General features: G+C 37.5%; 9 protein-coding genes, 1 long non-coding RNA gene and 1 pseudogene across 19 annotated transcripts in view; 5 read left to right on the plus strand and 6 right to left on the minus strand.

Annotated features, from left to right (window-relative positions):
* LOC114467864 (uncharacterized) overlaps window positions 1-1,518 on the minus strand; it is a 2,194-nt gene extending 676 nt beyond the window's left edge. Inside the window, exons 1-3 of the mRNA XM_028454349.1 lie at window positions 782-1,518; window positions 340-622; window positions 1-202 (exon numbers count right to left, since the gene is read on the minus strand). The exon at window positions 1-202 is cut by the window's left edge and continues 676 nt beyond it. Coding sequence (XP_028310150.1) covers window positions 1-202; window positions 340-622; window positions 782-1,068 — 772 coding nt within the window. The 5' untranslated portion in view covers window positions 1,069-1,518. The remainder of the gene's footprint in view (window positions 203-339; window positions 623-781) is intronic.
* The window catches only part of gas7a (growth arrest-specific 7a), a 43,065-nt gene extending 27,685 nt beyond the window's left edge, over window positions 1-15,380 (plus strand). For all 4 annotated transcript variants that reach the window (XM_028454350.1, XM_028454354.1, XM_028454352.1 and 1 more), the window contains 7 exons: window positions 3,387-3,461; window positions 3,905-3,983; window positions 7,559-7,690; window positions 9,334-9,457; window positions 11,903-11,982; window positions 12,061-12,159; window positions 13,856-15,380. In XM_028454350.1, coding sequence (XP_028310151.1) covers window positions 3,387-3,461; window positions 3,905-3,983; window positions 7,559-7,690; window positions 9,334-9,457; window positions 11,903-11,982; window positions 12,061-12,159; window positions 13,856-13,969 — 703 coding nt within the window. In that variant the 3' untranslated portion in view covers window positions 13,970-15,380. The remainder of the gene's footprint in view (window positions 1-3,386; window positions 3,462-3,904; window positions 3,984-7,558; window positions 7,691-9,333; window positions 9,458-11,902; window positions 11,983-12,060; window positions 12,160-13,855) is intronic.
* A 2,520-nt stretch (window positions 15,381-17,900) lies between these two features.
* Window positions 17,901-19,677, minus strand: rcvrna (recoverin a). Its single transcript, XM_028454355.1, has 3 exons — window positions 19,294-19,677; window positions 18,103-18,214; window positions 17,901-18,029 (listed from the first exon to the last, which is right to left on the minus strand). Exons 1-3 carry the CDS (start codon window positions 19,672-19,674, stop codon window positions 17,911-17,913), a joined length of 612 nt encoding a protein of 203 aa, XP_028310156.1. The 5' UTR covers window positions 19,675-19,677; the 3' UTR covers window positions 17,901-17,910.
* A 5,465-nt stretch (window positions 19,678-25,142) lies between these two features.
* Window positions 25,143-26,238, minus strand: LOC114467867 (uncharacterized). The gene is made up of 2 exons (XR_003674584.1): window positions 26,173-26,238; window positions 25,143-25,703 (listed from the first exon to the last, which is right to left on the minus strand). It is a non-coding gene; the product is annotated as an uncharacterized LOC114467867 (long non-coding RNA).
* A 7,852-nt stretch (window positions 26,239-34,090) lies between these two features.
* LOC114468692 (germ cell-specific gene 1-like protein) lies at window positions 34,091-41,849 on the plus strand. The gene is made up of 5 exons (XM_028455722.1): window positions 34,091-34,394; window positions 36,126-36,173; window positions 37,309-37,461; window positions 40,378-40,489; window positions 41,552-41,849. Exons 1-5 carry the CDS (start codon window positions 34,091-34,093, stop codon window positions 41,847-41,849), a joined length of 915 nt encoding a protein of 304 aa, XP_028311523.1.
* A 3,205-nt stretch (window positions 41,850-45,054) lies between these two features.
* LOC114467826 (protein NATD1-like) lies at window positions 45,055-46,444 on the minus strand. 2 transcript variants are annotated; one of them, XM_028454285.1, is made up of 3 exons: window positions 46,161-46,444; window positions 45,411-45,529; window positions 45,055-45,331 (listed from the first exon to the last, which is right to left on the minus strand). In XM_028454285.1, exons 1-3 carry the CDS (start codon window positions 46,303-46,305, stop codon window positions 45,215-45,217), a joined length of 381 nt encoding a protein of 126 aa, XP_028310086.1. In that variant the 5' UTR covers window positions 46,306-46,444; the 3' UTR covers window positions 45,055-45,214. The 2 variants fall into 2 exon arrangements, with proteins under 2 accessions (XP_028310086.1, XP_028310085.1); XM_028454284.1 differs by having other exon boundaries at window positions 45,411-45,532.
* An 810-nt stretch (window positions 46,445-47,254) lies between these two features.
* LOC114467817 (dehydrogenase/reductase SDR family member 7C-B-like) lies at window positions 47,255-57,651 on the minus strand. Of its 2 annotated transcripts, XM_028454271.1 has the most exons (8): window positions 57,519-57,651; window positions 56,665-56,749; window positions 52,669-52,846; window positions 50,984-51,096; window positions 49,559-49,769; window positions 49,389-49,481; window positions 48,336-48,488; window positions 47,255-48,255 (listed from the first exon to the last, which is right to left on the minus strand). In XM_028454271.1, the coding sequence occupies exons 2-8, from the start codon at window positions 56,716-56,718 to the stop codon at window positions 48,044-48,046; spliced, it is 1,014 nt and encodes a 337-aa protein (XP_028310072.1). In that variant the 5' UTR covers window positions 56,719-56,749; window positions 57,519-57,651; the 3' UTR covers window positions 47,255-48,043. The 2 variants fall into 2 exon arrangements, with proteins under 2 accessions (XP_028310072.1, XP_028310073.1); XM_028454272.1 differs by lacking the exon at window positions 56,665-56,749.
* A 1,061-nt stretch (window positions 57,652-58,712) lies between these two features.
* Window positions 58,713-72,809, plus strand: LOC114467809 (splicing factor U2AF 65 kDa subunit-like). 4 transcript variants are annotated; one of them, XM_028454257.1, is made up of 11 exons: window positions 58,713-58,889; window positions 60,017-60,191; window positions 61,868-61,971; window positions 62,389-62,543; window positions 62,645-62,761; window positions 63,950-64,088; window positions 64,176-64,255; window positions 67,692-67,814; window positions 68,746-68,832; window positions 70,893-71,135; window positions 72,180-72,809. In XM_028454257.1, the coding sequence occupies exons 1-11, from the start codon at window positions 58,841-58,843 to the stop codon at window positions 72,327-72,329; spliced, it is 1,422 nt and encodes a 473-aa protein (XP_028310058.1). In that variant the 5' UTR covers window positions 58,713-58,840; the 3' UTR covers window positions 72,330-72,809. The 4 variants fall into 4 exon arrangements, with proteins under 4 accessions (XP_028310058.1, XP_028310059.1, XP_028310060.1 ...); XM_028454258.1 differs by having other exon boundaries at window positions 72,198-72,809; XM_028454259.1 differs by having other exon boundaries at window positions 67,692-67,782.
* A 4,364-nt stretch (window positions 72,810-77,173) lies between these two features.
* On the plus strand, window positions 77,174-107,449 carry LOC114467800 (myosin phosphatase Rho-interacting protein-like). Its single transcript, XM_028454244.1, has 22 exons — window positions 77,174-77,463; window positions 80,292-80,369; window positions 80,452-80,517; window positions 83,000-83,151; window positions 84,219-84,303; window positions 85,957-86,071; window positions 88,188-88,266; window positions 90,342-90,456; window positions 96,926-97,027; window positions 97,615-97,671; window positions 97,762-97,830; window positions 97,914-98,003; window positions 98,091-98,200; window positions 99,648-100,155; window positions 101,010-101,545; window positions 102,809-103,913; window positions 103,980-104,127; window positions 104,947-105,064; window positions 105,132-105,291; window positions 105,994-106,095; window positions 106,917-107,003; window positions 107,081-107,449. The coding sequence occupies exons 1-22, from the start codon at window positions 77,338-77,340 to the stop codon at window positions 107,219-107,221; spliced, it is 4,149 nt and encodes a 1,382-aa protein (XP_028310045.1). The 5' UTR covers window positions 77,174-77,337; the 3' UTR covers window positions 107,222-107,449.
* Window positions 107,450-108,584: 1,135 nt separating this feature from the next.
* Window positions 108,585-116,580, plus strand: LOC114467802 (uncharacterized). 2 transcript variants are annotated; one of them, XR_003674574.1, is made up of 7 exons: window positions 108,585-108,894; window positions 109,638-110,053; window positions 111,389-112,705; window positions 113,496-113,588; window positions 114,934-114,983; window positions 116,013-116,120; window positions 116,233-116,580. XR_003674574.1 is itself a non-coding variant. In XM_028454248.1 (6 exons), the coding sequence occupies exons 1-5, from the start codon at window positions 108,783-108,785 to the stop codon at window positions 114,946-114,948; spliced, it is 1,953 nt and encodes a 650-aa protein (XP_028310049.1). In that variant the 5' UTR covers window positions 108,585-108,782; the 3' UTR covers window positions 114,949-114,983; window positions 116,013-116,580. The 2 variants fall into 2 exon arrangements, 1 of the variants encoding a protein (XP_028310049.1); XM_028454248.1 differs by having other exon boundaries at window positions 116,013-116,580.
* A 5,354-nt stretch (window positions 116,581-121,934) lies between these two features.
* On the minus strand, window positions 121,935-128,117 carry LOC114467814 (serine/threonine-protein kinase SBK1-like; annotated as a pseudogene).
* Between the last annotated feature and the right edge of the window lie 1,085 nt (window positions 128,118-129,202).

The following is a 129,202-nucleotide window of genomic DNA, read 5'->3' on the forward strand; positions in this document are numbered from 1 at the left end:
GAGCCTGCCTGTGGAGAAGCCCTTCTGAGGTCATGGCTGCACATAGGGTGATATTCCCCCCACGTTGGCCAGGAACGTCCACAATTGCTCTTTGGCCAATTATGTTACGGCCTCTCCTCCGTCTCTTGGTGAGGTTGAAGCCAGCCTCATCCAGGAAGATGTATTCATGTTGTCTCATCATGGCGTCCAACCCCAAGATTCTCTGTGGAAATGAATAGAGTATGGGTAGTGTCACAGAAGGAGTACTACAGTACACTGTGGGCTACTGTGCAGTACAGTGAGCTTGTACACCCACTGTACTGTGAACAATCAACATTGTATACCCGTATGTATACTTACTTGCACATACTGGAAACGTAGCTCTTTGATTCTGTCCGAGTTACGCTCAAAGGGAACTCTATAAGCTTGCTTCATGCGTAGCTTCTGGCGACGGAGGACTCTGTCTATGGTGGCCAAACTGACTCTGTCAATACCTCCAAAATTTATGTTGTCAGCTATGACTCTCTCCTTTATTTCCCTGAGTCTGATGATGTTGTTTTCCCGGACCATGTCCACAATGAGGATCTCTTGCTGTGCTGTAAATAGGGGAGCCCTTCCACCATGATGTGGCAATCTTTCAACCCTATAGAAACAAATATGCTTTCACTCTTCAAAAAAAGACTTACAATCTACAATACAAACATCAATGGAAATGTCCAGTCTCCCAAAGCAAACGTAATGTGGTGAAACCAATTTAGATTGTGGGCTACAAACATTTAGACAAAGTAACTACAGTACATACCTGTTGTGTTGTCTGAATGCCCGAATTATGGTGGACACTGAGAACCTGCTGAGGTTGGGTTGGACTCTTAGTCCAGCTTCTCTCAGTGACATTCCATGGACAATGACATGGTCAATGACAGTAGCTCGCATTTCATCTGTGATGATTGTACGTGGTTGTCTTGCTCTTCCTCCTTGCACTCCTCCTCTCCCTCCTCGCCCTCCTTGGCCTGCTCCTCGCCCTCCTCTGACACGAACTCCGCCTCTGTACATTCTGTTGCCGTTTGGCACCTTCAGCAAACTGTGCATTCTAAACTGGCCTATATAGGTGTTGTCACATCATTGGCAGGTGTCTTCAATTTTGAGTCGTTGTGCATTCTCAAGCGGCCAATATGGATGGTGTCACATGTGTCTTCAATTTTGAGTCACAGTGTTTAAGCAATGACACCCGTGCTTTCATTGTGTTCAACTTTTGATGTCTGAGTCTACCATTTTGCATTGTGTGAGCAAAAGTGTGTTTTAGCAAGTGTGAAAGTGTTTAGCATAAGTGTGAATGTGTTTAGAGCAGTGCAAATGTGTTTAGAGTTCTGCAACATGTGTTTTGGCAAATGCAAATGTGTTCAGAGTTTTGTGAAATTGGAGATTGAGGTGAAATGTGTTTATAGTTAAGCCAACTAGAGGCCAGATTTATTAAAGTGTTTAGGCAACTGGTCATTGTGCTCAGAGATCTAGAAATTGTGCTTTAGCAATCGAGAAAAACTGTAAGCAACACTTTATCATGATTTTATTACAATTTATTAATAACTATGATGTTATTTATCTCTAAAACTTCATTTCCTCACTTTTTTGTCTTTTCTTTTGTCATTTTAACCATTTTTTCTGCCTAATTTTAGTCATTTTATTCCTTTTTTTCCCCTTTGTACTTTTTCTGTGTTCATTTTCATTTGTGGCCTTTATTAAATTAGGTTTTGCTTATTTTTAATCACTTTTCATTATTTGTTTGTTATCTTAATCATTGTGATTTATTTTTTCACTTTTCTGTATCTCATTTGTGGTCATTTTACTTCATTTTTCACACTTTTTTTTGTCTAATTTTGGTCTTTTTACCCAAGGTTTTCAGTTTTGTTTGAGAACAAAAGTCAAATCAATACAGTTTAATCTTCATACTGTTTGTTCCAGAAAACTCATGCAATGTTTTAGAATATTATTTTATAGATTTGGTACCGGAATCTTTATCTGTGTCTTGTTTTGATCATTTTAACACTTTTTTTTATTTATTTCTATTTTACTTTTTTGTGTCTCATTTTGTTCCTTAAAGGTTTTCCCATTTGTTTCAGAGTAAAAGCCAAACTATTCCAGTTTTGATCCTCCTCCCGTATATCCCACTGAACCTTTTTAGAAATTATTTCCCCTTCAGATTCAAGACCTTTTTCTTATTTTGGTTATTTCATCAATTTGTGCACTTTTCAGTTTGTTATTGTCACATTTTGGACATTTTACTATAAATTAGCATATTTTTGTCACTTTTCTGTTCATTCTTACATGCTTTTAATGCAAAATTTCTTCCAAATTTGTGAATTTTGATGATCCTTTGTGTCAGCTGTTTATCTAGAGTAATATATTTATTGAAAGTTTGTCATTTCTGCAGCTTGTTGCCAACAGTTGATAGATTTTAATTTCTAAGGCCTAATCTTTGTCTCTTCACATTCATTTGAACTCATTTCCTACCTTTTCAGAGTTGTTTTACGTCTTTATTCTAGCTCAGTGTTGTGTTTACACACTGATGAAGGCACAAATACATCCCAACCCACACAGCAGAGCATGAGAATAAGAGCTTCCACAAAGACTCCCTTAATGAGAACTTTTCCCGGACTTACGCAGACGAGAATCCTGCTGAATGAACAAATCCCACATCCGATCACACGCCCCTCTTTACAATCAGCTCCCAACAAAAGCCCAGTTTCCACTGGCGCTCATGGGACTTTAATGAACATCCTGTTTGAAGGTCTAATTTTGTGCATCCTCCAAAGTAAATGTACGGTACAAAATGAGTCAAAAACACACAAAATGAGAGAAAAATACACGAGGAAAAGCAAAATATGCAAAAATGTATGTAGAAAAATGCACAAAAAAACAAGAATCAACAAATTTACCAAATTGCACAAATATTACAACAAAAATTCCACAAAATGACTCCAAAAACATGCAAAATGACTGAAAAAAATATGCAAAAACATCAGAAACATATAAAAACTGCAAAAAAAAGAAACAAAAAAACCACACAAAAAAAAATGAATTTTGTGCATTTTTGCATATTTCCCTTGCAAAAATAAAAAATACCACAAAAATAGTGTATTTTTGTTGTATTTTGCATATTTTTACAGTACATTTTAAAGTACATAAGAGGACAACAAAAATACACAAGATGACTACAAATAAATGAGTGAAAAATTATTTAAAAATGAATACACAAAAACACAAAACAACAATTACACACAGAGTGAAAGGATAATTATCTGTGGCCCCACTATGATGGAAAGCTTCCCATCACTGGTGACGATGAATGATGGAGTGGAAAACATGAATATGGAAGTGTTGATGCGTTTTCTGTCACGTCACTGTTTCAGGATAAAGATTGAGGAGGAGTACGCGAAGAATCTGTCCAAACTGTCTCTGAGTCCGCTGGCAGCTCAGGAGGAAGGGTGAGCGTCTGCTAGCACCATCACACCATCACAGCACTGACGAACGTTGTGTTGTGTTGTGGTGTTGTGTTGTGTTGTGTTGTGTTGTGGTGTTGTGTTGTGTTGTGTTGTGTTGTGGTGTGGTGTGGTGTGGTGTGTTGTGGTGTTGTGTTGTGTTGTGTTGTGTTGTGTTGTGTTGTGTTGTGTTGTGTTGTGTTGTGTTGTGGTGTTGTGTTGTGTTGTGTTGTGTTGTGTTGTGTTGTGTTGTGTTGTGTTGTGTTGTGTTGTGTTGTGGTGTGGTGTGGTGTGGTGTGGTGTGGTGTGGTGTGGTGTGGTGTGGTGTGGTGTGGTGTGGTTGTGGTGTGGTGTGGTGTGGTGTTGTGTTGTGTTGTGTTGTGTTGTGTTGTGTTGTGGTGTGGTGTGGTGTGGTGTGGTGTGGTGTGGTGTGGTGTTGTGTTGCTCAGGACTCTTGGAGAAGCCTGGACTCAGATGAAGAAGAGTCTTCACGATGAAGCTGAAGTTCACCTCAAATTCTCCAATAAGGTAGGAATGGCTGAGGCTTTTATTTTGAAAATTATGGAACAAACTGACATATTTACATATTTCACATATTCAACAATATGTACCAGGGTTGGGGTCATTTATAATTGTAATCATGTAATTGATAATTAAATACAATTATGGCATGATTATAATCGTAATTGTAATTTGAAAAATCTGTTGCCTTCGTATTCGTAATTGAATTGTAATTGAGTTCAGATAATTGACTTTGTAATTGTAATTGCCATGAAAATTCTATAAAAATTGTCAATTATAATTTAATACACAACTGGGGAACCGTGTTACAGTTCTATATGTACAGTTCTACACATATATAGTTTACATTTATTAAAATATGTTTCATATCAATTCATCATATTCCCACATTTTACCATTTAAAAAACACACACAAAAAAAAATCTCAGACGCCATCACCAAAAATATTAATACCAATATTTTCATTGATTAGGAAGCATAACAAGGTAACCAATAGATAGGAAATAAATTAGATGATAGATATTAGTTTTTAGTGTATTTTACAGCTGATTTAGGACCTGTTATCATTAGAGATGCTAACAGGATGCTAACACAAGAGGAATGTTAACTTTTATTAGGTTATTTATTGTAATTTAACTCTAGTAATTGAGAATGTAATTTACTTTCTGAGGATAAAATGCTGGTCGCTGTAATCATAATTTAATTGTATTTGAAAACGTAAGCGTAACTGAAAAATGTAATTGACTCCAGCCCTGATACTGTATCTATTGTACCTTTTTTAAATAAATAAAACATGAATTGTGCCCCTTCCCCATAACTCGCTCCTACTAGGGCTGGGTAATATGAACCAAAATTTTTTCTCAAAACGGCGATATACGATATTAATCTTAATATTTTTAACTCAATAATGTCTGACTAGAAAGACAATTCTGGGGTAAATTTGCTGATAAAAAGGCCACACGAGCACATTTATTATGAAACGACTTTAGTCTGTTTCTCCTCTAAGGGACAGCACGTGTGAGTGAGTTCTGTAGTGTGGTTTGTTCAGGTGATGGTCTGTGTTAGGACGCACTCAGTGATCATCTAACTGAGCTTTTCATTCTGTTCTGAGAAGTTACGAAAGCAGCGACTCCTAAAACAAGTGTTTTATTACAAAATAACCTGTATATATATTTATATATACAGTATATATCTCAAAATAAGAAAAAAAATACATTTCACTTCCTGTGTTTTTGTCCAATATTGTCATTTTCTATATCGCCAAAATAGAAAACTCGATATATCTTGAAATAACGATATATTGCCCAGCCCTAACTCCTACTCTAAACTTAGTATCTGATTGGATAAAAGTGTTTTCATCACAATTTTCTCCAACAAAAATGTTATTTAAGTCCCTCTACTCTTGCTTTCATTTAGTTTTAGTCATTAAAAAGTTTATGAAATATGTTTTTTTTCCAACCAATCTAAAAACAGATCATTTTATTTATTGCTTTTGTCATTTTTTTAATACAAAGACAAACGCAAACGCTCTCATTCTTTAGCATGTGGACGAATATGGGGTGAAACAGACTCCACTAGCTGCTAGCTTTAGCATTAGCACACGATTAGCATTGTCTTTAAAAAGGCTCTCATCGTTGATTGATGTGTGTTTAGTGAGGATAAAGATGTCATCCGTTCCTTTTATGGTCATTGATCAGAGTTTGCACGGCGGGGGAAAGGTTTTTATTAGCGTTGAAAGCCTTTTAGCAGCACTTCTCCATGATAGCGACGTAACACATTGATCTGAGAGCAAAGTGCAGCCAAAGGACCAATAAACAGGTCGTAAAAGGACAGCAATGAATTTATCAAAACTAAACACAACGTTTCTGTCTCCATGGACCAGTTTAGACTGTGGATGCTATACATAAGAATGCTAATCGTGTGCTAATGCTAACGCTAGCAGCTAGTGGAGTCCGTTTCACCCCATATTTGTCCACATGCTAAAGAATGAGAGCGTTTGCGTTTGTCCTTGTGTTAAAAAATGACAAAAGCAATAAATAAAATGATCTGTTTTTAGATTGATTGGGAAAAAAAACATATTTCATAAACGTTTTAATGACTAAAACTAAAAGAAAGCAAGAGTAGACTGACTTAAATAACATTTTTGTTGGAAAAAATCGTGATAAAAACACTTTTATCCAATCAGACACTAAGTTTAGAGGAGGAGTTAGGGCTGGGCAATATATCGTGATTCAAGATTCATTGAGTTTTCTATTTGGGTGATATAGAAAATGACAATATCGTCTATATTGAGATATATCTTTTTTTTTAACTTGTTTTTATTTATACAATCACACTACAAATCACATCATAAAAAGTATTTAATGTTATTAATAGAGTCCAGTCAAATATTGTCCTTCTTTATAATGTTTCCACATTCCTGAGATAAATATTTTATCCCTTATTTTGTATTAAAATACTTGTTTTAGGAGTCGTTGCTTTCGTTATTTCTCTTATTAAAAGCACAGTCAGATGGATTATTGAGTGTGTTTTAATCCAGGGGCTAAACAGTGGTTTTTAAAGTGAGGGTGTCCTCAGGGTGGGGTAACCATCAACTCCTTTATTAATTAATTTACTAAAACCATGATAAAGCTGTTATTAAGTCAGTGATACTCAACATGTGGCTCTTTATGTCTTAATTTTAATTATTATTCTCCCAGAAAACCTTAAAAGAGAAAACTTTTTAATCCCTTTTACCTTTTTTTGGAACTTCCTTTGTCCCATTTTAGCCCCTTTTCCCAACAAATGGACACTTTTTCAGATTTCAGCTTCCTTTTGCCAATAAATATATTTTTTTCCCCTCATTTTTGTCTTCTTTTTGACACTTTTATCAATTTTTTTTGCCACTTTTCAAGACTTGTTTCCTTTTTCCCCTGCATTTTGCCTCCTTTTGAATCACATTTTTGCCCTTTTTCCCTATTGTTTGCCACATTTTGCTCATTTAATCTACCTTTTGCCATTACATGCCACCTGTTTCCTCTTTTTTGTCAATTTTTGTTGCCACTAATGACTGATTTTGGCCCATTTTAGTCACTTTTCCACTCTTTTCTTGTCACGTTTTTGCCACTTTTGGACCATCTTTTGTCACCTGTTACTCATTTTCTGTCACTTTACTCATCACTGTTAAACTCTTTGATTACCTTCTCTGAACGGCGGCCTCATTAAATGGCTGGCTGTGATTGGCTGATCACCATTCAATCAATCTAACTGGACCAATACATGTAAAAAGCAAGGGGGATGAATTTTCCCCACCATGGGTGAGACGTGCCTGTTCTAACCCAGACCTTCCCCTAAACAAGCCACACTACAGACGTCACTCACACGTGCTGTCCCTTACCTTATAGGAGAAAAAGCCAAAAGTGACAAATATTGTGCAGTTATTTGTTAATAAATATGTGGCATTTTTCATCAGCAAATTTAACCCAGAATTGTTTTTCTGGTTAGACTTAAAAGATATATATATATATATGTATATATATATATATATATATATATATATATATCGTATATTGCCATTCTCTACTGTCTTTATGTTTCCACAGCTCCACTCAGAGGTGGAGAAACCTTTGCTGACGTTCAGGGGAGACAACTTCAAGAAAGACCTGAAGAAGTACGACCATCACATCGCAGACCTCAGGAAGCAGCTGGCTAGCCGTTACGGAGGAGTGGAGAAGGTATACGAGAATATAATCCATCATTAATAGACCATTTATATCAGACATGGGTGGCCCGCTACCCACATGTTTAATTATAATAAATAAAAAACACACACAACATCAGCAAAATACAGAAAATGACAACGCTGAGTAAAAATAACAACAGCAAAAAATACAAAATAATGACTCGGAAGTAGAAAAATGTATCCAAAAGCCGCCCCATACAGACTCACATCACTGTTGTCATTTTAAGAAATAATAGTTTTAGAATTTAAATATCTGATGAACAATGAAGTTTTAACCAATTAGGAACCGTATCCACCGGGCACAAACCAAGTCATCCCACGTCCTTGTTTTCGGTGTCACGAACTGAGTTTACCTCCGTACTGAGTTTATAACCCTAACCCTAATCCTAACCTAATCCAATAAACAAATAAAACACATTTCCGTTCACTTTGAAAACAAAATAAACAAAAATGTATTATTGTTTTTTTTTTAGTGTGCATGTATGCGCATATACAATCTCAGTACGATGTGAACTCAGTACATGACACCGGGCCACTAAGAAAGTACTTTATTTTGAAAATTATTTTGAAAATTCCCACTTCCACTTTAATGCACATCATCATCATCATCATCATCATCATCATCATCATCATCATCATCATCATCGTCTTGATTCGTGTGAGCATGAAAGAAGCGAAGGGTCGCAGGCAGGGTTGGGGTCGATTATAATTTTAATTGCGTATTTGATAAATAATTACAATTATGACTTAGTTAGAATTGTGAAAAAATCTGTTGTTAATGTAATTGAATTGTAATTGAGTTCCGATAATTGACATAATCATTGTAATTATCATAGAAATTATATGAAAACTGTAATTCACAATTTAATTAAACGCAAACCGAGGGAACCATGTTACAGTTCTATGTTCTTCACATATTTAGTTAACAATTATTAAAATATGTTTCATATTAACTTTTCCCACTACCTGTCAGTTTCTGGATACCATACCATTAAAAAAATATATATCTAGGGTTATATTGACAGAAAAAAGGCTCAGACGGCCTCACCAAAAATATAAATACCAATATTTTCATTGATTAGGGAACAAATTAGATGATAGATTATATGTTTTAGTGTATTTTACAGCAGCGGATTTAAGACATGGGACAAAACTGACCAGTTCTCATAAGAGATGCTAACAGAAAGCTAGCACAAGAGGAAGGTTACGTTTTATGGGCTTATTTATTAAAGGTTTAGTAATTGTAATTAATTGTAATTGGACTTTAGTAATTGAAAATGTAATTGCAATTTAGGGGAAAAATTATAGTTGTAATTTTAGTTGTAATCGGATAAAATGCAGGTCACCGTAATCACTGTAATTGAACATGGATAGCTGTAATTGAAAAATGTAATTGACCCCAACTCTGGTCACAGGTTCGAATACCACTTAGACGCGATCAAAAGCAGGAGGATTTTCCAAAATAAAATACCCTGAAAACTCATGAAGATGCGTTTATTTTAATGGTTCAGAAGATGCAAGAGAAGGACGAGGGGACACATGTAAAGTGTTTCTGGAGGTCGTTCATGGAGACACAACAGAAGGTGGAGATGATGAGGATGATGAAGATGTCTCCTCACTGTCTCTGTGCCACAGGCCCGTAAAGCCCTGGCCGACCGACAGAAGGACCTGGAGGTGAAAACGCAGCAGCTGGAGATCAAACTGAGCAACAAAACTGAGGAGGACATCAAGAAGGCACGCAGGAAATCCACACAAGCAGGTCAGAGGTCACACAGGGAAGGGTTATGATAAAAATCTGATGGTTTTTAATGAAAATCAATATGTCAGGGTCTCATGCTAAATAACAGGCATCAGGTAAACCACAGGAATGTGGAAAATACATACATTTAACCTTGAAATGTTATTACAAAATACTTGTATGAAAGAAACCGAGCCAGTCCGAGCTGTGCAGAAATAACGTCATATCTCCTGTGCCAAACAGTGTCAAAACAAACATAGCAGAAGATGTTCAGAGCTGCTGGTGCTCTGCTCTGTTTTATAAGACCTGAATATATCGTTGAAACCACGACAAGAAGAGGCTTTAAAATTATAAATCTGTACCGTACTACACGACATTTTCCACTGACAGCTCCGTTTAGGAAAAAAGATCTATACTTGTTGTGCTATTGTCATCACAACCGCTATTTTGTTTGATTGGTTCCTCTGCGATTGTTTGAGGGGAAAGTAACGGTAAGTAAGTACTCATGTTACTGTAATTGAGTTGCTTTTTATGGGTAATTTCTAAATCAGTAATTTTAGGCGAGGCAAGTTTATTTGTAAATGTACAAGACAACTCAATGTGCCTCATAGCAACACCAAACACAACAGAAATACCATAAAATTAATTAAAATGAGTTGCCATAGGCAACAGTAAATAAGCATGGACTTAAACATAGTCAGAGTTGAGGCCTGTCTCACGTCCTCACGGAGGTTGTTCCACACCTTTGCTACATGAAACTGAAACGCAGCCTCACCGTGTTTAGTCGTGGCTCTAGGAACCACCAGAAGACCCCCTCCCTGAGGTTCGCAAGGTCCGAGGTGTATATATATATATACTTTGGTGCCCGACCATGAAGAGATGTGTACAGAAACAGAGCTATTTCAAAGTCTATTCTCTGACCGACAGGAAGCCAGTGCAGAGACTGGAGCACAGGGCTAATGTAATCGTACTTCCTGGTTCTATTCAGGACTCGAGCCGCAGCATTTTGGATGTACTGCAGCTGTCAAACAGCTCCTTTGGAATGGCCAGTGAGAAGGTGTTACAATAGTCTAGCCGGCTAGAGACAAATGCATGAATTAGTCTCTCCAAGTTTGGTTTAGACACTGTATTTTTTTATTTGGGCAACGTTTTATAACTGTTGTTTCTAACTTGATTTTTGGTTCAAGTGAAAGAGCCTCAAGATGACCAATGGTGATCTCTCTTTGTCTTTGTGGGCCAAAGACAACAATCTCTGTTTTGCATCCACACACTAATCTGTTTGATACAATGACACAGTATCTACAGGCACATGTTCACCCGCCATCAGTGACTCGTAGATCTGAGGATCGTCTGTGTAATTGTGAGAGGACACATTGTCGCTGCATATAAATTTACCTAATGGAAGCATGTATTATTTGAACAAGAGGGGCCCCAGAATCGACCCCTGCGGAACCCCACAGGTCAATGCTATTTGGTCTGAGACAGTTTCCCATCGTGACATAGTAAGTTTGGTCCTCAAGGTAGGATCTGAACCACTCGAGAGCCTTTCCAGAGATTCCCACCCAGGTTTCTAACCTCCCGAGTAAGATCCCATGGTCCACTGTGTCAAATGCAGCGCTAAGGTCCAGTAGAACTAAAACTGTGACATTGCCTACATCTGTATTTAACCTGATGTCATAATTTGACTTGTACTTAAGTGTGTTTTATGAGTCATTTGTTACATTTCTACACCCAAACATTGCTGTGTAAATTATTAGTTTTTGTTTTAAAATGATCAACAGACATTGTGAAGCTACAAAAAATGAAATGACCAGACAACAATCAAATACATCACATCATAGCCGATTAAATGTAATGCACGGCGCCAAAACAGCATTTTCTCAGTTTTAGAGTTCATAAATGTAGCTTTAATTTTTTTAAAATTATTTTTATAGATTCATTGGTGTTATTTTACTAAAAAAAACAACTGTATGTTTTGACAAATCTTTTATACAGATGCCTTTGTGAAAATAAATGAAGTTACAATTGTGCAAGATTTGATTTCTTCATTTTTAAGTTTATACATGAGATATTTACTGTATGCAAGGGAACCGTGACAATATTTATTACCAAAAATAAACGTCCGAGGTGAGTACTATTTAATTGAGTTAATTTTTACTAGTACTTGAATATTTTATGTATGACTTACTTGTACTTCAGTACAATTCCAATCATGTAACAGTACTTCTACTTGAGTAGAATATATCAGAACTATTTACACATCTGGCGCTTCCAGACTAATCGTCTGTATTAAACTTTGAGTAACACGAGGAGATTAGGATGGATTCCAGGCTATCATTTCTAAACCATTCTAACTCTCTTCTGTGTGATGTAAAACTGCTCCATTACTGCCCCCTGCTGGCCACAGTTGATTCTGCAGCACTGCTTTCTCACCTGCCTGTAACGATCTATCGTTTGACTCTGCAGGAGATGACCTGATGCGCTGTGTTGATCTCTACAACCAAACCCAGTGCAAGTGGTTTGAGGAGATGGTGACCACCAGCATGGTGAGGCAGTCTGCTCATTCCTCACCTGGGTCACCTCACAGTCTGTGACTCAGCAGGTCTTCTTTCTTTCTACTGTAGGAGCTGGAGAAGCTGGAGGTGGAGCGGATTGAGTGGATTCAGCAGCATCTCCGTCAGTACACCACCCTGAGGCACGAAACCGACATGTTCAATCAGAGTGTGAGTGTTTCTCATCAACTTCCATCGTGGATGGGTTTAGGAGGAGAAGAGGCAGGAAATTCTCCCGTATGTCCCGTATCATCACTTTGTGGTCTTCAGTCTTCGTGATTTGTCAGCCAATAATGGCATTTTTCTTGCACACTTTATTGCAATAATATAGCCCTGTTTCTTTACCCATCGACCCTGCTTAGCCAGCACCGCTACATGCTAAGCTAACCAAGGCATGTGGCAGTCTTGCCAACTTGGCCATTTCAATGCTATAGACTACAGCTTTTAGCAACTTGTCAGACCGAACCAGGAACTCCTTCTCAAAAAGATTTTTGAATATAAATCAAAGAAGTTCAAAATATTCAGTTATAGGCAGTGTTTGAAATTGTATACTCACCTACTACTCATACTAAGTCAATATGAGTATGTAGTGCATTCACATTAGATAGTATGAAAAGATTGAGTACTCGAGAAATACCCGGATGTATTCTATATGGGGACATTTTTGCAGTACGCACGGTGGGCACTACTCAATCGTCCCATGATGCATTGCGAATAGAACGTAAAATGGTCCTGGGACTGACTTCAAGCTAAAAGTCAAACATCCTCTTTTCAAAACAAGAGCAACTCTTCTTGTCTTCCATGACTTTTTTAAGGCTTTTGTAAATAAGGCTCTTGTTTTGATGTTAACCGGAAGTTTTGTCAGTAGCACAATGGAGGGTCTCTGAAACCTCTGAGATGTTGGCATGAAATGTGTTTATGCAAGTTTTATGGATCAAATGAGCACATGTTGATAATCAACTTGGTCACTTTCTCGCTTGAAATATTTTCAGAATTTTTAAAGGAAGAGAATCAACAGAGATATTTATCCTCAGTGCGATTCAGGTTTTTGTTTGGTTCCAAAGGCATCTTGGGAAACTTGGAAGTGGTAGGGTAAAATTGGTTAGTTATATTTACTCATATATTTACTCAGATCTTATTCTCTTAAGGCCTTAAGTTGTAACTTCACTTCTGCTGTCTCATCCTCTTTTTGTCTTTTCAGTCAGTTACCCGTCTTCTCATAAAACAGTTTATCTGATGACCAAACGCACACACACAAACACACACCCCATATACATTCATTCACACACACAAACACACACACACACACACACACATTCCTACACAAATCTGGCTATCATACCAGACACTGGCAGACGCCAACTCAGGGCAAACTGACCTTTCTTCCACCTTTCCTTCTCCTCTCTTATCTGGATGGGGGGAGGAGGTACAGGGGGTAGAAATGTGTGAAGATGTTACTCACTCTGGGTTTTTCACCTCTGGCAGCGGGTGCTTTTTTTGACCATCCACTTTGTACCTTTTTTATTTAGTTTACAATGAAATCATTTTTTATTAATTCATCAACTATTCTGTCTGATCTTCATCATTTGCCAACGCAGAGGGTGTTTACAAACCAAAGACGAGGTAACCACAAATTTCACCGTAACAGAAGTATACTTCAGTGAGGATGGTCCTCATCCTAATTTCCTAACCATTATAGTATATAGTAGACAGTATATACTAATTGAGTTTGTAGTGCATATTACGGGGTGTGACATTTTGAACACAGCCGTAGTTTCTGTTGAATCAAAAACTATACAAATGTTTTGATAAATAACTAGTCAGATAATGAGTAGACGTGCTTGGATCTGCTCTGGTGTATTTGCAGACGGTGGAGCCGGTCGACCAGCTGCTGCAGAACGTGGATCCAGCCAAAGACCGTGAGCTGTGGGTGAAGGAGAACAAAACGGGCGAGGTGCGGCCTGTGGATATGGATATTTAGAGCTGAGGACCGACCCGTCCTGTCTTCACGACTTCAGCACGCCATCCGGGTCCCAGAACGCAGATCAGTGCATGTTCAGACTCCACAGGTCTGGTCACGGGGAGGTGGAATTATCCAAAACTCAACAGGAAGCAGAGATGAGAAGCAGCATGTTCCTTCTAGATTTTTAACCCTGTTCCAAACAACATCCGCCTCCTGAATGCCATCCGACATATTCCGCTGTTGTCGAGTTGTTTTGAATTGTTGCTTTTCCAGTTGGACCAAACCAAACCAGAAAGGAACGTCTGACAATTAATGACCTTTATTTTAGATACTGAAGCTTATGGAGATCTTAGAACCACAATGATATATTTTCATATTTTGCCGGTTCATTTTAGTGGAAATGCATGTTTTCAATATGTCGCTTCTACTGTGTAAAACCATGATGGTTGTTTTGGTATTTAAACAAGGTATTATGTATCTTGTATTCAGTTGAAATGCTTTATATTGAGAAAAAAAAAGCCTGTGTACAGCGTAATAATACAGTAACCTCACACGCATTCAGAAGCTCTCGTTAAATGTACTCGATTAGATTGAAGCCAGGGTGGATGTTTGGATCAGTCCGGAGGAAAAAGGTGGTCCAAGTTACACTGAAACACCTTTTAGTGCCTAACGGTGAAATACCTGGAATGTCCTTGATATCTTCTTCTCTGCAGCTGTGTACATTTGTATAGACAGGCTTGGTGTATTTAGCTGTTGATACGTTTTAATGAGTATTCAGGAAGTGTTTTGCACTGTTTGTTTGGTTCTTTGGTAAATGTTTTTAAGGTGATGGGTCGGCATGCAGCAGAAAGCAAAGAAGCGACTGACAGACGAGTCGGAAAGAAGATGATTTTTGTCTTTTACTTTAGGTTTGATCGATCTAACGGAGCTAAAGCCAGATGATCGCACGCATTCTACCAGTGACTGCATGTACAGTTCGTGTCTGTGTTTACGTGTGTGTGTCCGTCTGTCCTTACGTTTCCTCGTGGTCTGTCTGTTCTGGGTTGACAGAAGAGATTCGTTTTTGACCTAAAGCACATCAGAATGTCAGTGGCACAAAAAAGCACGAAGAGCAGGTCTGAGACTCTTTAGAGAAGCTGCAGCACATTCAGACCACTTCATGCAAAGCCTTTGTGTTGTAAAGGTTTTACCTGTGTGTGTGTGTGTGTGTGTGTGTCGATGTTGTGCACTTTGTGTATTTCGTTCCCACTAAATGTTCTCGATGAGATTTGGCGATGACGTAACGGTTGAGTTGACTTTGTTTCATTAACGTGCATTGATTGAATCCCATGTTCCAGATGTTTTGAGGGCGTTCGATGGTTGGTGACTTCTGTCCAGATGGTGTACTGAGGAATGCAGTGTCCAAAATAAATCTCCTCTGAAAATTAAATGTCTTGTTATGCAACTACACCTCTTTTTAAAACACGTTCAAAGGGATGAGAAAACATCTTGAGATGGGAGATGGTAAGTTTCCCGTAACTCTGGAAGACACAAAAACACCAAACTTCTTGGTATCTGCTTATTCTGTTTCCTGACCACATTTGGCCTTATTTTAAGAGGAAAGGAATCTCGCTCGTTCATAAAGACCTGTTCATATCGTCCAAATTCTTTAGATAAAAAGGTGGCCTTTAAACCAAAGCAGACACGAGATTAAAATGTATGGCATTGAATGTTGTTCCAGTCTCTTGTTCTAAAAAAATACAAATATTCATTTAAACACAATTCACATAAAACAACAGGCAGACTGTGGTGGTTCCAGAGGAGAAGTGGACCGCTGGCAAGGATGAGGAGGAGAGACTACCTCTGACGAAGACGAGACGACCTTTTGGAGAAGGTGAGGAAAATGTGACGACCTCATAACAAAATGTATTAATATACTTACATCAAACACACCAACCATCAAAGATCTTACAAAACTTAAGGAAATTACAACTAAGATCATAAAATAAAACAAAGGTAAACAAAAATACACATCAGCATTTATAACAGAACCAAGAACTTTACTTGTCTGTTGATTGTCTTCAGATTCGAGTCATCTGTGGAAAATTACATTTATTCTTATTTTAGTCCTTAGAATTAAATGTTTATTCTTTTTCTATTAGAGGAAATTCATATATTTTTACTTAATGTTTAACCGTTAGTACAACATCTTAACATACCATACATACAATTTGTTTTTGAATGATTTTAGTTTTCCAGGAATTCAGTTTCAGAAATATTAATGTTAAATGATCTCGCAACGGACAAAATCTGTGCATAGATCAAAAGATTTTCCCGTAATAAAATGCTCCCTTTTGTTGTTATTCATTCGAGACAAATGTGAATGTGATTGACTTTAAGTTGAACTGTTCTGGAGCCAAAGCCTGTTGTGATTATCCTGGTTTGTTTAATGAACCGTTGTGTATCTCATCTGACCTTCAGCCTGTATTAGGATTGGATGTAGGCCTACTGCTGTTACCTTGAGCCTAATCCTCTTCATAAGAAGCTCTTGTCTTCACTTTCTCTGCTATCAATCTAATGAATGAGCCTTAAACATGAAGGAATGCTCTGGAGTGCTATCAGCTAGCGTCACCACACAGCAAAACTTCCAGATAAACGAGCTAAAATGATGCAATGACATTTCAAAACTTTTTTACATTTAATTAACTTTAAATGTAAACTACCTGTGTCATGTTTCACTCAAGCTGGGTTGCAAAATTAATTTTTTGTATGTTTTCTTCCACAGTTAGCTTTGAACGTTTCTTATTACTTATTAGTTCATTAACTGAAAATAAGCTTCAGGTGGATTTTTATGAATTCTCAGCTAATTTAAAGCTACATCATGCTACGGCTAGCAATCCCTTTGGAAAACTACTGGCAATATAAATTATAATATTATTCTCTATTATTGAGTTAAAGAAGCTAAAGTGGAACCTATTAGCTGAACTTAGCTAAAGCTAATAGCTCAACTAAAAGTGTCCAGAACTGCAATGACTGTAACCAGCAAGTAGCAGCTAGTGCTATGTCATCGTCGGAGACCCAGTGAGGTTAGCATATTAGCACCATTACGCCTTTTTCTCGGCAGAAAATATATTGTATATTAGTACAAAGGGAATGTTGGATGACTCTTTTAAACATATTTTGTCCTCTTTTCACTCCATTATATATGTTTGTATGTAAGCGGGAGATCTACAGCTTTGCTAGTAGCACCTATTAGCTTATCTACAACAAACACACTCCTTAAATATGAGGGTCCTCCTGTTTTAAAGCTGCTCTTATACAGTGTACATCAATGCTTTTTTTACTAGCATGTTACTTGCCAGCTATTTTATATCTTGAAAAAAAAAGAAGTCTCAACAATATGTTAATGTTAGCATGTTTCTGAAACCATGCTAAATCAAACTCCTTTCCATCAGAATGGATGCTTTCATACAGCGTTAATTAGATTTTTTTGTTTTTTTAATAAAAGAAAGTAATTGAAAACTATGTTAAGTTAAATTGTTGTATAAAAGGTGAAAATAAAGGATTTGACTTAATGTACCCTTTTAGCTAATAGCTAGCCTAGCTAACATTTAGCTTTTTAGCTGTGTTGTGTTTTTTATGTTTGAGTATACTATAGTACAAAGTTTGTTTGAGACAATTAACAATTGAAGCTCTCTTACAGTGCAGGATTGTAATATCAGAAGTAGGTTCTATTTAATGCAAAGATACAAACCAGTTTAAATTAAAAAAAAAGTTTAACAAAATAGCTAAGTTATCTATCTTTAATCTGCAGCACTCTTAAAACTTTTTAGTTTTTTATTTGTTGATGTGAAGGTATTTGTTCAAGGACAAAAATACAAGTTTAGAAATGTGGTCATATGTTTTATAAAGACAATAACACCAAGATAATAGTTACATTTATCAACCATTGTAGGAAACATGTTCCAGTCCTGTTTCTTCTACTGTTTCTTCTCTTTCAGCTTGTCTTTAATCTTCTGAGGTTCATCGTATTGTATCAAACGGAGGATGTCCTTGTTGTCCATTACGCCTTGAATAAATTCCCCCTCTAAGATTTTGTCTGGTAAAGAAAAACAAGGATAACGTTAACATCAACGCGTGCCTGCGTTAACCAAGATGTGTTGATATGTCACCATTTTCCTTCTTTCCAAAAAACTCCCAGATTTTCTCCGCCCTTTTCTCTGGAGTGTTTTCATCTTCTTGAAGATTCTTCTGGTCGTCAACAGGAATCATGTTGAATATGGCCTGCAGGGAAGTAAGTGAAAATATTTACTGTGATTTAGTCAGATTTGTTTTATACATTAAAGGCACGTTACGTTATTAGTTCATGTAAACATATTACCAAAGGTTTTAAATGCAGAAACCTTAATTATAGAAAGGGAAAATCCAGATTAAATCATTTGAAAAGAAGACATTTCATCCTTTAAAATGCAATAATCGAATCATAACATTCACAGACTAAGATAATAATCAGTGTTTTTGAGGTTTTTTTTCATTTCATGTTTGTAAGAAAAAGAAGAAAAAAAAAGAAATTGGTAACAAGAGTTGCCTGGATATAAAGATGACTTTTTTTCTCCATTATTGCTAATGTTTTATTTGTTTTTGCTTTTGTGTGTGTACGTATAGAAAAAGATAAGTTAATGCCACAATGGAAATGAAAAAAAAATGTCTGGAAACATATTCAGTTACATCTCACCTAGAGCGAGAGTTAATCTGTGTATTAACTCTCTGTGTATGTTATTGCTTGCGCTACATGTCTGCCTTTATTCAAAAACAAATAGAAGAAGAATTATTATTTACACCATAGATGTAAAACCTTGTTTTAATCATAATTAAAATGGGTTAAAAGTGACCAAAAATGGTGGAAAAGGTGGTTAAATGGGATTTTTAAAATCATAGAAATTAGTTAAAAGTTGCAAATTTGAGTGGCCAAAAACGGAGAGTAAAGAGTAGTAAAGGGTTCAAAGTGTCAATATTGGCTTAAAAGTGACAGAAATTGGGGGAGGTGGGGTTGGGCTAATGTAATTGATTAAGTAGGAACAATTAGTTTAAACTGGCAAATGTCGGGCATGACAAATTGTGAATGTTGTTAAAATAGCAAAAATAATCGAGAAATATGGCGCAAAAAGGTTAAAAGTGACAATATCAGGTTAAAATATGCGACATTAGGTGGGAAAAGTGATGGAAAGGGTTTATAAGTACTAAAAACATTTGTAGGAATTGCGTTGAAATTTGATGGAGAAGTGGCAGAAATGGGAGGTAAGTACACATTATGTCGAGTCATTGCTGACTATGCCCACATGATGTAAGGAAGGTTAAATTACCCGAACGATCTCTAGGACTTCGTTTTTGCTGATGGTTCCATTTCCATCCACGTCGTACAGACCAAAGGCCCATTCTAGCTTCTGCAGCGTTTTCCCTCCCGACGTCAGATGCAGTGCTACGATGTACTCCTTAAAGTCCAAAGTACCGTCTGCGTTGGAGTCGAAGCTCCGAAAAACGTGGCGTGCGTACGCCGTGGGGTTGGCGTCGGGGAAGAAGCTTGCGTAGATGTTTTCAAACTGCTCCTTGCTTATCTTCCCTCCGGGGCATTCTTTGAGGAAGGACTGGTACCAAGTGCACAGCTCGACTTCGCTGTACTTGGTGTTGGACTTCAGGTCCTCCAGGAGTTCCTTGGACAGCGCACTGCTCTTGGTGTTTCCCATCCCACTCGTGGTTGGAAGTTCAACTTCTGTGAAGCTCTGGATGTCTAACCAAACTGCAGAGCGGCTCCAAGAGGGGATTACAGTCGTCACAGCGTAAATCCAGACAGCTGCCTTCAAGATAATGCGGATAAAATGTGTCACACCATCACACCTTGTTGAAGACATGGGCAAACAGTGGGAGGATAAGCAGAGGATTAATCCTAAGTGTAGTTGTGTTAGATGGGTTTTTTTAAGGGATTTAATAACGTGAAAATACACTGACAGACTTAAGAACAGAGAAGAGCAACTTCTATCTGATCTGAGGTCCACATTATCCAGATTCAAAGTCACCATTGAGATTAATGACTAATCTGAGCATTAATACAGGAAACACAATGGAAATGAGTAAACTGAACCTGAATTGGAGAATTTTGAAAGGGAAAATTGCACGCTCTACTCTTGTATATGGAATGTCTTTGGTTTTTATTTTGAGTCAGCCAGTCTGGTTTTGCTTAAGTTGCAATTATTTTCTTGGCTTGTAGTTATTGTTTTTTGTCAGTTCTTGTATTGTTTGCCCTTTCAGCTCAAGCAGTCAGTCGTTTCTTCAGTTTGCTCTCCAGGTTTCGGTTGGTCCCTTTATTTTCAATGTTTTTGGCTTTTGGGATTTTGGAGCCTGACACAAGTTATTGCATTATTTCCTGTGTCATATAAGATTAGATAAGATATGCCTTTAATTATCCACAATAGGGAGCTTTGGTTTGTTTCAGGTGTCAAGTCCTCCTAGAAAATGAAATCAGCATCTCAATAAAGCTTGTCAGCAGGAGGAAACATGAAGTGCTCTGAAGGTCCTGGTAGATGCTGCGTTGACTGTGGACTTCAGAAAACACCGTGGACCGACACCAGCAGATGACATGGCAGCTCAAATCATCACAGACTGCGGAAACTTCACATTGGACTTCAAGCATCGTGGATTCTGAGCCTCTCCACTCTTCCTCCAGACTCTTGAGGAATCTGGAGGGACCTTGATTTCCAAATGATATGCAAAGAACTTTGGACCACTGAGCAACAGTCCAGTTCTTTTTCTCCACAGCCCAGATAAGACGCTTCTGACGTTGTCTCTCGTTCAAATCAGGAGTGGCTTGACACAAGGAATGCAACATTTGTATCCCATGTCTAGGATTCGTCTGTACGTAGTGGCTCTTGATGTGCTGACTCCAGCCTCAGTCCACTCCTTGTGAAGCTCCCCCAAATCCTTGAATGCATTTTGCTTGACAATCCTCTCAAGGCTGTGGTCATTCCTTTTCCTACCACACTTTTTCCTTCCACTCAACTTTCTATGAATATGCTTGGACACAGCACTCTGTGAACAAACAGATTCTTTAGCAATGATCTTTTGTGGCTTACCCTCCTTGTGGAGTGTGTCAGTGACTGTTGTCTGGACATCTGTCAAGTCAGCAGTCTTCCCCATGATTGTGGAGCCTACTGACCCAGACTGAGACCATTTGAAGGCTCAGGAAACCTTGAGTTTTGAGTTAATTTGCTGATTAGGGTGTGACACCATGACTCTCCAAAACTGAACTTTTTCAAATCATTCACAACACAATCTCAGTCCAGCAGCTAAAAGTTACTCAGTGAGTCCCATTTACCACGAAACATAAATCTGATAAACAAAGAAGTCAGATTTTTTACAAAGGTGAACACTGAAAGCTTTTTATGTACTTAATACAAAAGTCTCCTCCCTTTAGTACCATTAGCGACCACCAGGGGGCCTCAGACTACACTTTGAAATGACTTTAAGAAGTTTTATTGATTTATTCTGTTTGGCTTTAGCTTTAGCTTCATTCATTGGTTGGATTTACTTTTAAATACACGTTCTCCTCAGTTCTCCCAGTACCAGACCTCAGATTGCCCTGAAACCTTTACATAATTGTTTTGGTCACCAAAAATTGAGCATCCTAGATCTCCTCTCTGGATGAAAGGCACATCTGTCACACACTGCAGCAGGTGTAGTAGCGTTAGCAATGACTGTCCACCCGGATTAATGCTCCCATTGAGTGCAGCTAGCCTAGCGCTTTGTATTTCCTCTACATGGAAGCTAATGTTGGCAGTAATCTCTTTATTACTCTGATGCTCACGTTGTTCAAATCCAATCCAGGAGGAATTAAAGGACAAAGGTGGACGATGTATGGAAGAGGATACACAGATCAGCCGTTTAACATAGTGATTATTTTTTTATTGTGATGTTCAGGGTTGGGGTCAATTATTTGTAGTCGCGTAATATTTATCGCATGATTTTTTCAAAATCTGTTTCTGTTGTAATCATAATTGTAATTTAGTTCAGAAAATTAATTTTGTAATTGTAATTGCCATGAAATCATAATTTAAGGCAAAACTCGAGTACCATGTTACAGTTCTATGTACAGTACTACACATAAGTAGTTAACAATAATTTTTAAAAGTTTCATATCAAGCATTCCCACATTGTATCATTAAAATATATATAAATCTAGGGCTATACTGACACAAAAAAGGCTTAGATACCCACACCAAAAATACTAAAACCTATATTTTTATTGATTAGGAAGCCAGACAAGGTAACCAAGAGATGAGAAACAAATTAGATGGTGGATATTTGTTTTTTTGTGTATTTTAGATCTGATTTAGGACCCGTTATCATAAGAGATGCTAACAGAAAGCTAACACAAGAGTAAGGTTAACTTTTATTAAGTTATTTATTTCAGGCTCAGAAATTTTCCAATTTCAATTTCCAATCTCGTCAACTCGTCAGGTTCTTTGTCCGTTGTAAGTAAAGCCATTACTTACCATTCAAAGCCCATTTAAACCTATAACAGACCTTGTTGGTGCCTTAATGTTCATTATAGTGATATTTGCACTAGTTTAAGGAAAGAATATTAATGCATGTTATGTATTTATTTAATTGTATGCATTAGTTACCTTTTAAAACTTACTGATATAATATGGCTTCATAGTGCTGACTGAATGTGTTGATCCCAGTGTCCCTTTGCGTCTTTATTCCTGACTTCAGATTTTTAATGGAAAGTCACACGATTGAGGTCAACGTTTAAGATGCTATCATTTACTAATATTCATATTAATGTCTTTTAGCAGAACATTTTTGTGTGTGTGTCACTGGAAACCAACTCTTTATTGGTTTTCCATGAAAGCGACTCAGAGTCATAGTAAGGAAACCTTTATTTGCATGTTACAAACACAGCTTTTGTTTCAAGTGCTAAAGACTTCATTTCAGAGCATCAAACAGGTCACTGTGGCTGAATGATCTTGAGGACTTGGATCCGTTTAGGATCATAGACACATGTCTCCTCCAGGCCACTTTTTACCATCCCACATTTGGCCGGCACCCAGGCGCTGTTGTAACCGTTGTAATGCCAGACCTTCTGAAGTGGGTGACCCTGATAATAGATTTCCGCCACCTTTCCAACACTGACGAGGGCCCTAATTACCCTTCTATCTTCCTCAGGGTGATGGATGGGGTAGCGGCTTGCTTTCTCTAGATCCCTGCTGAGGTAAACACCACGTCCCAACATCCCGTCTTCTGATTGTTTGAAACCAGAACGTTGGATGCTCTGAGCGGCCATGCTCGTGGTGCCGTGATACATGATGTAGGTTTTCCCACTTTCAATTGGTGAATCTGCCTGTAGTCGAAAAGACCCAGCTGGTGGTGCAAAGTCATCCTCAGCCCACACTGGTGTCCTCCTACTACACATGTTGGTATTACTGCAGGGAAAACAACCAAAGATATAATGAACACATGAAGTTTAAATGTTTCATTTGAAAAAGTCACTTCAGAGTCTAAAAAGTCCCAGAATTTGTTCACAAAGTAACACTCTACATGATATGCATGATACTTTATCAGTCAAGTCGCTAAAGGAGAAAATAAAAAACTTTCAGTACAGTCTGTAATTAACATGTAAAAGTCCATATATGTGCCAAAATTCTTTTTAGGTAATTATGGAACAAAAATGTCAAACTTTTCTTTCTAAAAACACAAACTTTGATGAGTTTTATGGTGTGAGGAACAAAGCAGTTGATTTACAGTAAATAGGCACAACCTCCCCTCATTTTAACAGAACTACTGATTTCCTGCTAAGAAGTTATTTCTCTGCTATGAAACTTTACACAGTTTTCTCTCTAAAGCGCTGACGTGTCAGTCGCTGTTAGAATCTTTAGTGTGATGTGAGACGTACCTTAGTTGAAGTCCAAACAGCAGTGAAGGTTAGCTCTGCTTCAGCCTCAGATAAAGGAGTTCAGATAAAGTAGGAAACGCCATATATGGATTTCCACTGCACACTTTCACTTTCATTTTTTGTCTCACCGTGTGGAATATTTTTTTTTAAAACATATTGTAGAAACACATTTAAGTAAGGCAAGGCAAGGCAAATTTATTTGTATAGCGCATTTCATACACAAGGCAACTCAATGTGCTTTACATGATAAAACAGTGCAACAGAAAACATTCAACAGCTTAAAATCAATAAGAACATTAAAGTCGGCAACAAACAAAAACAAAACAAAAAAGGGATTTAAAATCATCAACAAACACATGACATCATCAACATGACCAAAAATCTCCCTCTCAATCATACGCAGTAGAGAAAAAAAGTGCCTTTAAGTTTGATTTAAAAATGTTCACTGCTGCAGTTTGTTCCACTTCTTTGCAGCATAACAACTAAACACAGCATCACCATGTTTACTGAGAACTCTGGGCTCCACTATCTGACCTGTGTCCATAGATCTGAGAGACCTGCTGGGTTCATACCTGACTAACATCTCACTGATGTATTCTGGACCAAACCCATTCACAGATTTATACACCAGCAGCAGAACTTTAAAGTCTATTCTGAGGCTGACTGGGAGCCAGTGTAAAGACTTTAAAACTGGAGTAATGTGTTCTGACCTCTTTGTTCTGGTTCCCACAGTCCAATAGCATCATAGTATGTGAAGTTTAATCCCTGGCCGTGCTAAAAAATAAAGTTTCTTTTGCACATTAAGAGGCTATTTTTGGGTTTTTCCAATTTCAACTGCTTCTCGTCAACTCGTCAGGTTCTTTGTCCTTTGTAAGTAAAGCCATTACTTACCATTCAAAGCCCATTTAAACCTATAACAGACCTTGTTGGTGCCTTAATGTTCATTATAGTGATATTTGCACTAGTTTAAGGAAAGAATATTAATGCATGTTATGTATTTATTTAATTGTGTGCATTAGTTACCTTTTAAAACTTACTGATATAATATGGCTTCATAGTGCTGACTGAATGTGTTGATCCCAGTGTCCCTTTGCGTCTTTATTCCTGACTTCAGATTTTTAATGGAAAGTCACACGATTGAGGTCAACGTTTAAGATGCTATCATTTACTAATATTCATATTAATGTCTTTTAGCAGAACATTTTTGTGTGTGTGTCACTGGAAACCAACTCTTTATTGGTTTTCCATGAAAGCGACTCAGAGTCATAGTAAGGAAACCTTTATTTGCATGTTACAAACACAGCTTTTGTTTCAAGTGCTAAAGACTTCATTTCAGAGCATCAAACAGGTCACTGTGGCTGAATGATCTTGAGGACTTGGATCCGTTTAGGATCATAGACACATGTCTCCTCCAGGCCACTTTTTACCATCCCACATTTGGCCGGCACCCAGGCGCTGTTGTAACCGTTGTAATGCCAGACCTTCTGAAGTGGGTGACCCTGATAATAGATTTCCGCCACCTTTCCAACACTGACGAGGGCCCTAATTACCCTTCTATCTTCCTCAGGGTGATGGATGGGGTAGCGGCTTGCTTTCTCTAGATCCCTGCTGAGGTAAACACCACGTCCCAACATCCCGTCTTCTGATTGTTTGAAACCAGAACGTTGGATGCTCTGAGCGGCCATGCTCGTGGTGCCGTGATACATGATGTAGGTTTTCCCACTTTCAATTGGTGAATCTGCCTGTAGTCGAAAAGACCCAGCTGGTGGTGCAAAGTCATCCTCAGCCCACACTGGTGTCCTCCTACTACACATGTTGGTATTACTGCAGGGAAAACAACCAAAGATATAATGAACACATGAAGTTTAAATGTTTCATTTGAAAAAGTCACTTCAGAGTCTAAAAAGTCCCAGAATTTGTTCACAAAGTAACACTCTACATGATATGCATGATACTTTATCAGTCAAGTCGCTAAAGGAGAAAATAAAAAACTTTCAGTACAGTCTGTAATTAACATGTAAAAGTCCATATATGTGCCAAAATTCTTTTAGGTAATTATGGAACAAAAATGTCAAACTTTTCTTTCTAAAAACACAAACTTTGATGAGTTTTATGGTGTGAGGAACAAAGCAGTTGATTTACAGTAAATAGGCACAACCTCCCCTCATTTTAACAGAACTACTGATTTCCTGCTAAGAAGTTATTTCTCTGCTATGAAACTTTACACAGTTTTCTCTCTAAAGCGCTGACGTGTCAGTCGCTGTTAGAATCTTTAGTGTGATGTGAGACGTACCTTAGTTGAAGTCCAAACAGCAGTGAAGGTTAGCTCTGCTTCAGCCTCAGATAAAGGAGTTCAGATAAAGTAGGAAACGCCATATATGGATTTCCACTGCACACTTTCACTTTCATTTTTTGTCTCACCGTGTGGAATATTTTTTTTTTAAAACATATTGTAGAAACACATTTAAGTAAGGCAAGGCAAGGCAAATTTATTTGTATAGCGCATTTCATACACAAGGCAACTCAATGTGCTTTACATGATAAAACAGTGCAACAGAAAACATTCAACAGCTTAAAATCAATAAGAACATTAAAGTCGGCAACAAACAAAAACAAAACAAAAAAGGGATTTAAAATCATCAACAAACACATGACATCATCAACATGACCAAAAATCTCCCTCTCAATCATACGCAGTAGAGAAAAAAAGTGCCTTTAAGTTTGATTTAAAAATGTTCACTGCTGCAGTTTGTTCCACTTCTTTGCAGCATAACAACTAAACACAGCATCACCATGTTTACTGAGAACTCTGGGCTCCACTATCTGACCTGTGTCCATAGATCTGAGAGACCTGCTGGGTTCATACCTGACTAACATCTCACTGATGTATTCTGGACCAAACCCATTCACAGATTTATACACCAGCAGCAGAACTTTAAAGTCTATTCTGAGGCTGACTGGGAGCCAGTGTAAAGACTTTAAAACTGGAGTAATGTGTTCTGACCTCTTTGTTCTGGTTCCCACAGTCCAATAGCATCATAGTATGTGAAGTTTAATCCCTGGCCGTGCTAAAAAATAAAGTTTCTTTTGCACATTAAGAGGCTATTTTTGGGTTTTTCCAATTTCAACTGCTTCTCGTCAACTCGTCAGGTTCTTTGTCCTTTGTAAGTAAAGCCATTACTTACCATTCAAAGCCCATTTAAACCTATAACAGACCTTGTTGGTGCCTTAATGTTCATTATAGTGATATTTGCACTAGTTTAAGGAAAGAATATTAATGCATGTTATGTATTTATTTAATTGTGTGCATTAGTTACCTTTTAAAACTTACTGATATAATATGGCTTCATAGTGCTGGCTGAATGTGTTGATCCCAGTGTCCCTTTGCGTCTTTATTCCTGACTTCAGATTTTTAATGGAAAGTCACACGATTGAGGTCAACGTTTATGATACTATCGTTTACTAATATTCATATTAATGTCTTTTAGCAGAACATTTTTGTGTGTGTGTCACTGGAAACCAACTCTTTATTGGTTTTCCATGAAAGCGATTCAGAGTCATAGTAAGGAAACCTTTATTTGCATGTTACAAACACAGCTTTTGTTTCAAGTGCTAAAGACTTCATTTCAGAGCATCAAACAGGTCACTGTGGCTGAATGATCTTGAGGACTTGGATCCGTTTAGGATCATAGACACATGTCTCCTCCAGGCCGCTTTTTACCATCCCACAGTCGGCCGGCACCCAGGCGCTGTCGTAACCTTTGTCATGCCAGACCTTCTGAAGTGGGTGACCCTGACGATCGATTTTCGCCACCTCTCCAACACTGACGAGAGCCCTAATAACCCTTCTATCTTCCTCAGGGTGCTTGATGGGGTAGCGGCTTGCTTTCTCTAGATCCCTGCTGAGGTAAACACCACGTCCCAACATCCCGTCTTCTGATTGTTTGAAACCAGAACGTTGGATGCTCTGAGCGGCCATGCTCGTGGTGCCGTGATACATGATGTAGGTTTTCCCACTTTCAATTGGTGAATCTGCCTGTAGTCGAAAAGACCCAGCTGGTGGTGCAAAGTCATCCTCAGCCCACACTGGTGTCCTCCTACTATACATGTTGGTATTACTGCAGGGAAAACAACCAAAGATATAATGAACACATGAAGTTTAAATGTTTCATTTGAAAAAGTCACTTCAGAGTCTAAAAAGTCCCAGAATTTGTTCACAAAGTAACACTCTACATGATATGCATGATACTTTATCAGTCAAGTCGCTAAAGGAGAAAATAAAAAACTTTCAGTACAGTCTGTAATTAACATGTAAAAGTCCATATATGTGCCAAAATTCTTTTTAGGTAATTATGGAACAAAAATGTCAAACTTTTCTTTCTAAAAACACAAACTTTGATGAGTTTTATGGTGTGAGGAACAAAGCAGTTGATTTACAGTAAATAGGCACAACCTCCCCTCATTTTAACAGAACTACTGATTTCCTGCTAAGAAGTTATTTCTCTGCTATGAAACTTTACACAGTTTTCTCTCTAAAGCGCTGACGTGTCAGTCGCTGTTAGAATCTTTAGTGTGATGTGAGACGTACCTTAGTTGAAGTCCAAACAGCAGTGAAGGTTAGCTCTGCTTCAGCCTCAGGTAAAGGAGTTCAGATAAAGCAGGAAACGCCATATATGGATTTCCACTGCACACTTTCACTTTCATTTTTTGTCTCACCGTGTGGAATATTTTTTTTTAAAACATATTGTAGAAACACATTTAAGTAAGGTGAATCTATTCTCAGCTATAAACAGTTAATACTTATTTTCTTGTTTTCATTTAGTTTTTTCTCTTCCATTTCTAATACTTTTGCAAAAAATAACTTTTTACAAGTTTCCCAAACATGTTTTGGCTAAATCTCACATACTGTATTTACATGTAATTTGTCTTTGTAAATGGGTGATCAGAGAGACAGAAATGCCAATTCCCACACAAAATCGAACGTCAAATGTCACGATATGACGGGTGGTCTAAGGTTAGCTTTAGCAAGTGTGATGCGTGCAGATTTTGTGCTGTGAATTATTGTGAAAGATAATAGTTAACTCCATTAATCATATGCTCATATAACATGTTTGTTATGATTTTAGGGAGTTTAATATAGGCCAAGTGCCATCACCACCAACTTTACCAGTTCTGAATATAAGGGAATGGAAAAACATGGGTGTGTATTTACCAGAGAGTTAACTGGAAACAATAGACCAGGGATCTGCAACCTCTACTCTCAAAGGAGCCATTTAACCTCATCTCACCCCGAATGAAGTCCTCCTGGAGCCGGAAAAATACTGCCTCAATGTATACAATACAGTGTATTAAAATCTATACAGTTAAAATTATTTAGAATAATGTTTGATTTAATTTGATTTGATCAAGTAAATGGCAACTTAAAAACAGTTTAAAATAAAATAAAATGAATTGACAAAAAAATAACAACGAAACCGTGTCTTGCATCTTCAAATTCTTACGCATTTCAGTTTACATGAACACAATTTATATCGATAATATTTTTTATGTTAATGTATTTAATGTATTAATGCATGATCATGTGGTCAACACTTGCTAATTGCTAATTTCTTGCCGCACATAAAGTATGCATATTTAACCGGCACATTGGTAGTTAAAAGAATCTGTTCCCACACAATTAAAATCTCTGTTTTCTTCCAGAATAGTGTTTTTGTTGGTTTAGTTTCTTACCAGGGATTTAAAACTTAAGGTTTACCACAGGTGCAGGAAAGTTGATGGTCTGTAGATGTTGCAGGAGATGAAGTAGGAAGGTGCATAACGTGATTTATTTTTAAGTTAACAAATTGTTATATCATGATTTTATTTGTCATTATTCATTAATAGCCTCTGTAAGAAAATAACTCTTTATTTCAGTATTTTTTTTAAAGCTATATGGAGCCATGGCAAAGGACTCAAAGAGCCACATGAGGCTCCAGAGCCACAGGTTGCAGACCCCTGCAATAGACTAAACAATCAAGGCCTGTGTGTGTGTGTGTGTGTGTGTGTGTGTGTGTGTGTGTGTGTGTGTGTGTGTGTGTGTGTGTGTGTGTGTGTGTGTGTGTGTGTGTGTGTGTGTGTGTGTGTGTGTGTGTGTGTGTTTCAAGGTTATTTGACATTGTGTGTCATCTCTTGGGTTTGGCAAACCTGTTTTTTTTTTTTTTGGTTTTATGGTTTTTTATTGGGTTCTTTTACACATTTTCTTTTTTAAATTAGTTTTTGTTTTTCTGTTCTCCTTGTGACATTGCTTCCATTATGTTCTTTTACTTATGTTTGCTCTTGTAGTTCGTTCCTTTGTGTTTTCTCATGTTGTTTGTCCTTCTAGTGTTGTTTCATTTTGTTGTTTCTTTGTTGTTTTACCAGTGGTTGTTTCAGAGATTTGGTGTGTGTGAGTTTTGTTTCTGAAAAAGCGAAACATACACTCCGGTGAAAATTAATTTTGTGTGTGTGTGTGTGTGTGTGTGTGTGCGTGTGCGTGTGTGTGAGAGAGAGACTTTTGTTTCTGAAAAAGTGAAACCTAGACACAGGCGTGTCCTGTGTTCCTCTTTTGTTCTTGTTTTCTCAACCCAACAACTCTGGTATTTATCATGTTTGTGTTTTTTATATATGAAAATGGACTTTCAGTGTGTTAAACTAAATTTTATTTAATTTAAAGTACATTTTGAACAAATGTATACCTTAAAATACAACCATTTGTCTGGATGTGACGCCAAGTCGTTGATTTCGGTGCAGTGTTAAAATTAGGTCTCACCTGATTTCTCTGCTTTTCCTCTTTATTTAGGTTCTTATATTTTCCTCATCTTCTCCTAAATTTGCTTTCATTTATTACCACAGACAACACAACACAAGGCGCCTTGTAATGCGTTTAAAGCTGTTATTGTTAAGGAAGAGTTTGACTTGTTCAGAAAGAAAGAGCACTGAGTAGCAACGTCTTTGATGCACCTGGGTTGCTTGGAGACAAAGTTTGCTCCTTTGCTCTGCTGAGGGTGTTATCTTCAGGTAATGTACTGTAGCTTGCTAATGCTAAGTTGCTTACAGGTCACCTCGACATCAGTGCCAGGAACTTTAGTCAGCATTAATGCAAGATGGTTTATATTGTAAAGTTGAATAAGTGCAAGTATTATTACTAGTGGTGGGACTCAATTAAAAAAAGAAATCTAATTAATTAGAGACTGTAATAACTAATCTTGATTAATCTAAATGAAACGCCTAACAATATTTGACACGAGAAGCAAGGTTTTTTTGATTGAAAGGGATTTGACGACTGAATCAATGAAAACAATAAATGAGCTTAAACAACAATCCGTTACGTCTCTGCATGATTGAGAATGTGTGTAATACATGTTTCCACCTGCAGGTGGTGGTATATCTTTGCGTAAGCAGCAGTTATTAGAAATCAGACTGATTTAGTAAACAAAGGGAGTAGCGATAATGAATGAATGAATGAAGCTGATAGGAGATTTCCTGGTTTAGAGCGCGCTCTGTTGGGATAGTGATGGATTACTTCCTGCTGGTGGTCGACTGTCTGTTTACTCTCAGATGGGATTATGGGACCTCACTATGATAGTCTGAGGCCAGATTACGACACCATCTGCTGTTGTGGTGCCAAACCCACAGAAAATGAAGGCAATTAAAGAAAGGAGTGGCATGATGGCGTCACTGCTGACACTCGTTGCTCAGATTACCCTGAAATCTTTACATAATTGTTTTACTCATCAAAAATTGAGCATCCTGATCTCCTCTCGGGAGGAAAGGCACATCTGTCACACACTCAGCGTGTACTGCAGCAGGTGTAGTAACGTTAGCAAAGACTCATTGTCCACCCGGATTCATGCTCCCACTGAGTGCTGCTAGCCTAGCGCTTTGTAATTCCTCTACATGGAAGCTAATGTTGTCAGTAATCTCTTTATTACTCTGATGCTCATGTAGTTCAAATCCAATCCAGGAGGAATTAGAGGACGATGGTGGATGATGTATGGAAGAAGATACACAGATCAGCCATTACATTATGAACACAGACAGGTAGAACACACTCATTTCTATCCTGTGGGTTTGTGTTGTGAATACGGACAGGATTTAAGGCTGGGCTTCACTGCTGGAAAGGTATAGCCCCAGTAGCTCCTCCCTCAATGACTTTTGTTTTATTGACCATGTAAGTCACAAAATAAACATGCCATTGATTTGCCAAACCTTTAAGTTCGTGAAAAAGCCAGAAATGTGTTGGGAAGTCACTTTGGCAGAGTTTTTGGAGGCTTACGCAATAAATGGCGGTAAGAATGAAGTTCCTTTAGGTATAGTAGCCTACATGAGGCTGATACCATGTGACACATGTCTGGGTATTCCGTACCTGCTCCTTGCTGTTCTGTCCAGGGCCAAGCTGAAACCTAGAAAGCTGTTTGGTCTTTAAATGACGTCAAGTGACCTCCCTTCAAGTAACTCAGATTGTCTAATTCCAGCAACTCAATCGTGCGATCTGAGTCGCTAAAAGTAGGTCAAAGTGGAAAATTTTGAACTTTTTAAGCATCTTTGAGTGACGTTGTGACGCGACATCCAATCGGCAATAAGTTTCTCCACATGTCACTCCCTCGGTTGTCACGTCACTGGGGTAGATGAAGCGATGAAGCAAGAAAAAGTGCAACTATGTTAACTCAATGACTGCCAATGACGTCTGAAGATTTCAATTATGTTTTTCAGTGGGAACGGGTGCAGTAAAGCCTTATGCAACTTCCATTTAAAGATCTTACTTGTAGACAATATTTTATTGAGCCAGCAGGTGGCAACAGTACTCTTTGGATGAGATATTAGCGCTGATAGCAGAGGTAGAGGAAGAAGAAAAGGCGTTTGCGTGTCTGAAAATGGTGCTACAGTTCCCAGCAGCTCATAGCAGCGCACACTTGACCAGACTATGTCTGGACCTAACTGGACTTTTGTGGACTATTTAGAGTGTCATGATCATGAGGAAAAAGGATTTGAAAAAATGAGTCAAATTGTCAGCGTGTCTGGGTCAAGGAGGAAGTTGCGTGTGTACAGTCTGACGGAGGGAGAGACTTGGAGGAAGGCCAAAATACAGTAAGAAAACCTTTCAACTCTGACCCAGATAGCAAAATCATCAATCAAAAGCCCGATCTCAGGATTGTTTTTGTAGTTTTAGAGAAGGAAACCAATGTTGAGGTGTCCCTAAAGCAAAAAAAAAAAAAAATAATGGCTTGAAATTCACCAACAGGTTTTTTATAGAAAAAGGCTGTTTTTTACAGATTTTTGCTCTGAAACTGGTGATTTGTGTAAAACTTGCCTCTATTCAACTGCTGATTACGAAAGAAAGAAACAAGCTAGAAACATTTTTACCCAGTGAGCTGGGTAGCCGTTTTGAAAATGGCTGGCAGTAAATGAGTTAAGCGAGTCATCACGAGCGATTTATGCAACTATAGTCGCAAAAGTTGCGTTAGGTGTGAACGCACCTCTAGTTTGAGAATGAAATCAACAAAAGTGATTTAAGACCTTACGTAAGGAAATGACTTGTCAGTTTGTGCTACAGGGAATAAAGAGGAATGAATGAATGACCTGAGGACGCTTCCGTCTTCTCCCGTTTGCCTCCTCATATCAGAGGCAAAGATTGGTTCTGCACACACACACACACACACACACCCACACACAGATGGATTTTCGTCAGAGACTGCACATGATGTCACAGAGGGAAGAGCGTAAAACACACTTCTTAAATCTGCAGAACGATCAGGGTAAAGTGACGAGGTTGTTCTTGGATTGGAAACCACACCCTAGTGAAATTCTGCTTCTTTTTTGTGTTTGTGTTCATGTGAACTATGATCTGTGATGGATGATATCACTGGTAATGACTTGTGGAAGGGGAGGAGCGATGGGTTGGTCAAGCAGCACCAAGGTAAACACAGGACGAGTAGAAAGGAGGCAGAACAAAGATGGCCATGGCTTGGCATCGTCTCTGTGGACTCTCTGAGGTCCGGCTCCGCGGTCCCAACCCCGAGGTGGCAGCACATCAGCGACGGAGAGACGCTCCCTGTTCTCACCCAAGGATTCCCAAACGCCAAGAGATTATGAAGATTTGATACATCTGCTGCATCTGCGAAGAGCTGCGGCTGCACATCCACTGACAGGATTAGTTGCCTTTTCATCTCTCGTCCTCCGGCCGGGCCTCAACCATGAGGCTCGAGCACGGGCGGCGGGCTTCCCTGGCGCTCACCCTCAACTTTGTGGCATTTGCGTTTGCCTTATCAGCGGTGACCACCAGCTACTGGTGCGAGGGGACCAGGAAAGTGGCCAAGCCGTTCTGCACGGGGCCACCGGCCAAGGTCAAGCAGTGGTTCTGTATCCGCTTCAACAGCTCCAACATCAACGACAGCCGCCTGGTGCAGTACATCTTTGAGACGGGAGAGGAGAAGTTTCTCCTGAGGAAATTCCACACGGGAATATTCTTCTCCTGCGAACAGGCGGCCGACATGAACGGTAGGAAGTAACGCCGGAAGTGAGGAAGCAGGAAGCAGCAAGGCCTTAAAAAGTTTATTGTATTTTATTTTTTCAATTTAATTTTCATTTATATTATATTTATATTTTTTTAACATGTTTTATGATCTTTATTCTTTTGATCCTATTTTCTTTTTCTTTTTTTTTACATTATTTTTTTCCTTAATCTTTTCTTTATATTATTTTATTCTTTTTTGTTTTACTCATTTTTACATTATTTATATGTATATATTTTTAAAAAAAAATTTACCTCTTTTTTTTATCATATTTTCTTCCTGGATTTGTGTGTTTTTATCTTTTCCCAGACATTGTCTAAATCTTCAAACCTTTCTACAACATATCCTGTAGAAAATGTCACATTTTTTACGTAAATATTGCATAAACGATCATTAATAGCATTTAAACCTGTAGCTTGTCAAAGGACACTTGGAATATTTACATTTTTAAACACAGCTACAAACATTTTTTTTAATACCTTTGAGGTGTTTGGCAACGTTTCAATGCGATCACAAAACTAATTCCCAGTGAAGCCCTGAGATTGCACAAACACACACACAAAAAAAGCAATAAAACGGCACCAAACATAGAAAATGAAAAACTGATTGCTGCCCAAAGGATTAACGCTGCAGCAGGTAAAAGGGAAAAAATTCAACATGTTGTATAATAACTCAAGTTTAAGCTTAAAGGTCCCATCAAACTTAACATCCACATTTGACGACGAAATCCTTTCTAGAAACGAGCAGCGGTGAAGGAAGCCCTGAGATCTCTTGAGCTTTACGGTTTAAATGCATCGTTGGGATTGGAGCAGATGCTTCAAACGCACTGTTCACAGCCCCCGGGTGTGGAATTGTGAGGTTGTGTTTAAACCCAGCACAAGCTTGCAGATTATAACCATTTTTTTTTTCCTTTGACTGCGAGTCGCTGTGGTTGGTTCTGTAAGCTGTGGTGATGAGAAGATGGTGAAGCTCGACACGCTAGCAGTCGGCAAACCAACCAAAGCCCCTCCCACAAAGGAAGTTTATTCCTTAGTTATAGGCCCTCGTGTGAGACACAGGCACAGCGATGTGCTCTGAAGGCCACACAAACAGGAAACAATGGATGTATGTAAGAATTGTTCAGAAAAAAAACCTCAAAAGCACTTATAGGAAAATCCGCTGGCCTTAAGTTGTAGAGATAGAGATGTACAACATGATCCTTTTGTCAGGATCCCATATTTTGACACCGAATTACTGATTGTGAACCTTATTTGAAGTCACGTGATATAAATATGAGCACGTAACGTTCCACTTTAAAAATAGAGGTGAAAGTAATGGATTACAAGTACTCACGATACTGTAATTGAGTTGTTTTTACAGGTACTTGTACTATTTCTAAATCAGGAATTTTACTTGTACTTAAGTATGTTTTAAAAGAAGTAAAGTAATTTGTTACATTAATACACCCAACTGTTATGAAGAAAATAGATACTGTATATTTTTGTTTTAAAATGATCAACGGACATTGTGAAGCTACAAAAAATGAAATGACCAGACAACAATCAAATACATCACATCATAGCCGACCAATCAGATTAAACTTTTGTGTTTCTTCCAGAATATTATGAAGGAGTCCAAATTTCTACGCTTTTGTCACACGTATTAAGAGGTGTGACATTGACAGTGTGGATGTTTTAAAGTTCATAATTACTCTTCTGTTTCTTCTTCTCGTCTCTAGGTTTTGACTGTCGGGACTTTTCTGAAATTGCGCCTGAAAATGAAAGAGGTTCGTAGAAAATTGCTGCGTTTACTAGTCTAGTATAACATTATATACCATCTTTCTCACTTATGTTGTACACACTTTTACCAAATCATATATATATATATATATATAAATTATAATTACCAGAGATGGGCATCTATTATTAACATTATGAACAATAATGTCAGCGTTTAAAAAAACGATACATTTGAACATTAATACAGGAAAGAACAAAGGGTTAGGTGTGTTTTTGGAGTCATTTCTTGTATTTTGTTGTTGTTTTTTAAGTTTTAAGTCATTTTGTAAATATTTCTTTTGATTTTGTGTTTTTGGGTTACATTTTGGTTGTCTTTTTGTATCTTTTTCAGTTATTTTTATGCATATTTTTGGTAGTTTGTGTGTTTTTGGGGTAAATTTGTGTAATTGTTGTCATTTTGTATATTTTTCTGTTATTTTGTGCATATTAGAAGTGGTTTCTGTGTTTTGGGGGTAATTTTGTTGACTTTTTTTGTCATTTTGTGGGGGGTTTTCTGTCATTGTTGTTGTTTTGTATCTTTTTCAGTTATTTTTGTGTGTTTTTGGAGTACATTTTTGTAATTTTGTTGACTTTTCTGTCATTTTGCCAGTTTTCTGAGTCATTTTGTGGGATGCACATGTTTGGTATTGCGTAAATCACAATATAGTTCAGATCTAGACCCTAACCTCAAGTAGTTCAAATCAAAAATTAGTTGTTTGGGAAGAATGAACTTTGTGTTTCTTCTTCAGTTTATGTAAAAAAGAAGATCCACACTGTCACAGTATTAGTATTATTATGATTATATTATTATATGTTTATTGTGGTGATTTCCTGCTAATCTTTGAGGTTGTCTCTTATTCAAAGGTGTAAATATGATGAGGGTGAAGCTTTGAAACACATAATCTTCTTTTGACAAAAGAACAGAACCACTAAACCTCATGTCCAGCTTTTCATTCAAAAACACAATCTGACCTGGTTCCATGAATCCAGACGATGTGGTTCAAACGTGCAAACCTTTAATAGAGGCGAGCGTGTCAGGCCTCAGACCAGATGGATTAGCCGTGAGGATGGGTGGGGGAGTGGGGGGGTATTACCAGGACAGGTCCTCATCATCCCACTGCTGTGTCTGCCTCACACACACAGGCGTGCTGTGGCTGTGTATCGTTGCTGAGAGCTTGTACCTCACCTTGCTGTTCATGGGTGGAGCCCTGATGACTCTGGAGCAATGTCCCTGTTTCAGTGTCATGAACAAGCTGAAGCTCAGTGCCTTCGCTGCCATGTGCACCGCCCTGTCAGGTAAACACTCCTTTATTTAAACAGGTGAATCCCATTGAGACAACAAGGCCTTGACAACAAAAGCGATATTTTGTAGTCAAGACATTGTTGTCTCAGTTTGGACAACATATTCATTTATTTGTTCATTAAATCCCCTTTAGCTTCCATTGTGCTGGTTGCTAATCTTCCTGGGGTCCATAAATAAAAGATTCTAGTACATATAAGAACAAAAAGAAAGAAAAAACGACAGTTAAAAATATAAAGGAACATTAAACTTAAATAATAATAATAAAAATAAATAAATAATAGAAATACAACTGGTTTCCATCAGTGTTTATTTACTAATAATGTTTCCTTTTTTTTTCTTCGTGTTTTAGTTAGTTTAGCATCCTTTGACCAGTGCTATGTTTTTCGGTTAGCTTAGCACGTATTGACCAGTCCAAAGTGTTTGGACTAGCTTAGCATGTAAAGACCAGTCCCATGTTTTATGGATTAGCTAAGCATGTATTGACTAGTCCAATGTGTTTCGGTTAGCTTAGCATGTATCAACCAGTCCCATGTGTTTGAGTTAGCTTAGCATGAAACGACCAGTCCTATGTGTTTGAATTAGTTTAGCATGTAATGACCAGTCCCATGTGTTTGAGTTAGCTTAGCACCCTTTGACCAGTCCTATGTGTTTGGGTTAGCTTAGCATGTATCGACCAGTCCCATGTGTTTAAGTTAGCTTAGCATGGAACAACCAGTCCCATGTGTTTGAGTTAGCTTAGCATGGAACGACCAGTCCCATGTGTTTGAGTTTGCTTAGCATCCTTCGACCAGTCCTATGTATCTGGGTTAGCTTAGCATGTATCGACCAGTCCCATGTGTTTGAGTTAGCTTAGCATGGAACGACCAGTCCCATGTGTTTGAGTTAGCTTAGCATGGAACGACCAGTCCCATGTGTTTGAGTTAGCTTAGCATCCTTCGACCAGTCCTATGTATTTGGGTTTGCTTAGCATGTATCGACCAGTCCCATGTGTTTGAGTTAGCTTAGCATGGAATGACCAGTCTAATGTGTTTGAGTTAGCTTAGCATGTAACGACCAGTCCCATGTGTTTGAGTTAGCTTAGCATCCTTTGACCAGTCCCATGCGTTTCAGTTAGCTTAGCATCCTTCAACCAGTCCTATGTGTTTGGGTTAGCTTAGCATCCTTTGACCAGTCCAATGTGTTTGGGTTAGCTTAGCATGTATCAACCAGTCCTATGTGTTTGGGTTAACTTAGCATGTATCGACCAGTCCCATGTGTTTGAGTTAGCGTAATGTCTTTCGACCAGTCCAACATGTTTGAGTTAGCTTAGCGTCCTTCGACCAGTCCCATGTGTTTGGGTTAACTTAGCATCCAGCAACCAGTCCCATATGTTTGGGATAGCTTAGCATGTAGCCTTACTGTCTCCTCAGGGTCAGAAAGTGTAAAAGGGCGTGGCTATTTTGTCTGTATTCAAACCATGACTCAGCAACAATAGGAGGTACTTAAAACCTATATTCCCCTCTAAAACATATCACACAGCTCACATTTCTTTTAGCCACTGGGAACTTAAACTTAGCGTAATCACATGCACAATAATAAGGTTGCTAATCAGCCACAGAACTGAATTTTTGACAGTTAGAACACTTAAATCCCATCTTTGCTCTATTCTAATGCTTCTTTCTACTCATTATATATATATATATATTTTACATACAGTATGTCACCAGAATCTATTGTTTTCACCATCGTACTGCTCCGTATGACCCTGCACATTTAAATATTTTTTTAAAAAAACTCAAAAAACCGTAATTATTACAGATATTGAAAGTCTCTCATATTGAACACGTGTGGACTGAGGGAGCTTTAGGTGAATCTTTGTTGCATAAACTGAGTGAGAAAAGGAGCAGGGCAGCAGGTCATGGCGGCTGACGGACAGCGATCGCTCACTGCGCTGCGTCCACTCGCTGCCGGGGAGGATTTACTGGTTTGTGGACTAATCGGATTGGAGCCCGAGCTGTGGTTTTGGGCTGTTCCAGCCAAGACCTGCCCAGAGGAGCTCCCTGCACCATCCCCCCTGTTGTTCTGAGTTAATCCCAAGAAAAGCAGCTGTGGACAGGCCGAGCGCTGGATGAGGGCGAGCCACTTCACCTCAACGACCATCCAAGCCCCAAACAAAGAACTCATTTCATTTTTTAAATAAACTTTAATAAAAAAACGAGCATCTTTTATAAAGATTTAATCAAACTAACACCAACGGTATAAAGAAATCTTTCACAATAAGAGAAAAGTTAGTTTAATGTGACGAATATCTCAGGCGTAAAATCCAAATTAAGTTCTCAGTCAATAGCAAAACTAGTTTGTAATAGTTTAAACCCATAGAGGACAGTCACTCTTACATTATTAATACAAAATACGCCAAACTGAAATATGTCAAGATTTGGCCCAGGATTTATTCAACAGCACTACTTCATAATATTTCATTTTGTTTGTTTCTGTTCTGTTTTCTTAATAGCTCGATTGTAGTATTTATTTTTATTGTTCATTGGGGACTAGGACTTGTCGAACAAATCAAATGTGTATTTGAGTGAGACTTTTGAGACTTTTGTTGAGATTTGTCTATTCATTTTTTTTTTATCTATTTTTTTTTGTTGTTTGTTCAAAATAAATAAATAAAAATAACAAATACATTTTTTTCAGCAGAAAAAAATAGTTTTTTTTAGGCTTTGACACTGGCATTTATCTGTTTGAAAATACATAATATCAAAAACCATGTACTTTTATTTTGAAAGCTTCACACTTTCAGGGAGTAAATGAAAGTAATATTTTTCACAGATTAAAACTAATTCCCTGTATAGTGTAAAATTTCTTATTGTTTTATATTCATTTTGAGTTTGTGGAATTAAAAAAAATAACCATTTTCATTTTTTCAGGCCTTTGTGGGATGGTGGCCCACATGATGTTCACCACCATTTTTCAGCTGGCTGTGGCCATGGGACCAGAGGACTGGAGACCCAAGACCTGGGACTACAGCTGGTCCTACGCGTAAGATACTCACTCTAATAACTAGTAATCTACATCAGACATGGGTTAACTATTATCACACCACAAGAATATGATTTTGTGTTTTGTGTGTATTAATGTGTATATTTGTTGTGTTTCTAGATTCATTTTGTGTATTTTTGTAGTAATTTTGTATATTTTTCTTTAATTTTTGACTCATTTTGTGGTTTTTTATGATGTTTTGTGTGTTTTTGTTGTCATTTTTCTATCATTTTTGTGGATTATTGTTGTTGTTTTAATTATGTATTTTTTCAGTGATTGATTTATAGTCGTCTTATGTGTTTATGGAGTAATTTGTGTATATTTGTTTTCATTGTCTACTTTTCTGTCATTTAATGTGTTTTCGGATTCATTTTGTGTGTTATTGTCATTGATGTATTTTTCTGTGGTTTTGTATATATTTCTCAGTTATTTTTTTACAGTCATCTTATATTTTTAGGAAGTAATTTTGTGCATATTTCCTTTTTTGTGTGTGTTTTTGGATTCATTTTGTGTATTTTGTTGTTTTTTGTATGTTTTTCTCCCCAATTTTGTGTGTTTTGTTGTTTTTATTGTCATTTGTTATATTTTTCTATCATTTTTGTTGTTGTTTTGTATCTATTTTTAGTTATTCATTCGTAGCCGTACTTTGCGTTTAATTAATGTGTTAATTGTGTTGTTATTGTCTATTTTTCTATTTCATGTGTTTTTGGATTCATGTTGCATATTTTTGTTGAAGATTTCTATATTTTTTTCTTTATTTTATGTATTTTTGTTGTAATTTTGTACATTTTTTTCTCTTGTTGTGTTTTTGTTGTTGTTTTGTCATTGATTTTTTTTTTGTGTCTTTTTTACTGCCATTTTGCATATTTTTCAGTTTTTTATTTGTAGTCGTCTTGTGTGTTTACGGAGTAATTATGTGTACATTTGTTGTCCTTTTTTTCTGTGTTTTTTTGTCTTTTTGGAGTCATTTTGTGTGATTATTTTGGGGGCCAGACATGAAAGTGTCTTTTTCTTTTTAAAAATACTGGATTGACAGCGATAGTTTGGTGTTTTTCCCGCCAGGTTGGCGTGGGGCTCCTTCGGCACGTGCATGGGCTCTGCGGTGACGGCGCTGAACCGCTACACCAAGACCATCATCGAGTTCAAGTACAAGCGGCGAAACATCGAGAAGAGCCTGATGATCAAGCAGAAGATGCTGGAGTTGGACCTTCCTGAGCAGATGTGGGACATGTACCTGACGGCGGACGCCGAAGCGCCGCCAGAATTGCCGGCCAACGGCCACAAGCCATCGACGGGGAGCGCGTACGTGATGGAGGTGCAGGACCACGTGGCAGAACAGCAGGGGGAGGCGTACTGTTAGGACTGGAATGGATTTAAAGTGGATACACAATCTACAATCACTGCCACTAATACACACACACCGACCTCAGGGGTGTCACACTCAAGAGGGCCACAGATTTTATGCAGAAAAATAGGTGATTTCAACATTATTGTGCCCTAGTTTACATTTCTACATATACATAAAATACAAAATATATAAGAAACCAACAATATCCAAGCAGTAAGTGACACATATCAGTCCCAAAAGGGTCTTCACTTTAAATTTCCTAGATTTTGTGACTAATTTCTTTTAAATTCAGGGACGTATGTCATAATTTGAGGAAAATTGAAGGATTTTGTAAGAATCTTTAGGTTTTTCTTCAAAAATGACTGTAATCATGTGATATAAGCACTGGGAGTGTTGAGTTTACACAATGATTCATGTTTCCTCAGTAATTTTCACGTTCTCCTGCGGACCGAATCAGATGCTCCAAAGGACCGGATTTGGCCCCCTGGCCATAAATTTGACGCATATGCGTCAAGTGGACAAAATCTAAAGATAATATGTTAAAGTTTCATTTTATTCAGGCAAACTTTTTTCAGGAAATTTACTTTGATCTCCCTACATGTTTTGACTGCCAACTGTCAGTCTTCCTCAAAGGCATCTGCTGATCGCTTTGATGTGTCCATATGAGTTACTTTTGGGCATGGCCTGCTTGATAGTTCTGTCTGGTTGGCCACGCCCCCTGTCGCCTGATGAACTCTAGAGAAGAGAGTCCCAAGTGTGGGAGAGTCTCTTCAAAGCGATCAGCAGACGCCTCTGAGGAAGACTGACATTTCACAGTCGAAACATGTCACAAGTAAATTTCCTGAAGAAAAGTTGTCTGAATGGATGAAATCGTATTATTATAATCATATTATTTAAAAAAGAAGACAAAATCAACATGTTGGAGTTAAAATCTAAAGATATAATGTGTGTAAATATATGACACAACAATGAACTCCAAAAATACATACAACGCACAATTTGTCCTGCTAATTATTCCCTCACAATATCAAAATAATTTCACAGTTTTGAATTAAACAATGAGAAATGTTAATCAGGTTTGATTAGTGGACTACAAACATGGAGGTGTTGGCAACAGCTACTATATGGAAGCGGATTAGGGCCAATTTTGATGGAGAAAATAAATTTGGGCAAATCAAGGATAAAGTTGAAATGTCGAGATTAAAGTCGAAAAAACAAGATTAAAGTTCAAATTTCAAAAGGAAACTCAAAATACAATATTGTGATAAAAGTCAAAGGTTTGCTATTAAAGTCAAAATTACAGAAGCGGACTAGGGCCCCCTAGACTCCCAATTTAGTTTATTAAATTAATTTACTGTGATGCTCAACATGTGGCTCTTTGTCTTCATTTTAATTATTATTTTCCCAGAAAACCTTAAAAAGGGAAACTTTTTAATCCCTTTTTACAATTTTCTTTGGCCGTTTTGCAACTTCCTTTGTCTCATTTCTGCCCCTTTTCACAAACATTTGACACTTTTTAGTTTTTTCAGATTTTTGCTTCTTTTTGCCAAAAAATATCTCTTTTTTTTCTTCACTTTTCATTCGAATATACTACTTTTTGCCCAATAAATAACACTTGTTTCCCTTTATCTCTACATTTTGCCTTGTTTTGTTTGACATTTTTGCTCTTTTTCACTATTGTTTGCCACATTTTGCTTGTTTAAGCTTCCTTTTGCCATTACATACCACCTGGTTCCTCTTTTTTGACGATTTTTCCTGACTGCTTTCGGCCCATTTTAGTCACTTTTGACTCTTTTCTTGCCACATTTTTGCCACTTTTGGACCATTTTTTGCCACCAGTTACTAATTTATTGTCACTTAATTACACTTTACTCATCGCTGCAAACTCTTTGTTTACCTTTTCTGAACGGCAGCGTTGTCAAATGGCGGGATTCAACAGTTTAAAAAATGAGGGGGATTTTCACGAAAGTGCGTGTGTCGCATCCCCTGCATCTCCCATGGATGAGACGCGCCTGATCTTGACATTTTATTTCAACTTTATCCTCGACATTTCGTCTTTTTTCTTGATTTGCCCAAAATTATTTTCTCCGTCAAAATTGGCCTTAGCCGAGAACAAAGGTTAGAGCGGAAGAGTTAGCGTTGTGGCTAACGTTAGCTTCGGAGACTATCTTTAACATTCAACTTTAATGATTCACAATATAATGTTTTAATCAAATCAATAACAAAATCTTTCCATGGCTCACATTTCACATTGTGAGGCTTTCAAAGGGCTTGAGTTATTTATTTAATCTATATGTGATGGTTTCATTTGAAATCTCATAATCAGGTGAAACACTGCCCTCTATGGGAGAAAGAGTGAACAACATCTGTCACTGACCAGTAAAACAGCTGCATTTCTCTCTGAAGGATGTTCCTGAAAATAGAAAATTAAAAAGCTTTTTGTATGAAATGTGTTTGTTCCTTAAATAGATCTTTGTTCTATAAAGAAGGAATGATTTGAACCCATAAATAAAAAGGAATATCTACGTATTTGCTTTTCCTCTATTTTTCAGTTCTTTTGTGTACTTCTGTTTTGTGATTTTGGAGTCATGTTTGTGTGTATTTGTCATTGAACATTTTTTCTTATTTTGTGTATTTTTGTTGCAATTCCCCCTCCCCCCTTTTGTGTTTTCGTTTTATGTATTTCTGTTTGTCATGTGTATGTACATTTGTTATCGTTTTGTGTTTTTGATGTCAATTTGTATAATTTTCTCATTTTTTGTTTTTATTTTAATTGTGCGTATTCTTTTTTTCTCCCTTCTTTTCCCATTTTTCTATTCTTGTAGTCGTTTTGTGTTTTTGTTGTGTCATTTGTATTTCGTTGTCGTTCAGTGTATTTTTGTAAATTTGTGTGTGTTTTTTGAGTCATTTTGTACATTTACTTTGGGGGCTGCACAAATAAGTCTGAAGGCTGCCTGTTAGAGTTGTAATCAGGCTTTAAAAGTGAGAACCATCACGACCCGAGCCCAAATTAAGCAGATTTTTAGCTTGATTTTATATAGAATCAAACCAGAATAATTCAAGCTTTTTCCAAAGTCCCTAAATTCAATTTATTTCAACTTTATTTATCATTTATGAACTCAACCCTGGATTTTCTTACTGCATCGTATATGCGTTTCAACAACAAGGAGTCTGTATCCACAAACCTTTCAATGTGACTTTCAGAGAGAATAGACAGTATTTTAAAAATATGTTTAATTAAATGTGTCGTCGTGTAAAATAATATCTACACAGGTGGATAAAACATTCATTTTCAAAGTGATAAATTATGCCGTGGTTCATTTGTACATCCCGTTTACATCAATTACATGTTAGTGCATAATTTCTGTGTTTTTCAATCAGGGGAGGACGTGCTGCTTATACAGCTGCTGTGGATGCTCTTCTATATATTTCTTTATGTACCAGCAGGACACGTGAGCCTTTAAATCCTCCTTCACCACAAAGTCTAAAGCAGCCTGTGAAAAAAAAAACAAAGAATACACATGTGACAAATCTAGATAATGTGTGCATTACACATACATACACACTTCTCACCTGTGACAGTAGAGCTGCAAACCCATGACCTCTGAATGTCTCAGGTACAAAGGTGGACATCAGATCCACCTCCTTGTCTGCAGTGAATCTGTACAGCAACACTGCACTTTCAGCAGCTTCTGGAGACCAAAAGGACATGATTTTATACAATCTGTTATTTAAATAATGCAATTTCATGCTCTTGGTTTTAGTTTATATTACAAGCTTTGATTTTCAGTGTTAAAGCATATTTGTTCAAATAACCGTTTAGAAAGACAATGCTATTTTTGAAAAGACTGGAAAAAAATTCAATTTGAAAATATAACACAAAACTCCAACACATAATAGACTAATTTAAGTGCTGTTTACCTGTCTGTTACTCCTAAACTCAGTATACATTAACTTTAAAAAGATAGAAACAAAGTCAAATATTAAAGTAGTAATAATGCCGAACACTTTAAATGATCATATTCTATTTTTCTAATGTGTAACTTTTATCACATGTTGTGTATTATCTTTCAAAAACTTTAAAGTATTCCTTTTTAGCTGAGTTTTGTCATAACCCTGCTCCTCACAAACATTGAAAATGAGTCAATTTTTAAGACGTAAGTTATTCAAAACGGTTAAAAAGTGTACATTTCGGACATGCTTTGTGAATATAAGAGATTAATAAAAACCTTAAAATCCGTCTAATAAGGCCATACAGAGACAGCGGACTTTCCTGAAGTGGTACGCGGGACGCGCAGCCTCTCTTCCGGCTATGGTTCTTACCTTCTGTGCTGACGGTGAATCGGTGGTTCAGTCGGTCGTGTTTCACCATTTCCAACCCGCTGGAGGAATGCGTGCGGAGGGCGGTGTGGCCGGATGTCAGCCGGGGGGTGAATAAAGTAAGTCTTGAGAGCAATTTTAAGGCCATATTAATTTCAAAATAATAATATTAACAACCACAAACACCGAAGAGGACAGCAGGCGTTCTTTCTCATGTCCGCTAGGGGGCGACAGACACCAAATCAATCATTTACTTGACCTCTTAATCTTCATTTTGTGTCTTTTTAGATCAGTTATTCTCAAACTTTTTTGGCTCAAGTCCCCTTTTTCTCTTACTTTTGAATCCAAGTACCCTACTACAACTACAACGTTTTTCTCTCGAATCTGTGAAAAAAACAACTATTTCATAGAGCATAATGATGAATGAATGAGTGTTAACACACATTTTGTAAATAAAAGGAATAAAACAGTATTTAGTTCTTCCTGAATAGATTGATTTCTATAGTTTTTGTCATTTATGGTCATCTCCCACCTGGTGTGGGATCAAGACTGACCTTTGTGTTTTTAGCTCATGTTCTAATCAAGATCATTGTGACATTTTCTGTATTTTGTTGTTGTTTGTCTGTTCTTTTTATAATTCAGTGTATTTTCATCTTATTTTGTGTGTTTTTGTTGTTGTTTTTGTGTGTTGTTGGTATTATTTAAATTATTCTCTCGGTGTGTGTGTGTGTTTTTGTGTCGTTTGGTTGTTTCTTAAGTTATTTTGTATGTTTCTTTGTTATTTTTGTGTATTTTGTAGTGATCGTGTATATTTTTCTCTGATTTAGTGTGTCTTTGTTGTCGTTTTGTGTATTTTTCTCTCTTAGTGCATGTGTATTTTGTTGTCGTTTGTTCTTTTTATTATTCTGTATATCTTTCTCTTATTGTGTGTGTTTTTTGTGAGTTGCTGGTAAAATTTAGCATGAAAAATAAACATAAAATCCCCGTATTTTCAATGTTTTTATTTGTAAAATGTTCTCTCTCATTCTCTTTCTCTCTCTCTCTCTCTGAAGTACCACCTGTAGTGAGACCGCGTACCCCCATTTGAGAAACACTGGTTTAGATTGATCTCATGTGCAACTTTATTGTAAAAAAAAAATTCAAATCTGATCAATTTAACCTTAAACAGTCATTTAATTGTCTTTCCCTTTATTATGAAAAGCTGAAAAATAAGGCATTTTGTAGGCTTGACTGACTTTGGTAGGAGTTCATCTATGAAGGAGTAGCTCAAAGTAGAGCTGCTCCTCCTCCTCCTCCTCCTCATTAGAAGGACATCTCAGAACCTAAGGCTGTATCAGAATAGCCCCTCCTATCTCCTTTCCTATCCACTTTTCCTTAACCCCTGGGTGTTTAAGTGGCGGCCATGATAAGGACCATTCCAATTCTCTAAAAGTTAAGGAAAGGAGGCTCAATGCTTCCTTTATAACCTCCTTTAGCCTTGGAAACACTGATGCATTCTTTACCAAAGGAGACTACGTAATGCTGACCCATAATTCCTTGTGGAGGCAACATTTAAAGGGACCCGCTCATCAGAGTGTTCACGAAAACTCACCATGACTGAAAAAGGGATGGAAATCATCAAAGTTACCCATACAATAATATGCCTTGAACAATTTTAAATAACTTAAAATTAATATCTTGTGATATGAAGCCATACTATCAGATTATAAATGACATAAAAAGGAGCACAATACAAAGGAATAGGAGGGAATAAGTCGCCTTATAATGCTAACTACTGCCACCTAGTGTCATGAAAGTGTATTGAAATACCAAATTGCACCTACTGATTAAAACCGCACGATCATCTTTACGTTTTATGTTCCCTTTCTTAATAATTTCATCCACATTTATTCGGAGGTGGCACCGACGGCGGCGGCGTTGTTCACGCCTGCCGCCATCACTGAGAAGAAGACGTTTGGCACGAAGGACCGAGCGTAGACGGCCATCTTTGGGAGCGACGGAGCGATCACCACCTCTCGTCTCTTGTTGTTCAAAGTCTTGACGATCTCAGCGGTCGCCTCGTCTGGAGAAACGCCGAGAGGTTTCTGTAGGTAGAGAACTGAGAGCAGAGGGACGCGTTTAGTCACACTGAAACACCGTCATCATCAGGAACAAAGGTTTCTGCTGATTTCTACTCACGGGACCAGATGGACTTTGAAGGCGCGGCCGTGGTTTGGGACGGCGAGCTGGAGATGAAGGTGTGGTTGATGGTGCTGACGGAGATGCCGTACTCCTCCACCTCAGCCCTCAGGCAGTCAAAGAAGGCCTGGACTGCGTGTTTAGACGCAGCATCTGGAAAAACAACCCAGACGAGGTCTTAGTGAGAAATGTTTTCATGTCAGAAATTAGAGAAACCACACTGTTGTCATTCTGTGCCAGAACATTTTTTATTTTTGTTTGTGTATTCTGTTGTTGTTTGTATATTCTCTCATTTTGCATGTTTTTGCTTTTTTTGTATGTTTTTATTTTGTGCGTTTTAGTTGTTTTATGTATTTCTTTTTATGTATTTCTGTTGTTTTGTGATTTTGTAGTCATGTTTGTGTGTTGTTGTTATCGTTTTGTGTGTTTTTGTTGTTGTGTTCTGCGTATTATTGTCCTTCAGTGTGATTTTCTGACATTTTGTGTATTTCTGTAGTCGTTATATGTATTTTTCTAACATTTTGTTTATTTTTTGAGTAATTTTGTGTATTTCTATAACATTTTGTGTATTTCTGGAGTCACTTTTGATTTTTTTCTGACATTTTGTGTATTTCTGTTGTAATTTTTTGTATTTTTCTGTGATTTTTGTAGTCATCTTGTCTTACATTTTATGTATTTTTCTTACATTTTGTGTATTTTTTGTCATTTTTAAAATGTTTTTAAAATTTTGTCACTTTTTATACTTTTCTGACATTTTGTGTATTTATGTTGTCATTTTTTGTATTATTCTGTGATTTGTGTGTATTTGTGTACTTGTCTTACATTTTGTGTTTTTTTTTAATCATTTTTAAAATTTGTATGACATTTTGTGTATTTCTCTAGTCGTTTTATGTATTTTTCTGTGATTTTTGTGTATTTTTCTGTTGTCACTTTTTGTATTTGTCTGACATCTTGTGTATTTCTGTAGTCATTTTGTGCACGTAATCTTGGAAGCCAGCAACCCCGAGTGAAGGAACATGCTTAAAGAACGGATGACTGGATCTCTAAACTCACAGGATGTCCTAAAAGGCACAGCCAGCTTCCCCTGGATGCTGTTCACCAGGACCAGATGACCACTCCTCCTGGAGATCATGGAGGGCAGCACACCTACGACACAGGAACAGTCCATCAAAGCCTGGACCAGTACCAGTACCATGACCTCTGACTTCTGACCTTGTCCCCACCTTTAGTTAGAGCCACTGGCCCGAAGTAGTTGTTGTCCATCAGTAGTTTGTCCACCTGTAGAGACAGACACTGAGCGGGAGCTTTGACCTTCATGCTGCCGTTGAAGATGATGATGTCGAGGCAGCCGTAACACTCCAGGATCTCAGCGATGGCGTCCTGCATGCTGCCTGTGTCGCCCAAATCCAGCAGCACCAACTTTGGAGGGAAAGTCTGCAGAAGATGGAAATATTGAAAAAGTCACCAGAGAAGTTTTATTAATGCAGCAAAACATTTTATATGATTGAATACATCATTTCTAATAACTGATAGAAGAGTGACCTCCTTCAAAATAAAAGCACAATATTGCTTGTTTTTCTGCACTGGGTTAAAGCAATAATCTTTGTATAGTTCATTCTTTGGTTATTTCATTTAAAAAAACAAATTAAAAAAACAAAAAAGTAATGCTATTGGTTATAGATAAGTTCATTGATTTGCTCCAATCAATCAGAGATAATTTTATCAAGGCTACTACTTCATTTTCAGATTTTTTTAAATGATAAAAACTAATATTATCCATTCGGATATTTTTCCTCAAATTGGTGATATACAATATAAATCTCAATCATTTTAATTCAAATGAAGTCTGACCCGAAAGACAATTCAGGGTTAAATTTGCTGATGCAAAATGCCACATAGGCACATTTATTAACAAACACTTGCACAAAATTTGCCACTTTTGGCTTTTTCTTTGTAAAAAAGGACAGCATGTGTGAGTGAGTTTTTAGCGTGGCTTGTTTAGGGGAAGGTTTGGGTTAGAACGCATGCAGAAATCCATCAAAACTGTGCTTTTAACAAGTGTTTATATATATATATGTTTCTATCATCCCTAAATAAATACATCAGATAAAAAAGGCATTTTGTTTACACCAGCAAAATTTAAACAGAAACCAAACCATGATGGTCATACATTTAATTACAACAATGAATCGTAATTTAGGTAGTTTTGCGATTTGTCCCTGAACATACCACCGCCCCTCGCAAGCCTTTACTGTTAAACCTTGTTTAGAAGAACTTTCTGCGAAACTAAAACTGTTTTGTATTTCCGTTTTGGTTTTAATCTGTAAAAAAAAAAAAAAAAAAAAAATCTAAATAAACACCATTTGAAACGGAATAACCAAAGAACCAAACCATACACGGATTCAGATCCATGACCCACTTTTGGGCTTTGAACCCACATGTTGACAACCAGTGGATTTGTGGGGACCTCTAGTGGTCAGAAATATATGACCACAGCCACGTCTGAGATGAAAAGAAAGTGAGAAGAATAGGAACGAGGACTCAAAAATTCACACATTATAAAGAAATGATGTGTAAAGAAGCAACCATTTTTATCAATGAATACATATCTGTGCATGTGTCGTTGCCATGACACTGCCCTCGCTCACCACCGTGGGGTCCGAAGCGTTGGCCAGGTCATCTGCCAGTTCCTCCAGCTTCTCCCAGTTCTTCCCACAGAGGATCAGCCGGGCTCCGCCTTTATGAAACACTCCCGCGCATTCTGCTCACAAAACACACACACACACACTTCCTCACACATCCACCGACACACAAAGTCTACACCAGGGGCGTCAAACTCATTCTAGTTCAGGGGCCAATTACAGAGCGGTTTGATGTCAACTGTGATACAGATTTTATGCAGAAAAACGAGTAATTTCAACATTATTGTGTCCTAGTTTACACTTCTACCTAAACATTAAATACAAAATATGTTAGAAACCGACAATATCCAAGCAATAAGTGACAGATATCAGTCCCAACAGGATCTGCACTTTAAATTTCCTTGACTTTGTGATCAATTTTTATTTAATTAAGGGAAATATGTCATAATTTGAGGAAAATTGAAGGGTTTTTTTTAAAGTTTAACACTAAAAATGACTGTAATCATGTGATATAAGCACTGGGAGTATTGAGTTTACACAATGATTTATGTTTCCTCTGTAATTTTCAGATTTTCCTGCAAACTGAATTGAATGCTTTAAAGGGCCGGATTTGGCCCCCGAGCCGCAAGTTTGACACATGTGCGTTAAGTGGACAAAACTTAAAGATAATATGTTACGGTTTAATTTATTCAGATAAACTCTTTTCATGAAATTTACTTTGATTGTCCAACATGTTTCGACTGCCAACTGTCAGTCTTCCTCAGAGGTGTCTGCTGATTGCTTTGATGTGTCCATATGAGTTATTTTTGGGGTGTGGCCAGCCTGACAGTACTATCAAGCTGTCACCCGATGGACTGTAGCGAAGAGAGTCCAGAGTGTGGGAGAATTTCTTCAAAGCGATCAGCAGATGCCTCTGAGGAAGACTGACAGTTGGCAGTCGAAACATGTCAGGAGTAAATTTCAAAGTAAAAGTTAAAAAAAAGACAAAATGAACATGCTTGAATTAAAATGTAAAGCTATAATGGACGGAAACATATGATACAACAATAAACTTAAAAAAGACAAACATCGCACAATAATCACAAAGTTTAAAAATAAACAATGAGAAATGATAAAAGTATTTAAAAAAAAAAAAAAGAAGTGAAATGCTTGGTTGTGGCTCGGGTTGGATTAGCGGACTGCAAACAACAAACATGGAGGTGTTGGCATAAGACATCATCCCTGGCAATGCTACTATACAAAAGCGGATGAGGCCCAATTTTAATAGAGAAAGATTGTGGGGAAAATCAAGAATAAAATCAAACTGTGGAGAAATTGAAAGTTGAACTACAATATTGGGGTGAAAGTTGAACGATGACTCGGGCCAATTCACTATATACAGTACAACAACAGTCTCCATCCAAACTGGCCCCGATTTCTATTTAATTAAGAGACGTATGTCCTAATTTGAGGAAAATTTAAGGATTTTGTAAGTTTTTTTTAAAGTTTAACACTAAAAATGACTGTAGTAATCATGTGATTTAAACACTGGGAGTGTTGAGTTTACACAATGTTTTATGTTTCCTCTGTAATGTTCACGTTCTCCTGCGGACCAAATCGGATGCTCCAAAGGACCGGATTTGGCCCCTGGGCCATGAGTTTGACACAGGTGGTCTACACGTTCACAAAGCCGTGCTACACGTCTGCGTTACCTTTCCCGAGGCCGGACAAGGCGTCGGTGATCACCACCACTTTGTTGCGAACGGAGGTTTTGGACAACAGGCCCACGACCAGGCCGTAGACGTAGAAGAACCCAGCCGTGAGGACGACCACGAGGGGAACCAGCAGAACCGTGGTGGTCCACACAGAGTCCATGATGTGCTGGAACAGCTGAAGAAGAGGTTTCATGTCAATCATAACGTGCTTTTTTTACACCAAAGGTTAGAGGAGAACGAGGATGATTTTAGGTGGAAACGTGTCTGATGAAGTAAAGATGAGGTTTCATGTGTTGGAGGAACTCTTCTGACTGAAGGAGGAGGGACAATAAGACTGGGATGGTTGTTAGTTCATATATTATTTAGGTTGCTTCGCTACACCAGTGGTTCTTCCCCCTTTCTCTTACTTTTCAATCCATGTACGACCTTTGTCCGACTACATTTTGCTCAGAATTCTCTGAAAAAACAACTACAGAGCGCAATGATGGAATAAATGCGATAACACACATTTTAAATGATCTTATTTTGTAAATAAAAGGAATGAAACAGTATTTATAATGTTTATTTTCATAGTTTTTATCGTTTACATTCATCTCCCTCCTGGTGTGGTTCCAGGTCTGACTCTAATCAAGATCATTTCTATCATCATTTTGTGTGTTTTTGGTGTCATTTTGTGTATTTTGTTGTTGTTTGTTTCTTTATTTTCATTTATTTTTCTCTTATTTTGTGCGTTGTTGGTATTATTTCATTTTGTCTCTCTCAGTGTGTGTGTGTTTTCAGTATCTTATGTTGTTTTGTATGTTTCTCTGTTATTTTTGTGTTATTTGTAGTGATCTTGTGTATTTTTCCTGCATTTATTGTCTTTTTTGTGTGATTTTGTGTATTTTGATGTTGTCTGTCTGTTTCTTTTATTAGTCAGTGTATTTTTCTCTTATTTTGTGTGTTTTTGTTGTCGTTTTGTGAGTTGTTGGTAATATTTAGAGTGACTGTCACTCAATAAACATTATTGATTTAATTTATTAATTTTCCTCTCTGTCTTAAGTACCCCCTGTAGTGCCATAGCGTACCCCTAGGGGTACATGTACCCCCATTTGAGAAACACTGCTCTTGACTACCAGTTCTTATCTCTCAAGACCAGTTGAATGTCACTATGACCAGGGGTGGAGCAGCCGTCGACTCACAATTTATTTATTACATTAATTTACTAAAACTATGATAAAACTGTTATTAAGTCAGAGATACTCAACATGTTGCTCTTTGTCTTAATTTGAGTTCTTATTCCCCAGAAAACCTTAAATGGGGAAAACCTTTTACCTACTTTTTTCTTTTTTTCCTTTGTCATTTTGTAGCTTCCTTTGTCCCATTTTAGCCTTTATTTTTTTCCAAAAAATGTGGTACTTTTTAGTTTTTTCAGATTTTAGCTTCCTTTTGCCAATAAATTTCCCCTTTTGCTAATTTTGGTCAAGTTGTTTTTGACACTTTTATCCAATTTTTGTCCTTTCTTTAATTTTTTTTTGGACACTTTTCATCTAAATAAACTAACTTTTGCCCAATAGATGCCAGTTGTTTCCTTTTTTGCCTTATATTTTTGCCCTTTCTCACTATTATTGGCTATATTTACCACCTGTTTTGTCTTTTTTTTTGCCACTCTTAACTGCTTTTGGCCCATTTTAGTCACTTTTCACTCTTTTTGCCACTTTTGGACCATTTTTTGCAACCTGTTACTAATTTTTTGTCACTTTACTCATCACTGTTAACTCATCACTGTCAAACTAATCAATCTCACTGGACCAATACGTTTTCTACAGTGAATCCCTCTGTAAAAAGTGAGGGGGATGAATTTCAGTTATATGAAAGTGCTGGTGTTGCATCCCCCGCGTCCCCCATGGGTGGGACGCGTCTGACTATGACTCAACACCCACATTTTGTTGATACCACATAAAAGCTCAAAAATCACAGTTGCAGTTCGGCCCAGCCCAAGAGCATAAAATGTCTACTCCCAGTTCTCTGGACACATTGTTGCTTCTGATACTCGGCTGCATGCGAGCGATTTGCAGAAGCAACGGGGTCTTAAATTGCGTTCCAGCACCGCAGGTAGTGCTGTGAACCGCGTGTTGACCACAGTTGGAGTTGTAGCTGAGTTAATCTGTGGGTTTGTTTGTTTCTTTATAGCACTGTTTTCACAATAACTTCTTTCAGATCATAAACAAATGTATTTACAAATCTGCTGACTTTGCTGTTTCTCCTCTTAATGCCTAAATAATAGATCAAATCCCATTGGTCGAGGCTACAATTTACCTCTGAGTACACACCTCGATATCCAACCCGATAACGACTTCACTCACTTATTTATATATTTTTTTGAGGTTTTTTTTTTAATTATTATTTTGAATTTCATTAAATTGGCATTGTTTTTTAGAACTACAATAACTCCTTTAACCTCCACCTTATCATCGTGAAATGAGCGTTAGCTTTAAGAATGAAAGCATACTTCCTAAATGGAGAATTATGATGATGCCATGAACATTGTTTAGGATCTATCCCAGACATGGGCAACTGCTTTCATTGTGTGTGGCCTTCAAAACAAACAGACGAAATAGAAAAATACACAAAATGACAGAAAAATGCACAACATGACAAAGAAATACACAAAATGACAAAAATACAAAAGAAAGACTTAAAAAAGACACACAACATTAAGGAGACTCAATGAAATAACCACAGTTTGACAGAAAAATATACAAAATACAACAAATATACAGAAAAGACTCCAAAATCACACAGTATGTCTACAAAAATACATGTGATAAATCTAAAAGTGCACATAGGATGAAAGAAACTATACACAAAATGGCAAAAGAAATGAAAATGCACAATATGAATAAAGAAATATACAAAATGACTCCAAAAATACATACAAACTGACAAAAATGCACAAAATGATTGCAGAAATACATAAAATGACAACAAATATGCACAGATGACTCCAAAATCACATGGAACGCAAACAAAAATACACAAAATGACTCCAACAACACATAAAAGGAATTCAAAAATACACAAACTGACAAAAATACACAAAATGGCTCCAACAACACATAAAAGGAATTCAAAAATACACAAACTGACAAAAATACACAAAATGGCTCCAACAATACACAAACTGATTTAAAAAAATACACACAACAACTTCAAAAATACACACATTGAGTTGAAAAACATACAAACTGACAAAAATGCACAAAATGTCTCAACGATACACAAAATGATTTTAAAAAAATTCACAAAACAACTTTAAAAATACACAAAATGACTCCAATAATATACACAATGAATTCAAAAATACACAAAATGACAAAAATACACAAAATGACAAAAATACACAGAATGGCTCCAACAATACACAAAATGATTTTGAAAAAATACCCATAACAACTTCAAAAATACACAAAATGAATTAAAAAAAAAAAAAAATGACAAAAATACACAAAACAACTTCAAAAATACACAAAATGAATTAAAAAAAATAAATAAAAATGACAAAAATACACAAAAAAACTTCATAAATACACAAATCCAGTTGAAAAACACACAAACTGATTAAATGCACAAAATTACTCCAATTCACAAAACAACTCCAAAAATACAAATAATGACCAGATTATACACAAAACGGCAGCACAATCAATACATAAAATACATGAAATGACTCCAAAATGACACAGAACTCTTGTATTAAAGCTCAGTTTGGTCCCTGTTCTAAATGCTGATATGAATGTGGATAACGGGACCCTCAGATCAGAGACAGTGTTGTCTGTGGCCCCTGCTGTGATAAAAGTTGCCCATGTCTGAAGTAAACAGACATCTCTAATGGAATCAGACACTCATTGTTTAGGTTTTTATTCAGAATCACCAATGAATGAGTTTGACTTAGTAAAAATGAAGGCGTCTGATTTCTGTGAAATGTCCTGCTACTCATTCAGTGTCTCGTACCCAGAAACTCTCAGCTTGTGTTACATTGGTCTCCGTCTCAGTCTTTAAAACCATATTTAAAACTGATCTAAAGTCCGTGTGAGTTCTGAAACAAAGGCAGAGAAAACATCGTCATCAAACGAAAAGATAAAATCACACCTTGAGTGAATCGTGAGGCCACAACTTTACACAACATGTGAGAAAAAAAGACTCTGAAAACAGTGCAGGTAATAAGAAAGTTATCAAATATCAATGAAAACATGCAGAGAAATGACGTGAAGTTGATGAGCAAAGCACAAAATACACAAATGTACTCAAACACTTAAATGATCAAAAATGGAGGCAAATATAATCACCAAAAAGAGATTTTTTAGAAGAATGAAACAAAAATGTAAAAAAAATAATGTCAAAATTTTGACTTAAATCCATAAATTTAACTTTGAATCAACTTCACATTCATGTATTTTGTCTTCAGGTTGTTATTTTGTGCTCCATTTTTGTCATTTTGAATGAGTTGGAGCTGTTTTTGGCTCCATTTTATGCTTCAATAATAGGTTTAATTCTCTCAATCTTTTTTAACTTCATTATTTGTACTTCTTTTATGCATCTAACTCATCAGCCAAAATGAACTTGCTGGAATTGTTCATGTATGGAGAGAGTTTCCCATGCTGTGTGCTACTGGGAGTGTTGGTGTAACCTTTTGCTTCCACTCTGCTGTGCTTCTAAATATAAATGCACTTTAAAAATAGAGACTTGCTCTCACAAAGGCTCAATGTCACACCGTGCTCGCCCACGTTTCTTCTCCTGATCGACCCACCCATGATGTTTCCAGGACTCTGTTATTAAAGAAACGTGATGAAGCAGCTTCCACTTACTGTTTGCTTTAATTCCACTCCTGAGGAGCTGTAGCTGCAATCCTGTCCTACTCCAACTGGACTGGACTGTAGCAGCAGGACTGGAGGATTTTAGGTCTTTTAATAGCAGCAGCTGAGGAGGGACTGGGAGCTTTTCTCATTCAGGCTGTTGGTATGTTGGAAATGACAGGAAGGTGAAGGCGTGCACAATGTGTGACCCCAGTCCAATCAGCACATGTTACATTAAAGCAGAAAACCACTGACTGTCCTCTCTCTAGTGATTATCTGTTGCAAATTATTCAATACAGTCTCATAGTTTTCCATAACAGGAAATTATTAAATTTAACCTAATTGTTTAAAAAAAAAAAAAAAAGGAAAACTAATTAATTATTCTCTGCAAATATGCCATTGTGATAAAAAATAAATAAAATAAAAACAAAGGCAAACAACTGCCACTCACTTCTCACCGTTCATGTTAATAAACTAGATTTTTTTCATTCCTGAACATCAAATACCTTCATAACAGCCTTTGGATCAAATCTGACACTCAACATTTAATACAGAACAAAATGTAATTATAAAAAATATATTATTATTATTATTATTATTAGGACAAAAACAATATTTAACAGAATATAGTTCAATTTTAGTTGTAATCATATTCAATTATTTGTTTTTTGCAAGTATGCAAGAAATTAAAAGTGATATAATTATGTATCGTGTGTTTTTGTTTGATTTTTTTTTTGTTTTTGTTTGACGAACACATGAGAACATGCAAACTCGTGCACATAAAAACAGAGGTCACCACAGCTTGAACCCATAAAAAATACATTCAGACATGGTGAAAACATGCAAACTTGTTTTATTTTGTTTTGTTTTATTTTATTTTATATTTTATTATTTTAGTTACTTTCTTGTGCAATATTGTGTCTCACGTTTTAACATGCTTCTGCCTTTTACTTTAAAATGTTCTGCTGTTAGGTGATTGACTGCTGCCAACAAGATTTCGTTGTAATGTTTTATCAGTGCAATGAAAATAACGCTTTTATTTTTTTTTTTTTTTTTTATTTTATTTTATTTTATTTTATTTATTTTATTTTATTTTATTTATTTTATTTTATTTTATTTTATTTTATTTATTTTATTTTATTTTATTTATTATTTTATTTATTTATTTTATTTATTTATTTTATTTTGAAAACCCGTCCAGCAGCGGCGGTGCGTTTATGTCTGGAGGATTTTCTGGCTTCTACTTCAGCACCGACAGCGGGACAGTTCGGCTCCTTTCAGGTTCGGTTCCTCCGCGTTTGTCCGTCTGAAACACACCGACACACCGACTCATCATGTCGGATTTTGACGAGTTTGAGAAGCAGCTGAGTGAGAACCGACAAGGTGAGCGTCAGTTAGCCGCGTTTCAGTCCCTCTGCTCCGGGTCTGTCTCGCTCCGGTTCGTCCGTCCGTCCGTCCAGTGTGTTTTATAAATGAATGACTGTAATAATGTGTTTTTTCTCTTGGCCGTGACTCAGCTCGTTTGTTTTCATCACGTTTGCTTCTTTAACTCTGAACTCCATCCTCGTCCTGTTGGTTCCTCACGTCGGAGATGCGTTTTACATACGGCCGTGAACGCAGTCCGGAACCGGCGAGAGTGAACCGTTAATTTTACCTGAGCGAGACCGAAAGGTGCCGAACTCCGTCTGAATTTACCGCTGTTTTATTCATTTTCCTCCCCTGTGCAGATATAAGCTGACAAAAATGTGTTTTGGTGATTTTTATTATCTCACAGGAAATAATCTAACAATTCGGTATCAACACACCGCCATAAAAATAGACGTTAATAATAATAATAATGAGGTGAATATCAGTTAGGTTTTTTTTTTTTTTTTAATAATTTCTGCTCATAACAAAAAAAAAACAACATTCCTAACTGTAGACTAGTTAATTTGATATGATAATATTAATTATGTAGTTTCTTTAAAAATATAGCAATATTGTTATAACTTTCCTGTTGTTTTTCCCGAATTTGTTATTATATTTGTCTTGTTTATATTTATTTAATTACTGTTTCTTTATAATATATACATGAATTTACCAGAGGTACTATACATTTGTTGCTGGTATCACTCTGTGTATTTAAAATTAATCTGATTTTCAAAATAAACTTCCATTATTAGCCATTCAAAGGGCGTCGAATTAAAGAAAGAAAATCAGTTTGATGTAAAATATGAGCATTAAACTGAGTGTCTTCTTTGGGACCACCAGTTCTAAATATCTGTCCAGCTGATGGCTGCAGTTACACTAACCACCGTAGTGTCACTATGGAGTCTGATTTATACATCCTGCTCTATGCTCCTTTAACTATAAACTGATAAGGACAATAACAGGATGCATGTTTATATTTAACATGTGTTTTTTCTAGTATAGATCAGATCTTGTGACGTATGGCACATTGAAAGCAAATAAAAAATAATCCTCCTGTGACGAAGCTTTGAAACGATGTCAACCTTCCTCCATTTGCACAGAGCGAGAGCGGGAGCGGCACAAAAAGAGGAGTGGCAGTGGATCTCCAAACCGAGGCGACAAACGTCGCAGCTGGAGCAAAGAGCAAGGCAGCCGCAGCCGAGAGAAACGTAGCCGCAGTCGAGAGAGGAGGAGCCGGGACCCCCGCAGCTCGTCCCGGGAGCACAAGAAGCACAGGTCTGCATTCTGATGGTCGCTTTAAACCTTGTTTGATTTCAGACAATTTATATATTTAAATGTTGTAATTGATGTACTAGTGTCAGGAGGGGTTTTCAAAAATGAAACATTTTTGAAATTCATATTAATGTTTATAAATTTGATATTTATATACTAGTTCTAAACAGCCGTGTGAGAAATTCCTGGTAAAGTTAATAAAAAGTTCACAGGACTCAAATGAATGGAGAAGTTCAGACTATTTGGTCCAGAAACACCTCTGGTTAGCTAGCTCATTTAAAACATGTCAACTTTAGGAATCGGAACCGGAATCAAATTTAAAGGATGACCATTAGGGATGTAACTATTCACTCATCTCCCGATACGATTCGATTCACGATACCGGGTTCACGATATAATTCTCTCACGATTTATTTTACAAAATGGGACTGTATACAAATGATGACTGAAAAATATTCCTTTATTTTTTTGGGGGAAAAACTGAACTATTTAGAAAATACTGTACTATTTTCCTTTTATATTTAATTGTCAAAAGAATCCCTTTATAAACTATTCAAAACAATGCAATTTAGCTAAAAATAAATCTTAAATGAAATAAATAAAGGAATAATACAAATGAAGAAGAATCCTATTAATTTAAATTCTGGTTCTATAGTAAACAATGCAAAACTGCATAATAGTTATTTTTCTTTTTAAAAGTGCAACTGAAAATGTATTTTGTGCCTTAACAATTGGACTTAAAAAAAAAAAAAAACAGTCTGCACTGTATTTACGTCAGATATTTGTTTGGACCAGCAGAGGGCGCTGGTAACCCAGTGGTCGGTTGGCATGCAGATATTATTGCAGTGAAGAAGAGATGCTATGCTAGCAGACAGAGCTAATAGAAAAACGTGACTTTTACAGATATTCACGTAATATTACAGATATACTTTTGGTGCTAAAGGGGTAAGGAATCATTTATGAACATGTTTAAGAGTAGAAGGCGGCCAGAAAGAAAGTTGTAGCAGATTCCGCCCGTAGCCTACACTTTTGGACGAGAAGGATAAATAGATAGCGCCCTTTGCTGTTTAAAAAAAGTACTGCGATTCAATTTTCAGAGCATCGATGTGAACCGTGATACCTATGAATTGATTTTTAACTGCCTTATGATTAATCGTTGCATACCTAATGACCAACCCTACTACCGACTCTCTGCTGCCCTGACTCCTGATCACAGAAACACGTGAGGTTACATGTTGGCATTTGAAAGCCAAAACTCAGGTTTCAGAAAATAGTTTATTCTTTTGTCACCCATACCATGTAGGCAATGAAAAAAAGTTGCCTGCATTTACTCTGTGTTGGTGTTTTTTTCTTGTTTCACAAAAGTTGAAGCAGTGCCAGACCCAGCCATGATTTTTACATCCAAGTGAGTATGCAGCTATACAGAATTGGAAGAAAAACATGGTCATATCTTTTTTTTTTTTAAACACCGCGGTATCGGTATGTATCTGTATTAACCGATACTATGCAACTCGGTATCGGTATTGGCATTGGGACCGAAAAAAGGTCATCAGAGCAACACTAGTTATAATTGATGAAATCCTTCTGGTACGTTTTGGTCTCTGTCAACTCAGACCTCAGCACGCGACATCTGACCTCAAACAGACGCTCCGTTCACAGCAGCTCTCTCTGTTTTTCAGCCACTCTCCACGGAGAACCAGGAAGAAAAAGCCCTGCAAGTACTGGGACGTTCCTCCACCTGGCTTTGAACACATCACACCCATGCAATACAAGGCTATGCAAGGTACGAGCACCAGGATTAACCATGGTCAGGCACAGTGATGCAGGCCAGGCTTTAAAGTATAAAATTCCGCAAACAGCACATGCAAAACATGCATGTGAGCTGTTTCTGTGACATGTTGGGGCCTGATTTTAAATAAAGAGAGAGAAAAAAGAATGTTCCCGAGCGGGAATTCCTTTTTTTCCGTCTGTTTTCCACGATCACATAAAATGGGAGGCTCTACATATTTAGTAACTTTCAAAATTTCAATTCCAATTTTCTTCTCCCATCGAGCTAATTCATCTCTTCTTTTCTCTGAAGTTACCAACCAAAGGGATAAATAATGTTAACGTGTTTTTTTTATATGAGGGCGTCGCCATCTTGGAGATTTCAACCAATCAGCGTTCAGTTCACATATCATGTCTCTTTGTGTTGTTTCAGCGGCCGGTCAAATCCCAACGTTAGCTCTGCTAGCTGCGTCCACCACCATTAGCGGCGTGACGGCGACGCCCACTCCAGTTCCCGTGGCCAGCAGTCAGATGACGAGGCAGGCCCGACGCCTCTACGTTGGTAACATCCCGTTTGGAGTCACAGAGGTGGGTGAACCTTTTTCTCCCTTCTCTCTCTCTCTCTCTCTCTCTTTCTTTCTGTGCTGTGATTGGCTGCTTTGTTTTTTGTTTTTGTATTTCTTGGTCAGGAGTCCATGGCCGAGTTCTTCAACGCTCAGATGCGTCTCGCAGGACTTTCACAGGCTCCAAGTAACCCAGTGCTTGCTGTGCAGATCAACCAGGATAAGAACTTTGCTTTCTTAGAGGTACAACTTTACAAGGATTTCAAAATAAGAGTTCATTTTTAATTCAGCTGAATATCACACAGTGGCCACGGTCACGTGATGTTTTTTTTAATTCAAAATTAATTATTCAGAACTAAAGTGTTCTGCTTCATGTTTACATGGAAATATTCATTCTGAATTGAGGTATCCATGACGTGAGTCCTTGTAAATGTCTGCATGTTTATGCTTCCGTCCAGCCACTCTTTTCATTATATACAGGCTCTTAATTAATAAACCAGCCACCTAATTTGGATTTATGTTTAATTCGGAATTTGCCATTTTCATTCCAAATTAAGTGTTTACAAGGTCATTTTAAAGAGGATTTAACTTTTATTCTGAATTAAAGGGGAATCAATGTTCTCGTGTAAACATGTTATTGAGAAACCATGATGTTCCTCTTACACCTTAAAATGTTCAATAATGTGAGCTCAATGTTTTTATTCACAAACCCTGAATAAATTCAACCTAAAGTGACTTTAAAAAACATAAATATTTACAAAATTTCCCTCAGCTAATATGAAGAAAAGTAACGAAACACTGGCCTCTAGTGGTAATAATTTGATTCTGCATTCCTTTAGAAACATGTCCCCTTCAAAATAAAAGCACAAGTTAAGACAGCCTGCTGAGAATTCACTCTTTACTTGTTTTTTTTTTTTTTGGTTTTTTTATATATTTACAAAAAAAAGTCATTATTATAGTGCAGATGCAGATGCAGATATTTTCTGAAAAATATTATCTTTTAAATTTTGTGTAACCTTGTCGTGCTCAGCTAAACTTGTTTACTTTGTTTGTTTAATTAGTATTTAAATGTACACAGAATAGATGCTGACAAAGTAAATGATGAGGTCAGGTATATTTTCTGATTTGAGGAAATTTACATAATATTTTGATAAAATAAATAAATTATGATATGAAACATATTTTATTAGTTCTTTAACTATCTATGTGTTTGTGGTTTGTGTTTAATTAAATTGTAAACAATTATCTTTTTTTATAGAATTTCCATGTCGATTACAATTACATAGGTCAGTTATCTGAACTGAATTACAATTTCATTACGATTATGACAGAAACATATTTTTTTCAATAACAATTACAATTAAAATAAAGTCATACTTGTAAATAATTACCAATTACACAATTACAATTATAATATGTCTCCGTGTGTAGTTTCGTTCTGTAGATGAGACGACTCAGGCCATGGCCTTTGATGGGATCATATTCCAGGGCCAGTCGCTGAAGATCAGAAGACCTCACGACTACCGCCCGCTGCCCGGGATCTCGGAGCAGCCGGCGTTCCACGTCCCAGGTTTGATGTTTGCCTTTGATGTCGTAAATGTTGTTAAAAAAAAAAAAGCAAACGAGTGATGCTTTGATTCTCTGTGTGACGACGTAGGCGTCGTCTCCACCGTCGTCCCTGATTCTCCACACAAGCTGTTCATCGGAGGCCTGCCCAACTACCTCAACGATGACCAGGTACACACACACACACACACACTCCCTGGGCCGCCGGTTGCTTATTTTTGAACTAAAGCTGTTTCCGTTCTTTAAAAATAAAATCTCATAATTTTTGTGGGTTTTTTTTTTTTTTGCATATTTTTTGTCATTTTGTGTAATTCTTTTATGTTGTGTGTTTTTCGGGTCATTTTGTGTATTAATTTTGCATGTCTGGAGTTATTTTGTGTATTAGTGTTGCTGTTTTGTGAGTCTTTTTGTATATTTTTTTGGTAGTTTTTTGTGTTTTTGTCATCATACTTTTGTGATTTTGTGTGCGTTTGTTGTCATTTTGTGGATTTATGTAGTAATTTTGTGGATTTTTGCTTGCTTAGTTGTACCTTTTGTTTTTATTTGTCGTATTTTAGTGTACTTAACTTGTAATTTTCTATTTATGGAGTTATTTTGTGTATTAAACACGCAATTGTAGAACCACTCCTCAAAAAGCCCAATCTGGACCCAGCAGATTTTAAAAAACTTCAGGCCCATTTCTAAACTTCCGTTTTTGTCCAAAGTGTTGGAGAAGGTGGTCTCTGATCAGTTGGTACCCTTCTTGGAGAAACACAACATTTTCGACACTTTTCAGTCCGGTTTCCGTAAGAATCACTCCACGGAAACCGCCCTGCTTAAAGTGTCCAGTGATATTATGATGTCCGCGGACTCTGGAAAATGTGCTGTTCTTGTGTTGTTAGATCTCTCGTCAGCATTTGACACTGTGAATCATCAAACCATGTTGACTAGACTGCGTGACCTGGTTGGACTGTCTGGACCAGTCTTGGAGTGGTTCTCCTCGTATTTGTCGGGGAGGAGTTTTAGTGTCTATGCAAATGAGTTCCTGTCTGACCCTGCTGATTTGCTGTGTGGGGTTCCCCAGGGCTCTGTTTTGGGCCCGATTTTGTTTTTACTCTATATCCTTCCATTAGGGAAAATGATCCAGACCTTTGATGATGTTTCCTACCATTTGTTTGCGGATGATATTCAGCTTTACTGCTCTTTTAAGCCCTCTGAGATCCAGAAATTAAGCTCTCTGCTGAAATGTCTTGCGCAAGTTAAACAATGGCTCGGTGCAAATTCCCTACAACTAAACCCAGACAAAACGGAGGTGCTGGTGTTTGCCCCTGATGACGCTTTGCCAGGGATTCACCAGTATTTGGGCGACCTGAGTTTGTCTTCTAAAACAAGCCTTAGAAATCTTGGCATTATCTTTGACAAAGCAATGTCATTAGAGCACCACTCTAAACTGCTGACAAGGAACTGTTTTTACCAACTGAGGAAAATCTCTAAACTACGTTCAATTGTGTCCAGAGATGATCTTGAGATGATTATCCACGCCTTTGTGTCTTCCCGTTTAGACTATTGTAATAGCCTATTTTCCTGTCTAAACAAAAAGGCGCTGTCTCGTCTCCAGCAGGTACAAAACTCTGCAGCGAGGTTACTGACTCGCACAAACAAAAGGGCCCATATTACTCCCATTCTAAAAGCCCTTCATTGGCTTCCAGTCACTTTCCGTTTCAATTTTAAAATTCTGGTGCTGACCTTCAGAGCCTTGCATGGTCAGGCTCCCTCCTACATTAGAGACTTGTTGTGTCCTTATACCCCCTCCCGGAGGCTGAGGTCCCAGGATCAGAACCTGCTCATGGTCCCCCGTACCCGTTACAAGACCAGAGGAGATCGCTCCTTCCAGGCGGTCGCGCCAACGCTCTGGAACGATCTTCCGTTTTCGCTGCGTCTGCTTGATTCCGTTGATGCTTTTAAGAGCCAACTGAAAACCTATCTGTTTCAGAAAGCATTTTAAAAATTCCAGTGATAAAGGGTTGTTTTATGACCATCATATTTTTGTGACTGCAACTGTAATTTGTATTGTATTGTATGCACTGTATGCATTGTGAAGCACTTTGTGACTCCTGTCTGTAAAAGGTGCTATATAAATAAATATTACTATATTACTATTACTATTATTGTTGCTGTTTTGTGAGACATTTTGTATATTTTTAGGTAGTTTTGCTGTCATTTGTGGGTTTTTTTTGTCATTTTGTGTACTTTTATTATTTTGTGTGTGGCCGTTTGTTGTACTTTTGTTCATATTTATTCTGATTTTGTTTTGTGTATTTTACTCTTATTTTTGTATATCTTCAGTTCATTTGTGTATTTATGTTGCTGATATGTGCGTTTTTGAAGTTTTTTTGTATATTTTTTTAAGGTTGTTTTGTGTGGTTTTGTTGGGTTTTTTGTGTGTATTATGTGTTCTTTTTACTGTAGTTGCTCATGTCTTCTTTAAAGAATGCAACATGTCAGATTGAGCTACACATTTGTAACCTTTCATTGACCCTTTATTAACGTGCCGCCGTTTGACGCTGGCGCTGCGTTGATTCTCACAGCTCTTTCATTTTTGTCCCCCCACTCTGTCCCCAGCAAACTAAGATACTTAAGTTTGTTCACTAGTTCACTGCCATGCCAACATGTAACACAAGGCAAGTAAAGACCCTCTGGTCCCCACACGGACGCTCTGCCAGCTGACACGCTCCTTCACTGGCTTTGTCTTTCTCCCATCATGCATTTGGGCCACGTTTAGGGCCCAGATCACTTACTTTTAGTAGCAGTTTATAGTCATTTATTTGTTGTTTTCTTATTAGTTTTTTTTTTTTTTCTCTTTTTTTTTTAATCTATTTTTCTCTTTCATTTTTTCCCGTCTTTTTCTTCTTTTTCTTTTTTTCTTAGAGAAAGAAAAAATCTGAAAAAAAAGAAAAACAAAGAAAAAAGGGGAAAAAATGATTTTAAAAAGTGGGGAAAATAATAATTTATTTTAGGTACTGCATGTTAGAAAGGAGAGACGTTTGGTTTTTTAAAAAGTGCACAAAATCCTATTTTTGATCATTTATTTGCATATTATATTATTATTTATTAACATTTGCACCTATTTGAATATTAAAAAAAATACTAAATGTGCAGGTTACTGATGATAGTGATAGTTAATGCTAAAAACAACCAATTTGCTATAGGATTAGAAGGCTAAATTGGTTTAAATACATTTTTCCTTAAAAATAAAATCCATAAAAATCAAAAACATATCATTCACACAGAAAATGAGTCCTAATGGGTCCTAAAGCTACTTCTAAAATTGCTTGAAAAAGGTTAGTTTGGGTCCTTCTATGTATCTGTCCTCACAAAAAGTGACACTTTGTGGTTAAGTTATAAAAGAATCTGTAATTTTAAGTTTAAAAGCAGTTTTTCTTTAATAAAATGATCCCGTCAACCCTTTTTTTGTTCATTTCTGTGTCTTTTTCCCTGAACTTTACAGTAAATATTCCTGTGAAACATCAACTTAAATCTGTGTCTGATTACACAACACACACACACACACACGGAGAATGTAACGTGTTTGAAATAAAACGAAGCCTCGTCTCCCTCGTGTTTGCAGGTGAAGGAGCTGCTGATGTCGTTCGGGCCCCTAAAAGCATTCAACCTGGTGAAGGACAGCGCCACGTCCCTGTCCAAAGGTTACGCCTTCTGTGAGTACGTGGACGTCGGCGCCACCGATCAGGTAACGTTGGTCGGGGTGAGGTCCATAGGCGGAGTTTGAGATTCTTGCCGGGCGGGGGAAGATTTTTGCCAACCACAATGTGTGTGACATATACAATAATGTAAAAATGATTAGTAACATAATTGATAATATTGACTACAAAAATTTACGTCAACATGTCGTTTAACCCCTCAGGTCCACCGTCCCAAATACGGGTCAAAACGCATGTTGTCACTCATTCATCAAGGGATTAAATGCTTCTCAAATGCAGGAACAGCATATCACAGGTTTCTAAGACAACCATCACAGTAAACATAGTCAATTATTTTGTCAAAAAAAAATGTGGACAGAAACATGGCAGTACTCCTCACCTTTAAAGTGATGCCATGTTTTACTGAATCCATATATTCCATCTAAAGTGGTCTCAGAATCTTCCTCAGATATTCAAAAATCCAATGAATCCCAGCATTTAGTCCAAAACAGTAAAACTGAAAATGAAATGTAACGTCCTATTTACAAGAAGAAAGCGGCTCCGCCCTGATTTTTTTTTTTTTACTTTTTTATCTCTGTGAGACTTTTTAGATGAATGTTGTAAATTCATGATAAAATCTCTCTGCTTCGTTTTTGCTGCAGTACCATCCATGACCTGCTGGGTGCAGTGTCGCTTCACCATTTACATTGTGAAGAAGAATTGCACAACAGAAGACGAACCAAGTCACATGACTCGAGCGCCAAAAATTATTGTTATTGTTTTTTAAAATCAACAAATTAATTAATATATATTTTGTACAGTCACTGTGTTTTATGGCACTTAAAATATTCGTATATTATGTGTGTACATTTTATTTTCTCAAATGAATTTGGGAAAACGGTAATAAAAACTCAAACTCTGTGTATGGTGAGGTCATCAGCTGTGTTTGTCTGTGATCCATGATGGTCCGTGATCCTCCAGGCAGTGGCCGGACTCAACGGGATGCAGCTCGGCGACAAAAAGCTGATCGTGCAGAGAGCGAGTGTTGGAGCCAAGAACGCCAACCCTGTGAGTATTTCCACCGTAAACGCAGCCATTGTTTGAAGATTGGAGTCGTGACTAGGGATGGAACCATATCTAAATCTCACGGTTCGGTATAATTACGATAGTAACCTTACGGTACGATATTTATTGGGATATTGTGGGAAAGTTCACGGTTTTACAGGAAGGCACACAGTAATGCTAACAATAACAATATATGTATATATATATATATATATATATATATTTGTTTATTTTTTTTTTTTGCTCTTTTATTCTACAATATAAAACGTATCCACAGACTGCCACTCTATGCATATGCAGCGCCCCTTATTGGCCAGTTTAGGTCACATGATAGATGCACCACGTGACTTGATCCGTCAGTTGTATTTTAGCTCATATTTATTTTTAGCTACCCCGCTAACCCTTTTATTTTAGCCCTAACCCTAACCCTTCACCTAACCCTATCCCTAACCCTAAAATGTTTATTTTTGTCTGATATGTATTTTTAAAGGTGAAATGTTAAAATGAAAAAATGTATATGTCAAATGTGGGATTCGAACTCACATGAGCGGAAGGAAGAATCCTTGAGTGCGCACATAACGCTTATGTAGAAAAAAAAGAAAAGGTCCGGAAACGTACCCATAGTCCCGGGGGCTATGACAACGTTTAACATGTCTGCAGACACTTTCTTTATTTTATTATGCAAACGCAAAAATACAAGAATTATATATTACTGGATACGCATACTTTTTGTGAATGATGAACGTTGAGAAATTGTCTGTTCACTGTTTTGACTGTATCTATTGTCATACTTTTAGATTTATAATCTTATAAACTGAATACTGCCTACTAACAGATACAGATTATTAACACTCTGATCAACTCTACACAAACAGGCTGATTTGCATCCTACTTATGCATTATTGTGAGTGGGCGTGTCTATAGACGGAACACTGACTTCCTCCTCCCTGCGCGGTGACGTAGGACCAGAGGACGGCCCGCCCTCCTCCAGCCCACTTTGTAGCTGAGCTCATGGTGCTTCATAAACACGAGACAGAGCGTGGGGGCGGGGCGTTTGCCGGTACATAAATAGACTGTTGAAAATACATACCTAGCATTGTGCGAAGGACGCTGAAATGCTCAGCTTTGTGGGCGTGTCTGTTTACATGTCAATCACAGCAGAAAGCTTCCTGGAGGCGCGGCTTCTCCAGCTCAGTGCCGTGTCAAATTTGTCATCAAAGTGGGAATGAGTCATCAAATTGTAGCGAGGTGTTTGTGCTCACCCTGCAGTAAGAAAGGAGCAAATCACCCTCTAACTAACGATTGAGGGAATCAATGAAAAAAACACTTTGGACATGTGTATGAAGCACTTTGATGTTTAAAGCACAGAAAAGGTAATTTAGCTTAACATGGGCCCTTTAAAGTATCCACTAACCTTTTAAAACCCTCGTTGTCAACAACAGAAAACGGCCGTAACTGCACGACGTATCTTGTTATTTCTTGAGCTGTTCAGAGGGAGTTTGGTTGTAGATGCTTCCTTTAGAGGTTTTTTTATTGACCAGACTGGATTGTTTGTTTGACGCACTCCTTAAACTTTTCTAGATGTCAGGTTGTTAAGTGGCTTCTCATGTTGCTCGTATTTCCGTTAGAGTAGCGCACGTTACGCTAGCAGTGTTTGTTATTGTCCAGCTTTTCTCCCTGATGGTTTGCTGATGCGGTGAAACCAAAATGTTTCCACACCTCTGACTTGTAGTCGTTGCATCATGCACAGGTTCTTCAAACTCCTCCTTTCCTCACTCCACTGGCTGCCTCCATCCGCCACAGTTCACACGCCATTGGCTCAACCGCCTGCAACTTACTGTATGACGACACCCCAAAGCATTATGGTAGTTGTAGTTTACTGTGAAACAGTCCACTACAGCCAACCCAAAAACATAATGTTAAGCACATTATTTTATGCTGTGACATAACCTCGATATGGTCAATACCGTGACATTCCTAGTCGTGACACAAACTCCATGTGAGGAATTTAGAAAACTGTGAGAAAAGAAGGAGCTCTGAGCTGTTCTTTGTTCGGATTGCAGACGTCCATCACCGAGACCCCGGTGATGCTCCAGGTTCCTGGGCTCCAGGGCCTCCACAGCTCAGGTTCTCCCACGGAGGTGCTGTGTCTCCTCAACATGGTGATGCCGGAGGAGCTGGTGGACGACGACGACTACGAGGAGATTCTGGAGGACATCCGCGAAGAATGCTGCAAGTACGGCAGCGTGCGCTCCATGGAGATCCCCCGGCCCGTGGACGGCGTGGAAGTACCCGGCTGTGGGAAAGTACGTACGGAGAGGGTCCCACTTTATTTTGTGGAGGAAGAGAAGGACTTTAAAAAACCTTTTTCTAATTATTATTTGCTCATTTAATTTCTTCCATTGGACAGAGGGAACATAATCACTCATAGAGCCTTTTTAAAATAATTGTTTTGGATATTGTACGTCAATTAAAAGATGAAACTATTTTAGCGGCTCCACTCGGAGCTTCTCATCTTATCCTTAAAGGGATCTTCCACTGTTTTTACAAATCTGGCCTAAAATCTTTCAAATGTCCTTATTAGAAGATCTATGCTTAACAATTATGTACCATATATTTGTTTTATTGCTTTTTAAAAATCTGACTACTTTTTATCGTTTTAGAGCCTGTGTTCCTCCATCTTGAAATTACAAGATTGATGATGTCACACACATTGTTTTCTATTGGAGTGAAACATTCAGCCTGCTTTTTTGATCATTTAACTGCTTTTTCGCTCAAAATGCCAACTTGTGCTGCTTTTGGTTGCTTCAAAAAACCAGGAAAAATTAAAGATGCCAATGTAACCCTCTTTTGCAGTAGACAATGAAGCAGAGAAGAAGCGCTCTCTTAAGGCACCTTTAATGTTCCTTAAGCTGTTGCTATTGCTAATGTTAAGTTAATGTTTAGTTAATGCTAATGGTGATGTTATGTTAATGCTTGGTTAATGCTAGATTAACACTAATGCTCATGATAATGTTAGGACAATGCTAGATTAATGTTAATGCTCGGCTAGTGTTAATGCTAGGCTAATGTTAATGTTAATACTAATGTTTGGTTAATGCTAATCTAATATTAGGTTAATGCCAATGCTAAGCTAATGTCAGTTTAATGTTTAGCTAATGCTAGTGATGGGTTGATGCTATTGCTAGGCTAATACTGCATGCATCCTCAGTTGCATTTTATTCAGGAAATGCAAATATTGTAGTAATTATTAGTTACAATTAGTTTTAATTGTCTAAAAAGGACATCCTGTTACCGGGCAGAATAATAACTATTGTGTGTTTTTTTTCTTTTTTTCCTTGTGCTGACAGTGTTGCGTTACCTTTCAGATCTTTGTGGAATACGTCTCTGCTGCTGACTGTCAGAAAGCCATGCAGGCCCTCACAGGACGTAAGTTCGCCAACAGGGTGGTGGTCACCAAGTACTACGACCCCGACATGTACCACAGACACCAGTTTTAACAGCACAGAACGCTTCGTCCTTCACTGAATGTTGGTGGAAGCTTCATTTAGAGGCTGATCATCATTGCACAAGATGAACTCAACTCGCTCCGGACAAAAAGGCGCTGTAGTTTAAAACTTCGCAGTAGAATGAATGTGACATGCTAATGCTAATGCTAGTACTGCCTGACATCGCCAGTAAAGCTGTCTATGATGTTCGCACTGCAGAAGACAAAACACCAGTCAGATGTTTAGATTTCCCTCATGAGCACAAACTCCTTCATATTTTACATTTTAAGACATTTTACATTTATATTTGTCGTGTTGTTTATTTTTCTATTTATTTGTGTTTTACAGCTGAGTCACTTTAATGTTCCTTAATGCAGAGCTTTTATCTTACTGCACATTAAGACCAACAATTGTGGGAATGTAAATATGAAATACACAAGATGACTACAAACAAATGTACAAAACAACAAGAAAAATAAAAAAAAGTTACTCATCACGTGTGAAACAACTAAAACACACAAAATAACTCCAAAAACACGCAAAAATGAATACATAAATAATAAAATACGCTTCCAAAATCACATAGAATAAACACAAAAACACAGAAAGTTAGAGAAAACTAAACAAAATTACAATAAAAATACACAAAAACACAGAATATTAACAAAAAATATACACAATGTCAAGAAAAACACATAAAACCTTTAATTCTTTCCAGTGTTAATCAGAATCAGAAATACTTTATTTATACCAGGACGAAATTACGTACGTTACAGAAGCTCAAGAAATATTACAATTTAAAAAAGAATAAACGCTAAACAAAGAAAGAGAAAGAAAAACGTACATTATTAAGTGAAAAACTGTTAATTAAATAAGGGTTAAATACAAGTGCACACATTACAGTAGAAAGAAAAATAATACAAATGCACAAATATAATACAGATTTATACAATAACAATAAAGCTCAGATCAGTCATTTTTTTGTTGATAATGTGACCCTCAGATCAGATAAAATCACAGTTTTGTGGCCCCGCTGTGATAAAAGTTGCCCACGTCTGGTTAACATTGTTACAAACAATACAGTAGAGGGAAAATGTTGGGCTGTTGCTGCACTTTTATCACTTCCCAAGGTCCAACAAATCCTAACAGGTGGAAACATCTGCAAAGTGCTTCCAGAAAAGTATCATAGCAATAGTTCTCACTGCTGTTGTTTACGTTACGAGTAGCAGAAGCTACGCTAAACTAGCCTGTCTTTAGGAACCGTCTGTTCACTGAAAACATGATACGTTTATCGTTTTAATAACACTTTGTCACAGAAGTTGCTGGAGAAACAAATTCTGACAATTTTGCCAAGAAAAAGTCATTTAATTTATCGCAACCAACACTGAACAATAAAAAAATGCACATTTATTTCTTGAGGGTTTTTTTGTTTTAAATCTAATAAATTATTGGAAAAAGTGCAATTTAATGAAAAATATTATATATTTTCACCTAAATAATAAAGAACTAAAGGAAACTATCTACTACATGTGTCCATTATTGTTAGAAAATTGGGTAACATAATTATTTTCTCTACAGTACAGGATGTGTTTTAACTGTCGCAAATGAGTATTTTCGCATCACCGTTTACAAATATAAACCACATTATTTAGGTTGTGTAATTATTTCGGTTCATTTTGCATTTTTTTTTAAATGATATAATTGTAAACTGCAGTTAAAGTTAAGTGTAACTATCTGTGCTTTTGTTTTGAAAGGCTAGAGGTGAATGCCTTGTGATGCTGAGGTTCACTTAACAAAGCAACCGGTAAGCGGCACACATAATAAGGAAGTAGCGTCCCCAGGAATAGGATGGATAGCACTCTCCCTCTGTTTTGTATAAGATTATGACATCAAAAAGTCAAGAAAAGACAACAGGATCCCTATGAATAAATATGAAACAGGATAAAACTACATGCAAATATTAATAGAAATAGAGAATTTAAAATGACACTTTCATATTTTTACAAGATTTTATTGCATTTTTGTTGTTTTGACGCTCTTTTTTTTTTTTTTGCACACTTCAGACATGTGCTTGAGGTCATCTGTGTAATTTAAAATCATGTTTGTGTGCTGGTTAAAAAAATAGAAATAATAAATAAAGGCCATTTTGGATGAACTTTAATCATCCAAATAAGTTGATGAGATTTGCCTGTTTTTCTGTAACAGAAGATAAATAACATTAATTAAAACAAATTGTCTATATACGTACATATATAACAACAGGAGGAAAAGAAATGTTGATATTCTTCTAATACTAGGATGAAGTAAATCCATGTGTGTCAAACGTCAGATGAATCGTCTTCTTTAAAATAAATAAAGTATATTTGCACATGTTGATAAAAAGCACCTTGTTCAGTTTTTGTAGATACATTAAAAAGGTCATTTTTGCCAAAGCTTTTCTGCGTATGTGCCAAAGTATCTGCTAGAGATTAGTTTATGAGGACATACAGTAGATCTTCTCTGCTTTGGATATTTTCTGTTTCCAGGTTGACAAATGATGTATGGAGTGTTACGACTCATTATGAAATCAACTTCTGCTTTTTTTTTTTTATAGCCAAAAAAAAATAAAATAAAAGCCAAACCAGAGACAAAAAGCTTTGTAAATGATCTCCCACTGCCAGACACTTTAATAAATGCTTGCATCTCCATTCTGATTCCATTATTTCTTTATGCTGAGGATTTATTTATTTAGTGTTAGAAATAGGCACGTTGTCCATATTTTAAATCTAGGTTGTGTAAACTATTTTAGTTTATTTTGTTAAAATAAACAAAACAAAAAAAAGAAAAACTTGCAATGCAAAGTTAATGCACTAACAGAGATATTTTTAAAGAATGTCATAATTTGGTTTGTTTTTAGACTGGCATTAATGGCCATTCTCTGATTTTGGGTCCTTTTTGCAGAGTGGCACTTTTTGCACTTATTCATTTTTTATGTTTTTGTGTATTTTTATATGTAAAGTAAGTATGCCCAGAATTAAAGTGAAATATAAGCATGGTCATTTTCTACACTGCATTTTTTTTTTTTTTGAATGTTTTTTGGTAAGGAGGTTATTTATTTATTTTTTTAAATTAATTCCCAAAATATTGTTATCGTGAGTCCAGTATCGTGTATCGTCTCGTGAACTTTGTTTATCTTCTCACCCTTATTTATTGTATCTCATGTCTTATCTTTAACATTAGCTGGATGAACAATTGTATTGTAACTATTTGTTATTTCTTTTTGTTTATTTAGTTTGATTACGTATGTTTTTTTTTTTTTTTTGTATTTCTGTGCACTATTTGTAATAAATGTGGGATTTGTTTTGCTTTTGACATGGGTAGCTTTTAAAATCATCGTAATATTAATTAAATATTTAAACACAAATAAATCGAAATGTCTTTTAATCCCAAAAGCCTGCAGTCGTAACAGTAAGTTCCTTTTAGTTAAAAAGGTTGTACCAATAGTATATGTAAGTATGCCCAGAGTTAAAGTCAAATATGAGCATGGTTGTTTTATTTTTGTATTTTTATATTTTTTTACATTCATTCCAAAAATGGCGTTATCGTGAATCCAGTATTGTATATCGTATCGTGAACTTTGTTTATTATCCCACCCTCAATTAATGTATTTCATGTCTTATCTGTAACATTAGCAGGGTGAACTATAGACTTTAATCAACACTTTATTCATTATTGATCAGTTGTAATTAAGTGTAGTCAATCAATACGGTCATGTGGTTTCCTGTCAATAAGACGTTTTCTTTATTGCATGTTATGCACAGTACATTCATGCTTCTCCGTAAAAAATAAGTGCATAGAACATGACATCATAGACAACAATATAGAAAAAAATAAAAAATAAAGAGGCATTGTCTAACAGAAAAATAAGGTAAATCAGGCTAGAATAGGTTAAAGAGATTACAAAGCAGTCAGAATTCTAATCTTTGAATAAATAATTTATTAAGTTGAATGTGTGAATAGACTTGTTATTATTGATTAATTTGATGGATTCTTAAATGCTGTAAAGCAGGAATGGGCAACTCACAAAAATGTAACTGTATCTGATCCAAGGGCCACAATATCAACATTCATGTCAGCATTAGAATAATGATTGATCTAAGGATTAATACAGGGGAGGGGGAAAGAGTTTTGTTGTTTATTGTTGTTGTTTTGTCAGTTTTTAGTAATTATGTGTGTTTTTGTTGTTTTTTTGTGTTCTCGTCATAATTCTGTGTATTTTCCTGTCATTTTCTACATATTTGATGTTGATTTGTGCATTTTTGGTGTCACTTTTTTGTGTTTTTATTGTTGTGTTTGTATATTTCCTGTCATTTTGTGCAATTTTGTTAACAGTTTGTGTGTATTTGGAGCTATTCTGTAGTGTGTTGTTGTTTTTGTAGTCATTTTGTGTGTTTAAGTGGTTGTTGTGTCTGACTTTATTGTCATTTTGTGTTTTTTTGTACTTCTGCTGTCAATTTGTGTGCTATGCCAGGCTTTATATTCCTTCCAACTTCTTGAAATACAATTTTTGGGGGATTAGTTTTGGGGCCACACAAAATTAGACCGAAGGCCACATGTGGCCCCCGGGCCACCAGTTGCCTATATCTACTGTAAAGTGCGGGTTAATTTTCTGGAATTTAGACTTATGGATGTGGAATTTACCAAGTAAAATCATTATATTAATTGTTTGTTGTAGTTTTTTTTAGTTTTCGTATAACGAAATATATATATATTTTGTCTAGTTTAAAAAAAAACTGTCAAACGCGTATTTTATTTTGTAAAGTCGTGACGTCACGACGACATCACCATGACGACAGCTCTCAGTGACAGATGTTTGCTGGGCTCGGACCGCCTTCAACACTTCAGGCCGAAGCGCAGCAGCAGGACGGCGGCGCGGAGGCAGCCTTCAGCCGGGCACCGGAGGCAGCCTTCACCCGGGCACCGGAGGCAGGGCTGACTTCTGGAATAACTATTGTTTGTTGTTCAGAATTTGACCGAAAACATGTCGGGGGAAAAGGTTTTTAGCCCTTGCAGCCATTTTCAGGCGAATATCTTCAACAAAAGTAAATGTCAAAACTGCTTCAAGTCCCGAGAGCTTCATCCGCCGAACGACCACGACCTGGAGCAGGTACCGACCGGCTTTAACGAGACATTTAACGGCTTTAAAACCATTTTTACTCACATTAAAGACAGTTTACTGTTGTAAAAAAAAATGCTCGTCAAATGTTTAACATTTTTAACATCAATTTAGGATTAAAACTATTATTTATTTATTTATAGGTCCGTCACTTGTCTCATTCAACACTGTTTTAGTCCATACTGTTCACAAGTTTATCACAAAACATAGTACATTTAACCTATTTTTGTAGTTTTTTTGTAAATGTTTTTTTTTTCTTCTTTCTTTCTTTCTTTTTTTTTTTTTTTTTTAAATGTGCTTTTGCAACCCAGATAATGCGTTTTGATTGTTTCTCAAACTGTGGTTTGGGGACCCTTCATGGCCACAAGTAACAAACCATGGGTCTGTAAAATCTTTTAAAATTTTAAATATAAGCTCACAATTTAACCATTTAGACACAAGATAAGCAAAATGTACAAACAAAAATGTTACTTGTTTTTGGTTTTGAATCAGTATTTTCGAAGATTGATACTGTTTTAAATCATAAGTCACATTCAACTTGTTGACTGGTTTCTCCCCGAATGTAAGAAATATTATTTATAATAAATGATTCACAACAAGGTAGGAAGTTATTTTTAATGTGTTTTTTTATATGATGTCTGACATGAGAAACTGGCGGTTCAGGGGCCACATGTGGCTTTCGGTCTAATTTTGTGAGGCCCCCAAAGAAAGCTGCACAAAATTGACGTAAAAAGGGACCCACAAAACAACAGTAGAGAATGACAAAAGAAAATGTACTAAATTACAGAAGAATACACAAAAGTAAAACAAAAAAACACAAAATGACTACAAAGATATAAAAAACAACTGAAAAATATTCAAAAAACAGCAAAAATACAAAAAATGGTTTCAAAAATAGACAAAAATGAGTCATTAAAGACAAAACAACAACAAAAATACACAGAATGACAGAAAAATTATATATAACTACAACAAAATTATGAATAACAGATGAATATATGAAACAACTACAAAAGTACACAGGAATAATAGAAAATTATACAAAAGAGAACAAATTAAACAAAATGACTAAAATACAAAAAAGAGTTGTAAAACACAAAAAACACACAAAATGAGAGAAGCAAACAAAATGGCAATAAAAATAGATAAAATTACTCCAAAAAAAAAAAGAACTGAAAAATATTCAAAAAACAGCAAAATCCAAAACATGGCTTCAAAAATAGACAAAAATTTGTCATAAAAGACAAAACAACAACAAAAATACACAGAATGACAGAATAAATAAGCATAACGACAACTAAATTATAAATAATGAGAAAAAATGTATGAAACAACTACAAAAGTTCACACAAATAATAGAAAATGATACAAAACAACAGCAAAAATACACAAATGAGAGAAAAATAAACTAACTGAACTTCTCTAATCTGATTACCTATATTTTTGTATTAAATGTAGGCTTTGTTTTGCACTGACATTGATAGCTTTTAAAAACATGGCAATATTGATTAAATACTTAAATACAAATGTCTTCCATAAAGTATTATTGTAGCTTTTGCACACACTGAGGCTGATTTTTCTTATCAAAGTGTCAGAAAAGGTGTTTTTTTTTTCAGGTTCGTCATGTTGATGTGATGTGAGCAGACAATCCTACATGCCTCACATTGTTTAGATATGTTATGGCAGGCTGCGTGCCACCACCATGCCCTGTCATTTTAGCACCGTCGCTCCATGTCGCAAACACACTCTACAAACACCATTACAGCTGTTTGGGAATACTGTGTGCATTTATCCATTATTGTGATAAGTCAACATTTCATTTACGACTTGTACGAACACAGATATGCAAAGAAGAAGTTTCTCTTGTTTTTGTTTTGTATATTTTTCTCCCGTTTTGTTGTTGTTTGGTGTTTTTGGATTTATTATTTTTTCTTGTCATTTTGTGTGTTTTCGAAGTTGTTTTGCATTAATTTTTTTATTTATTTTTTTTTTTTTTTGTTTAGTTTTCAGTGATTTTTTGTATTCTTCTGTCATTTTGTATATTTTTGTGGTCGTCTTGTGTGTTTTGCATGTTATTTTGTGCCTTTTTTTTGTCGTATTGTGTCTTTGGAGTTATTTTGTGTGTTTTTTTGGACATATTTTGCATATTTTTTAAATTGTTTTTCAGTAATTTTGTGTATTTTTTTGTAATCTTGTGTCTTTTAAGTCATTTTTGGCATTTTCGTTGTCACATTATTTTTGTTGCCATAATATTAGTTTTTTTCATTTTGCGTTCTTTTTGGTGTTTTGTATAATTTTTGTATATATTTTCTCGCATTTAGTGTGTGCTCGTTGTAGTTTTGTGTCTTTGGAGTTAGTTTTGTGATTTTTTTATTGCGTTCTTTTTATTTTGTATATTTTTCAGTCATTTTGAGTATCTTTGTTTTCTCTGTGTGTTTTTAGTCATTTTGTGTATTTTTGTTGTTGTTTTTTTTAGAGATTTTGCACATTATTTTATGCATTTTTGTTGTCATTATGTGTCTTTTAAAATTATTTTTATGTGTTTTTGTTGGAATTTTGTAGATTTTTCTCTGATGTTTTTGGAGTTCCTTTTGCATACTTTTTTGTTAGTTTTCAGTAATTTTGTGCATTTTTGTTGTCATAATGCAATATTTTTGGAGTAATTTTGTGTTTTTTGTTGTCATATTGTCTATTTTTGTATAATTTTTTTGTGGTTAACTTGGGAGATGCAGAAAATTAGACACATTTGTGCTTTTTCATCGTTTTTTTGCTTCCAAGTGAAGACGCTGAGTTCCCACTGACGTCTCCTCTCCTTCCAGGTGAAGCCCGTCTATGCAGGCTGGCTGTGTTTGGCTCCTGAGGGGACAGATTTTGACAACCCCGTTCACAGATCTCGGGTAAGAACATTATTATCCAACACATTTCTCAGACCTGCTCCATCATTCTTCCTTCAGACATTTGTTTTTTGTTTTTTTCCAGAAATGGCAGCGACGCTTCTTCATCCTGTACGAGGACGGCGCTCTGAGCTTTGCTCTGGATGAACTGGTGAGAGACGCAAACTGTGACAAAAATACACCACACACGCACGGCACGCACACTGTAAGCCACGTGTGTCAAACTCAAGGCCCGGGGGCCAAATTTGGCCCAACAATTGTTCTCAAACTTTAATGGCTCAAGTACCCCCTTTCTTTTATTTCTGAATCCCAGTACCCCCTTTGACCAACTGCAACATTTTGCTTTGAAAGCTATTTATGAATGGAATGATCAAGTGATAACACACATTTTAAATAATCTCATTTTGTAAATAAGTGGAATGAAACAGTATTTAATGCAGTGGTTCACAACCTTTTTTGGATCGTGACCCCATTTTGATATCAATCATTTCTGGAGACCCCAAAGATATTTCATTTTTGATCATTTGATAAATTTCAGTCAGGTTTTGGTTCTCATCACAGCACTGAAACTGCTCTTATCAAAGTGATCAATGACATAAGGTTGAACACTGATTCAGGAAAAGTATCTGTTCTCATTCTATTGGATCTAAGTGCTGCATTTGATACTGTAGATCATACAATTTTGTTGCACAGATTGTAAACATGGGTTGGACTAAATGGAAAAGTAATGCAATGGTTTAAGTCATACTTGGAGGAGCGAAGCTATTTTGTAAGCATTGGAAACTTTGAATCTGACAGATTCCCAATGTCCTGTGGGGTTCCTCAGGGATCTGTTCTTGGACCTCTTCTGTTTAACCTTTACATGCTTCCTTTAGGACAAATTTTACAGAACTGTAAGGTTGATTATCAGAGCTACGCAGATGACACAGAACTATATCTATCACTGAACCCAGATGACTATGGTCCCATTGAGGTGTTGTGTGACTGTTTAGAAAAAGTAAACTGCTGGATGTGTGAAAACTTCCTTCAACTAAACCATGACAAGATGGAGGTGATTGTCTTTGGTAACAAGGAAAAGAGGACTGCTGTCAGCAATTATCTGAGTCTGGATCTTTAAAAGCTAAAGACCAAGTCAAAAACCTTGGTGTTCTGATTGACTCAGATCTTACATTCAGCATCAGATCAAATCTATCACAAAAACATCTTCTACCACCTAAAGAACATCTCCAGAGTGAAAGGTTTAATGGCTCAGAAAGATCAGGAGAAACTGGTCCATGCTTTTATCTCCAGCAGACTGGACTATTGTAATGGTCTTCTGACAGGAATCCCCCAAAAGAGCATCAAACATCTACAGCTGGTTCAGAACGCTGCAGCTCGGGTCTTAACCAGAACAAAGAGGTCAGAACACATTACTCCAGTTTTAAAGTCTTTACACTGGCTCCCAGTCAGCCTCAGAATAGACTTTAAAGTTCTGCTGCTGGTGTATAAATGTGTGAATGGGTTTGGTCCAGAATACATCAGTGACATGTTAGTCAGGTATGAACCCAGCAGGTCTCTCAGATCTATGGACACAGGTCAGATAGTGGAGCCCAGAGCTCACAGTAAACATGGTGATGCTGCTTTTAGTTGTTATGCTGCAAAGAAGTGGAACAAACTGCCAGCAGAGCTGAAGTCAGCATTACATGAACATTTTTAAATCAAAGTTAAAGGCACTTTTTTTCTCTACTGCATATGATTGAGAGAGAGATTTATGGTCATGTTGTTGATGTAATGATGATTTTACTGATGATTTTAATTGATTTTACTGATGATTTTAAATGTTCTTATTGATTTAAATGTTCTTATTGATTTTAAACAATTGAATGTTTTATCATGTAAAGCACATTGAGTTGCCTTGAGTATGAAATGTGCTATACAAATAAATTTGCCTTGCCTTGCCTTGCCTCTCTCTCTCTACAGTTGTGCGATGGCACTACAAGTACCCCTTGTAGTGCCATCGCGTACCCCTAGGAGTACACGTACCCCCATTTGAGAAAAAATCGAGAAAGAAAAAACATGAAACATTTTGTAAATGACCAACTAACTCAGTTGTAGATATCTCATCCCCTCCAAATAAACAAATCAATTCAAATCCACAATATTTGCAGAGCTGAATTTACCATTTCTTATATAACACGACGGCCGTTACTTTTAATCTCTCTCTATCTTTCAATTTTTACTAAATATAGCAATCTTTCATCAATTTTTTCTTTTTTAATTGACTTTATTATTTTATTTATTTTATTTATTTATTTATTTGAGAGGGACAATGCAATTCAACATAGATACAAAAGTGTGCAGCTGATGTGTTTTCCACCTAAAATCTTCCTCTGTGTAAACATCTGCATGTTTCTATGTGTCGGGATAAAGACGCCATCTTTAAGCCAGATGTCGCATGCACGACCAGAGCACAGGATTTGGGCTTAGCACATCCCTTAACACACACACACACACACACACACACACACACATAAATACACATAAGCATCCCCCCCCTCCTTCGTCTCTCACAGTTATCCCCTTAAATCTTTTTCCCTCATCTCTCTTTTATTCTACTCCAAATGCCACAAACTGACCCTGACTCTGGTCCCCAGCCCAGCACGCTGCCTCAGGGCACAGTCGACATGAATACGTGCACGAACATCGTGGACGCAGAGCCACGGACCGGACAAAGGAACGCAGTGTGGATCATCACCTCCAAGCAGGAAATATTCATCCGTGGAGACAACAAAGACATCATTAATGGGTCCGAGAACAGTGATAATGTCCACTTCTGTGTGTGTGTGTGTGTGCGTGTGCGTGTGCGTGTGTGTGTGTGTGTGTGTGTGTGTGTGTGTGTATGTGTGTGTGAGAGGCAGGGTTGCGGTCAATTATCCATGTTCAATTACAATTCTGTTGACTGGCTTTTTTTCCAATTACAATTAAAATGACAATTATTACTTTCCCCCTGAAAGTCAATTACAATTACGTTCTCAGTTGCTAAAATTCAATTACAATAAATAATCACTTAACCTTCCTCTTGTGTTAGCTTCCTGTTAGCATCACTTATGATTACAAGTCAGGTTTGACCCACGTCTTAAATCAGCTGTGAAATACAATAAAAAAAAGAAATATTCAAAAAACAGCAAAAATAAAAAACACAAAATGGCTTAAAAAATAGACAAAAAAAATAGTCAAACTAGACAAACAATAACAAAAATACACAGAATGACAGAAAATATATAAATAATGAGAGATAAATATACAAAACTACAAATGTACACACAAATAATAGAAAATGATTCAAAACAACAGCAAAAATACACAGAATGAGAGAAAAATAAACTTAATGACGACTAAAATACAAAGAAAGAGTCGTGAAACACAAAAAACACGCAAAACGAGAGAAACAAACAAAACGACAACTAATGTCCTCGTTCCATATTTATTTCAGACATATATTTTTGTATTTCTAAGTCAATTACAATTACATTCTCAATTACTGAAGTTCATTTAGAATTAATAATTTCATTAGCTTTTTAATAACATTTTAATAATTGTAAACTACATAAGTGTAAGACAAAGAACTGTAAAGTGGTTCCTCAGGTTTGCATTTAATACAATTGTAAATGACAGTTTTTATAGAATTTCCATGACAACTACAATTACAAAGTCATTTTTGTAATTATACAATGAATTCAATTATGATTAAAACAGCAACATATTTTTTTCAGTTATTATTACCATTACAATTACATCAAAATTATAATTATAATTAACCCCAGCCCTGGTGGGAAGGTTTGTCCTCACCATCATGTTGTGTTTCCTCTGCAGTTGGAGCGAGCAGCTCACCGTCTACCTGCAAACAAACACACAACATCAGAAGAAGAAACGCAAAGTCGAGCCTTTGGCAACTCAGGTATTAAAAAAATCAAATATCAAAGATATTAATGTTTTACGCACATTTAACGCTAATCATTTCAAGTCAAATGAAGTCTAACCAGAAGTACAATTCTGGGTTGAATTTGACACAGACACATTTATTAACAAACAGCTGCACAAAATAATGCCACGTTTGGCTTTTCCTCCTGTAAGGGACAGCACGTGTGAGTGAGTTCTGTTAAGGCTTCTTAAAGGGAAGGTCAGGGTTAGGACACACTCAAGAATCATCTAACTGTGCTTTTCATTCTGTTCTTAGAAGTAACGAAAGCAGCGACTCATATATTGATATAGACGATATTGTAATTTTCTATATCTCCAAAGCAGAAAACTGGATATACAGTATCTTGAATTTCAAATGGAAGTGGAATGGGCAATCAGGATCTGATCCAGATGAGACTTGGTGCAGTGAATGAGGAACAAACCTGACATAATTGAGTCAAATTTGGTCAAATACGAAAGTGAAGCGTTACACATTCCGAGAAATCTTTAGCTCTGCAACACTTAGGAGTCTCTATATCCCCTGATATGTCCGTGAGGAGGTTCTGTGCCCGACACCAGCTAAAGTGAAAAGGACACGTTTCTGATGCATAGTTGGAAGCAGCGATCTTGTCATGCCAAACTGCCGTTAGCATAGCCGTTAGCGTTGGATGAGAGTACACTTCCGGGTCACGTATTTTGGCAAATCGGGAATGGAGAAAATGAATACAGGCATTTGTTTTCTGTTTTTCGTTTCCTGTACCGAAGCAAAAGAGATTGAATTAGAAAAACAAGGCATTTTCCATTTTTTTATTTTGGTTTTGGAAACAAATATCAAATAATGAGTGTTTTTTTTCCGTTTTTCGTTTTTGTTACATAATTAAAAACGAATGATACACGGATTAGTTTGCCTCTGATCAGTCTCAAATACAACATTTAAAGCTGATTCTTTCATGTATATTGTAGGTCAGAGGTATAGGCAACTTTTATCATAGCAGGGCCACAAATGTGTGTTTGTTTGATCAAAGGTCACATGATCAACATTCATGTCACAGCATTTGTATTAATGAGCGATCTGAGCATTAATACAGGAAAGAACAAAGAGTTTTTATAGTTATTGTGTGTTTTTCCTTCATTCTGTGTATGTTTGTTGTTGAGGCATTTTGTGCATTTCTGTTGTCATTTTCTGTTTTTTTTTTTAATATATTTATTAGAGTCATATTGTGTATTTGTGCTATCATTTTGTATTTTTTGGAGTCATTTTTTTGTCATTTTTTTGTTTTTCATTTCTGTTGTTGTTTTGCTTGTTTTTTAATACTGTGGGTTTGTCGTGTATTATGTGTATTCTATATTAAACCGCTGGATTTGTTTTAGCTGTCAGGTAGTTTGACAGGGAGGAGCTCACATTCTTATAGGGTAGGAGGAGCCAGGATTGTCAGGAGGAGGAGTTTTCGCATTGTGACAAAAAATCCAACTCTCCCGTTGTGGAAATGTGGAATAATAAGGGAGGGAGGAAACAGAACTTTTTCATGGCCCTCTGAATGAGGCTAAAGAGATGTATATCACTGTAATAAAATCATTATTAACTGATTTTTTCGTAATACCGCCCCTTTAATGAAGACAAAACTAAAGGACTTCCTCTCTTCATCCAAAGGAACCGAGTCCTGCTAAAATGGCAGCCACTGATAGAGTGAACGGACACACAGACGAGAACGCCGCCTGGATCGCCAACGTTACAGAACCTCAAAGTCCTGAGGTGGCACACACAGGTGCGACACACACACACACACACTCGTTCATATTTGACGTCCCTCTGCAGATCACAGCTCCTCACATCCTGCAGATGTTCACACACTGTCGAGTCTTTTGACCGTGCACTGACTCGCAGTCGTGGGAAACTCGCCGGAGGAGTTTGTGCTGAAACAGGATGTGGAGTTACACAAACACACACGGAGAGATGAGCAGGAAGTCCATGTCTCTGACCTTCGGGCATCATAAAAAAAAGCCAACAGACCACGAGCAACCATGAAGGAGCTCTTAAACACGTCTTAATGGGCTTGATGTTGGACGGAGGCCGTGGACAGCGCCAGGGTTCAGAGTCAGACTCCTGCTGACTTCATTAAAGGAACACAAAGCTCTCTGTCTGCCCCGCTTCCTCATCAAGCTCCTCCACTTTGTTTCTTTAAATTATCTGTATTTTTATTTGTCACTTTTTTTAGGATTTGGATTTGATGTCAAATTAAAACTTTAAAGCTGCTGGAGAAAAAAAGATGTAAAAGCTTAAAATTGCTGCTTGAGTTTGTTTGGATCTCTACTGTAAACACTCTCTTATCAACATTGACACACCGAAAAGTTTGGCACATTGCATTGTTGGATTTGGAGTCCTGTAGACCAGAAGTTCTCAACCATTAGGGGTCACGGGACACTGAGAGGGGGTCGCCAGATGCCTTTTTTTAACAGTTGAATCCCATTTTTGTGTATTTTTACCCTTTTTCTGCAACTACACCAAACGTGCCATATTTTAACCTATTTTCATCACTTTTTCTTGCCATATTTTTGCACATTTTAATGCATTTTTGCTACATTACTCCAATTTCTACCACTTCTCTATTAAATTCCAATCTCTTTTTCTGCACATTTTTCCACTTTTCTCGCCTAATGTTGCATATGTTGGCCCATTGTTGTCACCTTTAACCTCTTTTCACCACAATTCATGCTTATTTTTGCCATTTTAACTACATTCACGGTTTGCAATGTCCATTGTTTGCCAGTTTAAACTAAATGTTCCTACTTTATAAATTACATTACCCTAAACATTACCCTTAATGTAAAATTATATTTCACCGTAGACGATCCATGGGAGAGGAAATACAAACGGTAATCCGGACGTGACGAGAACTTTATATCTGAACATTGATTGGCTTAAATCTCCAAAATGGCAATGCCCAAAATTAAAGCTTTAGAGCAATCATCTAAAGAGCTTTCACGTGATTGGTCAGTGTCACATTAATGGTTTATTTTGTTGCTCAGGTAATGAATTTCATTTAAAATAATCGGTCGCACATTGTTCAAGGGAGAGTTAAGGCACCTTCGGAGAGCTCCTCTTCTCTGCTTCATTGTCTACTACCAAACCCCTGAGATGGAACTGTTGTCCCCATGCGGTCACAGAGTTTTTCACGTCACAACTGTTTTTATCCTCTTTTGGTAAACAAAAGAGGGTTTCATTGACATTTTTTACTTTTCCTGATAATTTAGAGCAACCAAAAGCAGCACAAGTTGGCATTTTGACCTAAAAAGCTGCTCAATGATCTAAAAATCAGGCCGAATGCTTCACTGCAATAGGAAACAATGGGATGTTTACAGGCAGTGGGGCCTTATGACATCATCAATCACATGATTTCAAGATGGTGGAACACAGGCTCTAAAACTGTAAAGTAGTCCCATTTGTAAAAGTTAATAAAATGAAAAGAATATGATGCAAAGAAATATGTTTTGTTTGGCATAGATCTTCAAATAAGTACATGTCAAAGGTTTTAGGCCACATTTGTAAAAACAGTGGAGGATCCCTCTTTGCCTGTATAAGGAGAATCCGTCGGTTAAAAATTACTGTCGTAAAAGTGTGTAAATTTATAAAATCAACACAAATGCACATGATACTGTTCTTTTAATGGACTCTGAAAAGTAATAAGCTGTGTTTGTGGATGTTAACTTTAGGAATCAGCCCTTTGTGTGATTACAACATCACTATTTCCTCCCGTTTACCGGCTGCTGGATGCTTAAAGGCGGGGCCGTGTTGGTGCAGAGGAGCGAGGGATCTCGTACTGACACGTCAGGTTTGATTCTCCAACTGCTTCAAAACTTTTTTGTGTTGCTCTCCATCTCTAGGCGACGTATCCTCGTGCCTGTGCGAGGCCCCCAGAGACGCTTTGAGCGCAGACGGCGAGCACCGGGCGTTGGACGGAAGGTTAGGAAGAAGTATTTTTGGTTTATTTCTGTGGCTGTGAGCTGTTTAAAGCCCATCTGCAGACACAAACGGGAAAATGTGCAAACGATTAGCGCAAAAGGACATCCAGTGCGTGCCCAGTGTGAAGCCATCGCACACATCAAAGGTCCAAGCGCTCCATTAGACATCAGACCGCTGCTTTTTAAATTAGCCTGGGAGAATCCCTCCCAGCATGTAAACCAGTGGTCACATGAGCAGCCTGTACATGTCAGCTCCTCACTCCCGTTGCCTTTTTGGGAATGCAAAAACACTAAATATCCCCTCCCCTCCAAATAAGGCCAGAAATTCCAAAACACTGGTGTAATTAGATATGTGCTGCATTGTTTCTCAGGACCTGGACGCTCAGGCTCAGGCTCAGCACACTCCAGCTGAAGCTCAGCTCGAGGGCGGTCGGACTCTGCAGCCTCTGGAGGAAACAAAACATGACGTTATTCTCAAACTACCTCAAGAAAACGTCTGTTTACAGAAAAAAAAGCACAATAAACTCAGGCCCCTAATCTCCCAGCCTTTAGCACCATTAAAGGATACTTAGTTTTAAGGTCAAAACAAACACATTCATGTAAAATATAATCAACAAAGTAAACTGTAATTACACATTATTATACAGTACCTGTGACATTGATTAACATCCTTTTATCAGCGCACACAGGTTAAAGGTTAATGGGTAAACACTCACACACAGGCTCCTGTTCTGAGACTATTATTAAACTTGCAACATAAAATCTATGTTCTATGTTCTATATTTTGTCTGCAGATGCTAAAGATACCATGGTGTATGGTGTCCTTTTTAACAACATGTAGATTATTAGGAGGTACAACAATTCGTTTACACTCAATAAACACCTCACATGCAGAATGTTGTTCTATACGCCCATGAAAGCATCACACACATTAAGTGTGTGTGTGTGTGTGTGTGTGTGCGTGCGTGCGTGTGTGTGTGTGTGTGTGTGTGTGTGTGTGTGTGTGTGTAAATACAGGGAAAATCCTTTAAAATGTGTTATGTGGAATAAATATTTAAATTAATTATGTTTCTAAAATAACTTAACATAACTTAATTGAACTTAACAACCTAATGTAACTTAATGTAACCTAACTTGAGGTAATGTTACTCAATGTAACATAACCTGAGGGATGTAACTTAACGTAACTTAACATAACCTAATGTAACTTAATGTAACCTAACTTGAGGTAATGTTACTCAACGTAACATAACCTGAGGGATGTAACTTAACGTAACTTAACATAACCTAATGTAACTTAATGTAACATAACCTGAGGTAATGTAACTTAATGTAACTGAACTTAAGGCAATGTAACTTGATTTATCGTAACTTCATCTGACTTAACATAACTTAACTTGAGGTAATGGAACTTATCGTAAGGTAACTTAACTTAACCTGACTTGACATAACTTAATGTACCTCATCATAACTTGACTTGGATCACATGATTTGGGAATAAAATAATAATAAATAATGATACATCAATTTTATATAGCGCTTTTTTGGACACTCAAAGTCACTTTACAGAATTAAGGGATTATTCTTTCATTCCACACTTAGTGGTGGTAAGCTACTGTTGTAGCCACAGCTGCCCTGGGGTAGACTGACGGAAGTGAGGCTGCCATAGTGCGCTCACACATTACATTCATACGAGGCAATGTGGGTGAAGTGCCTTGCCCAAGGGCACAATGACAGATACCACTGGGGTGACTGCCACCCACTAAAAGGGACTAATTGGACTTTAATTTTACCAGCTGTTTGCTGGCTCAGTGTGTGTGCTGTCAATGACTGGTTTGACTCTCATTTGTAATTAAAAAGTAACTTAAAGTAGTTGTTTTGTTCAGATCACTTTATTTTTTACTAATTTTACACCTCATTTGTTTTCGTTTGTGATATAGTCAAAATAAATGAGCTCTCGCGATGTGAGGACCAAATAATTCAGATTAGTTTCAGTGTGTGTGTTCATCACATAATCTGAATTTTCCTTCCCGTGTGCTCTTGTGCTTGAATGGTTTTACCGTTTGTGTTTTTCAGCCGTGGCAGCTCCGCTGAGAGGCTGCTGGGGTCAGAGGTCAACAGGCCTGAGCAGGAAGTGGATCTACCCGGTGGCAGGCAGGGCAGGAGCGAGGCCCGGGCCAACACACGAGAGGTACCAACAGTAACACAGTGCAAAGCTGCACGGCACACTGAAGCAGCTTTTATTTCTAACTGTGAGGGAAACGCTACATTTAAAGCTCCTCAACATTTCCAGTCCATTCCTAAATGTTTGTGAAACAAAAAAAAGAAAACGTCTCCTGATCAGTTTTCATTGGATAAATAGAAATCCTAACAGTGACTTGTTGCGAGGTGGATCATGTTATTAGTGCAAGTCGCTGCAGGCCTGGCTCTTTATACAACACCACGTGACATCACAGTCTGAAACATGCTGATTGAACAAATTCCACATGCACATCTTTTTTTTTTACACTTTATGTTCAGAAATGTCAGATCAGAAACTGTGCAGCTGATGATTTACTCACCTTCATCATCTTCATCATCAGTGTGCACCCCATCAGCTGTAAAATATAACTGCTAAACACAGAATGTGCCCAACTCAAGACCTTTAGAGCAGTGTTTCTCAAATGGGGGTACGTGTACCCCTAGGGTTACCCGATGGCACTACAGGGGGTACTTGAGGGAGAAAGACCGAGTGGTAAATGAACAAATAAAGTGTCAGTCTTGGTCCCACACCAGGACCAGTGACATGATTAAAAAAAAATTATAAAAATCAATCTATTCAGGAGCCACTAAATCAGTGTTTTTCAACCTTGGGGTTGGGACCCTATGTGGAGTCACCTGGAGTTTAAATGGGGTCACCTGAAATTTCTGAAAAACAAAAATAAGTTTTGGAAATTTGTCTTTTTTTTTTTTTTTTTTTGATTAAAACAACACAATCTTAAACAACTGTATTTCTATACTTTTATTTTGTGAAATCTAAATCTAGCTCAACTAAAAGGCAGTAAAAAGAAAACATGATCAGAAACTAATTCTAGAGAAAAAAAATGTCTTTGTTATCACTCATTCATTCCATTGTTATTCTCTGTAGTTTAAAAAAAAAGTTTTTTAAGCAAAATGCTGTAGTCAGACAAAGTGTTTGAGAAACACAGCTTTAGAGCGTCCAGTTTGCCCCGAAGGAGAAAGTAAACATGACAGAAAACATGAATCATTGTTTGAAATACAAAGTTTTTCAGTTGTAGATATCTCAAGCTGTGTTTCCATTACACTTAGAAATGCACAAAATCTAAATAGCGCAATAAAAACTGGTAATGGAAACACCTGAATTTAGACAAAAACACTCAAATATTGCAAACTTCTTTACGCTTTCATGAGGAGGTTTTTCAGACGTTTCGATATTGAAATGTATCGCAAAAGCTCAAAGGAAACACTTTTTACACAATTACACATCACAGGACGTGACGTACCTGGTCACATGGTACATGTTAACAGAAGAGGAGACCAAGACATTTCTTAGCATTAGACTAATGAATATATTATTACTGCCACATTAGACAGGAAACCACAATGGAGTGTTATAAGGAGGTTCTGAGTGTCTCATCCTGTGAGCGAAGTTTCACAGGAGAAAAATGTAATGGAAACACAGCTACAGTTTTTTAAAACACACAAATTCAATGAACTTCAACAGCATTTGCAGGGTTTAGTTTTCCCTTGTATCACATGACGGCAGTCATTTTTAATCCCAAAGTGTTGAAAGAACACCAAAATTTTCCAAAATCCTTAAATTTTCCTTAAACTTTCCCCAAATTAAATATAAAATTGGTCACAAAATCAAGACAATTTAAAGTGAAGGTCCTTCAGGGACTGATATCTATCACTTAATGCTCGGATATCGGCGGCGCCTTACATGCTTTACATATCATTTACATGTGGAAGTGCAAACTAGGGCACGTTAATGTTGAAATCGCTCCAATCTGCAGCACACTTGAGATTAAACTGGTTTATTTGTGACCCATTACAGCCCTGTTTAAAGCAGCATTTGGCTGGAAAACCAACTCTGATTCTTAAAGCCTTACAATGAGACTCCCAGGCCTTAAACACTTGTCAGATACCACTGCACACCTCCACATCACTTAGGTAATCTTAAAGCCTCTTCAGCGTGTTTCGTGTGATTACATTAAATGTTTCATCAAACTGGGTTTGTTCAGGGTAAGTTTCATTTTGCTCCATGTGATCATGATTAATTCCCTGTATGAGTTGACCATGTCTAAAACCAGTCGCTGTTTCCAGTTAGGGGGCACAGGCTGATCTGTGACTCAGGCTTCCAGGTGTTTTCACACTGAAGACGTCACTTTAAACTCAAAGCTGTGACGTGACCAAACAGACCTCCTGAATTCCCTGCGGCGCCGTTTTGCATCTGCCTCTCATAAACAATCTGTGATCCTCATTTATTCTGGATAAAAGCAGGCGATGAGTGTTTGGCATGAGGCGCGTGGACGCGGCGATCTAGCCGTGTCAAGGCATGCGTCTGTCCCAGGCTGAGCGAGCGTGTGTGTGCAGGTGAGACTGCAGCAATGAATCATTCAGTGACTGCGTCTTGTTTGCGAATAGAACTGGTTTTAATGCCCCGCAGTGAGACAGCTACATTCCTCACTTTGGTTTTTTTGTTTTTTTCTAAGGGATTCCTCTGGATTCAAGCAGCACAAAGTGTTACGCTCTCAATGGGAGTATTACTACTGATACACTCTGTTTACTGCCTCCTAGGGTACATCTGTTCGGGAGGGATAGTCAGTGCGTTGTCAGGCCAGGCCTCTGTGATTAAGGAGGTCTGACTGATATGAGTAAGAGCGCACGGGGCCGTTACACGTGTCAAAGACACATAAAGGCTGTGTTTGAAATGTCATACTAACGTACTAGTCATACTAACGTACTACTGGCGTCAATATGAGTATATAGTGCGTTCACATTTGATTGTATGAAAAGATTGAATATGTGAGAAATACCTGGATGTATACTATATGGGGACATTTTTGAAGTATGCACGGTGGGCACACTAGTCATACTCAACCGTCCCATGATGGATTGCGAAACAAATGTAAAATGGTCCTGGGACTGGCTTCAAGTTAAAAATCAAACACCCTCTTTTCAAAATAAAAGCATCTCTTCTTGTCTTCCATTAGGGCTCTTGTTTTGAAGTTAACTAGAAGTTTTGTCAGTAGCACAGTGGAGGTTCTTCGAAAATCCCAGAAATGTCTGTGTCGAGTTCTATGGATCAAATCAATCACTTTCTTGCTGTTTTCATAACTTTCAAAGGTGGAGAATCAACAGATATTTAGCATCAGTGGGATTCAGGTGTTTGTTGTTGTAGGTTCCAAATGCATTTTGGGAAACTTGGATGTATACTTCAGTGGGAACGCTCATCATCCTACTCATACTTCTAGTATATAGTAGACAGTATATACTCATTGAGTTTGTAGTGCATATTACAGGGTGTGACATTTCGAACACAGCCCATATCACACATTTTCTGTTAAACGGCTGGCTGAGGGGCTAGCGTTCTGGCTAACGTAATCTCACATCTGAAGCATATGAAATGTCAAATTGAAAACAGTGGTTGACTATTATGTTTAATAGCAGTAGAGTCATCTAAACCAGGGGTTCTCAACCTTGTGGTCAGGATCCCATTTGGGGTTGCGAGACACTGGGAGGGGTCGCCAGATGCCTTCAAGAAACTAAGAATATTTTTTTTTCTAATTTGAGCTCATTTTTACTCTTTTTCTGCAACTACACCATTGTTGCCATATTTGAACCTATTTTCCTCACTTTTTATTGCCATATTTTTACTCTTTTTAATGCATTTTTGCTACATTACTTTAATTCTGCCACTTTTCAACTTCAAGACATTTTCAGCACTCATAAACCCTTTCAATCAATTTTCCCACCTAGTGTTGCGCATGTTGACCCATTATTGTCACTTTTAACCTCTTTTCACCATATTTCATGCTTATTTTTGCCAATCTAACCAAATTTTTGATTTGTCATGTCCATTATTTGCCAGTTTAAACTAATTGTTCCTCCTTTTTAAATGACATTTTGGGGGTCAGGGGCTGGAAAGGTTGAGAACCACTGATCTAAACAGGAAAAGATGATGAAACAGAAAAGCGTAAAGCGACGTGGAAATGCTGAAATTGATTTTGGGAAATTGAAAAATGGGAGTCGCTAGTTGAGGATGTTCCTGTTCAGGTTTGTTGATCCTCTCAGTTTGACCATCACAGTGTAGCACAGTTTTCTAACACAGATGGCCGTCAGTCAGCAGCTGGTAATCTGCCACACTCTGATTGCAGAGGATTTATCTTTTAAATACAGCAGCAGCACAAGCTTTGGGCCACTGTGGTGATTTACGTGCTTGTTGGGGTGCGTTTGTTTTGGTAGCCAGAGAAAGGTCAAAGGTCGTCCTCTTCCTCCGTTCCACCTTTGTTTTTCTCTCTTTCTCTGGGCACAGACCGATCTGCTTTTTATAGTTTTCAGTTTCCAGAAAAAGCACAAAGAATGCTGTGTACGGATGAAAGTGTTCTCCCTTCAAAGTGCTTACATAACAGCCAAGAATGAACCTTTTCAATTCCTTTGGCTCCAGTAAACAAAAAAAATGCACCCACGCTGGGTTTAGAAACTGCTTTAATCCAGACTGTGGAGCAAAAAGCCGTTTATGGAACTGATGGCACACAACGACTCGCGCTCGCAGCCTCTGTTTTAAAAGTCAGAAACACACCTGAGCATCAGGAATATCTGTTCCGCCCTTTCCCAGGACATCACCGCTGCCCGGTTAATCCTTTCAGACGTCTCTGCAAAAACACCCGCAGCGTAAAAGTCTCTCAGACAAACAAACTCATTTATAAAACACATCACGTCAGAGGAGATTCAATTCACTTCAACTTTATTTATATAGCGCAAATTACAACAATAGCCATCTTGGAGAGCTTTTTGAAATATAACATTCTTAAGAAAAACTCCAACAAATCTACATGAACATCAGCTACTTTGGGAGAAATGAGATGAAAGCTTTCACTTTCAGTCTTTTTGTGTTTTTGAATGAAATCTCATTCCCAAAGACATCAAAGATGAACTCTTCAAAGTCACATCATATTGTACAATATATCAGTCAATCAGCATGTGGCAGCAAGTGTTGTACAGGCATACAGTATATACAAAATATTGTATCACTTTAAAAAGCCTGAAAATGAATATTATTATGAATAAAACATAAAGATCTGAATAGCCGGACTATTATGAATAAGGTGAATATTTACAAATGAATAAGGGATTATTTTTGGTCACATGTGACATGTATCTGTGTTTTTTCACATCCGACCCAGACCACTTTTATATGTGGATATGAATACGATACGTATCTGATATTTGGCAATGAGACTGCTGTCTAAACGGCTAGGTCGCATTCTATCCGACCTTTACGTCTATAAAATGTGATAACGTCATAATTCTGCGTCCGAGAAGGAGCGGCGGTGGAGGACACAGTAAAAAGTAGAAGCAGAAGGAGAGTGAATTCTTAGAATTGATAAATATTTATTATATTATACATATTATCAGAGCCACACACACAGAGATGAAATGCCTCCATAATTACTTTCGTAAACACAGTGTGTGCGCACGTAGTACTTCAGAACCTCTTTTGCTCATGCGGGTCACTTCAGGGTCTCATTCCGTTCTCCAAACTGATAGAAGATGCATTTAATGTCTGATTTTTCCAAAATATTTTAATTGAGCATTAAGACCTGCAGTGTGAACGTAGCATAAAGTTCACCGGATAATTTTAGCGCATTGCATTGTGGGATGTGGAGTCCCGTAGACGGATGCATAGAAGTTGTTTTCTTTCATTCTTAATGTAATTTTTTTTGTTTTTATTCACCAGACAAGGATGACAGTTATTGTCATCACTCCATTTTTGTTGTAGTTTGTTCCCAGTATTCCCTGTTATATCACCTCACTCCACCAGTCAATTTTGGCCGGATTCGGCCATTTGCCATTGTTTTGTCTCAACTTTCAGTGAAAACACCAGAAATGTGTTGAGAAGTCGTTTTGGCTGAGTTTTTGGAGCTAACACAAGAAATCACCGAAAGAATGAAGTAAAAACACGTCAGTGCATCCGTCTACGGGACTACACATCCCACAATGCAATGCAATATGTCACTGACATGTCAGTGAAAACCTTGAGATTCAACCAAACTTGGATTTATTGATCTGTGTCTCAATATGATTTTTTTTCTCACTCATTCACGCTCTTAAGGGATTAAATGCTTCTCGAATACAGTAGCATATCACAAGTATCATATAATGTTTGAAAGCTTACAATCTCATGTTTTTATCTATATTCTAAAACACAACCATCACAGCAAACACTGTCAATTATTTTGTCAAATTTGGGGAAAAAACCAGGAGTCGTTGTAATCTTTTCAGGAGGAATTTCAAGCTAAAAGATAACATGCTTGTTTGTGATGTGTGCTCTCTGTGCGCAGGATAAGCTAGTATTGAGGATCAGTCTATGGATGCATTAGCAGTTGGTGTTCTGAGAGATGATCTGAGTGTTTTTTTTTATTGTATCTCTAAAGAAACTGTCCTCCTGCGGAGAAATAACCCAACTCCACCTCCCCGCTGCTCCTCAGAGGAGAGCCAAATCTTTGGAGCGCAGGACGTCGGACAGCGTCATAACGGTAAGCGTTTCCTGCTGATTCAACCAGCAGCGTGGTTGAATCTACTACTGGAACCTGCTTCTCACATTAAAGTCAGAATGGGAATTTTCCTCTCAGCAGTTTTTCTGCACAAATATAATTTACATAATCGATTCTCAAAAAAAATCATAAATAATTAATGTCTTTCATGTTGGACTTATCTTTTATTTTGAAAGAAACTTTTCTTTTGACAGGCATGCTGTGAAATGTATGTTGCACAGGAAAAGATAGAATTATTTATTTTTATTTTTTTTTAAAAGATTATCTATCTGTGTTTTCATCAGCTGTTTTTGAAAAACAAAATTTGGTTGGTTGAATTCTAAAAAAAAAAAAAGTGAGTCACGATTTAATGACTGTGGTAAAATGTGGGTCCCAGGGTGAGACCAGTTGAGAACCCCTGGTTTAGATAATTTCTCACACAGCATTTCAAAATAAAAGTAAAATAATACAAATGTACAGTAAATATAAGGTTTGGTGTTTTTAGGAGCTAGAAACCAACAACTTTGCTGTTACAAAGGATCAATTCTCTACTAAAAATTGCATAAATCTCTTTTTTATTGTCTTTACAGCCTGATTTGTTGAACTTCAAGAAGGGCTGGATGGTGAAACAGGATGAAAATGATCAGGTAATTAGTGATGTGCTCAGAGATACAGTTTTAGTTGTCATGGTTTTATTGCTGACTCACACACCACACGTTCATTTGCTTTTCCTGTAGTGGAAAAAGTTCTGGTTTGTGTTGTCCACCGACAGTCTGCGGTTCTACAGGGACTCTATGGCAGAGGAGGTAACCATGAAATCTCTTCAATGACATGTAATCAACTTCCTGTGTGTGTTTGATTATCAACGTTGGCCATTTTTCCCTCTCAGGCCTCGGACCTGGAAGGAGAGATCGACCTAACGAAGTGCTTCAGCGTGTGCGAGTGTCAGGTGCAGAGAAACTACGGCTTCCAGATCCACGTAAGACCTCAGCAGCTCAGGCACAGAAACAAACACGCCTCTGTTCATATTGACAGGAAGTCAACGTTTACGCTCTGTGTGTCTCAGACCTCCAAGGGCATCTTCACGCTGTCGGCCATGACAGCAGGAATACGCAAGAACTGGATCCAGGCACTGATGAAGAACGTACTTCCTGCTAACGCTCCAGACGTGGCCAGGTAAGCCCTAACACAGTGGTTCTCAACCTTTTCAGACCGCGACCCCCAAAATAAAGGTTCCAGAGAGCGGGGACCCCCCACTGTACCTGAAGGTGGTTGAACGCAGACATGAACTGTCATCTGTAAATGGGGAATAAAGAGGAGAGATTTTTAGGGTCCATCCATAAAGTCAGCAAAATGATGGTCCATTGTTCTATGAATCTGTATTAACCACATTTATTTATTTATTTATTTATTTGACTAATATCCACTGTTATCCAGGAAGTTCATTATTATTTGTGCCATAGTATATATATATATATAGTAAAATCCTTGTTTTAATCTTTTATTTTCAGAAATAAAATGGATGACTAAAAATGGTGGTTAAATGGGATTAGAAATTGGTTAAAAGTTTCACATTAGAGTGGCCAAAATGGACAGAAAAAGTGGTAAAAAGGGTCCAAAGTGTCAATATTGGCTTAAAAGTGGCAGAAAAGGTAGGAAGAATTAGTTTAAACTGGCAAATTATGGGCATGACAAATCGTGACTGTGGTTAGATAAGCATGAAATATGGTTAAAAGAGGTTAAAGGGGACAATAATAGGTCCAAAATATGGGACATTAGGTGGGAAAAGTAGGGAAAGTGGAAAAATGTGAAAAAAATGCTTTGAAGTTTTGTAGCAAAAATGCATTAAAAGGAGCAAAACTATGGCAAGAAAAAGTGATGAAAATAGGTTAAAATATGGAAAGTTTGATGTGGAAAAGATGGTGAAATGGGGTTTTAAAAACTACAGAAATTGGTTAAAAGTTGCAAATTAGAGTGGCCCAAAACGGACAGAAAAAGTGGTAAAAAAATGTCAACATTGAAACAGTTAGTGTAAACTGGCATGAAATATGGTGAAAAGAGGTTAAAAGTGACAATAATGGGTCAACTTATGCAACATTAGTTGGAAAAAGTGATGGAAAGTGAAAAAAGGCATTGAAATTTGATGGAGAAGTGGCAGAAATGGGAGTAATGTCGCAAAAATGCAATAAAAGGAGCAAAAATATGGCAAGAAAAAGTGATGAATATAAGTTAAAATATGGCAAATTTGGTGTAGTTGTCAAAAAAGGGCAAAAATGAGTAAAATGGGCTCAAATTGTTCAAAAGATATTCTTGGCATCTGACGACTGCCTTCTGACCTTAATGTTGAGAACACTAATATATACAATGTGTCACATGTTTATGCTCCTCTTCATCCTGTTTTCTGTTTGTCTTTCTTAGATTTTAATAGTTTATTTTATTCTCTTTAGTATAGATAAAGCTCATGCTATTGATTTTAGTGTGTTTTTAGTGTCTTTTAGATGAATAAAGTGCTGTTTAAATGAAAATTAGAAAACACTTCATCAACAGAAACAGTCCCAGCAGATCTACGGCATAACTCTAACAATGTGTGAGATTATTGATATAATCTCCATCTTTTTTTCAGTTTACCAGGACACCATGTCTCCTGCAGTCCACCTGAGGTCCTTCCCAAACCTGACGTGACTCAGGACTCGCCCGTTACCGTCGCCCTCGTTGACAGAGACCCTCACCCCAGACCGAGGAGCGCGTCTGAAAAACTTCAGGAAGGTTTCTACAGAACCTCGGACTGGGCCGAGTTCAGGCCACACAGCGAGCCCTCGTCCCCGGCCAGGTCGCCGTGCTCACTGGAGCTGATGGACATAGAGAGGAGGAAGAAGAGGCAGGAGAGGAGGAAGAGGTACGAGAGCATCCTGGGCTTCTCCCTGGGATGGGAGGACGTGGGGGGGAAGATTGTGGATGGCGGCGTGCGAACGTTGAGCCCCAAATCAAAGAGAATGATGGAGGCGGAGCTGGAGGAGTGCTGGAGGAAAGTGGAGAAGATGATGTTCAGACCAGAGAGGATGATCCTGCTGTTCACAAAGTCCAGCGACGTGATGGAGACGGAGAAGCTGCTGCAGAGCTACATGATGGCTGTGAGTGCTCACGACATTTCCAAGTTTGCAGAAAAACAACCTAATCAAATCGTTTGTTGATGATTTTTGCTTGGGAGGCTCTGGTTTACCTGCAGATTGTCCAGTTTAACAAGTTTTCTTCATAATGTTTTTTAATTAAAGAAAAAAATCTGTGTATCTATTTTAACAGACACGCATTGAGCATATTTGAAATTATTAATTGATAAATCCATCTAATGAAGAGTTAATCATGATTTAATGACATTGTGGCCACAAATTCATCAACGTCATCAGCAGTGGGTACATAAATAAAATGTTTTAAATAATAATAGAAATCAGCAACTGGTACATAATTTAAAAAAAAATGTAAATAAAACATTCAGCAGCAGGTTGACAATGGAAAAAAAATAATGAAAAATCAGAAGCAGGTACACAAATTAAGAAAACAAAATTAAAATCAGTAGCGGGTTAAAAAAATAAATAATAATAATATAAAATAATCAGCACCAGATACACAAATAAAATTAATAAATATTTAAAAGTCAGCAGCAGCAGGTACACACAGAACAATACAATATGTTTATATTAATCATAAATAATATCCTGTTTCTTTCTGCATTATTTATGCTGCTGTTATTTCATTGTTTCTACTGATTTTATGGTTTGATTATTTTTTAATTCTGATTCTAATTTTACTCTGCTTCTCTACGTTTGCGCTATGTTTTAAGTTCTCGCTTTTTGTCTTTCTTTTTAATTATTTTCTATGATGGTAATTTTGAAACTGTCACCACTTTTTCTTAAATATTATGAATTGTTTTGTCTATTATTGTGTATTTTTCTGCTTTGTGAGTCTCGTCTTCCTTTCCTTTCCTCAGCCTGATGCTCCACTTGCTTCAGATGTGAACAAACTATCTTTAAACGGACAAACTGAGAGTGTGAAGAGGAGCAAAGATCTTCTCGACCTGGAGCAGCTTTGTTCACCTCCAGCCCCTCCTCTGGCTCCGCCCAGCATCTGGCTGCAGGATGCCGACGGTTCTCTCCAGGAGCTGGAGGATCTGTTTTCTGAGACGAAAACATCTCCTTTCCTCTCGCCTGCAACAGAAAGCCAAGACGATTGTTCTGAGAGCGACGAGCTGCTCCGTGACGACACATCTGACCTTGAGGATCTGCTGGACGAAGACAACGCTCCTTTGTTCTCTTCCACGGGAACCAAAAGTGACTTTAGCTCGCTGATTTTAGAGACGCTTCCTGATGTGGAAAAGGACGAGGAGATGGTGGTGAGGCTCTCCCAGGAGGTGGAGCAGCTCAACGGTCAGAACGAAGCTCTGAACCAGCGCAACCAGGAGATGCTGAACCAGCTGACGGAGGCGGACCGCGAGATTGAGTGTCTGAAGGCGGAGCTAAACAGCAGGTACCAGGGTTGGGCTCAATTACATTTTTCAATTACAATTACATATTCAATTAACCATGTTCAATTACAACTCAATTACGTTTACAGTGATCAGCATTTTTTTCCAATTACAATTAAATTACAATATTTTTTTTATCCTCATAAAGTCAATTTCAATTATGTTCTCAATTACTAAAGTTCAATTATAATTAATCACAATTACTGAGTCTGAAATAAACAACCAAATAAAAGTTAACCTTCCTCTTGTGTTAGCTTTCTGTTAGCATCTCTAATGATAACGTTTCCTAAATCAGCTGTAAAATACACTAAAAACAAATATCTATCATTTAATTTATTTCCTATCTATTGGTTACTTTGTTAGACTTCATAATCAATGAAAATATAGGTTTTAATATTTTCGGTGTGGGCGTCTGAGCCTTCAATTGTCGATGTCAATTTTTTTTAAATGATAACATGTGGGTAAGCTTGATATGAAACATATTGTTAGATTTGTTAACTACTAATGTGTACATGGTTCCCATGTTTTGCGTTAAATTACAATTAATATTTTTTATAGAATTTTCATGGCAATAATAACAAAAATATCTGCATTTCCTAAAGAAAATGCAAGTGAGGATGCAGGTGCTGGCTCGCATCACATTGGATTAGCTTAGCAGTAATTAGCATTAGCATAATCTTGCATTAACATTAGATAGCGTTAGCCTAGTGTTAGCATTAGCCTAGCCATAGCATTGGCCTAGCATTATCAATAACATAGCATTAGCATTAACTTAGCATTAGCATAGCATTATCATAGCATTAGTTTGCTTTAGCATTAGCATTATCCTAACATAGCATTAGCCTAGCATTAGCATTATCACTAACCTAGCCATAGCCTATCATTAGCGCTAACATAGCATTAGCATTAGCCTAGATTTAAAGGTAAAACCTGGACCAGCTCCACTAATTAAAATTAATAACTCAAAAAGTTACAAAGTTACAAATTATAAAAGTATAAGCATAAATCTCGGGAACATTCTGAACATTTTGATTTGCTTATTTATCAAATTCAGACAAACAGTGTTTAATGCAAACAGATGAAAAAACAGACAATAGTGTATAGTGAACACTAATTACAGTCAATTATCTAAATTCAATTACAATTTCATTACGATTATGACAGCAACATATTTTTGAAATTACAATTATCTTTATAAATATGCCCTAGTTGTAATTCATTATCAATTATGCAATTACAATTACAATTGACCCCAACCCTGGCAGGTACACGGAGCCCTGTCACCTCCCGGAGGTGGAGCAGGAAGGAAAGCTGAGGTTGGAGGACCTGCAGCGAGAGCTGAGCCTGAGGGACCAGCAGCTCCTGGAGATGCAGGCGCTCGTCGCCTCCTTAGAGGAGGACCTGAGGGAGAGCAGAGAAGAACCTGGAGGACCAGGTTTCCTGCTGCGCTGCCTCCACACCACCGAGGACAAACTCACGGAGCTGGAGGGACGGCTCGGCCAATCAGAGCAGACCAGGGAGGAGCTCCAGCATGAGAACATGGAGCTGACAGAGAAGGAGAAACTTCACCATGAGAGAGCTGCAGAGGTTCAGAAGCTGAGGGAGGAGGTGGAGAAGCAGAGGCTGAAAGAAGAAAACGAGAGGAGAGAAAGAAGAGGAGAAGTAAAGAGCCAGGAGGTGATGGAGCAGGTGATGACGAGGCTTCAGGCTCTGCTCAAGCTGCTGGAGACGATGGATGGCTTGGACTATGAGCAGGAACGTGAGGAAGAGGAGGAGGAGGAGAGTCCTTCTGCAGTGACTCAGCTCAAGCAGGAGCAGAAGTTCTGGACTCTGGTTCTGCAGAAGCTCAAGAACGAATCCTCGGTGCCGACGGACGAGCTGCTCAGCGACTCCAAGGAACAGAACCAGCTGCTGCACAAGGCCAGTGAAGGCTCAGTGGATTTAACCCAGCACAGCTGTGATCAACTCACATCCATCACTCAGTGGAACATCTGCGACAGCGACCTCCAGCCGATGGTGGACATGCTCCACCATGTTCCCTCCTCACTGCGTTCCCGCTCCATGGCCTTCATCCGCTCTGCAGCCACTGAGGCTCTGCTCTGGTGTCGTTTGAAGGAACTTCAGTGGAAACACGTCAGAGGAACCTGCTCCACCTGTGGGCGCCTCGTGGAGGAGAACAAAGCTCCGCCCTCGTCAGACGCAGGCTGCCAGACGCAAGAACCGTTCCCTCAGGATCAGACGCAGCAGATTTCAGCCCTGAGCGGACACGTGGAGGAGCTGCAGGCTCAGCTACAGGCTGTCACACAGGAGTTTGAAGTGAAGATGAGCAGCGTGAGGATGGAGAAGGAGAAGGAGGTGGAGACGATGAAGGTGGGCGGAGCTTCAGGGGGTGCTTGATGTGCGGGAACATGTGGTTTAACTCTGTTGCTCTTTAAGGCTGCGTGTGAGCGTGGCTTCTCCTGCATGGAGGAGTCTCACCTGAAGCTGGTGAAGGAGCTGCAGCGCAGACACCAGCTGGAGCTGCAGCGCCTCCTGCTGGAGAGAGACCGACTGCTGGAGGAGGAGAGTGCTGCCACTGCCACAGGTCAGGGATCAGCCGTAACATTATGACCACTGATGCTCCTGTCAGTGGGCGGGACTTATCCTCACGATTCAGGAGTGCTTTTAAAAACACAGCAGCCAGTTTAAGGTTGGGTTGGGGGTTTGATTAGGCCAGTGTTTCTCAAATAGGGGTACGCATTGGCACTACAGGGGGTACTTGAAAGAGAGAGAAAGAGAGAGATTAACAAACAAAGCAGTAAAAATATGGAGTTTTATGATGTTTATTTCTTAGTCAAAAATTATAATCATACTAAATATTACCAGCAACTCACAAAATGACAACAAAAACACAGAATAAGAGAAAAATATACTGAATAATAAAAAGAACACAACAACAAAATACACAAAATGACACCAAAAAACACACACTAAGTGAGAAAAATACTTACCATTACCATCAACACACAAAACGACAACAAAGACACACTAAATGACAGAAAAACACACAAGATCACTACAAAATACACAAAAAAATAACAGAGAAACATACAAAATGACAATAAGACAAAAACCAAACGACACCACAGAGAGACTCATTTGAATAATACCAACAACACACAAAAACAAGAACAAAAACACACAAAGTGAGAGAAAAATATACTGAATATTAAAAAGAAAGATGTTTAGAGATTTTAGATGTTTTTACTCTCGACTAAAATATGAAGAGTTGGAAAAATCAACAACAACTTCATTATTCCATCTTCCTCGTGACCCTAAATCCTCACTCTGTCACATCAATCCTCCTTTATTGTTCCTGCTTTAATGTTCTTCTTCTTCTCTTTTTAATTCATCTTCCTCTCAGCCATTGAAGCCATAAAGAACGCTCATCAGTTGGAGCTGCAGAGGGAGGTGCACAGGAGGAGTGTGTCAGAGAGCATCAGTGGAGACGCTCTCCTGGAGGAGACCCTCAGACAGCACAGGTAGGAATCAGCAGCTTCACCCAGGAAAGGAGGAGCCTTCACGTTCTGTGTGTGTGTGTGCGTGTAGCGAGGAGCTGGCCTCACACCAGCGAGAGCTCCAGGTTCTGTCCCAGCAGTTCACCCTCAAGTGTCTGGAGAACGGACACTTGATCCAGGCTGTGGACGCAGAGAGGAAGGCCCTGTGTCAGTGTCAGCAGGAGAACCAGGACTTGAGGACCAGGAACCAGGTGTGTGTGTGTGTGTGTGTGTGTGTGTGTGTGTGTGTGTGTGTGTGTGTGTGTGTGCGTGCGTGTGCGTGTGCGTGTGTGTGAACACAACAATAACAGTAACATGTAAAACTAATATAACGTGTGAAACAGCTCAGCCACAAGGAAACGGAAAAACATGAAAGGATTATTATTTTATCTGAATTTTATTTATCTTGTTTTATTTCATTTTACCTTATTTTATCTTATCCTATTTTATTTTATCTTTTATCTCATCTTAATGTATCTTATTTTACTTTTTTTTACCTTATTTTATTTTATCTTGTTTAATTTAATTTATCTTTTATTTTATCTTCTTTTCTTATTTTATTTTGTTCTATTTTATCTCAAATTTATTTACCTATTTTATCTTTTTTTTAACCCCTTTTTACTATCGTATCTTCTTGTATTTTACCTCATTTTATCTATTTTATTTAATAATTTGTTATCGTATTTATTTAACCTTATCTTCAGAAACAGAAATAATATAATAATGAGACTGAAATAATTAAAAGGCATAAATAATAAATATTTTAAAAAGTTCCTGTAATGTGATTGAAGTATGTTCCATATCCTCTAAAAACATTCAGAGTGAGCCCCTCATTGACTTCCAGGTTCTTTTGCAGTTTCACAAACTAAACAGAATTTAAAGTCCTTTTTAAACCTTGTTTTGTTCTCATCCAGGAGCTGAGCGGCCACCTCGCCGCTGAAATCACCAGACTGTGTTCGCTCGCCAAGCAGGACGCGCTGCCGCTCAGTCAGAGGATGGACGTGTACGAGATGGAGGTGCGTTTGTTTCCTCTGCAGCGACACTCCATCCTCCGTTTACACATCAAATCCTCAAAGAAAGTTACATTTGTTCTTAGTTGTTGTTTTCTGGTTAAACATTTAGTTTCATTTTAATCATCATAACTTGTTTCAGTTGGATTTTAGAGAATCTAAAAGTGTTTTTTAATCCTTTATTAATTTATTTTGAGAGTTTTTAACATTTCTGTTTATCTCCCTCCTGACGTGGGACCAAGACTAAACCTTGTATTTTCAGTTCATGTTCTAATCAAGATCATTTCTATCATCATTTTGTGTATTTTGTTGTTCTTTGTTTCATTATTCAGTATATTTTTCTCTTATTTTGTGTGTTGTTGGTATTATTTAAATTATTATATGTCTGTGTGTGTGTTTATGGTGTTGTTTGGTTGTTTCTCTGTTGTTTTTGTGTATTTTGTTTCATTGTCATTTTGAGTGTTACTGGTAATAGTGTTTTTGATGTCATTTTGTGTATTTTGTTGTTGTTTGTCTGTTCTTTTTTATTATTCAGTATATTTTTATCATATTTTGTGTTTTTGTCATTTACTGAGTTGCTGGTAATACTTAGTATGATTATCATTTATAATTATATGATATATAATTATATAACTGGTCTAAATGATCTGAATGAAGAAAAAAATTGCGATAAAATGGTGTTTGTGATTTTACAAAGAAAAAAATGTGATATGAATTTTTTTCCATATCGCCCACCCCTACACCTGTGATGATGATGATGGTGATGATGACATGTTTCCCAGAGCTTTGAAACATCCTAAATATCCAACGTTTGGTGCTGTTTTCAGATCATGCTGCGAGTGAAAGAGTCAGAGGTTCAGTGTCTGAAGCAGGAGATCTCGTCTCTGAAAGACGAGCTGCAGTCGGCTCAAAAGGTCAGAAAGTTCACCGTCTCTCTCTGATCCCTCTGAGCCCAACGGAGGCCTTAAAAACCATTTCTGTGGCTTCGCAGGAGAAACGCAGCGCCACCAAGAAGTACAAGGACATGTACACGGAGCTGAGCATCGTGAGGGCCAAGGCCGAGCGCGACGCTGACGAGCTGAGAGAGAACCTGCAACTCGCTCACCTCGCTCTGGGACACACGGCGCCGTGACGCAGCCGATGGAGCAGAAACCTGCTGAATGTTTGATAGTTCTTAACCTGTGTGTGCGTCTGTGTGTGCGTCTGTGTGTGTGTGTGTGTGTGTGTGTGTGTGTGTGTGTGTGTGTAATATCTTTTATAAGTGAACAAACATGTTGTTGTGTGGCTCTGTGTTGTTTTTAATATTTAATATTAAACCAAGCTTTTTTTTTTGTACACCATAATACACTTTAATTTATATTTGAGTAAACTTCAGCACAACATTGAGAATTATGTAATTGTATTGTTTTATGAAATGAAAAGCTGAACAAACAGACTGTGTGAAGGCTCATTTTATTTCATTTCAACACATTTTCAGGACATCCCTCGCACTATGGTCTAAAAAAATTCTGGAATTTTTTTACCAATTGTTCCGTGATTATTCAATAGACACACTAAGTTTTTAGTTTGATTGAATTAACACTTTTTTAGATATGGCCAATTTAGTGAGGGGTGTGTGTGTTTATTTTCTTTAATTTTCAGCTTCCAATATCTCAAAAATTACATCATATAGGAAACTGAAGCCGGAATCGTAAATATAAAATGCTTTATTTATTGTTTATATGGTAGTATGGAATTGTAGACTCTTGAGTTGAATTGGTTTATTTTTTTTATTCAGTATAAATAAAATTAATTCAATCAATGTCTTTTCACCAGATTAATTAAGTTTTTAAAAAGTCAATTATCTGTGTCAAAACTGAGTTGAGAACCTTTATTTTGTCCTTAACCAATATCTCTTATTTTGGTTAATTTATTCATATGAATCAGGAGTGTCAAACTCATTTTAGTTCAGGGCCAAATACAAAGTAGTTTGATCTTGAGTGGGCCACAGATTTTAGGCAGGAAAAGGAGCAATTTCAACATTAATGTCCACAAGTTTGCACTTTGACATATAAATGATACACAAAGTATGTGAAGCATCGACAATAGACTTGATAGATATCAGACTGCAGGATTTCATCTTTTAAATTTCATTGATTTTGTGACCAATTTTTATCTAATTTGGCGAAATTATGTGAAATATTTGGAGGAAGAGTTCGTTCTTTGAAAAGTTTGAGATTTAAAACGACTTACAATCATGTGATAAAAGCATGTAAAAATGTCCATCCTCCAAATATTGTGGAGAAGGGCTGAGATATCTACAACTGAAATATTCTAATTTGTGTTTTTCATTTTTTTTTTTACCATCTGCTGTGGGCCAAATTGGATATTCTAAGGGCCTGATTTGGCCCACGGACCTTTAGTTTGACACTTCATGTAAACGTTCGCAGATGTTTTTATTTTGTATCTAACGCGTTTATTTTGAAGGGCTGTGCTTCTTTTCCGCCATAGGCCATCTTTGTTTTGGTCAGCTTGACGCTGAGGAGGAAGAAGGAGTCCATGATGACAACTTTCAAATGGCTCCACTAGTCCCTGCTTTTCCAGGTTCATCCTGCCGGACCTGCTCCGGCTGACACTAAACCCGGGCCCCGCCTCGTTCAGCCCCATGACGGTTGCTTATTGGAGGCTAGCATGAACCGTAATCGCTGTGGTTAATGTTCACCGGCCATCCAGGCGAGGAGCGGCCTGGAGTGTGTTTTTTAGCCCGGCGGAGAGAGCTGCTTCCCGGCGAAGGAGTGACCGCACCGCCAGGAGCACCTCTGGAGGGTAAATATTGCTGTTTTTTAACAGCTACAACGGGTTAATGGTCTAACCCGCTTGTTTAAACACCAACTGTGATGACTCATCGAGAAAATAAACGATTATAATAATGTTTTATTGATTAAACAGTCCATTTTAAGGCTTATCTCACAGAGGTAAACACGACATGGGCCTCAATGCAGTCACCTCGCTTTTATTAATATTTTTAATAAATATTTATCGATAGATCACCATAAAATACTTTTTTTAAAATTATGGATATTTTAAACATTGTTTGAATAATTTATTTAATTCTGAAAGGTGTTACTGTATATATTATGATTTCAACTTCCTGTATGATGAAGGAAATTGCAGTCGACAAGTAACGATTTTATATATAAGAATTTAAATATAAAATTACAACAGTTATTATTGGTTTGTTATTAACTGCGTGGGTGTCAAACTCTCGGCCCGGGGGCCAAATCCGGTCCTTTAGAGCATCCAATTTGGTCCGCAGGAGAAAGTTAAAATGACAGAAAAAACATAAATAATTGTGTAAATGACCAAATAATTCAGTTGTAGAGAGTATTTACACAGTGGATATCAAAATAAACTTTCAAGCTGCAATTTCCAAATTTTGACCTTTGATTTATTGATTTATTAGGCGAAATTATGTTTTTATTTGATAAGAAAACTCTGGTCTCCAGCAGCTTCAAATGCAGCCGATTGTTTCAGGGACTAAAACTACACATCTGTTTGTTTCTCTGCAGCAATGGACGTGTCTCCTCAGGACCCGCCCCTTGTCGCCATGGATTTATCAAAGAGATACAACAACCAAACCCGCAACCGCCCCGAAGCCTTGGACTTGGCCATGAAACCCGAATGGTACCACCGCCGCCCCCCCAGCTGCAGCGCAGAACTCACCACCTCCTCCAACTCCCTCTCCTCGGACCCAGAGCCTCATAGCGGCGGCGGATGTATGAATTCCACGCTTCTGCCACGATTGGACCTGTACCACAATGACGTGCACACCAACATGTGGCACTCAGGTTTCTACGGGCCGCACCAGAGCGGCGGCGGCCCGGCTCCAGAGAGCAGCGGTGGCGAGGACAGCGACAGCGGCTCTGATGTCATATTCCTGGTGTCTACCACGAAGGAGCCGCTCCTGTGTGGCTCTTTTATTCAGGTTGGTAGTTTGAAAACATGGGAAAAAATGTTGGCGTATTTAGTTGTAAAATGTCAGTGACTGCCCTCTATGGGTTGAAACAAGTGATTTTTGCGATTGGCTGAGAACAAGATCATGTGACGTTTTGGGACCAATTTGCGTCACAAACAAGCAGTGTTAGCCCCGCCTATTTCATAATAACTATCACCTGTGGGCTCTACAATCTGTGGTGAGTAGTTTGAATTGAGAGAAGAGTAAATAGAGGTGTAATTAGTAGATAGTTAGCATAGCATAGATTGTTCATTGGAGATTTTATAGTGTCGACTATTGTCCGCCCTTAGTCAAAACATTTTTTTGAATTTCCCTCCTAGTGGCAGGTCAGGAAAAAGCAGGTGTTTAGTTACTCTTTAAGTCTGAACCCTTTGCTGTCCGACACTAGTCCAATTCATACACGATGCACACGTGCAATGATCCTAGGCAAGTTTCTTTAATATCTAAACTCTAATTACTGGTCATTTGTTCTACATCCAACTATAGACATGACAAGCAGCTTCATGTGACGCTACGTAGTGGTTTACTGCTGCTGTAAAGCATGTGGTAACACAGCTCACTGAGCTGCTCTCTACATGTGTAACAGCTCCACAACAAGTCGATTATGGATTTTACGATCTAACATTTATCATTTTACATCGTTTATTTATGCACCAGAGGACAGCCATCATTAACAACTCAACCCTGGATTCAGGCAAATGGCTCTAAGTCTGGGTGCAGCTCTGTGATTGTGGTCAAAATCTGGTCCATGAAATATGCCACTGATCCAAGTGATGGTGAAGTAAATCAACACTTTGTTGGAGAAGGTCAGTTTAATTCCAAAGAGTGATGCATTGCACACCAACAGTGTTGACGCTCTACGGCCTCAGTCAACATGTGCCCGTAACACAGGAAGTGTCTGTTTACACAGAGACAGAGAGGGGAGCGTTTTCAAAAACTTCCACCCTGGACCCCGTTTTTTTTAACAATTTCTGTTTTCAAACACCAAAATGCCGTTGCCGTGGAAACGGACAGACTGACCGCAACAAAACGTTTGCGTTTTTATTGTAAAACATTGACGTGTAAACAGAGCCTAAATTAGATTTTAATTAATACTTCAAATAATATTTTTTATTGTATAAACATTTTTTGTTTGTTTTGAACAAAAAATTTACTTTTTGGTTGACAAATAATCGTGATTTCAATTATGACTAAAATAATTGTGATTTTTATCTTTTCTACAATCGAGCAGCCGTAGTGTGTTGGACGTTAGTATGTGATTTCAAACACAGCCCTAATGTGTTGATATCCTTTTTCTTGGTGCAGGAGGACATGAGGCACATCGTGGCTCCGCTGTCTCCGACCGCGTCCTCGCTGGACGAAGACGCCGCGTGTTATCGCATCCCTCAGCCTCTGAGCTCACCCAGTCCTCCCAGCTCCTACTCCGAGGAGTCGTCCGACAGCTCGCTGGAGATTCCCGCTCACCACAGCCGTCCTCTGGTCCTCCTGTCCGACCTCGGCACCCTCTACAGGCACACGGTGGAATCCACCGTGGAGGTTTCCAGCGACGACAGCGACGTGATCTCTGTCGTCGATCGGAAGACGCAGGAACTGCCGAGTCGTTGGTGTGAAAGAAAGGAACGGAGCAAAGCTTCACAGAGGAAAGTCAGAAGAAGCTCCAGAAAGGTAACGACGCCGGGCGCCGTAGCCCGGGACAGCCTGAAGAGACGCGCGAAAACCAACGCGGTGGGGATTTACAACGAGAGCTGCGACTCTGACGACATGATGGAGTTGGCCATGAGGGTGTCCAGCTCCGACGAGTCGCTCAGACGCTCCAAACGTTCGCTGGAGGTGAGGAGCGACAGGACGCCATTAGAGGACCAGCAGCAGCTTCATCCCACAGAGGACACGCCCCCCATCGCTCCGAAAGTCAAGAGACAACGAAGGACCAAGCAGGACGGAGCTCCAACCAATCAACGGCGGCAACAAAACCAGAACTCCCCAAAGAGCAGGAGCGCGCCGACGAGGAAAAAGCCGACCCCGAGACGGAGGAGAAAACGTCCTCCCTGTAACGGACCGTCAGCGCTTTTTTCTCCCAGAGAGCCGGAGATCAACCTGAAGGTTTTAAGGATTAAAGAAGAGGAGAAGAAGAAGGAGAAGAAGAAGAAGAGCGGCAGCTTCTGTCCGTTTGTGCGGGTGGAGCGAAGGACGTGTACGGTGTTTAACTTCCAGGAGGAGGAGGACGAGGCGAACCGGAGCAGAGGAACACAAAGAGCAGAACCAGCTTCCAGGTCGACCACGTCTGACTTTGTCCCCAACACTTCCTGCTACAGACTAGGCCGCGCCCCCCCTGACCTGAGCTGTTCAGCCACGCTGCGATGCCGTCTGTGCGGTCAGACGGCCAACACCACCAACCTGGGAGACCTGCACGGCCCGTACCGTCCCGACGGCCCCCAGGAACTCTGTCCCCGCCCTCAGGGAACCCCGTCACACTCTGCTGACAGAAGCTGCTCTCCAACCGGGACCCCGCCTCCAGACGAGAGCTGGGTCCACGAGGACTGCAGCGTGTGGTGCGCCGGCGTCTTCCTGGTGCGAGGACGACTGTACGGGTTGCAGGAGGCGGCGCTGCTCGCTCAGGAGGCGGTGAGTCCGTTCACTACACGTCAACGTGAGCAACGTTCATGTCGGCGTTAGATCAAACACCAAAAACCACCATCCTGAGCAAAATTACAGGAAGCAACAAAGGCTTTTTTGTGTTGTTGTTTTTTGGAGATATTTTGTATATATTTGTCGTCGTATTGTCTGTTTTCTCTGTCATTTTGTATATTTTTCTGTTATTTTTTATAGTCGTCTTGTGTGCATTTACAGTAACACCTTTCAGAATTAAAGAAATTATTTAAATAATCTTTAAAATTTCTATGATTTAAATAAAGTATTTTATGGTGATCTATCGATAAATACAGTATTTATTAGAAATATTATTAAATGCTAGGTAACTGCAATGTTAGATAAAGCCTTGAATGGGTTGTTTAATCAATTGTTGTTTTTTGGATACATTTTGTACATCTTTGTAGACATATTTGGTGTATTTTTGGAGATATTTTTTGTACATCTTTGTAGACATATTTGGTGTATTTTTATGAGATCTTTTTGTATCTTTGTAGACATATTTGGTGTATTTTTGGAGATATTTTGCACATCTTGTCATTTTGTTTATTTTTCTTTATTTTGATAGTTTTCTTGTGTGTTTTTCACTGCTTTGCACGAGCATCACTGGTGATTAAACTGGTGTCCGTTTTAAACAGTGACTGCAGATTGTCACTTATTACCATGTGACTCTTCACTAATGATTTGAGATTTATTTTCATGTAAAAGTTCATTAGAAGTGAAAGTTAGAGCGGAGTTGAGGTGTTTCTGTCGTTCTTTTCTTCAGGTCTGTTCGAGCTGCCACAAAACGGGCGCCATCATTGGCTGTTTTCAGAAGGGCTGCTCCAGGAGTTACCATTTACAGTGTGCCATCAGTCAGGTAAACGCTTTTAAATCTACTTCTGTTCTTTACGTGATCACTTATCATTCCACCCACTGTGAATAAAATGGGCTGTGAAACATTATTCCTTTTATCTGAATTTGATTTAATCACAATACATGAGCACTGATTTGATTTGTGTCGATATTCTGATTTGTTGCAATTCTACAATTATTATTTTAATGTACTTATTTTCTTTCTCTGAAAACCAAAGTTGAATCAATCATTCTGACATTTATTTACACGACATTTAATATTAATCTGTGACCTAAAAATTTAATTTGTAAAATGTATTTTATTTATTTAAAAAAAAAATGAAAATATAATTATATAAAAATTGTGATAGGTCGCCAATATAAAGTGTAAAATAAAATAAAATATAATATAAAATATAAAATAACTATAAAAAAAATATTTTTTTTAAATTATTTAAAATATAAACAATTCAGGGGAGAAATGTTTTACTTTAAATATCACCCCCAAATTTTTTTTTGGTATGTTGCAAAGAAATAATACAATGACAATTAATTTTTTGTTCATTTTAACAAAAAATATTCTGGGGAAAAATTTTGGTTGTAAATATCGTCACAAAAAATTGCGATAAGTCGCAAATAAAAATTTAATTAAAAATGTATTTTATTTTTAAGAAAAAAAAACAATTCTGACAAAATATTTAGATTTTAAATATCGTCACAAAAACTTGTGATATATATCGCAAATACAAAAAATAAAAAAACAGTGAATTTAATTTAATTCTGGCAAAATATTTAGATTTTACAGTAAAAAAAAAATATTGCCATATGTTGCAAATATAAAAAATAAATTAATGAATTATATATATTTAAACAAAAAAATATTCTGGGGAAAAATTTCAATTTTAAATATTGTCACAAAATTGTGATATGTCACGAATAAAAAATAAAATGAAATTGAATTTTTTATAAATTAAAAAAAATAAATATTCCGGGGAAAATGTTTGATTTTAAATCTTGTTTAAAGATATGTCGCAAATCAATGTTTTTTTTCCTACTTTCTGTTAATATTTAGCTGTAAAATGTTGTATTACATCACACACAAACACTGAGGTATTATACTAAGTAACACCTTCCCTTTGGAAGTGTGCCGTGGTATCTGTCGCAGATCATTTGTGAACGTTTGACTGCAGATACTGGATTTGACTCAGATCTCAGACTTCAGCGTTTTTTTTTGTGCCCCTTAAAGTAAATCTTTTTTTTTCAGAGGAGCGTCACATGTTGTGAACTATGAGACGATCGTTTATCAGTTTAAAATGTTAAATAAAAATAAAAAAACTGGTGCTTTAATAACCAATTTCCTCTGTTCTCAGGCTGCCTCCTCATAGAAGACAACTTCTCCATGAGATGTCCAGAGCACAAAGTGAGTCTGTTGTGTGACCAGCAGGGGGCGACACTGTTCTCTCCGACACTTTTACTTCCTCATGGTGAAGTAGAAAAATAACACACAAATGTTTGGGAGGAAAAACTATTAAACTAATCCAAAAGCTGTGGAAAAAACAAAAAAAGATTAGATTTCAAACCATTGATTTGTCTAAACCAGTGTTTCTCAAATGGGGGTACATGTACCCCGAGGGGTACGCGATGGCACTACAGGGGGTAAGAGAGAGAGAGTGTGTGTGTGTTCAAAACTATAGAAATAAATCTATTCAGGTCCCACTAAATCAGGGCTTTTCAACCTTGGGGTTGGGACCCATGTGGGGTCGCTTGATATTTTGGAAAAATTAAAATAGATTTTTGAATTTTTTTTATTATTAAAACAACACAAAATCTTGTATTTACGGAAGAGGATTAGGGTCACTGAAAAAAGTTTTAAAAAAAAATCAAGACAAAAAAAAAAAAAGATTTTTTTTCACTACTGGCTCTGTTTTTTTGTTTTTGTTTTTTTTAGTTATTATTCTTTTTTATTATTAAAACAACACACAATCTCGTATTTACGGAAGAGGATTAGTGTAAAAAAATAAATAAAATAAAAAAGCAAGACAAAAATAATAATTAAGATTACAATTGTGTTTTTTTTTTTCTCAGTGACCCTTTTCCTCTTCTGTATGGTATTTCTATACTTTCACTTTGTGAAATATAAATATAGTTCAACTAAAATGCAGTTAAAAAAAATAAAATAAAAAATTTGATCTCAAACATGATCAAAAACTAATTCTAGAAAAAAAAATTCTTGATTCTTGACAAAAAATGTTGTGAACCACTGCATTAAACACCATTTCGTTCTTTAAAACGTGTGTTATCACTCGTTCATTCCATCATTATGCTTTATAGTTGTTTTTAAATAGTTTTCTAAGCAAAATGAAATAAATAAAGTCCTTGAGCCTAAAACATTTGCTGTAAACCAAACGGCTGGATTCATTATCTTCATATGTTTGTTTTTGTCCCACAGCTCAAATCGTTCACGCCCAGGAGAGTCAGAAGGTGACGTTAAAGACGTGTGGAGGCTCCAGAGGTCGTACCATTAGTCACTGTTACAGAAGAAAACAGACTGATGAAGGTTAGAGACGCTCAAACAGGTTTATATTCATAAACAGAGCAATAGTTTTACGTATTTATGAGTTTATTTCATAATAAGTAAGTACATTTTATTTCTGTTGTGCTTTTCACAGATAAAATCACAAAGTGCTGTACAAACAAAGGTGAAACTAAAACAACAACAGTAGCAACAACAACAACATCCCAGAAGGATAATAAAACACAAGAGACTTTAAAACAACAGGAAGAACATCATAAAAAAAAATAATGAACATCTCTTTACACAGCGATAGATGTAATGTGACAAATTATTGCAACAAAACTCATTTTTATCTGCAGTCCTTAGAAAGGTTGCAAACAAATATGCAAATAAGTAGGGCTGGGCGATATGGCCTTTTATAAATACCGCGATATTTTTAGGCCATGTCACGATACACGATATATATCTCGATATTTTGCATTACCCTTGAATTAACACTTTGATGCACAAATCACACCAGTATGATGATTCTATATGTCTACATTAAAACATTCTTGATCATACTGCATTAATATATGCCAATTTTAAACTTTCATGCAAAAAAGGGGATATCACAACTAAGTCAAAGTTGACATAACTGTATTTATTAAACAGTGAGTGGCTCAAACATAAAATTGTCAACAGAAAGTGCACGTTCTGTGCAAAATTGTCACAGAGACATTTCAAAACAAGACATTAGTGCAGGATGCAACTCACATGGCATTTCAAAACACAGAATTAAAGTGCACTTTTTGTACATAATGCCACTACAATATTTTAAAACAAATAGTGCCCTTTTGTGCATGTTGTCATTAAGATGACATTTCAAAAAAAAAAAAAAAAGTCCGCGAGTTTAACGGTATGGTCATTTTCAACACCGCACAGACTACAAGCTGCGATATATCGAGTATATTCGATATATCGCCCAGCCCTACAAATAAGACATGAAATCACAATAAAAACATGTTTAAAAGGAAAATAAAAGCCAGTAGAACAAAAAATCCAGTAAAACACTTTACAACCAGTACACAAAGATAATCACAGATGCTAAACTATTAATAATCTTTTCATCACGTTTTTAAAAAAAAAAAGTTTTACAAGTTTTAAGAGACATTACATTGACATGTTTACTGTCTCTGAAATATTTAAATACATTTTAAATCATATGTTTGGTCAAATTCCACTGCTCAACATTTCCTCTGTGAATGAGTCAATGACGTGTCAGGATTTCACTGCATATTTCATAAAACGGGCGTCATCGAGCTACGTTTGCATATATATTATGATAAAAAATAAGAATAGAAATACTTTTAGGTTTGTGTATGTTTATGCCGTGCTGGTCACGCTACTTGTTTATGTACCATGTGACCTTTATTTACATCAATTATAAGGTTTGTTCACACATCTGTTCTTCTTTCTGCTCCAGGGTTTGACGTTTTTGTTGTACAGTTGCAAACACACACATTGTCTCTGATTTCCTGTGATTGCATTACATTATAGGTTATTGTATTTGGAAATTCAAAATTACAGAAATTACTAATTACATTGTTATCGTAGGAGTTTTTATTATTTTTCCTCCTCCGAGGCTATTAATGCAGCACTAATGACACGTATGTCATCTCATAGGGACAATGTCAAGGATGTGCAGTCGACCTTTTTTGGAGCCAAAATGTCAAGGTCAAGGTCGTGCCAAGTGTCAAAAACCCAAATTTTCCATATCTATGAATATTTATTGTACAAGGTTTTATGCTTACATTTATGAAAAGTTCATCTCAAGTGCAATATTTTATTTAATTGGACTGAAGTTGTACGACCTCCCAGTAAAAGATCGGTAGAGGTCAAGTTCATGATGTCACAAAAAACAAACAAAAAACTACTTATTTTTCCTATAACTTGGCCATAATTGAGATCCAGTGCTCAGACTGGTACCATTGAACAACAGACTGGTACCATTGAACAACATTTCCTTTCGGTGTGTGACCTTGACCTTTGCTCAAGGTCATATTTAAGGTCAAGGTCAGTCTTCTGTTTTTCCTGCTTTATTACTTTCAATGTAATTAGTAAAAATAACAAACTTGTCAACAAATCCAGATACAGCTTGTCATTTTTTTCAATTTTCAATCGCCAAATATGTATCTGCCAGGTCTTGCCTAGTTTTTATTATTATTATTATTACTATTATTATTAGTATTAGTATTAGTATTATTAGTATTAGTATTATTATTATTAATTTAATTTAAGCAAAACAAGTGTAAAAAAATTGCCCTGTGTGAACATTATTGTTTTGTTTTTATTCGTTAGGAAAAGTATCGATAAAAAGAAAAAAAGTTTCAATATATTTGAATGTAGTTTTTGTTCACACGTGTTTTAAATAATTAATTAATTAATTTATTATTTAGGATGGATGGATGGATGGATGGATGGATGGATGGATGGATCCGACTAAAGCTCAGATGTTCTCCTTCTGCTCTCTCGTAGGTTCTGTCCCAGGTTGGGTTCAGATCTAATGCACATGTGCGTGCCAGGGATTGTGTTCTCCCACTTCCTGGTTGGTTCCTCACACACAGAAAAGGTTCCTCATCCTAAACAGGAAGTCTCTCTCTTTCTGCCAACCACAGTTCTTGCTTTTTCACACTTTTGTACGACTTTTTCTGACGCTGTTATGTAAATCGTTCCCACTTTGGGTTCACTTTACGTCTGGTGTTACGTCCCGTCTGTGTTTCTCTGATGAGATGAGCTAAAGTTAGCGCTACGGCTACGCTCAGCACTTTGTTTGAAGTGTAGATTTTGTATAAAGTGAATATAATTTATGGCTGAGCTGTGTTTGTGTCTGCTGCTGCTGTGCTTCCTGTTGAGCTTCAAAGGGAAGTGGGATTATTAAAGATTTGTTTTAAACAAAATCACGAATCAGACGCTTTTTATTTTACCTGAACTAATAATGAATAGGAAATAAGGAAAATGTTGGCAAAGATAATATTTCACTCATTCACCTCAACTAACAATATCACTGTGGAAAAACAGCGCCATCTGCAGTATTACATGATAATATAATACAGTATCAATAATATGGTAGTATGGGAAACTGGCGGCCGAGGGCCACATGAGGCCCTCGACCTCATTATGTGCGGGTCCCAAAAGTAAATCCAAAATGATAGAAAAAATACACAAAATGACTCAAAAAACACACTAGAAATAAAGTACTGAAAATAATAAAAAATACAAAAACATGCACAAAATTACCTGGAAAAAACACAACACTATTGCAAAATTACATAAAAATATAAAAAACTAAACAAAAATGCATAATAAAGTATTTTAAAACCCACAAAATGTTTAACTAAAATACACAATGTAACACAAGTCAGTTTAATCTGTGCTGCCCCCTAAAGTAAATACACAAAATGACAGATATTTACTAAACATTACAACAAAAATACACAAAATGAAACAGAATTACAGGGGAAAAAAAACACCAGTAAAATTACACAAATGATTACAAGAAAATACACAAAATAAAACAAAAATGCACAAAAGACTATTATAAAATTATAGAAAATATAGAGAAAACGGACACGAAATTCATAAAAATATTTTTAAAGAATATTAATGCTCAGATTGGTTTTTATTCTAAATATTGATAAGATGAGGCTCAGATCAGAGACTGTCACAGTTTTGTGCCCCGCCTTTGATAAACGTTGAACCATCTCTGATTTAGACGTTTGCAGGTTCACGACAATCATTTAAAATCTTCATCATCAGAATCTGCTGCAGTGTGACGAAGACGCTCCTCATCCGCCTCGTTTCACACCCTCGTCTTCATCACATCATCATCATCATCATCAGTGTGAGGTCAAACCCAGCCCCGCGTTTCGCACGGCGTCCAATAAGAGCACAGCGAGCTCATTTAGATCAGCCTAGATTTACATTATAGGAACCAGCAGACGATGATGATGATGATGATGATTAATTTGTACTGACCACGGATGATGTGTTTGCTGTTAGTTCATGAGTCACCTGATTGAGACGTGACATTTCCAAATATGATGAAACAAAGCAAACATTTTAATGTTGGACAAACGTTGGAGGCTCAGAATTCATAAATTATTTATTTCATATCAGAGGTGGACTGGGACAAACATTCAGCCCTGACAGACCAGTGATTCTCAACATGTGGCTCTTTATGTCTTCATTTTCATTATTATTCCCCAGAAAACCTGAAAAAGGGGAAACTTTTTAACCCCTTTTTCCTTTGGCCCTTTTCCAACTTCTTTTCACCTTTTTTCAGATTTTAGCTCCTTTTGCCAATAAATATCCCTTTTTTATCACTTTTTTTTTCATTTTTTGTCCTGAAATTGGCCACTTTTCATCTAAATAAGCTAGCGTTTGCCCAATAAATAGCACTTGTTTCCTTTTTATCCTACATTTTGCCACTTTTTGTTCCACATTTTGTCTTTTTTCACTAATGTTTGCCACATTTTACCCATTTAAGCTACCCATTGCCTTTACATACCACCTCTTTCCTTTTTTTTTGCCCACTCCTGACTGCTTTTGGTCCATTTTTGTCCACCTGTTGCCATATGTGCCTCCACTCACTTGTCAAAAACAAAAGAACCCAGCCTGAACATTGTTGCTGAGTCATTGTTTCCACTCTCACAGTCCAAAAGCCTTGGATTCTTTAAAATGTCATTACAGTAAGAAAAAAGACACATTAATAGGTTCAAAATATGTATATTTTAATGATACAGTCGTCTTCTGTTCGTAGACACGAGTTTAATTAAATTAAAGTTTAAATCTTATTTAATGATTTTGCACAAACAGACCATTTGTTGGAGATTGAGTCGTGCATTCTAAAATATGTGATGGAACGTTTTATGTCATTTTAATGAGTTTTGAAAAACAAGTCTCAATTTTAACTTTTTTTTCAATAATTTTGTTGAAATCTTTTTGCGATGGAGAACTGAAAATGTTTAATTCTCAAAATGGGGAAAAACATTTAAGAATCACTGCTTTAAAGTATGTAAATCAATGGTCCCCAACTATTGTGTAGCAGACCAGGTACCATAACGTAGAAGTTAGTGTTTTATTTTGAAAAATAAACACAAACACTCAAAAAAAGCTAGTTTCAGATGTTTTTATTCAAAGTTACTCAGTGGAAATGATCGAACTGGTCGTCGCACTTTAAAAAGCAGGACGTGGAAATGGAAAAACACAAACGTCACGTTTAGAAAATAAACTTTTACACAGAATCACAAACACACGATGAGCAGCTAATCGATCTAAAAGTCACGTGAATCTTTCAATGAAGCCCTAAAAAAAAACACACATTAAACATAGAAAGTTCTTTTGAATAAATAAGAGCAGAGTATAAAAACATTTCCTACATAAAAACTACATGAAACACTGGCCACACGTCATCCATATTTGTTTCCTCTGAAGTCGTTTGAACGTCGTTTCCTCAGAGCTAGTCTTCATCAGAAACACGTCAGCTTTCAGAAAAAGGAACGTCTAGACCAGGGATGGGCAACTATATCACCGTAAGGGTCACACAAATGTGATTGTGTCTGATCAGAGGGCCACATTATAAATTCATGTCAGCATTAGAATATTCAACAATCTGAGCATTAACACACGGGGAAAAGGCTTTATCTTTTTTTTTTTGTCTTTGTGGTTTTGATGTTTTTGTCAGTTTTTAGTCATTTTGTGTGTTTTTGTTATTTTTTTTTTTTTATGTTTGTTGTAACTGTGTATTTTATTGTCAATTTCTGCATTTTGTTGTAATTTTCTGCCTTTTTTCGGTCACTTGCTGTATTTTTTTTGTAATTTTGTGTCACTTTCTGTGTTTTTATTGTAATTTTGTGCCTTTAGGGGTCATTTTCTTAATTTTTGTGCCATTTTTGGGGTCACTTTCTGTATTTTTGTTGTTTTCTGAATTTTCCTTTTCATCGTCTGTGTGTCTGGGGCTATTATGTATGTATGCATTGTTGTTTTATGAGTGTTTTTGTGTATTCCTGTATTTTTTTGTGTACTTTTGCTGCTGATTAGTGTGTTTTGGGAGTTATTTTGTGTATTATGTTGGGGATTTGCTTTGACGGCCGCAAAAAATGAGACCGAGGGCCACCAGTTGCCCATGTCTGGTCTAGACGCTAGAGGGCGCTGTTACACACAGATTTCGATGGGCGTGGCCACCAGGATTCGTCCTCCTTCTTTACCTTCTCTGTTAGCGCGCTCGTAGCTGCCGGTGGACGCCGGCGAGCCGTTCGCTGACGCAGAGGAAAACGGCGAGTCCATCATCGCTGACAGACTCTGATGCTTCAGTTTGTCCACTAGCGTTTCCTCCTCAGACGAAGACGAGCTGATGTCAAAAGGCGGTGCGCTGTTAGCTAAAACCGCGCCGCTGCCACTGTTCCCGTTCTCCGTGTCCAACATCCAGAAATGGTTGAAGTAGCTGAAAACCTCCTTGACGGAGCAGCGGCGGTCCTTATCCACGCAGAGAAGTCTACGAAACATCCGCAGAGCTTCGTCCGAGAAGCGGCGCCACTGAGACGGCGCGTTCCCCGTGCGACGGCGCTGCCAGCGGACAAACTCCTCGTAGAAGACGTCGTTAGGCATCGCCTTCTCCCAGGGGAAGTTTCCCGTCAGCATGCAGAACAGCAACACGCCGAACGCCCACACGTCCGTGCTGGAGTCCACGCAGAACGTGTCCTGCCGTGACGCGTCGCACAGTTCGGGCGCCGTGTACGGGATGGTCCCGCTGACGCGTTTCACCGGAGAGCCGGCACGCCGCGTCATGCCAAAGTCGGATAGTTTGACTTTCCTGCACTCCTTGTCGAAGATGAGGACGTTTCGGGCTTGATGTCGCGGTGGACGAGTTTCTTACAGTGAAGGTAGTCGAGGGCGATCGCAACCTGGTGGACGCAACGCTTCGCCACCGCCTCAGGAAGTCCAACCTGCACATGGAGAGAAAACTCAGTCAGGACAAATCAGCTCTGAAATACAATGAAACCAATTTTTCTCATAATTATAGTTAAAGATTACGATCAATAATCAATCATCTAAACAATCAACTTGTTTTATGAACGCATGTAAAATATGAATTCACACAGACTGTAAATATGAGTATATTTTTATTATGTCTGAATGTTTACATAAAGTTAAGATAAAAGTGAGGGGCAGGAAGTTTAAAGGAAGCTAACTAGCTTAGCCTGTGCTAACCTAGCTTCAGCGCAGTAGCTAACACAGTTACAGTCGCTGTCTGCTGTTAGAAATAAAACAATCATGGTAAAGACGACTTCTTGCAGCAGCGGCGTTAGCGTTAGCTCGTTAGCGTTAGCATTAGCCTCAGGCTAAGTATCAGGTTCATTTAACCTGAACAGATCTTGGTTCCACTTCATTTTTTATATAAATATTGTATTATTTTTATGTTGAAAAACAATCAAGTTCGATAAACCTCATTTTTATTTTTACTGTAAACATATTGATCGTTGACAATGTGAGCAGAAAAGTTTAAACATCCTGTTAATTTAAACTGAAGCGTTGGTTGGATTTTATTCAGATTAAATGTGAATATATTTGCCGTTAAATGTTGTTTACTTGTTTATGTCTATAACTAATTTATAGATGATTCCTTTACAATAAATAACAGTAATCTATGAAACATTACCTGCTCTGTCCAGTATCCAGGGATTTATTTCACATTTGAATTAATAGTTTGGCTAAAAAATGACTGAATCCATTTCAAATCATCCTTGAATCGAATCAAAAACAACGAATCATGAATCAAATCTAATCGTTGCTATGACGAAGGAATCGTTACACCCGTAGATAATATGACATGTTCATATTGATGTTTTTCTTTACTGAACCCAAACTAAGTGAGTTACATCCTGAACCTAAAAATCTGATCTCTGAATATTTAGATTTAGTTTAAACATTTATGTGTTTCTCTTCTTATTCTCTATAACTATAACATTTATGTTTCTCTCTTTTTGGTGACGTAGGATTTTATATCAAGTTGGTTGATAGCAATTACTGTCAGCTGGAAAATGCAATGAATTTGCTGTATATTTCAATGAAAAAATACAATCAATAAGGTCAAACATCAGAACAAACCAGCAAAATCACAAAAAGCTTGAACAGCTTCAACCACTGAGGGATGAGTCAACTACAATGTTAGAGTTTATTACAGTGAACCCAAAAACAATAGACCTGTTGATGATTCAGCAGCTGAATCATCAACGTGTTGCCTTGACACAAAACCCTCAAACTTCTTTAAAACTGTTGTAAAGTCATTTATCACTGATTTGTGTCAGATAATTAACTGCTCATTCCAATCAGGCACCGTACCAAAATCCCTGAAAGTAGCTGCTGTGAAACCGCTGTTAAAAAGAGAACACTGGATGCCTCTATACTGGCTAACTATAGACCAATCAGAACCTTCCATTCATGGCCAAGATCATTGAGAAGTGGTCTTCAACCAACTGAGTCAATTCTTAACATTCAACAAAATATTTGATAAATTTCAGTCAGGTTTTGTTCTCATCACAGCACTGAAACTGATCTGATCAAAGTGATCAATGACATAAGGTTGAACACTGATTCAGGAAAAGTATCTGTTCTCATTCTGTTGGATCTAAGTCTGCATTTGACACTGTAGATCATACAATTTTGTTGCACAGATTGCAAACATGGGTTGGACTAAATGTTAAAGTAATGCAATGGTTTAAGTCATACTTGGAGGAGCGAAGCTATTTTGTAAGCATTGGAAACTTTGAATCTGACAGATTCCAATGTCCTGTGGGGTTCCTCAGGATCTGTTCTTGGACCCTTCTGTTTAGCCTTTATATGCTTCCTTTAGGACAAATTTTACAGAACTGTAAGGTTGATTATCAGAGCTACGCAGATGACACACAACTATATCTATCACTGAACCCAGATGACTATGGTCCCATTGAGGTGTTGTGTGACTGTTTAGAAAAAATAAACTGCTGGATGAGTGAAAACTTCCTTCAACTAAACCATGACAAGATGGAGGTGATTGTCTTTGGTAACAAGGAAAAGAGGACTGCTATCAGCAAGTATCTGAGTCTGGATCTTTAAAAGCTAAAGACCAAGTCAAAAACCTTGGTGTTCTGATTGACTCAGATCTTACATTCAGCATCAGATCAAATCTATCACAAAAACATCTTCTACCACCTAAAGAACATCTCCAGAGTGAAAGGTTTAATGGCTCAGAAAGATCAGGAGAAACTGGTCCATGCTTTTATCTCCAGCAGACTGGACTATTGTAATGGTCTTCTGACAGGAATCCCCCAAAAGAGCATCAAACATCTACAGCTCGTTCAGAACGCTGAACAAAGAGGTCAGAACACATTACTCCAGTTTTAAAGTCTTTACACTGGCTCCCAGTCAGCCTCAGAATAGACTTTAAAGTTCTGCTGCTGGTGTATAAATCTGTGAATGGGTTTGGTCCAGAATACATCAGTGACATGTGAGTCAGGTATGAACCCAGCAGGTCTCTCAGATCTATGGACACAGGTCAGATAGTGGAGCCCAGAGCTCACAGTAAATATGGTGATGCTGCTTTTAGTTGTTATGCTGCAAAGAAGTGGAACAAATTGCAGCAGAGCTGAAGTCAGCATCACATGTGAACATTTTTAAATTAAAGTTAAAGGCACTTTTTTTCTCGACTGCATATGATTGAGAGAGAGATTTTTTGTCATGTTGTTGATGTCATGTGTTTGTTGATGACTTTAATTAATTTTACTGATGATTTTAAATGTTCCTATTGATTTTAAACAGTTGAATGTTTTATCATGTAAAGCACATTGAGTTGCCTTGTGTGTGAAATGCGCTATACAAATTTGCCTTGCCTTGCCATAGCTCAAACATAGATATCTAAAGATAGATGTACAGTATATATACAGGTGTTATTGTTTGTGTGGGTGATGGCGTGATCTTAACCTGAGGAGGAATGATGTCGAACAGATCTCCTGCCGTAGCGAACTCCTGAGCGAAGACGTAGAAGTCGTTGGTTTGGAATGCGATGCCGTACATGTCGATGATGAAGGGACAGGGCGACAGGTACAAGGAGACGCTGTATTCCCTCAGGAAACTCCTCAGCTTAGTGCTCTTCTTCCTCAGGAACTTCAGAGCCATTTTAGTGCCTGTGAACGCAGCACGGAGCCAGGTCACATGACTCAGACTGAGACTGACGACATTCAGCGTTTTGAATAATGAGCGATCTGAGCATTAATACATGACAGAACAAAGATTTTGGAGTCATTTTCTGTCATTTTCTGTGTTGTTTTTGTCATTTTGTTTGCGTTTGTTGATGTGTTGTTTTGGGTTTTGGTTTTTTTGCCATTTTGTGAATTTTCATACGTTTTTTGGGGTAATTTTGTGTATTTTTGCTTTAATTTTGTATTTTTGGTGTCATTTTGTTTATTTTGCTGTAATTTTTTCAATTTTTCTTTTTTTTGGTGTCAATTTGTTTAATTTTGTTGTATTTTTTATGTTTTTGGTGATTATTTGTGTATTTTCATATGCTTTTGTTGCCCTTTTGTGTATTTCTGTTGTTGTTTTTCTGTCGTATTGTGTATTTTAGTCATAGTTTCGTGTGTCTTTGTTGTCATTTCCTGCGCTTTTGTATATTTTCTGTTGTTTTGTATATCTATTTGTCATTTTTTGTAGACTAACATGTAGATTAATGTTGTGTATTTCTCTTGTATTTTTGTGTGTTTTAATTGTTGTTTTGTCCATTTTTCAGTCCTATTGTGTATTTAAATTATAATTTGTGTGATTTTAGAGTAATTTTGTCTTTTTCTGTCATATTGTGTATTCTAGTTTTTATTTTGTATATTCTTTTGTCATTTTGTGTACTTTCATACATTTTTGGAGTTCTTTTGTGTATTTTTGTTGTGCTATTGTATACATATGTATTGTATACATATTTCTCATTTTGTTTACTTTGGTGAGACTTCCTTTTGTGTCTTTTTGTTGTTGTTTTGTCGAATTTTCTGTCATATTGTGTGTTTTTGTTTTCATTTTCCGTACTTCCATGTGTTTTTGGAGTAATTGTGTATATTTTTGTTGTTGTTTTGTATATCTTTTTGTCATTTTGTTTACTTTTGTAGACATCTTGTAGTACTTCTGTGTTTTTTTTTCTTGTTTTTTTAGTATATTTTTGTTGTTTTGTGTATTTTTGTGGTCATTGTCTGTATCTTTGTGGCATTTTGTGTACTTTCATATGTTTTTGGAATCCTTTTATGAATTATTGTTGAAGTTTTGTGTATCTCTACGTGATTTTGTGTGTTTTTGGAGTTAATTTGTGTGTTTTTTTGGCTGCCAGTTGCCCATCTCTGCTCTAATTCACTCTGGAACGCTCTAACTAATTTTGGTTGTTATTTTTGCCAGGGATAAAAACAAAGCCTGTGTGTTTTTCTACCTCTGACTCTGTGAACCACCAGGTCCACCTTCCCGTACGTGCCCTTCCCCAGCTCTCGCACCACCTCGTAGTGTTTGTTGACGTCCAGCTTGTGCAGGTTCTGTGCGGCGATGAGCTGCAGCTCCTCCAGGACGTCGACGTGGGCTCGGGAGTTCATGGCTCGGGTTCAGACGTTTCTGAGGAAGAGGAGGAGCAGGAAGGAACATGAAGGAGCAGTTTCCACCCACGCCTCACACACACACACCCACCCACCCACACACACACCCCTGTATGTTCTGTTCTGTTGTCAGAGGAAATGTGAGCGCTTATATAACCACACAGTGAAGGCGGCAGCATCCAATGTTTCCACGGCGACCTTTCATTACATCCACAGATGAACATAATGAATTTCTCTCTCTGTGACAAATGAACAAACTCTGAGTGAATGTTTGTCCATCACAACCTGAACCCGGTGATCGCTGAGTCAGCGTTTCCCCATCTCTCCTCCCAGTATCTCTGCCCTGAGCATCTTTTCATGCAGATGCTGAATATGCGACGCCTCGACTGGTGTCATGTTTCTGCGTGCGAGGTATCTGGCAGACGAGCAGCGTGAGCGCGCAGAAAATAAGCCGCGCTCGACAAATGCGAGAAGAGGCGGGAAGACGACCCAATCGGAAGACGAGGAGTCAGACACAGGCAGAGTTTGAGATTCTTTCCCGGGGGGGGGGGGGGCGGCAAAAGTAAAACTAGAATTAAATTTATAGACCATCTCAAACCACAATGTGTGTAGCATACAATAATGCAAAAAATGATCAGTAACATAAATAATGTTGACTTCAAAAATTTGCATCGACGTGTCGTTTAATGTTATAAATTCATGATAAAATCTTTCCACTTTATTTTTCCTGTAGTACCATAACATGAACTGCTGGGTGCACTGTCGCTTCAACATTGACATTGGGAAGAAGCGCAACCAAAGAGAACCAACCTAAAGTCTCAAACATTTAGGAGCTTTTCACTGAACTAACATCTGTGACATGAAACTAACATTAATATGTTAGAATGGAAACACGATCTCAAACGATCCGGGTTAGGAATTGAAATGACTCAGATTAACCCGGATCCATTAAATAAATCCAGTTAACCAGTACTACCAGTCCACTGGTACCTTTAACAAACTAGTGTTAACATAATGCACAGCTGCCTCAGTTTTTCCCTTTAAGATTAAAAAGATTAAATCAGGGCTTTCGCCTTTATTTGGCCATGTAGTGTTATTATTACATACATGGAATTTGTCCTCTGCATTTAACCCATCCCTGAGGAGCAGTGGGCCGCCATTTTTGCGGTGCCTGGGGAGCAGTTTGGGGTTAAGGGACTTGCTCAACATCCCACAGTGATAGCCCAGGTGAGGCTTGAACCGGCAACCCTCGATTACAAGCCCAGCATCCTTAACCACTAGGCCACCACTCCCCAGATTCCGATATGACGACTCTCTTACTACAGTACGTTATTGTCCTTCTAGTAGACTGAATGCAGCAGAGGAACGCTGCTGCTGCCCCCACAGGTCAGTGAAGAAAGTGTCCCAATCTATAGTCTAAACCAGGGGTCTGCAACCTGCGGCTCTGGAGCCTCATGTGGCTCTTTGACTCTTTTGCAATGGCTC

Source organism: Gouania willdenowi, chromosome 8 (assembly GCF_900634775.1).
Source record: "Gouania willdenowi chromosome 8, fGouWil2.1, whole genome shotgun sequence".
Classification (NCBI taxonomy): domain Eukaryota; kingdom Metazoa; phylum Chordata; class Actinopteri; order Blenniiformes; family Gobiesocidae; genus Gouania; species Gouania willdenowi.

What these genes read in the sequence shown, in the direction of transcription:
- LOC114468692 (XM_028455722.1), top strand. Translation starts at nt 34,091, where the DNA reads ATGAGGCTCGAGCACGGGCGGCGGGCTTCCCTGGCGCTCACCCTCAAC. An exon ending in CATGTGCACCGCCCTGTCAG is followed by an intron (nt 37,462 to 40,377) that starts GTAAACACTCCT and finishes TCATTTTTTCAG; the next exon opens with GCCTTTGTGGGATGGTGGCC. An exon ending in GACTACAGCTGGTCCTACGC is followed by an intron (nt 40,490 to 41,551) that starts GTAAGATACTCA and finishes TTTTCCCGCCAG; the next exon opens with GTTGGCGTGGGGCTCCTTCG.
- LOC114467817 (XM_028454271.1), bottom strand. Translation starts at nt 56,718, where the DNA reads ATGGTTTTAAAGACTGAGACGGAGACCAATGTAACACAAGCTGAGAGT. An exon ending in CTTGTCCGGCCTCGGGAAAG is followed by an intron (nt 51,097 to 52,668) that starts GTAACGCAGACG and finishes TTTTGTGAGCAG; the next exon opens with AATGCGCGGGAGTGTTTCAT. An exon ending in ACGCTTCGGACCCCACGGTG is followed by an intron (nt 49,770 to 50,983) that starts GTGAGCGAGGGC and finishes CATCTTCTGCAG; the next exon opens with ACTTTCCCTCCAAAGTTGGT.
- LOC114467809 (XM_028454257.1), top strand. Translation starts at nt 58,841, where the DNA reads ATGTCGGATTTTGACGAGTTTGAGAAGCAGCTGAGTGAGAACCGACAA. An exon ending in CGGGAGCACAAGAAGCACAG is followed by an intron (nt 60,192 to 61,867) that starts GTCTGCATTCTG and finishes TCTGTTTTTCAG; the next exon opens with CCACTCTCCACGGAGAACCA. An exon ending in AAGTACCCGGCTGTGGGAAA is followed by an intron (nt 71,136 to 72,179) that starts GTACGTACGGAG and finishes TTGTGCTGACAG; the next exon opens with TGTTGCGTTACCTTTCAGAT.
- LOC114467802 (XM_028454248.1), top strand. Translation starts at nt 108,783, where the DNA reads ATGTTCACCGGCCATCCAGGCGAGGAGCGGCCTGGAGTGTGTTTTTTA. An exon ending in GCCAGGAGCACCTCTGGAGG is followed by an intron (nt 108,895 to 109,637) that starts GTAAATATTGCT and finishes GTTTCTCTGCAG; the next exon opens with CAATGGACGTGTCTCCTCAG. An exon ending in TGTGTGGCTCTTTTATTCAG is followed by an intron (nt 110,054 to 111,388) that starts GTTGGTAGTTTG and finishes TTCTTGGTGCAG; the next exon opens with GAGGACATGAGGCACATCGT.
- LOC114467826 (XM_028454284.1), bottom strand. Translation starts at nt 46,305, where the DNA reads ATGGCCTTAAAATTGCTCTCAAGACTTACTTTATTCACCCCCCGGCTG. An exon ending in ATTCACCGTCAGCACAGAAG is followed by an intron (nt 45,533 to 46,160) that starts GTAAGAACCATA and finishes CCTTTTGGTCTC; the next exon opens with CAGAAGCTGCTGAAAGTGCA. An exon ending in TTGCAGCTCTACTGTCACAG is followed by an intron (nt 45,332 to 45,410) that starts GTGAGAAGTGTG and finishes TTTTTTTCACAG; the next exon opens with GCTGCTTTAGACTTTGTGGT.
- rcvrna (XM_028454355.1), bottom strand. Translation starts at nt 19,674, where the DNA reads ATGGGAAACACCAAGAGCAGTGCGCTGTCCAAGGAACTCCTGGAGGAC. An exon ending in AAGTCCTAGAGATCGTTCGG is followed by an intron (nt 18,215 to 19,293) that starts GTAATTTAACCT and finishes ACTTCCCTGCAG; the next exon opens with GCCATATTCAACATGATTCC. An exon ending in TTTTGGAAAGAAGGAAAATG is followed by an intron (nt 18,030 to 18,102) that starts GTGACATATCAA and finishes TTTCTTTACCAG; the next exon opens with ACAAAATCTTAGAGGGGGAA.
- LOC114467800 (XM_028454244.1), top strand. Translation starts at nt 77,338, where the DNA reads ATGTCGGGGGAAAAGGTTTTTAGCCCTTGCAGCCATTTTCAGGCGAAT. An exon ending in AACAAAGACATCATTAATGG is followed by an intron (nt 83,152 to 84,218) that starts GTCCGAGAACAG and finishes TTTCCTCTGCAG; the next exon opens with TTGGAGCGAGCAGCTCACCG. An exon ending in AGCTGCAGTCGGCTCAAAAG is followed by an intron (nt 107,004 to 107,080) that starts GTCAGAAAGTTC and finishes GTGGCTTCGCAG; the next exon opens with GAGAAACGCAGCGCCACCAA.